The sequence below is a fragment of the Cervus canadensis genome, chromosome 24 (genome assembly GCF_019320065.1).
Source record: "Cervus canadensis isolate Bull #8, Minnesota chromosome 24, ASM1932006v1, whole genome shotgun sequence".
NCBI classification, from domain to species: Eukaryota; Metazoa; Chordata; class Mammalia; order Artiodactyla; family Cervidae; genus Cervus; species Cervus canadensis.
Genome location: NC_057409.1, coordinates 9,777,630 through 9,916,631, shown reverse-complemented (window position 1 = coordinate 9,916,631; position 139,002 = coordinate 9,777,630). Strand labels below are relative to the sequence as shown.

Genomic DNA, 139,002 nt, shown 5'->3' with positions numbered 1-139,002 from the left:
CGAGGCCAAAACAAAATTTTTTGCTGTTATGTGTTTAGTCCCTGCCTCCACTGCGCTATAGAGAAGGGTGCAGAGACTTGGAAAGGGAAGCACGCCTGCTTAAGATCACACAGAATGGAATGGGGCAGGGCTGGGCATTTAATCCAGGTTTTTCTGACTCTAGAATGAGCAGAACTTCAGAACTCCTCTGCAGAGGCATCTCCAGTTTCTTTTGGCTCCTAAAGTTGGATCTCTGCCCTTGTGCCAAGGTGGAGGTACCCCCGGGGACCCTCCCCAGGGTACTTCTGGCCTTCCTTGAGCGGGCCCTCCTAGAAAGCTCCACCCATGCCCACCTCCCTCTCTTCACTGCCCCCCCAACCCTGGGCCCAGAAGTCTTCTCTAATAACATCTCCCACCCATGGGGCACTTGCTGGAAACCGGCTGAGAGTCTGGCATCAGTGTCTGATTTAGTCCCATGATTGTCCTAGAAAGCTGAGAGGCAGTAGGGAGTCACGGGCAAGAGTTTAGCCTGTGGAACCCGACTGCTTTGTATGACTGGGAGTTAATGGAGCAGCTCCGGGCCTCGGTTTCCTCCTCTGTAAAGTCCAGTAACAGCTGTTCCATCCCAGCGGGATGTAGGGCAGGTTCAGAGCAGGGGCATGTGTCCTGTCTGCTTCACTCCTGGGCACCCATTCACCCCTCCCGCTGTCCAAACGCCTGCATCTCTTCCTCTCGAGGCCTCCTCTCCTCGCAGGATCTCTGGCTGCAGCTGGAAAGGCTTTAGGGCCGCTGGGCTCCACAGGGAGTTCCAGTTACTCCTTGGCCTCACAGAGGGCTCACCTGCCTACCCATCAATGCCAAACACAGTCCACCCCCTCATGCGCCCCCCGACACTCACTTCTATCAACATCCCCCTCCTCTCAGACATCAGCCTCCCCTCCGAGTCCCTGCATCTGTGTCATGTGACCCTTGCTCGCTCTCCTTCAAGCCTCTGCACACACACCATTTCTCCTGCCTGGGTCGCCCTCCCCTGGCTGGAATGATGTCCATCCCCGTCCCCCACCCAGGGCCAAGGGAGAAATGCCGCCCCCCTCCTCCTGGTTTTTCACCCAGTTAAGGACATTTCTCTACTGGATGTTTTCATTTTCAAATGTAGTAAATGCCTGTAAAGAACAAAAGGACTACACAGATGTTTATGTATGTAAAGAATGAGAATCACTCTCCCCAGCATCCTACTCCCCAGAAATAACTATGCTTAACAGGATGGGTCAGACCTTTTTCTGTGAATTTACAACATACATACCTACACACACTTAGTTGTGTTTTTTTTTTTTTTTTAATACAAAATGGGGGACTTCTCTGGTGGTGCAGTGGTTAAGAATCTGCCTGCCAATGCAGGGCATGCAGGTTCGATCCCTGGTCCAAGAAGATTCTACCATCCTCGGAGCAATTAAGCCCGTGTGCCACAACTACTGAAACCTACACGCCTAGAGCCCGTGCTCCGCAGTAAGAAAAACCACTGCAGTGAGAGACCCACGCATGGCAACAAAGAGTAGCCCATGCTCGCCGCAACTAAAGACGGCACAAAGCAACGAAGACCCAGCGCAGCCAAAAATAAAATTATTAAAAAAAAAAATACGAAGTGGGAGCATGCTTTACATTTTATTCTGCAACTTTGCCCCTTTCGTTAGAGATCAGATTTGCTCCATGACTTATTCAGATGGTGATGGTTGATTTGCCTGCATCCTATCAAAGTCCAGCTGGGTTATTTCCATTTTATCGTAATCAGCACCATGATAAACGGGCTTGTCTTCAGATCTTGGCAGACCTGCGGCAGAGCATGTGTGGTGGGGACATATTCCTAGAACTGCAATTGGAGCATCCATCCTGTCTGGCAAGCTTGTCCTCCACCTTCCTTGACACCCTCATGAACCTGGCCTTCTCCACCCCCACAAGAACTGGGCCTGGTATGGAGAAGGCCCTCAGAGAGGGTTTGATGAGTAAATGAATGAGTGAATGAATGACCAACGTTTTCCTCTCCTCTGTCACCGGAGGTCCCTCTCCAGCTCAGACCTCACCCCTCAATCTGGTCCAAAGCTGCTGCCTCTTCACTGGCCTCCACGCCTGCCCTGCACGGCCTGCCCATGTGATGGCCTATATCAGCAGCTGTTTTCTAGCCTCTGCCAAAGGCTCCTCAGTGGACCTGAGGGTGGGCATGAAGTCACCTTGCTAAGAGTGTTTAAGAGTGTTTCTCCCTGCTTGGGGGCATGGTTAGGGGCTTGGGCAAAATCTCTGGCAGAGAGAACACAAATCATGTTCTGTCTCTGAGCCCATTTTTCCTTGTTTATTCATTTATTTCACAAACATTAATGGAACACCTGCTATGTACCAGCATATAACCCGGTTTCAATAATATTAATAACAGCCATCAGTGGGACTGTGTAAGGATGGGAGGCCATATACAAATAGCACCCAGCACGACTTGTGGAGGGGTGGGCAGCAGGTGCCCAACAGATGGTATCAGTGGTCATTCCTGATACAGTGACAAGGATCAGGGAAGAATTCCTAGTGGAGATGACATGAGGGCTGGACCTTCATGCACAGGAGGAGCTTCACAGGGAGCGATGAGGAGGGGGTTCCAGATGAGCTAAGGTGCAAAGGTAGAAAGACCCCATGTAAATCCAGAAGTCTGAAGAGATGGCTGCAGAGTCTTGGTGGCTAGGATCAGAAGTTGGACTCCATCCTGGTTGGACTGGGCAGGAATAATGCCCATTCTCTCCAAAAGTGAAGGAGGAAAAGCCCCCACCTTCTGCTGGTTCCAGCCTGGGTGGGGTGTCCCTGGGGAAAGATGATGGAGGAAGTCTTGCTTCGTGTCCTCCCACCAGCCTTGCATCTTTTCTCAGGGCCCCAGCAAATGGGCCCACTGTGGATCCCACTTTCCCTTTTCCTCCTCTTGTTTGGGGAGCCTGCCTGTCTGAGGAGCCAGGACCACCCCAGCTGCCCAGGTAGGGGCACAGGGTACCCTCCCCACTCACCCACTCACCCTCCCGTCCTCATCCTCTCCCTAGGTATCCTTCTCCCACCCAGGTTCACTAGCCTCAAGGAGCAGGGTGGGAGTTTGATAATCTGGGTTCTACACACACACACACACACACAAAGTATGCAGATAGATGCAAATGATGAAAAACCTGACAGCTAGAATCAGGGGGATGGAAAGAAAAGTGCAGAGGGGTCTGGAAGAGACATGCCCACTACCCCCATGCCCCATCCTGTGCCCACCTGGCCCCATGTCTCCCTGCAGAGCCCAGGAAACTGGAAGCCAGTAAAGTTGTCCTCTTGCTCAGTTGTCCTGGAGCCCCAGGAAGTCCTGGGGAGAAGGGAGCACCAGGTCCTCAAGGTAAGAGATGGGGAGGCAGCAATTAGCATGGTCTGTGCTAAGAGACCATGGCAAAGGGGCAAGGAACCTACTGTGTGCCAGGCTCCAGGCTGGATGCCCAGCATCCTAAGATTGACCCTGTGAGGTAGGTAGTACCATCCCCATCTCTCTGGGCTCGGGGGGAAGGGAGGCTCAGAGAGGATCAGTCATTCGCCCACAATCACAGAGCCAGGAGCCAGGAAAGGCTGCAGCTGGGATCTGACTTCATTGCTTTCTGGCCCCTGACATGGGGCAAGGTGTAAGGCATCTCTCTGGGATGTCAGGGAAACCTGGACCCCTGGGCAAGATGGGTCCCAAGGGTGAGCCTGGGGAGTGTGTGGAGCCGGAGGTCTCTTCTTCTTTCTTTGCTCTGTCCCTGGACCAGAGAGGGGGCTGCTTGACTGCTGCTCGGGAACTGGCTGTGATTGATCTCCTGTAGAGGGGGTGGGAAGCTTGTGGCACTAGTGATAAAGAACCTATCTTCCACTGCAGGAGACGGATGCACGTTCGATCCCTGGATTGGGAAGATTCCCCTGGAGGAGGACATGGCAACTCCCTCCAATATTCTTAACTGGAGAATCCCAAGGACAGAAGAGCCTGGCAGGCTACAGTCCACAGGGTCACAAAGAGTCAGACACGACTGAAGCAACTTAACGCTCATGCAGTGGGGGTGGAAAGCTGGGAGGAGTGGGGAGAATCAGGAGAAGGGCCTGGGCACCCTCCCCTCTGGTGGTTCATGAGCCTTCCCTTGGGGGTACTCAGTGCCAATGCTCATCTTTCCTTGGGGCCGGAGATTCAGCGAACTTGCTGTGGGGCCAGGAGGGTTGAGGCCACCTTCGCTGGACCCCAGGCACCTAGAATCAGATGGTGCTGGGGTGTTGGAGGGTCAGCAGGTGTGGCCCAGCCCATCCCAGAGCCTCTCTTCAGGGGTCCAAAGGAATTGAGAGGACTCCTGGAGTCCAACACATGGCCTGTTCCATTGCCTGTGCGCTGGGGCTTCAGAAATAACTTGGGGGCCCCCATCAGCTCATCTGCCCTCTCCTTGGCCCCGGGAGCTGCCAGGAGCTGCTGAGCCGGAGTACCACTTTGAGCGACTGGTACCACCTGTGCCTACCTGAGGGCTGAGCCCTCCCAGTCTTTTGTGACAGTTCAGTTCAGTCGCCCAGTCGTGGCTGACTCTTTGCAACCCCATGGACGCAGCACACCTGGCCTCCCTGTCCATCATCAACTCCCCGAGTTTACTCAAACTCATGTCCATTGAATCAGTGTTGCCATCCAACCATCTCATTCTCTTTTGCCCCCTTCTCCTCCCACCTTCAATCTTTCCCAGCATCAGGGTCTTTTCAAATGAGTCAGTTCTTTATATCAGGTGGCCAAAGTATTGGAGTTTCAACTTCAGCAACAGTCCTTCAAATGAATATTCAGGACTGATTTCCTTTAGGATGGACTGGTTGGATCTCCTTGCAGTCCAAGGGACTCTCAAGAGTCTTCTCCGACACCACAGTTCAAAAGCATCAATTCTTCAGCTCTCAGCTTTCTTTAAAGTCCAACTCTCACATCCATACATGACTACTGGAAAAACCATAGCTTTGACTAGACGGATCTTTGTTGGCAAAGTAATGTCTCTGCTTTTTAATATGCTGTCTAGGTTGGTCATAGCTTTTCTTCCAAGGAGCAAGAGTCTTTTAATTTCGTCTTTTGTGACAAGGACACCGCAGGCGGTGGCTGGCTAGTGAAGCAATATCAGGGAGAGAAAGGACTCCAAGTCAGAGCCAGTGGGCACTTCTTCCCCTTGGCCCCTAGGGGGAGCCAGAGCCCACTGGAGCCAAGACATCCCTTCGCTGATTCACTACAAATGCTTACTGAGCTCCCAGAGCGCCTGAGGAAGTCTGAGAAGGCTTCACAGAGGAGATGCCAATTGAAAGGGCCCTGAAGGCTGTGTAGAAGTTCTCAAGATAGGTGAGGTGCAGAAGGGCATTGCAGGTAGAGGGAAAGACAAATGCGGGGAGGCTGGAGAACACGAGGGGGTGGGGGAGACCCTGTGAATGAGCTGAGAGCGGGTGGAGTGCTTGGTTGAGGTCTACGGGTGTGGGTCAGGCATGGATGAGGGCCCAGTCTGCAAAGACCCGTTCACAAAGGGCACTGAGTGACTGACTCAGTGGGGAGTGGGGAGCCCTGGAAGAGTTTCAAACAGAGGAGGGACCAGGTCAGACATGTTTCAGAAAGAAGACTCAGGCTACACTGTGGAGGATGCATTGGGTGGGGACCAGAGTGCAGGTTGCAGGTAGGGACACAGTTTAGGACGACTGCAGGGGTCCGGGCAGGAGAAGAGGGTGGGCAGGGGCAGGAACGGAGGCAGAGGCTCTTAGACTGAAAGATATTTAAGCGAGAAACTCTACAGGACCTGGGGACTGCTTGGCTTGAAGAGGAAACGGGTTGAGAGGGCGTATCAGGGTAAGGCTGAATGGACCTCTGCTCCAATACCTTGGTTCTTATCACAGTAAATGAAAGCAGGGTTATTTTGAATCTGACCCTCAACTGGACTAACTGTCTCCTGAAGGCAGGGACAACGTTTCTACTATTTCAGTCCATCCAGGGACTCTGGTGTGAAATTGAGAGTCAGTAAAAGTTAATAAGGGCATGTAGGGTTGATCGGTATATTCACAGGCAAGGCTCACTTGGACTCACACTTTATCAACAAGCCCACAAATCAAAGAGGGGGTGCCTGTCCACCTACCCCTCGCAGTGCCTCTGCCCCTTGCATCTCCTCATCCCAGGCTTGGCCTGGAGTGATGACTGCCATCGTCACCTTCTCTGCCTCCCTAGGTGTTCCAGGGGTGATGGGATGGTTCTGTGGATTCCTTGGTCCTCCTACACAGCAGGTGTGAGGAGCCAGGAGTCTGAATTCTGGCGGGGGATGAGAATTTGCACCAGCTTACTCTCCAGGGTAGGTTTCTCAGTAGGGTCCTGGGAGTCTAAGGGGCCTTTCCCTAGCATTCTGACTTCCCAGCTGGGATCTGAGGATTTCTCCATCTCTGCCTCCCCGTCCCCTCCCCTAGGTACCCAGGAGCTGTGGGTGGAGCTGGAGAACTTTAGGCAACCACACCTTTGTTCCCTGTAGGTCCTTCCTCCTCCTAGTGGAGGCAGACCATCACCAGCTGGTGCTGGGCAGGTTCTCAAAGGGCAGGGCAGGTGAGCGAGCCTATGGTGGGGCCCTGGAGCAGTCCAAGAAGTCTAGGGAGGCTGGATTCTTCCCCAGAGCTGCCATGGTCTCCACGAATGACCCAGGACACCTCCTTCCCCTGATGCGAGTCTGTTTCCTCACTGGAAAAATGGCAGTGATGAGACAGGGTGGTGCAGGAGTGAGCAAGTTGGGCTCTGGAGGCAATCGATCCTGAGTTTAAAATCCAGCTCTGTCATTTACTAACTGTGTGACCTTGGACAAGTCTCTTCTGGGTCAGAGCCTCAGTTTCCTCCCCTGTAGAATGGGTAAGGAGGCAGGGAGGGAGGATGTGAGAGCCAGCTGAGGCTCTGTTGAGTGTTATCATTATCTGCTTTGGAAGAGGAACCAAGAAAGGCTTTTTTTTTTTTTTCTCTCAGAGAAACACCAACAGTCGAGAAGAAAGTTGAAAGAGGGAAGTGGTTACAAGGAGGTGCCTCAGCGGAGCCCCCTTTCCTGCCTAGGCATCTGAGAAGTCCCTCTTAGCTCCCCCAGGCACAGTTGCTCAGGCTGCAGCTGGGAGCTGCGAGGAGACAAAGAAGCAAGAGGGAAGCGGAGATTCTGGGAGGGGACGAGGCAAAGGGAGGCGTCAGTGGCTTTGGAGCCACAGTCCTGAGCTCAAGTCCCAATGCCTCTGTGATTAGCTGCCTGGGCCAATGCCCTGGCTCCATGGCACTGCTGTTTTTCCCACAGGGCCTGCAAACACCCACCTTACAGTTGCTCTGAGGCTCCTGCGAGATCACCTCTTCAATGGTGCCAGGCATGGTGCCAGCACCGAGGTGCCTCCCACCCTCTTCCTGCCAGCGGCCCCCAGAGCTTCCAAGGCAGGAAACCCTTTCCCACCGACCATGATACAAGTGGGAGAAACTGCATGGTGACTGTTCCCGGCGCCTGCTGGTACGGATCCTGCTATCAGACCAATCTCAACGGGCGCTACTCGATGTTCAAAGCCCCTGCCCATAATTATGGCATCGACTGGGCCTCACGCCAAGGCGTGGGCCATCCTTACCACAGGGATTAAATGGTGCTTCGCTAGGGCACCCTGGTAGCCAGCACCCTTATCTCTATCACACAGCTTCCGGACTCTCGGTGGTTGTTCAGTTGCTCAGTTGTGTTCGACTCTTCATGACCCCATGGACTGCAGCATGTCAGGCTTCCCTGACTTTCACTGTCTCCCAGAGTTTGCTCAAACTCATGCCCATTGAGTTGAAGATACCATCCAACCATCTCATCCCTGCTCCTCTTACTTTTTATTAAAAAATAAAATCATTTTTACTCTTTTCCGACTGGCAGACCTCTTCCAGTTATTGGGAAAAACTCAAGAGGGCAGAGCAGGGACACAGGTTTCAGTTCCATTCAAGGAAGATCTTCCTTCCAGTCAGGAAGATTGACAAGTTGACCTCAAAAGGTGGTGAGGCTTCCGTCCCTAGAGGTTTGCAAGTCGAGGCCAGAGGAACATGGAGTAGCAGACATGGAAGAATTCAAGCATCCACTGACAATATTCTTGGGTTCCCTGGGTCCTACAAGTGGATGGTTTCGTGGTGGGAATTGCACCGGCATCTCACCGGCTCTGTTGTAAGTCACATTTTCATCCTCTGCTACTTCCTGCCTGTTCCATTAGGGGTTAGTTCGAACTCAGTCAAAACAAGGCAGGCACATTTTTCTCCCATGGGGCAACAGGGCAGTGAGACAGCAGTTCCTGAGCTGGCATTTAAGTAGTTAGATAATTTGCCAGAGTCACATTCAAGAAAGTGTTAGAACAATAGTTAAGAGTCTATCTCTGGGTGCACTGGGAAGACCCAGAGGAATCCGGTGGAGAGGGAGGTGGGAGCAGGGATCGGGATGGAGAATACGTGTAAATCTATGGCTGATCCATATCAATGTATGACAAAACCCACTGGAAAAATAAATAAATAAATAAAGGGGAAAAAAAAAAAAAGAAGAGTCTATCTCTGAGTCTGACAGGGAGTCCTGGGCTTGCATCCTGCTTTGTTATGTAGCTGAGTGATCTTGGACAAGTTACTCAACCTCAGAGTTCCCAGTTCCTGATTTCAGAGTCCACTGATGTTTATGCCAGGCTGTGGCCTCACTAATTCCCACTAGAAGGTTATGGATTCTTGGGAATTGGAGCTGGGAAGCCATTGTAACCCAAGGGCTGGGGTTCCTGGGGTTCTCCAGGGAGATGGAGAAACGCTTGCATGAAGATTCTTCTCAGGTTTCATGGTCATGTCCTGGGTGGAGGTCAGGGGTCAGAAGGGCTCCAAAGCAGATTGAGTTCCGGGGAAAGCAGCCCCCTGGCAAAAAAGGCAAAGGACCCAGCTCTGATGCCAAGTCCCATGCTCCTGACAGGCTGGGGAGCAGGCTTCCCCAGTCCAGTCCCTCCCAGCCTGCCCACCAAGGACGCCGAGGGACGGGCTCTCTCCGCCGTGTTTGTTCTACACACCCTGACATCTTTGAAGATCCCTTCTTCCAAAAGATCCCCGCAGGGCAGGGCCTGCAATGCGCTTGGGTCTTAGCTCTGGCCTGGGCACCCATCTCACGAGTGCCTGCTCTGAGCAGTCCACAGTGGTTGGCTGCCCAGGGGCAGAGGCTGTTCCGGAAGCGGCCTGTCTCAGAGGTTCTGGCGGGAGCGGAGGGAGGGAAGAGGCAGTGTCCCGGGCCGCTAGGGAGCGGTGCTGCCCCAAGGCCGAGGGTGGAGCTTTCCCGGTCGGCCGGGAAAGGGCTGGGCCCGGCCTACATGTGGGGGCAGGAGACAGCGACGGCCGGCGTTCCGCGGCGGATCCTGGGTGGTGGGTACCGCTGGCCCGATGCCTGGGGCCTTCCACGTGACTCTGAACTGCGGATCACTGGATGCCCAAGATTCCCAGGACCCAATCCCCGAAGTCAGATCTTCAGGACCTTGCAAGTCAGAGTCCGGATTTTCGCCCTGCACACCAGATTCCCAAACGGGACCTCTGGCCAGACTCCTGACCTCCAGATCCCGCAGGAAATTCTCGATCCCGGAATCTGTTCTCCGCTCCCGTCCCACCCCGGGTGCCCAAAGTCCGGCGCCCGACACCCGAGCGCCCCCGCATGGCGGGGCCGAGCCCGCGGTCCGGAGCCCTGGAGCGCGCCGGCAGCTGCTGGCAGGACCCGCTGGCCGAGGCGCTGAGCCGGGGCCGGCCGCTCGCGGCGTCCCCGGGTCGGGGCTGTGCGCGAAGCCGGCCGCTCAGCGTGGTCTACGTGCTGACCCGGGAGCCGCTGCCCGAGGTAGAACCCGAGACGGGAGCCGAGGCGGAGCCGCTGCCTCTGCGCTGCCTGCGTGAGGCCTGCGCGCAGCTCCCCGGACCGCGGCCGCGACCTCAGTTGCGCAGCCTGCCTTTTGGAACCCTGGCGCTGGGAGACACCGCAGCGCTCGATTCGTTCTACAACGCGGGTGAGCGCGCCCGGGGGGCGGGGCGCCGGGTGGAGCTTAGAGTCTGGGGGCGGGGCCGAGGGGCGGGGCTCAGCGACCCCGAGGTGCGGAGTCGTGGGGGCATAAAGTGAACTAAAGCAGAGGGGCTCGAGGAGGGACCCGCGATAAAAGCGGAGTTTAGGGGGTCTGGAGCGCGGCCAGACTCGGGCAGGGACTTCACGGATCCAGGTCTGGCTCGGGGTTCAGGGTGGGAGCTTAGGAACTCTCGAGTTGGCACCGTGCCTAGGGAGTGGGGCTAGAATTAGGGAGTGGCTGGGAGCGGGGCAGGGTGTGGTATCTCAGGAATGGGATTGGAGAGCTCAGCCTCGGGATGATCTCTCACGGAGCTCATGACGGAGGATCCTGGAGGTGGGACTTGGACTGGGGGAAGGGGCCCCTAATACGTGGGGCTAGAGTTCAGGGGTCCTAGCATACTACTTCCGGGGATCCGGCTGCAAAGGGAAGCGAAGGGCACTAACGGCATTGGATTCTAGAGGCGGGAGCTTGGTTCATGAGGCCCCAGGAGTTCTGAGAAAAGTAAAAACTGTGGTGCTGGGGAAGACCGTCCCCTGGACGGCAAGGAGATCAAACAAGTCAATCCTAAAAGAAATCAACCTTGAATATTCATGGGAGGGAGGTCGCTGATGCTAATGCTGAAGCTGAAGCTCCAATACTTTGGCCACCTGATGCGAAGACCCGACTCATTTGCAAAACACCCTGATGCTGGGAAAGATTGAAGGCAAAAGGAGAAGGCAGGCAGAGGATGAGATCGCTGGATAGCAACACTGACTCAATGGATGTGAATTTGAGCAAACTCCAGGAGACAGAAAAGGACAAGGGGAGCCTGGCCGTTCTGCAGTCCACGGGGTCGCAGAGTCGGGCACGACGGAGCGACTGAACTAGTAGCTCCGGGAGAATCGGCAGAGCTGGGGCGGAACTGGAGGCGGAGAAGGGTCGTCCGGGGGCGGGGCCAGAAAGCGGGTATTCCCCAGGGGGATCACCCCGCCCTCTCGCCAGCTCGGATGCCCCGCCCCGATACTAATTTGTTTATCCAAGAGTTCAGGAACCCTGCTTACAGGATGTCCATAAAACGTTAGCCTAAAAAAAAAAAAACACGTTAGCCTAACAATGAAGGCGGGACTTCCCTGGTGGTCCCGTGGTTAAGAATCTACCTGCAGGCGTGCTCAGTCGTTCATTGGGTCCGACTCTTTGGGACCCCATGGACTGTAGCGCCAGGCCCCTCTGTCCACGAGATTTTCCAGGCAAGAATACTGGAGCAGGTTGCCATTTCCTACTCCAGCGGATCTTCCTGACCCAGGGATGGAATCCACGTCTCCAGCGTCTCCTGCATTGGCAGGTGGATCCTTTACCACACTGCTGCCACCTGGGAAACAGGGGACATGGGTTCAGTCCTTGGTCCGGGGAAGATTCCACCACCTGTGGCAGGGCAACTAAGCCTGTGTGCCACAACTTCTGAGCCCGTGTCAGCCTGCAAGCAGCAACAAAAACCCATCACAGCCAAAAATAAACAAACATCAAAAATGAAGGCTGACTCGACCTTGAGATCACAAAGATATACACAGAATCATAGACGAGCTCACAAATTGTGCATATCTTGCTTCACAAAGGCTGTCACAGACACTGTCCCACACAGAGATACAGACAGCAAGCGACACACTCACAGAGGCACAGTGTTGTACACACACAAGGCAAGTATGTATACACATGTGTATACACCAGCACTGCTGGTGCCGGCCCCTTTCAAGAGACTGCGTTGAGGATCCAGGGAATGGCACGTCTCTCTTTGCACAACTCTTGCCCCTCATATGGCCCAGAACAGGCTCCGGGCTGGTGCACAGCCTCCCCTTGTCTGGGCCCAGGGCCCGTAGGCTCTACACAGTGGGATACAAGCAGTGGGGCCTGGGGAGCTCCACTCCTCTCCTTGCAATACTATAGATATAATTTCTGTACAGCCCAGAGGGACCCTAAAAGGGGGAAACTGAGACCCAGAGCAAAACTGGACTCTGAGTTACATGGGAACGCAGGCCCAGCCAGGATGGATCCCCAGGCTTCTTCCCCACAAGCTGGGTTCGGGACTTGAGGTTTGGGGTTTGGGCTCAGAGCTCAGGGCCTCCACCTGTGTGTCCACAGACGTGGTGGTGCTTGAGGTGAGCAGCTCCCTGGCGCAGCCCTCCCTCTTCTACCACCTGGGTGTGAGGGAGAGCTTCAGCATGACCAACAACGTGCTCCTCTGCTCCCAGGCCGACCTCCCTGACCTGCAGGCCCTGCGGGTAGGTGGCCAGCGGGCTGGTGGGGACCAGCCCAGGGCGGGGGTGGCCCTACCCAGAGCGCCAGTATCTGAATGTCTGTCTCCTGCAGGAGGACATTTTCCAGAAGAACTCGGTGAGCCGAATCCACCCCTCCTCCGCGGTTTCCCTTTGACCTCCATTATAACCTCTGCTCTCCACCATCTTTCCCGGCCTCCTCATTCACCTCTGACCTCTCTAGTGCCCCCCTGACATCCATGTGACCTTTGACCCCCTATTGCCGCCTTTCGTGAAGTGGGCCCCTTCCCTGCTATTCTAATCCCCACGGGGGTGGACCTCTGACCCCTCCACTGCCCCTCTCTAATCTAGTCCTGACCTCTGACCTCCTGATTCCTGGCCTCTCTCCCACCCTAGGATTGCATTGGCAGCTACACGCTGATCCCCTATGTGGTGACAGCCACCGGTCGGGTGCTGTGTGGCGATGCGGGCCTCCTGAGGGGCCTGGCTGACGGGCTGCTCCAGGCTGGGGTGGGCACAGAGGCCCTGCTCACACCCCTGGTGGGTCGGCTGGCCCGCCTGCTGGAGGCCACGCCCACGGACTCTTGGTAATGGGGCCCCCCCTCAGCGAGGGTGCCAGGAGGAGCTGGTGAGGGCAAGGGGGGCCTGGAGCTGAGGGGCAGGCCCTGCCATTCTCTCTCTCTCTCCTGCCCTGGGCGTTAGTGGCTACTTCCGGGAGACCATTCGGCAGGACATCCGGAGGGCGCGGGAGAGGTTCAGCGGGCAGCAGCTGCGGCAGGAGCTGGCTCGCCTGCAGCGGAGACTGGACAGCGTGGAGCTGCTGAGCCCCGACATCATCATGAACCTGCTGCTCTCCTACCGGGACGTGCAGGTGTGCAGGGCTCGAAGAGGCAGGCTGGCCAGTCCAACAAGCCCCAGGCCAGTTTCCGGACCCACTGGAGGCTCTGAGTGAATTATCTGACATCTCCAAGCCTCGGTTTCCTGGGCCGTGGGGGAGGCTGGGCACCCACGGAGGTCTCCCTGTACAAAGCGGTGTCTGTACTTCCTGGGGGAAGTGTGCAGAGGATGGTGGGTGGGAAGGTGGGGTGTTGGGTGGGAGGGGACCCCTGCTCAAGGTTTGCCTCAGGGTCTGTGGGCTGAAGGGACCCCCCCGGAGGCCATGAGGCCAGTGCATGCTGTTCCCTCCTGCAGGACTACTCAGCCATCATTGACCTGGTGGAGACCCTGCAGGCCTTGCCCACCTGTGATGTGGCCGAGCAGCATAATGTCTGCTTCCACTACACCTTTGCCCTCAACCGGTGGGTTGGCAGAACAAGGCTCAGGTCATAGCCACATGGGGACATGGGTCTCTGCTGTGCAATCACTTCAGTCTGCAGGATCACACTGATGTCAAATGGTCACTAGGGTTCTGTTTATGCTGCCCAGGGTGGGGTGGGGTGGGGTGGTGGTGCCGACCTTGGAGTAGTCACAGCCTTCTAAGGCCATGGCTCCTCAGAGTCACTGCAGTCACTTCCATCTGGGATTCCCACCTCTCGGAAAGTCAGCACTGCCCAGAGACACCGCTCTTCTGGGTTCATGATGGTCAGGCCCTTGGGAAGGTCCCTGCTGTTCAGGGTCTTGGGGGTTTCTGGACAGAGAGTGGATCTCCAGCCTATCTTCCCCTTCCCCCTAGGAGGAACAGGCCTGGGGACCGGGAGAAGGCACTGGCCGTGCTGCTGCCACTGGTACAGGTGGAGGGCCTGGTGGCACCTGACCTGTACTGCATGTGTGGCCGTATCTACAAGGACATGTTCTTCAGCTCTGGCTTCCAGGATGCTGGGCACCGGGAGCAGGCCTATCACTGGTAAGGGGCCCAAACAAGTGGACAGTGGGCTGAGCTAGTGGACTGAGGGATGGGGCCATGGGCATTAGTCCAGTCCCACATCACCCCCACCCTCACCCCAGGTACCGCAAGGCCTTTGACATAGAGCCCAGCCTCCACTCAGGCATCAACGCCGCTGTGCTCCTCATTGCCGATGGGCAGCGCTTTGAGGACTCCGAGGAGCTCCGGCTCATAGGTGAGCCCCAATCCTGCACCCCATCCCCTACCCACAGGCGCTCTGAGGGGCTTAGAGAGAGGGCAGGGAGAGAGGACACTGGGCTAGGGCTGGGGCTGACCCATCCCATGTTGGCCTGTTCTGCCTGAACCCACACCTGGGTCCTCGTGCGTATTCTGGACCCTCATGAGCCTCTGAGGCCACAACTGTTCCTAAGCTCACACCTGTGTTCCTTACACACTGAATTCCACGTACACTTGTTCCCACACCCTCACCTGTGCCTGAACTTCTACTCCCACCTGAGATCTGGCCACACCTAGGTTTTCACCCATTTCTATCTTCCTACCCAGGTGACTTTGGTGGCCTACACCTGGCCTTTGCCAAAATCCACAACCACATTCATTACAACCCAGGCCCCTCTCTCCCAGGCATGAAGCTGGGCTGCCTGCTGGCCCGAAAAGGCTGCGTGGAGAAGATGCAGTATTACTGGGATGTAGGCTTCTACCTGGGAGCTCAGATCCTCGCCAATGACCTCACTCAGGTGGCACTGGCCGCAGAGCAGCTGTATAAGCTCAACGCCCCCATATGGTGAGCGGCCCCCTCTGGGGTCCTGGGCTGGCCTGGGCTGGCAGCTTCTGCACCTATATCCCCTGGCATCTAGTCTGAATCCCTTCCAGACCGGTACCCATGGCAACCAATGGCCTGATTCTGGCTGCATCCAAACCAGTCTAGTACCGCTGGCAGTGCCAGTTGGTGCCTGGGCTGAAGACACGCCTGTTGTCTGCAGGTACCTGGTGTCCGTGATGGAAACCTTCCTGTTGTATCAGCACTTCAGACCCACACTAGAGCTTCCTGGAGAAGCCCCCCACGGCGCCCACTTCTGGCTCCACTTCTTGCTACAGTCCTGCCAGCCACTCAAGACGGCTTGTCCCCAAGGGGACCAGTGCTTGGTGAGGCCGTTGGGGTATGGGACCCGGGAGAGGTGCCGGCCCCTTCTGACCAACCCCTCTGCCCTGACTTCTGCAGGTGCTGGTCCTGGAGATGAATAAGGTGCTGCTGCCGGCCAGGCTGGAGGTTCAGGGTACAAACCCAGTGAGCGCGGTGACCCTGAGCCTGCTGGAGCCCAAGAAGCAGGTGAAGTCGCCGGTAAGTCACCCCCTTTGACATCTATGCACCTCTTCTGTCCGGCCTTCCCCCCCATCCCCAGACCCCTCTCCCTGTCCCCAGCACCCCTCTGGGACCCCTTTCTTCTCACAGGACGTTCCCTCCAACTGGACCTTCCTGGTGGCCTCCATCAGCGGCGTCAGGTAAGAGGGGGCCCTGGGGGAGGTGGGGGCGGGGGCGGTGCGACTGGGAGGCCGGCTCACCCGGGTTCTTCATCCCTTCCAGCGTCTCCAAGCGGGATGAACGCTGCTGCTTCCTCTACGCGCCTCCTCCCGCTCAGGACGTCCAGCTGTGCTTCCCCAGCGCCGGGCACTGCCAGTGGTGCGCGCTGCCCCGCGCTGCCCCTGGGTGCGCTGGGCAGAGAGGGCAACAGTTTCTGCCCCAGGTTGCCCTCCCGTCAGTCTTGATCTCCGCCCTCAGGTTCTGCGGCCTGATCCAGGCTTTGGTGAAGAGTCCGGATTCCGGGGCGCCCGCAGAGGAGACGGAGGGCGTTGGGGAGGTGTTGGAGGTGAGGCGGTGGGTGCAGGGAGCTTGAGGAGGGGGGTGGGCCGAGGGTCCCACCGAACCCCTCATCTCACGCGCCCTCGCAGTTTGATTACGAGTTCACGGAGTCGGGCGAGCGGCTGGTGCTGGGCAAGGGCACGTACGGGGTGGTGTACGCGGGCCGCGATCGGCACACTCGCGTGCGCATCGCCATCAAGGAGATCCCGGAGCGGGACAGCAGGTTTGCGGGCGAGGGGGTGGGCCCAGGGCGCCAGGGAACAAGTGGGCGGGGCACATGGGAGGGACCGGAAGTTGATAGGCTCCTGTGGGCCGACTGTAGGCCTCGGCGACGCAGAGGCACACGTGGTCGGGACTGAGTGCTTGAGCTCAGAGAAGCGAGAGTTCGGGCCCCGGGGGCCCAGCCAGGCCTGTGCACAGAACCGCAGGGACCCAGCGGGTGGGCTAGGGTCCGGCGGGGCGTGTGGGCTGGGTGATAAATTGAGGAAGGAGGAGGCGGGGGTCTGGTGGGGTGAGGGGGGAGAATCTACAGGTCTGTCCTGCTGGCACTGGAGTGGGATAAGCGCCCCTGCCCCAAGCAGGCCTGTTAGTCACTCCCTACCGGCCCCCAGGTTCTCTCAGCCGCTGCATGAAGAGATAGCTCTGCACAAACGCCTACGCCACAAGAACATCGTGCGCTATCTGGGCTCCGTCAGCCAGGGCGGCTACCTCAAGATTTTCATGGAGGAAGTGCCTGGAGGTATCTGCCCTGCGTGGGAGGCAAATGGAACTGGAGTTGTGGGGCCTGGGGATGGAGCCAAGCAAGGGGTGGAGAACCCTCCGGGGAAAATGACCCCTAGCCTGTGTGGGTGGTGTGGCCCAGAATTAGCTGAGGCAGTGCGATTGGGTGATGGAAGCTGGGCCATGGCCTGGCCTTCCAGCAGACAGCTGTGGGCTGGACTAAGTGGGTGCCAATTATGGCCCTGGACTGCACTTTCCCAGGCAGCCTGTCCTCCTTGCTGCGGTCAGTGTGGGGACCCCTGCAGGACAACGAGAGCACCATCAGTTTCTACACCCGCCAGATCCTGCAGGGACTCAGCTACCTGCACGACAACCACATTGTGCATCGAGATATCAAGGTCAGCCTGTAGCTGGCTCACCTTGGTGGGAGGTGGGGTGGGCAAGAGGGAGGAACAGAGAGGGCTCCAGACACAGGCTGGCAGTTTAGACTAAGTGGGCAGACACTTTGCAAAAGCTTGGGAAATTCATCAAGAAGGTTCCCTAGGGAAGGAAAGAAGTTCAGATCTGAAGCCAACTTCCAGGATTTCCCTGATTCTTCCATGGGTTAAGAATCCACCTGCCAATGCAGGGGACATGGGTTCCATCCCTGGGTTGGGAAGATCCCACATGCTGTGGGCCAACTAAGCCTGTGCGCCACATCTGAGTCCGTGCGCCCTAGAGCCCATGCTCTGCAACAAGAGAAGGCACTGCAGTGAGAAGCCCAGGCACCGTAACTAGAGAGTAGCCCCCACTCGATGCAACTAGAGAAAACCTGCACACAGCCACAAAGATCGAGCACAGCCAAAAATAAATCAATAAAATGCAGCCAACTTCCAGGGGGACATAAATGGGATGGCAGGGGGAGGGGGTTGAGAGAGGCAGGGTCAGGCTGGGAGTCTCGGGAGATGGGGTCTGGGATAGAGTCTGGTTCTGGCATTCAGGAGCCCAGTCCAATGTGTGCTGAGCACAGTGTCCACTCTGCTCAGGGGGACAACGTGCTGATCAACACCTTCAGCGGGTTGCTCAAGATTTCTGACTTTGGCACCTCCAAGCGACTAGCAGGCATCACACCCTGCACTGAGACCTTCACAGGTAACAGGGTGTGGGGTGGTGAATGGGGCTTGCTGATGTGGGGCAGAGAACTCTTGGGACATTCCAGGGAATGACGTTTCTCCTGGGCATGGAGTTAAAGTCTTAATGGGGGATGGAACCTGGGGCAGGTCACTGAGCCAGGGGGCAATGATACAATCTAGAACTGGAGCTTGGAGAGCTGATAACTGAACTGATTGAGTTCAGTCCCTGAAATGGAGCCCAAAAGTGTGAATGCGGACCAAAGTTCAGAGCAGATGATGCAGTCCAGGATAGATGATGGCACCTCCTGTGGGTGATGGAGGCCATGAATGTGATGGAGCCTGAGATGAGTGAGGAGACTCGGGATAGAGGTTTGATGACCAGGGTAGGTGATGGGAACTGTTTCGGATGATAGAGTTCAGGGTGAAAGCTGGTGGCCAGAGGATAATAGAGCCCCCTGCCACCCCCACAGTGATACAGCCTAGATGAGCATTCCTGCTACTGCTCCTGTCCTAGGGACCCTACAGTATATGGCCCCAGAAATCATTGACCAGGGCCCACGAGGTTATGGGAAGGCAGCAGACATCTGGTCACTGGGCTGCACCGTCATCGAGATGGCCACAGGTCGCCCACCCTTCCACGAGCTAGGGAGCCCGCAGGCTGCCATGTTTCAGGTGAGATCCTCAGGGCCTGGCTTATGAGGTGGGGTGGGGGCAGACTGAGTCCCGAACACCTCTAAATGTGTCCCTTGTTCCCTGCCCCTGCTCCCTTCCCAGGTGGGCATGTACAAGGTGCATCCGCCAATGCCCAGTTCTCTGTCAGCTGAGGCTCAAGCCTTCCTCCTCCGAACTTTTGAGCCCGACCCCCGCCTCCGAGCCAGTGCTCAAGCGCTGCTGGCAGACCCCTTCCTGCAGCCTGGGAAGAGGAGCCGCAGCCCTGGCTCCCCCAGACAGGTTCTAAGGTCCTCAGGTACTAAGTGGGTGGAGGGAGTGAATACCCTGGGGTGAGGGCAGCGGAGGTCTGGACGGATAGGGCTCAGGGGCCCCGACTGATGGCCTTGTCCCTCCCTCAGAGGCGCCATCCGCCAGCCCTGCTCCTTCAGCGGACTCCGCCTCTCAGTCCCAGACATTCCCGCGCCCTCAGGCACCCTCTCAGCACCCTCCCAGTCCCCCTAAGCGCTGCCTCAGTTATGGGGACACCAGCCAGCTCCGGTGAGCACCCAGGGTCCCAGGGTGGGTTCGCTTCATCTGGTTTTGTCCGCGGGGGACTCCCTCCAGCAAAAGCCCTTCTTTTGGACCCAGACACTTGGGCCACATGCAAGCTTGGCATTAGGTGCTGTCCTCCCAAACGCCCTTATTGAAGTTTTCTGTGCCTTCTCGATACTGAGTTCATCTCTTTTATCCCTGTGAGGTGGGGGATAAAAGTTAAAGCCAGGATTCAGTCTTCTGGGGTGGAGGTGGCTGGGTGGTGTTGCTGCCCTTCCTCCATCGGCCACTCTTCACTGCGCCCAGGGTGCCCGAGGAGCCTGGTGCTGATGAGCCCGCGTCCCCTGAGGAGAGTTCGGGGCTGAGCCTCCTGCATCAAGAGAGTAGGCGCCGGGCCACGCTGGCCACGGTACTGGAGCAGGAGCTGCCGGCCCTGGCGGAGAGCCTGCGCCTGGAGCAGGAACAGGTGGGCGGCTCGCCCCAGCGCCCCCTGCTGGTCGAGCCCCGACAGGACGCCTGCTTTTCCTGCTGACAGCCTAGCTCCCACCCCGCTCATCCTCCCATGAGCATCTCTTCTGGCTCGTCCGTAAACTCGCTGAGGACCCTTCTCTTCCTTCCCAGGGTCCCCGTCTGGAGAGGAGTCATGTGGAACAGCTACTGCTCTGCCTCAGGGCGCACATCCACACTCCCAACCGTCGGCAGCTGGCCCAGGAGCTGCGGGGACTGCAAGAGCAGCTTCGGGCTCAGGGCCTTGAGCCCGAGCTTCTGCAAGGACCACTCTTCGCCTTCCCGGATGCGGTGAGGGAGCCCTTTTACAGTACGGGCTGCCCAACTTCCCAGGTGGTGCTTGGTGGTAAAGAACCCACCTGCCAATGCAGAAGGCATAAGAGACTCGGGTTTGATCCCTGGGTTGGGAAGATCCCCTGGAGGAGGGCGTGGCAACCCACTCCAGTATTCTTGTCTGGAGAATCCCATGGACAGAGGAATCTGGCACGCTACTGTCCATGGGGTCACAAAGAGTCGTACTCAGGATGAAACAACTTAGCACGCATGCACTCAATAAGGGGTAGTGAGCTCCCAATGCTTGGGCATGTGCAAAGACTTGATGTCGCAAGATTCCGCGTCTTCCCCGTGAAGATAGAGCCTTTGGGAATGGGACGCCTGCCCAGTCCTAGCTGCTCTGACCCTCCTTTGATCCCAAGCCCGCCCACCCTACTTGGCTTTCTAGGCTTTTCCAACTCAACTCCACCCCTACTTGAGGCTCAGCCGTCTCAGCCGCACCCTCCCTCCCTCTCCAGGTGAAGCATGTCCTCCGCAGGCGCCAGATCCGCCCACACTGGATGTTCGTCTTGGACTCGCTGCTCAGCCGCGCTGTGCGGGCAGCCCTGGCCGTGCTGGCCCCAGGTGGGCGGAAGGGCGGAGCCTACCTGCCTGCCTGCCCGTGGGGCGAGGGTGTGATCCTTGGGGGCGTGGCAAACACCAATAGGGCAGGTGGGGGCGTGGCCACCGAGGCCCAGCCTAGACTCGGCGCCAAGGAGGGGGACGTGGCCAAATGGACATCTCCCAGGCTGACGCGGCCTGGACGGTGCCCAGAGTCCCGTGTCTTTTGCCGATGTTGGGGTCCTAAATGGGCATTCTCGTCCTACCTGAGTTCAACCCCCCTCGGATTGGCAGAGGCGGAGAAGGAGGCGGTCCCACCGAAGTCGGAAGAGGCCAATAACACAGAGGAGTCCGAGCCCAAGCAGCAGGAGACCCCAGCCGAGCAGAGCCCTCTCCTGGGGGAACCGGAGCAGGGCACCCCTTCTCTGATGGTGCAGCTGGGCCTCTTGCGAGCAGAGACCGATAGGTACAGTTCTGGGGACTTGCCCATAATCTCTGCACAAGCTTCACCCCTACTCCCCCTCCATTCCGTGGGCTTCTGCCTTCAACAGGCTTCGAGATGTTCTGGCTGAGAAGGAAAGGGAATGCCAGGCCTTGGTGCAACTGGCCCTCCAGCGGGTCAATGGGGAGGCCAGGACCTGTGCCCTGGCTTCAGACCCCCCAGGTGAGCAGGACCAGGCTGGTGAACATGAATGGTGGGTGGGGGCAGCTTCTTGGCCAAGGCACCCTCGGGTTCAACCTGAATGTGACTTCTCCTTCAACCTCAATATGACTTCTCCCTGACAGCAGCTCTCACGGTGGACCAGGGCCTGGTGCAGTGGCTACAGGAACTGAATGTGGATTCAGGCACCATCCAGACGGTGAGGGGAAATGTGCTGGTTGCCCCTGATACCCACCAACCAAAGACTCCTCTTATGCCCATCTTTCAGTTCTTCTCCCTTTCTCCGTCTGATGCAGAGAATCTCAAAACTGAATGAGCACTTTGTATACCCCTGGTGGCTCAGATAGTAAAGAATCTGCCTGCAACGCAGGAGACCCAGGTTCGATCCCTGAGTTGGGAAGATCCCCTGGAGAAGGGAATGGCTACCCACTCCAGTATTCTTGCCTGGAGAATTTTGTGGACAGAGGAGTCTGGTGGGCTATAGTCCATGGGGTTGCAGAGTCAAACATGACTGAGTGCCTAACACTATCACTTTACTTTTCCAAACCCCATCGTACATATGAGAAAACTGAGGCACAGAAAGGACTGCCCTTGCATGTTGGTAGTATTGGGTTGGCTAAAAATTCATTCAGGTTAACTCGAATGAACTTTTGGCCAACCCAATAACCCAGAGCTAGTTCTTGGATCTTTGGACCTAGCTTCCTCTGATTTTTACCTTTCCCTGTTTCTGTGTGGGGGTCTCTGTCTACAACCAGCTACTGAACCACAGCTTCACCCTCCATGCCTTACTGACCTGTGCCACTAGAGATGACCTCATCTACACACGCATCAGGTATGTCCTGGCCCTCGAGGGATAACCCACACACATGGCCTCATGCTGGCCAGATCCTGACATCACCCCACCCCACTGTTACAAGCCTGTCTGGGCTCCTCCCTGAAAACTACTGGGACACCAGTGTCCACTAGGGACAGAGGGGGCATCACGCAGACAGTGGCTACCAGAGAGCACCCAGGGCCGCCTTCTGGCTGAGCCTCACCGAGCCTGGTACCCCCAGGGGAGGGATGATATGCCGCATCTGGAGAGCCATCTTGGCACAGCGAACAAGATCCACGCCAGTTACCCCTGGCCCCCAGGAGGCTGAATGAGGACATCCGAGGCAGGAGGCCAGACCCAAGGATGGATGAATGGAGGAAACACAAGAGGCTTCTGACATACCTGCCCCAGGACCCAGTGGCAACTGGAGGAGGCCAGGTGGGTGGGTGGTAGGGTAGGGGCCAGGCCTCTAGCCCCAGTGGGGAGAACCAATCACAGACGTGCCTCAAGCTCACGAGGGCCACCAGGCAAAGACTATTAAACAATACTTTTGTACCCCTGGGCCTTGGCAATGTCTGAAGTATGGACAGGGGTCCTAGGACCAGCTCCCTGAGGTCTTTATGTCTTGAGTCTAAAATTCCTTCCTCTGGCCCCCTTCACTTTCACCACCAACCCCCTCCCCCATCCCAGGCAGACATCAGCCTCCTTGTTGCCCTCAGAATAGACTTTATTTTTTAGCCAAGGGAAGGCCCTGAGATGGGGATCCCAAAAGAGGGGTTTTGTAGAGCATGTAGGGCAGCTATGTCCTGGGGGCCAGGTTGGTCCTGAGGGGCAGAAGGCCATCCACCCACTCACATGGCCGCTCCAGGAGGCTTTGCCACAGCCGCCTCTCCTCATGTGTGGAGTCCATCCAGGGCACCTGGAGCCCGTAACTGCTGCCTGGGTGTAGTGGGCGGGGGGAAGGGGTGGAAGGCATGGTCACGTTGGACACCCCAGATCCTGAGGAACACTGCCTGGTCCCTGGTCATGCCCCACCCCACCCCCCAGTTCCCAGTGGACACCAAGCTCAGGAAAGGACAGAGACCTGCCCAAGGCCACACGCTGAGCCCCTGCCTCTTAGCATCAGGTCCCCTCAGGGCTCTTCCCCACTCACCGGTGCCCAGGCTGAGGCGTGTGCCCCCCAGCTGGCGACTGCCCAGGGCCCCATGGTCCCAGAGGGAGAGCTCCGCACAGGCCTGGCGCAGGTCAGCAGGCCCAAAGCCATCATAGACCATGGTGTGATTGAACATGGGGTTGAGGCTGCGTCGCACCACCCTTGTCCGCTGGCGGCTGGCCCGGCTATCATCAGGCAGCACCGAGCTGTGGGGGAGGTGGGCTGACGTCAAGTGGCCACCCCCTCACACTCCCCAGCACCCACCGGTCACCGAGTCCTACCCACACTCCCTCGCAATGTCCATGTCCTCTGGTTCCTGCCTGAGAACCGGCCTCAAACCCTTGCTGGGACCTTTGCTTCGATCTCCTGCTTTTAAAAAGTACAACTCCTATCCACAGGACCCCAGAGTAATGTCCCTGAAATGCCAGTCTGCTGCTCCTCAGCTCAGTCACCTTCAAGACCACCCAGAAGTGATTTCCAAACTTTTCTAAAGCAGGCGCTTGAAGCTCTTTCTGCAAAACAAAATATTACTCAGAAGTACAAAACCTAAGGGGAAACCAAAGCCTCTGGTTGAACCAGGGCTGGGAGCTCAGAACCTCATGGGCCCCGCCTCTGTTTTTTTCTCTGAGGGTGGAGCAGCAGATGCAGGCGCCCCTAGAATTCCTCTGGTGCTTACTTTGAAAACCACTGAACTGCAAGGAAAACCACAACCTGGTTTTCCAGGTCCTCCATGGGTGGGCCCCCAAGACCAGCCAGGTCTCAGTCTCAGCTCTCCAGCAAGTCCTATAGGCGCCAGTCACTGGAATGCAGCTGCTGGAAGGAGTCCTCACTCTCCTGACTCGAGGCCTTTGCTCAAGCGGTCCCCTCCACCCCTGCTCAGTGGTCAAAGCCCAGAGTGGGGGTAGGGGGGAATCAAGAGTGGGTGCATGTTGAAGGTGGGGGCGCTCCATTGCAGGAGAAAGGAAGGGAAGCCGGGAAGTGGCGATGCCCCTCACCATTGTACGAAAGTATCTGGGGACCCTGAGCGCAAAGGGATGAGATCCTGAACCTCCTTCACCCAGAAGTGCAGCTCCCCGCTCGGGGGCAGTCCCGGACCTGCGGAGAGACTCGGCTCAGGCCCTGGCCCGGGGACAGCATCCCCTCACCCTTGCGGGACCCGGGTTCCCCGCCTCTCCAAGCCCATCCGGCTTGGCCCCTCGGGGGCGGTCACTCACCCTCGGAGCCAGCGGGGACGTACTTGAGGGACAGAGAGAGCAGCCCGCGGCTGGGAAGGTCGTCGGGAGAGGGCGGGACCTGCGAGAGGCGGGCTTGTCAGGGTTTGGGGACGAGGTCCTAGGGAAAGGAGGGGGGCGGAGTCCCCAGAAATTGGTGGGGCGTGTCTCTGGGGCGGGGCTCCGAGAGAACCGCCTGCGGAATCCGAGAGCCACCCAAGCACCAGCCGTCGGAGACCAGACTTCTGCATGGGGCCGTTAAGGTTTCGAGGGCGAAGGGGACTTGGGGAGAGCCCGGTGGGTTAAAGGCGGGAGATCTGTGCCGGGCTCTCCCCACGCGGGCCAGCTGCTCACTCGGGGCTGCAGGGGGAGCCAGGTGGGCTCGGAGTCCCAGTCCCACGTGTTCAGGGGCACTTCGACTTCGCCCAGAAAGATGTTGCGACCCAGGCTTTCGCGGTGCCACACGGACAGGCTCAGCACGCGGCCCCGGAGCTCGGTCTGCGGGACAGAGTACTGGGGACAGGAAAGAAAGAAAGGGGAGTCTCTCAGTCGTGTCCGTGAGGTCTTTGCGACCTCATGGACTGTAGCCTACCAGGCTCCTCCGTCTATGGGATTCTCCAGGCAAGAATACTGGAGTAGGTTGCCATTTCTTTCTCGAGGAGATCTTCCTGACCCAGGGATTGAGCCCGGGTCTTCCGCATTGGAGACAGACGCTTTGCCCTCCGCGCCACCAGGGAAGTCCGCTGGGGACAGGAGGTGCACTTAAATGGAGCAGCGTCGAGGCCGCGGCCTCAGTGCTGTCGGAGTGTTCGCTGGGGCTTATCCTACCACGCTCCTTGCCGGAAGGAATCCTGGGGAGCCCCAGACGGCGTAAATGGGGGTCTGGACTAGCGCCGTGCCCACCTCTAGACCGACATGCCGGCGGGTGAGTTAAAAGCGAGGCCCTCCCTGCCGTTCCTCCCGCAGAATGGAGGATTGGAGCGACCAGGAGTGACAGTACCATGTCTACCCCTGCCCCGCTGGGCTCGCAGGAAGGGGGGTTCGGTTCATTAATGGGGCCTGCCCCGTCGTCGAAGCCTCACCCGGAGAATCTCGTTGAAGACCGGGTTCAGATTCCGTTTCTTCACGGTTGTCTTGCGCTTGCTCTGCTTATCCGGGAGGAGGTAGCTTTTGACGTAGCTGGAGCGGGGGAGGTGAGGAACGGAGGTAAGGAGGGGGGGCTTTACCCTTCCAGCCCCTTCCAGCACTTGCTCCAGCCACAGCCTGGAACGCGTGGCAGGCCTCGTGCCGCGCTTTATAGGAGTTAAATCATCCAACTCCTGCGTCTCCCAAGAAGGTTATTCCCATTTTGCAGATGGGGAAACTGAAGCCAAGAAAAGCGGCGCGGTTGGACGGACAGCGCGGCCCCCTTAGCGCCCCAGCCTCGCGGGGTCGGGCACTCACGGGTCGGAGCGGCGGCGCCGTGCGGCGGCCAGGCCCTGGCACTGGATCACGTGCACGCGCAGCTCGGCGGCTCCCGGCTCGTAGCGCAGCGCGAAGTGCACGGAGCCACGCACCTGCACGGCGCCCGCCTCCGGCTCCCCTGACAGGCTCATCTGGCTGCCGCTCAGCTGCGGACGGAGGGTGGGAGGTCAGGGCTGGGGACCTGGGCTCACGTCGGCGCTGGGGAAGCCGAGCGCCGAGAGTTCAGATCGCGGGAGTTGGGGGTCGGGGGGGGGGGGGAAGTGAGGTCAAGGGAGGGGTTATGCAGGGGTTGCGTGTTGGGATACGGGGAAAGGAGGCTTCCCCACCCCCACCCCCAGACCCTGTCCCTCGTCCCCTAACCGTGGAGGAGTTGAGGCTGGACATGGAGGAGCTGCTGCTGAGCATGCGGTCGAACGAGGGGTCGGTCCCCGGGGTCTCCTCCCCATTCTCCAGCATCTCAGACGCCGCCTGGGTCTTAGGAGGGGGGTAGGTGACTAAGTGACCGGGGCGCCCCCGTAACCCCTCGCCCCTCCCGCGGCGTTTCCCGGTCCCGCACAGCTCGCAGCCTCGGGCAGAGGTGCTCCCCGCCCAGAATCCGCTCCGGGTCTTGAGAGCAGCCGCGGGCCTCTCCCGCCTACCTGGGCAGGCGGGGGCTGCGGCTCCTCCTCTCCCCTCGACGGCGGCTGCATCTCCGGGTCCGCCTCCTCGCCGGCGATGACCGGAGGGTGCCCCAGGTCAGGGGCTGGGAGGGGCACAAGCTGCTCAGCGAGCCCCTCCCTTGCCCGCCCGCCAACCCGCCCCTGAGCAAATTTGGAGGGACTGGTTTACCAGCCAGGTTCAGGCCCCAGGGCTGCCCTGCGGTCGCCCGTGGAGACCACGCCTCCCCGCCCACAAAACAGGAGAAAGGTGAACACAGGTGTTTGGGGGTCACTTAGAGCTGTCTCTGGGCTTTCCTGGACTGTGTAGCCTGCCAGACTTCCCTGTCCATGGGTTTTCCAGGAGCATCGCTGTCTCCTGCATTAGCAGGCAAACTCTTTACCGTCTGAGCCACCAGGGAAGATCAGATGGTAAAGAACCCGCCTGCAATGCGGGAGACCAGGGTTTGATCCTTGGGTTGGGAAGATCCCCTGGAGGAGGGCATGGCAACCCACTCCAGGATTCTTGCCTGGAGAATCCCCGTAGACAGAGGAGCCTGGCGGGCTACAGTCCATGGGGTCGCAAGAGTCGGACATGATTGGGCGACTAAGCACAGCACGCATAGAGCTGTCTCTGATCCCCCAGCCTCCCTGTGCTTTGAACACACACCTCCCGGCTCATCTTCTTGGGCTTGGGGCTCCTCCTCCTGCTCTGAAGGCTTTGTGGGGACACATGGTGAGGAGACATCCGGTCCCTGAAAGAAGCAAGGGGTAGAAGTCACAGTGGGGACTGGTAGTGAAGGGGTCAGAGGTTATGATGGGGTCAGAGGTCAGAGGCTTCAGCTCCAGATTTTCCACCGCCCTCAGGGCCGAGCCAGCAGCCAGCTGCAGGACCAGTCTGGCCCTTTTACTTCACATCCCTTCACACTTCAGGAACTGCCCTGCCTGACTCCCAGGGTCCCCAGCGGTGGCATCTGAGTCTTGGACCTTGCCCAGTTCTGTCCCCCACCCCACCCCTAGTAGCCAATTCGGTTTCCCTTAGAGGCTGGGCCCAGAGCCCCATGTGACAGAGGAGGAGGACAGAGGCCTAGCCCAGGGTCTCCCAATTAATTCGCAGTCTGGGTTCTTTTCCCCCGCACACCCCACCTCCGCTCCAGAGACTGTACACGCACTCGTTAGCCTGTTGAATCACTCATTACTCACCTCCGCCTCGCTGAGCCTCTCTTGGGGGCCCTCGTCTACGGAGAGCCTGGGAGGAGGGAGAGGTGTAGTCAGGGATGGGCCGACTGGGAAGCACCCGCCACTGCCTGCCACACCTCCTCACCTGGGCTCCAGGGCCTCTTCAGTCTCTTTCCCTGCAGCCTCGGCCTCCCCATCGCTGCCTCCAGCCTGGTCTCCTGCACCCAGGTGAGACGTTCTGTGAATCCCTGTTCCTGGGATGTCTGGCCCTTGGAGATGCCCACCCACTCCCCAGAGCCCATGGCAGGGCGGTGCCCACCCAGAGTCACATAGTACCAGGGGCCCCCTCTCCTTGTCCACATATACCCAGTGACCTGGGCTGCACAAGGCCTGCCCCCTCTGGGGAGCTCCTCTCACCCCTGCAGCCCTTCTTTCTGCGGATAGAAGCTCGGACCAGGTCAGAGCCGAATTGGGCGTGCTGGTGCCGCTGGGAGCGTGCTTCCTGGAACCAGTCCCCAGTTAGGATCTTCAGCTGCCCAGGGTCTGCCAGTGATGCCCGGAGCTTGCTGGAGGATGGGGGAGGACGTGGCGGTCACCGCTTATGCAATCAAGCATTCTTGCCACCCACTCTGTGTGCCAGGCCCTGTACCTGGGGCCAGGGATATAACAGTAAATCAGACTTGGTCCCTGCTTTGGAGGTGCTCGGGTTGGTGGGAGACTGAGTCTGGAATAAACCAGGACTACTATAATGTTGTAGGAGTCATATGTATGTAAGAGGGTCAGCTTTGCCTTTGAGAATCCTGGAGAGCTTCCCAGAGGAGGTGACATTTGAATTTCTTCTTAAAGGACAAATTCAATTCTCCAGGTAGAGAAGGAAATTATTTATTCTTCACTAAATGACTGTGTATAACCCTTCTTAACTCTATGAAGTAGGCTCCTTAACCCCATTTTACAGATGAGGAGAGCGGTGCTGGTGAGGTCCAAGGTTATAGGCTAGGAGGTGTCTGTGTGTCCCCAAACACTACTGACAAGTCCCACGCTCCTCTTCACCATTTTATTCCAGGCATGAGGGAAAGCACAGAAGTGAAGGGTGTGTTTGGGGACTGTGGAGCGACTGAGTGGCCATAGCATTACACTTTGAGTATGTCAGGTGGTGGGGTTTACTGGTGGAAGGTGAGATGGGAGAGGCTTCCAGAGACCAACCAGGGAGGCCTTGTGGACCACAATTCTGAGCTTGTCCCTGACGGGATGCTGAGGTTTCAGGAGTGGATACCAAGAATAGATCTGGACAGTTCTGGCTGCAACATGGCAGGTGGACCCGAAAGGGCGAGACTGCAGGCAGGGAGGCTGGCAGGGAGTGGGTGCATCATGCTGGGAGAGGTGATGAGCTGAGGCCATGGGCCTGATGGCCAAGCGCCAAGTAGACCAGGGGGCCAAAGCAAGGCCTACTGAGATTTCTGACGGGCTGCACCTTGAAGGGACAGGGTGGGGGCCACCTGAGCACCCCCAGGGCCAGAGGCCCCTTTCTCCAGGGCTTCCCTTGTTCTGCCTTACCTGACCCGTCCCTCCTCCAGCTGGCGCAGGCGGGCATCTCGCTTCAGGACCTCGGCAATGGCCTCCTGCTCCTCCTCTGTCAGGAAGCTGAGATCCAGGAGCCCATCGGGCTCTGGCTCATGTGCCATGAGGAGGCCAGGCAGGGACCAGAGCCCCTCTGGAGCTGGGTGGCCCCTCTGGGGCATCAGCCGGGGCAGCGCCCAGGCTGGGCACACGTGGCTCCCTGGGGGCACACCAAGGGTCAGGGCACATCCTGGAGCCAGCTGCCTTTTTCTGCCCAAATATACAACCCTGTGATGGGCAGGGTACAAGCCCAGGAAGGCTGAGATCAAGGTGGCTTGAGAGGTACTCATGGACACATGCTTACAGAGGCCCATGAACATACTCAGGGACACACTTCAAGACATGTACAAAGACATGTGTGTACACACTGATACATGTAGATACACTTGTCCCCAGTGAGACGTACACCTGGTCACGCATGCACACTGACCCTTGTATAAAAACAGGCACATGATATCTGGTCCCACATAAAGGGCCCTAGGCGGTCATAGACCCAAATCTATGTGCAGACCAAGAGATGTACCTCACACCTCCTCACACCTGCACACAGGCAGGGGCATACAAGGGCAACAAGGACCACAGATGGCTTCACCCTGGGAGCAAAGGCGTGTCCCTAGATACCTACAAATCACACAGACTTCTGCACACACATACTGCACCCCCCCAAACCGGATTGTGACCTTGAAGCTAGGGACCAGGGCCTCCCCCCTAAAGCCAGAATTGTGCACACAGCAGATGGTCAGTAAATGTTTGACTAGTTAAATGCAGAAATACACCTGCACACACATGGGGAATACACACACACACACAGCCAGACACATATCTGGCTTGGGAAACACAGGCTCACACACATATCTGCTTGGCACTCTGCCCTGGGAATCTCCCTACCTGGGTCCCTCCCCTCCACCCTTCACCCCCACCCGGCCCTGGCCCAGTGGGCCTTCCTGTCTGAGGCAACCTCCTCCTCAGCCCACAGCCCAACTTCCTCCCCCGGAGGTAACCGCAGCACCCACTCCCCCTGCGGCCTCCAGCCCAGGGATGCCCCTGCTGCCAGCCCTGCCCCCTGACCTGGAGGCCCAGGCCACTCTACTCTGACTGCATGGGATCCCCACACCCCGGCCTGGATCTGGCTGGGGTCTTGGCGGTGGAGGCTGAGTGCTGCAAAGCAGCTTGGGTACCATGGTGACTCCGGAAGGAAAACATCTCTGCAGCCCCGAGGGGCGTGTGGACGTGGCAAGGGGCCCGCGACCGGGCCTGAGCCCACAGGGCGGGGTGGTCTCTCCTGTCCTCCCGCTCCGCCAGTCCCCTCCCTCCCGGGGCACCAGGCAGGGCCAGGGTGGGGCGAGGACGCTCAGTAGGCAGGTCCTGGCTTGTGTCCGCGCTCTGTGCCCTCCCAGCTGAGTCAGCGAGCCCGTCAAGCAAGCCCCTGCCCCACCCTCCCAGGGGAGGTGGGTGGGTGTCTCGATCAGGTGTCCTGTATGACGCTGGGGAAATGCCTTGTGCCCCACGCTAACAGCATTTCCTGAACGTCTACCATGTGCAGGTCCGGGGTGTTGCAGACGCAGGGTTCGGGGCTCCTCTGGGGCCTGGCGTGTGAGCCCCTGTGTTACCTGGGGTCGCTATGAATCTCTGCTCTCGGCAGGCGCCTGCATACCGTGGGCCTGGGCGCCTGTGTGTTTTGTGGGTGTGAGTGTTGCAGCTGTGTGTGTCTCTGGGCGTCATGTCACAGCGTGCCGCTGCAGAGGGGACTGTCGTCTGGGTGGTGTGTTCTGTGACCTTCTGGTGACAGCGGAGTGGGGTGTGCGCCTGTGTGTGTATGTGTGACGGGGCTGTGTGTGGCGGTGGGTAGCCTGGTGCCCCGGGGGCTACCCAGTGTGTGTGTATGAGCGTGGAGGCGGAGGGACGGTCTGTGGAATTGACTCTACTCTGGTCCTGAGGTTGAGGGCTGGGCTGTGGGCTTCTGAGCCCAGGGTCCCAAGCAGCGCGCCCCTCCCTGCAGTCCCTTCTGGTCTCAGAGGCAGAATCCAGCCTCTGGCCCTCCCCATGGTTCCAACCCTCATGGGACAGACCCATTGGTCAGCTTAAGTGTCTGTCCGTTTGTCTGTCTGTTTGTCTGGTTGCTCCAGTCCGAGACACGTTCCACCTCCCCTCTACACACTGAGATCCTAGAGGGTGCTCAGGATGCCAGGTGGAAGTGCCCGCCCCTCTGGGCACAGGCAGGGGACCCCCAGCCCAAGGTGTATTACCTGTAGGGGTCCAGAATGGAGGGGACGCCTTTGTGAGGTAGCCCTGGCTCCCCTGGCCGTCAAGTTCAGGGACCAGGAGAAGAGCAGTGAGGGCCTAAGGCTGACTCAACCGGCAGCCCAGCAAAGTGGCTGCCCCACGGAGGAGGAGGAAACACCTTCTCACAGGGCCCGATGCAAAACCGGGCCTGGACTCCTGGCTCCCCAGGGGTGCAGTCTTGGCTTTCAGCAAACCCAGAGCTGATCTGGTCGGTGGGAGAGGCCCGGGGCTTGGCCCCAGCTCCTGGGCAGACTTCCTCTGTGACTCCTGTAACCCGAGCTGGCTCTCACCCCTCAGAGCCTCGGCTGCCTTTTTCTACAGAATGGGTTGCAGCCCCATCCTGCCCACTAAGGAGCTGATAGAAACTTGCTTTGAAAGCAAAGTTAGAAACCTTTCTGAGAACAAGGGCAGTGGAAGGATTGCACACGGCAGCCAGATAACCCCGAAGAGTTCCTGCTCTGCCGCTGTGTGACCTTTAGCAGGTCTCAACCACTCTGAGCTGCAATTTCCTCCTATGCAAAGTACGGGCTGCAGAGCGTGAAGAACCTCTAAGGGAGATGGAAGTGCCTGGAACCAGTTGGCACAGTTACCAGGTCCTCTGGCCAACATAAGGCCCTTTTGACAACCGCTGTCCCTCAGTGTCCACACATGCGTCCCAGGAAGTGCTATTACCCACCCCGTATCTATTAAATGGGGATAATAATCCCTCCTCAGATGGGTCTCACTAGAGTGCAGTGAGATTCCTACAGGCCCTTAATAAACATGTATATGCATGGGTAGATGCAATAGCCATTGAATGTCCACTGTGGGAGCCGTCACTTTGATGCCAGCCTCCTCTGCCAAGTCTCCCCAAATGGAAGGCGAGTGGCCAGCAGCACCCTCACCCTTGCCCATTATTCTGTCCTGGCTCCACCCAAGGATGCTTCTCTATTCCACTTCTCAGCTTTCACCCTGGAAAGCATCAAACTTCGCTGTCTATTCTGGCTTCCATACTCTCTTCCTCTTTCTGATCTATCCTAGCATCTGTGACGCTCCTCTCTTCTCAACCTCAATTCCTCTGTACCCTTCCCACCTCTAACTTTCTGTTTCCACGTTTCCATTTCTGTGACCAGCCCTCCTGTCCTGGCCCCCAGGCCTCCTGACACTTGCTGCCGCTCCCCAGGCTGCCCCTCTTTCCCATCTGTCCCCCACCTCCGCCACCGTCCCACTGGCCAGGTTTCCGTTCCTGTTCAGTCTCTTCTGGAAGCCTCTTCCTCCTTGCCTCCTGGCCTCCACCCTCAGCACTACCCCCAGCCCTTTATCGCCCAGCTGTCAGAGGGCTCTTTTATCTGTCATTCCTCAGCTTTGGAAGCTGCCAGCAGACAGCCAGGGGAACCCTCTGACCCTTTTAACAAATCTACTCCAAGCCTGCCCAGCCGATTCTTATCATCTCCCAAGACAGTCCATCCTCCTTTGGGCTGCCCGGCCCCTCGGCCGACCCTCAGGACCCCTGCCTGGCTTTGACTGGTCCTACATCCTTAGAGCCCACTGACAGGCGCTGCTTCCTGCCCCTCAACACCCCCCTGCCCCCCACTTGGTCCACGTGTGCTCCCAGCTCAGCTGCAGAACTCCTTCCCCACCCGCTGCCACTCCGCGCCTCTGCACTGCGGCTGGTCTCCAGGCAACTCCAGGCTAAGAGGCCCCGGACCTCGGCTAAAATTCTGGCTCTGCCACATGGCTCCCGTGGCCTTGGATCAATGACAGTCTCTCTATAGCCTCTATCCCTTTATGAAACAGGGACAATGGCAGCCGTCTCATAGAACGATTGTAAGGAGGTTCCTTTTTCTTGCCTCCAGCATCCATTCTCCCTCTTCCTGGGCTCCAGCGGGGCCACCTCGCAGGGTGGTTCCAAGTGGGGGGCTCGGGAGCCCCGGTTGCTGCCTTTGAACGTGGCTCCACGCTTCCTACCTCTGTGACCTTGAGCAGATCACAGCGCTTCTCTGTGCTTTTCTTTTTCAAAAAAACATCTTTTAAATTTTATTTTGGCTGCCTCGAGTCTTAGTTGGGGCGCATGGGTTCGTTCCTTGCGGTGCATGGGCTCCAGAGTGCAGAGGCTTAGTTGCCCTGCGGCATGTGGGGTCTTAGTTCTCTGACCAGGGATCAAACCCGCGTCCCCTGCATTACAAGGCAGATTCTTAACCACTGGACCACCAGGAAATCCCTTCCTTTTTTAATCTTCAAATGGGGATGACAGCATGTTCCTCATCGAGCTGAGGTGAGGGTAAATGACAGACTTTATCAGCACTTAGTAACCGTTAAGTGATTTTTATGACACCAATTTAGGTCCATCACCACACAGCTGATTTAAAGTTCTGCTGTGTGAAAGCAGGCCTGAAAACTTTCCTGTCCATTCTTCCATTGTGTCCTCTGTACCAGAACTTAACCCCAACCCTTAGGTTGGACCCCAGTATGCAAAACAGATTTTTGAAAATGGGATAGCTCTTAAGAGGGAAGGTGGCACTACCCTAACCCGGAGAACCCCCAGGCTTGCAAACCACAACACTGTAGGGTCTGGGGTGAGCCGATGGACACCTGATCCAGGGCCCAGAGGGCCATCCTTGGGCTTTCAGGATTCTGAGACCAAATCTTTTGCTAGTTCAACTAAAGTGACAACTGGCATAGCGCAAGATTAGGAAAGACTTTGCCAAGGAAGTGGCTTTTAAGCTGGGAAGGAAGGGCATGACTTCAACAGGTGGACAGCAGAGGACCAGAAGCAGGCGGGTGTTGAGAGTGGGTGCTAGCTTGTCTTGGTGGAGACCAGGAGGCACCAAGAGAGACTGCCGGGTCCCCAGGGCCATGAAGACTTGAGGCGCCACGGAGCAGGGCACAGACCTGACCCCTAGGGGTCAGCACCGGGAGCTTGGCAACACGATCCGTGGATACGGCGGGGGCTGGACCCAGGGCTGTGGTCTGTCCTACACTGACTCCCAATCCCACTGCCAAGTTCTTCTCAAAAGGGAATATGGGAGGGGATTCACTATTCGTCTGCCTCAGGGAGACAGCTTCGGGGTGGTGGATGAGGCGTGGTGAGGAACCTCCACAGCTCAGGCTCAGAGCGGGATACACCCGAAGGATGCTGACTCTAAGCTCCAGACACAGCCATGTCCTCGGCAACCAGATCCCTTGCTGGGGGCAGAGGATCCCAAGTTCATCCAGAAGACAGGAGCTGAAGGGAGCTCACATCCTCCGTGAACCCAGGGAGAAAACAAGGACAGGCCTGCTCCGGAGTTCACACTCTTTATTGTCCTGTCCAGGGAGGCTTGCACAAAGCAATCTGTGCAGCAGAGGTGAGGGGGCGGCATGGCCCGTCCACATCTTGGAGAGAAGAGGGAGCTGTGGGAGGCGGGCAGAAACAGCTCTCCTTCAGCCTTCTGACGGCGCTGGCTGCATCAACGGCCCTGCGACATCTTGGAGGTTGTCCAGTCACCAATGCGAGGTCCACACCTGGGGCTGAGGTCAAGCTTTGTGACACTGCTCTGATCTGCAGGGGTCACCTTGGGTATATCACTCGTTTCTCCAGCCTGGTTGGGGGAGCCCAGGCCCCGAACTTCAGGGGAAGATAGGCCCAAGGGCTTGCAGGCCCTGGGAGAGTGGGAAGACAGTGCTGCATGGGCTGGAGGCCGCCCGCTCGTGGGGCCCAAACCACCCCGAGCGCAGCTTCTGACAAACATCTGAGGGGTCCGTCAGTCCTGCTGGGCCATTCTAGTGGCCAGTGGAGAAGGCAGGCCCTGGGGCGCCGAGCTCACGGAGACTTCTCAGGGTGCCCTCGTCCTGGTACCAGAGCTCTGGCAGAAGAATGCAGGGCTGCCCTGGCTGGTGGGTCCAAATGCCCTTCTCTCCCCAGCCATGCACTGGGCTGAGGCAGAGGGAGCCCAGCTCCAGAGGGAAACTAAGGCTTTTCTGACAGATGAACAAAGGGTACCTCGAGGGTGGGGGTCTCAAGCCTGGGATGGAGGGGTCCGGGAGCTTCTGAGCAACCGGTTAGGCACAAAATGCAAACGCCTCTGCCCCAAGCTCACCCTCAGCCTTTTACTCCATCCCGCCTAGACCAGACCCTGGGTCAAACCCAGCAGGCCCATCCCTGCCTTTCGGGGCGAGGACAAACAATCTGGGACGAAACAGAGGTGGCGGCTGCCTCCTCAGGAGCTGGGTGGGCCCAGGGCCACGGAGCGGCCATCACCGCAGGTTAAAGACCAAGCTGACGGTCAGGATGATGCCCAGGAGGAGGACAAAAGGCAGCCAGGTCTTCACGAAGGCGCCGACGCTGTGGAGAGAGAGGAGTGTGGGCTGTAAGGGCCTGGGGAGTGAGTGAGTGTGCAGCTCAGAACATCGTCCACCTGCACACCCAGACGGGGCTGCTCCCCGCAGGAAGCTCCCGGACCCACCCTCTCAGCCCCGAACTCGGTCAACTGAGGGACTGGTCCACTACGGAGGCCCACCAGCTCCCATCCTGGGCGGCCGCCATTCCAGGCGCCTGGTGATGGAACACCTCGCTGGGCGTGTACAGGAAGACAGGCCCCGCTGTGGGCCTTCATGACTCCATCCACAATTGCCCCTGTGTCTGGGGAGGGGTCTCCGGCAAGAGAACCAGCAAGTCTTTAGTCTGTATGGTGCAGACGGCCTATGAGGTGTGGACTGGCTGGCCAGAGTCAGCACAGGGTTGGGGCTGGAGTCAGGGCCCCGGGTTCAACCCCGGCTTTGACTCAGCCTCTGTGTGACCGCAGTTAAGGGCTTCCCAGGGGACCTCTAAAAGCCTTTGGATCAAAAGAGTCTTCTGAAAAGAAGCCTTTTCAGAAGCTTTGAACCATGAGCGCAGCTGGAGGAAAGCCTGGAGAGGCGGCCAGGCTAGCTCAGGTGTGCGCTGGGGCCCCATGGGTGGGTCACTCCACCTCTCCGAGTTCCCTCTACCTGTGAATCATGACTACGACCTGTGACCTCACAAGTCATGAGGCCGTGGCTTCAAAGGGCTTCCCAGGCCACCATGGGGGGCCCACCTGCCCAGAACCCTGCCTCTGGTAAGGAAAGCTGGGAGGGGACCCTGTGGGGTCACCCACCCTCATGTGAGGGTCTACCTGGTTCCCTCGACCTGAGCACAGGACTCAGCACGTGCGCAGTGTCCCCGAGGAGCCAACATCTTTATCTCCATTTTACCAAAGGGCAGGTGCTGCTTAGGAGAGGCCAAGGCTACTCGCCAAGATCTCGCCGTGAGCAGGGGACAGAGCTGGCCTCGGACGGCACGCCCTCTCGGCCAGCTCTGGGTTATTTCAGAACCTCCGCGGCTCCCATCAGCACCTGCTTGGCCCTGCTGGCTGGAGGACCCCAGAAGCCGCCCTGCTGGGATGCGTGGCCCTGGTGGGATCTGTGGAAGCACAGCCCCCGGGGGCTCACCTGACGTACTTCCCGTAGAGCAGGCAGAAGAAGCAGAGCGTCACCATGTTCCAGTTGGTGCTGTTGTTGTAGCGCATCAGGTTCAGGGCCAAGGCCACGTGTGAGTGGCAGTTGTCACAGCAGAGATTGTGCTGGAGGTACAGGGAGGGCTGGCTCAGGCCGGGCCGCGGGGGGGCGCCCTCCCACCCTGCTTCCCGCCCCCAGGGGTGGCCCACCTACCATTCGGTGCTTGTACTCCTCTGAGGCGTCGTGCACACCGGTGTCCCACGCGTTGGGCCCGCTGGCGTAGACCTGAGCAGGGTCCAGCTTCCAGTACCTGAGAGGGGGAAGAGGGCATTCTGGGCACTGGCTCAGCTCCACGACTGTCCCCTGACGCCTGCTCCGTGTGCGGCCCTGAGCGGGCGCGGAGCTGCAGGGCTGAACCAGGCGCAGGCCGAGAGCCACGCAGCTGGCAGCTGGGACAGTGTGACATGCGCGGCCTCGCAGATCCTGGGGAGGACATGGGCTCACTCAGTGGGGGTGTGAGAGGCTTCCTGGGGGCGGGGGTGGGCGGGAAACACGAGTCTTGTGTGAAACAGGAGGGATCAGCCAGGCACGGCGTGGGTAGTGGACGTTCTAGGCAGAGGGAACGTCTGAAGGGAGGAAGCGGCACGGCGCTGTGTGGCGCCTACAGGCATGAAGACACTGGAGAGGCGGGGGGCCATGCTGTGGGGACCCGAATGTCCTCCTGAGGAGTTTATCCGTCTTTCCCCTCACCTCCTCACTCGGGAGGCTAGGGTGAGGAGGAGAACAGCCGGTGGAGCTTAAAGCTCACAGCCCTCAAGCTGGGGGTCGGCCCACAGGGTCTCTCAGGCGGGGGCGCCGGGAGCTCGAGCGCCCTCTGGCTGCTACGTGGGGAGTGGCTTGACAGAGGAGCCGACAGCCTGGACGGGAGAAACCGCCGCCGTCTGGGGACGTGGTCTGGGGACTTGGGCTGCTCGGCGGTTCCTGCTTGGAAACGGGTGCCTGATGCCCTTCTGACTCCTGCTGAAGAGCGAGCTGGCAGCAGACACCCAGGCCAGAGGTCCCTGAGGACGCCAGCAGGGCTTGGGAGCCCCGCTCCAGGCTGCCTGCGCTGTGCGGGACACCTACTCCTCCAGGGCTCCACCCTCCTGGACGCTGCCTCGACCAACAGGGCACCTGATGCTCTAATGAGCAGACCGATGACTGAAGCGCTGTCTCCAGGCCACAAGAGAGACAGGCCCCCAGACAGAAAAACTGAGGTCCCCAAACCCCATGCAAACTAGCAATACTCCAGGAGGGCCTAAATTTGCTTTCGTTCTCTCCAACCAGAACTTCCCAGCAGAGTTCCAAACAACGCCTCCCTTTTACCTTAAATGGTGTATTTGTTCCCTGAGGGGCAGGAGAAAGGGTCTAGGTTTTGGAAGGAGACACACCTGCATGCAAGTTCCAGTTCTGCCACCTCTTTTCCATTTCTCACCTTTTCCTTCTTTCCCTCACCTTTCCGACGCAGCTGAAAACACGACCTTGCACGGCTGAGGCAAGGTCTAGAAGTCCTGTGGGTAAAGGACCTGGCCAGGGACCGGAGCAGGAGATGTGTGGTACAAGGCCAGACCCTCTGGTGGACCCTGGCTGCGCCCCGCTCAACCCCTCCTCATTGCTAGCTTCTGCTGTGACCCCAGGAGGCCTGGCCTGCTGCTCCAGGCAGAGGAACCTGGCTCCAGGGCCAGTCACACGCACGTTCGTCACTTACTTGGCAGGCTTCCCAAAGGCCATGTTGTCTTCCTGTTGGGGGACAAGAGCAGAGGTCAGTGGGGAGCCTGCATCCGGGCCTAAAGACAGACCTGGGTTGGTGGTGGAAGTGTCGTGACTTAGAAGGAGGTATGCCACTTAGAAGGTGGGCACAAGTGGGGCGTGGGCCCTGCTCTGGGGCCGGCGGGGTATCTCAAGTGCCTGCAGCAGCTTTGCTGTGTGAAGAAGGCGACGCGGCAGGGGTGCACAGAGTCCTGTGCCCAGAGACCAGATGCTCGGGGTACAGGCATGACCGCCCCTCTCTGTGGCTCCCAAGTAATTCTCTCCCCCTCTCCGGGCCTGGAGTTCTCCAGGTTCTCTGGTCAGTCCCTGGTCTGTGCCCACAGGGAGGTGGTTTCCTTGACAGTGTGAATGAGGATGCCCTCTGACCTCCTAACCCGTGTGCTGGCCCACACGGAGCCTGGCAGTGTGACTGCAGTCGAAGCAGGACGTGGGGTGGGTTGCGGGGGGACACAGAGTGGGCCTCAAGAGGCCTCCTTTGAGGGAGATGTTAGAGCCGAGTCCTAGACCTGCTGCAAAAGACGTGGAGTGCAGGAGTTACACAGGGACAGAGGCTGGGCTTAGCATCTGCTCACAGAGCTCGTCAGAGATGAATTCTCATAAACGTGTATGACACGGAAAGTGAAGGGTATGAAAGACCTTTGTGGTGTTAGAGATCATGATAAATGTGAATCAGACAGGCTGGTACTGTCACACTCGTTTGTCCCAGCCGCGGATGGAGAGGAAGCTGCAACCTCGAAAGAGGCAGGATGCTGCCTGCTTATCTAGAGCAAGCCCACTGCCTCTATCTTGGGCCCAACCCCTGGGAGCAGACCTGAGAACACAGCTGGTTCATTCTAGAAGGCCTGCCCCTTCTCCATGGCCACACCCAGAGAACCATGTCAGCCTCCCATGTGCCCCCACCTTGTGACTCCCACCTTCTGAAAGTCCAGAGATGTAGTTCCAGGATGGTCTGACTCTCCACTCTTGCCTCTAACCCCTACCCATGTCTTGGTACCCCCGGGGTGGGCCAAGGGCTGGGTCAGTTACTTAAGACTCCTTCTGGCCACACTGCCCTCCCGGCCTGTCCTGGAGGCAAGAGAAGGGGAAAAGGGGTCAAAACACTGGTGGGGAGCAGAGGGCCAAGGCCAGGACTGCGGGGCAGCTGCACTCTCTGGATACTAGGGACATGGGAAGGCTGCCTGCTGGCAAGATAGGCCAGCCTTCCATGGGAGCCTCAGAGCCCTCCAGAGGGCGCAGAACGGGGAACTCACCGACACGAAGTAGGGGCCAGCAAAGTCCCGAATGACTCCTGTGGATGTGCAGATGCCCATGTGGCCAATGATGGGGAAAAACCACCTGTGAGAAACAAGGACATGGAAGGGCAGAGCTCAGGGGAGTCTCCCAGCTGGTCAGACAGAGCTGGGGACACTCCATCCGGCGTGAGAGCAGATGAATATAATATGTGTGATGAGTGCCCATGAGGCTGGTGTGAGGGGCGGGGGGTTGGGAAGAGGGGCCAGTGCAGACGAAAAACAGAGCGGGGAATCTGTGCGCCCACAACACAGCTAAACTCCAGGGACAGTAACACCGAGTGAGGTGCGGATGCGGAGCGACGGGAATGCTCCTTCACTGCTGCTCGGAGTATAAACCGTTCTACAGCTTTCACAAACGGGCACTACACCCTCTACTTCAGCAACTCCACTTCAGAGTAAACACCCAACAAAAGCAATCTTTTGGTGCCAGTGCCCACCAAAGCTGTGGACCAGAACCTTCACAGCACCTTTATTAAAAAATAGCAGGTAAAAAGAAAAAGAAAAAAGTTTTAAAAGGAAGGAAAAAAAATAGCTGGAAATATCTGTCAAAACTCACTGAACTGCACACTTAAAGTGCATGCACTTTACTGCATGTGAATTATACCACAATAAAGTTGATTAAAAAAAACCATAAATAAGCTAAATGTCCAACAATAATAAAATGGGTAAGTAGCCTGGGGTATAGTCACACAGTGGAATAGCAGCTAACAATGCGAAAGAATAAACTGCTACATACAACACAGATCTTCACAGACATAAGCAGAGTAAAATAAATCTCACACAAAAATGCATGCATAGTATTCTGTTATATAAAGTTCAAGAAAAGGCAAAACTAATCTATTGTGCTGGAGGGAGAAGATGGGTTATTTCTGCGGCAGAACTGACAGGCACAAGGGAGGCCCCCTGGATACTGGAAATGGCCTTTCTGGACCCGGGTGACGTGAGCGTACACATATGCAGAATTCATTAACCCATACACTTAAGATCTGCATCCTTCATGCTATATCTTATATCTCAATAAAAAGTTTTTTTTCTTTTTTTTAAAGTAGGGGGGAGCATTTAAACCAAAATATGTATATGTGTGTGTGTGTTGGGTGTGGGGTAAGTTCAGAAGCTTCCTCTGAGGAACTGATAAAGAAACAATACGTGCAAGGGTAGAGAACCGGACAAAAGCACGGTGTATTACAGGAATTGAGAGTTCAGACTTTTAAAAGTCATGGGCATTTACAAAAACCCAAATCTCAGTAGGACCCCTATATGCAAAACACACAGGAACTCTAGATCTGTCTGTAGGCTGAGAACTATGGCTCCACAGGAACTAGGTGGTGGAGAGACTGATCAGTTTAAGAAGGACTCGCAGGGCCAGCAGCCAAGTGTGATTTTAAGGCTGCCTGCTGGAGAGGTGGAGGCAAAACCTGGAGATGCAGCCCCAGGAAACAATTATGTGGGGCTAGGGCATCACAGAGGAGGTGACCTTTAACCCAGACCTGTGAAAGGACAGGATGTCCAGAGGCAGAAAGCAGAACTCCAAAGGCAGCAAAGTGCAGCATGTGCCTGGAGAATGGGAGGACAGTTCAGAGGCTCTTCTGGAATACCGGCAAGAGGTGACAGTGATCCTGAGCAGAGGAGTGGTGGTGGGGTGGTGAGAAGCAGATGGCTTCAGAAGATCTTTCAAAGGAAACTGGGTGGTTTTATGACGACAGAATAGAGTGATTCTGGGCTGCAGCCTGAGGACCTGAAAGGATGGTGGGGAGCGGTGGTTTGTTTTAAATTTTTTGCTGTCACATGGCTTGAGGGATCTTAGTTCCTGGACCAGAGACTGAACCCAGGCCCCTGCAGTGAAAGGGCTAAATCCTAACCACTGGACCACCAGGGAATTCCCAAGTTGTCTTTTAAGAACGTAATCCAAATGCCGTCATTCCCTTGCTTTGACATCCACTGAAAGCTTCCTGTTACACTTATAATATACTCCAAACTCCTTCCAATAGTCTCGTCTTGCTTATCGTCTGATGCCACCTCACTCTTTTCTCTAGCTACACTGCCCACTTCTGGTTCATCAAACACACCAAGTCCTCCCACCTCGATGCTTTTTTTGTTTCTTGCTTTGGCTTCCATCCCAAACCCTCTTCTAGAGCTTCGAATAGCTGGTTGCTGCTTATCATTGATGCCTCAGCTCAACCATCAACTTTGGAGGTTTTCCTTGATGATGCCTTCTAAAGTAGCCACACACAACCCCAGGCACCCTAGATCCCATTACTCTGCTTTAATTTCTTTATAGTATCTACTACAATCTCAGATTACCTTGTTCACTTATATGGTCACTGTCTTTCCCTGTGCCTGTGAGCTAAGTTGCTTCAGCCATGTCTAACAGTCGTGTCTGCAACCCTATGGACTGTAGCCTGTCAGGCTCCTATGTCCATGGGATTCTCCAGGCAAGAATATGGAGTGGGTTATCATGCCCTTCTCCAGGAGATCCTCCAGACCCAGGGATCGAACCCACATCCCTATGTCTTCTGCAATGGTAAGCAGGTACTTTACCACTAGTGCCACCTGGAAAGCCCCTGTCTTTCCCTACTAGCATGTAAACTCCAGGAGAGCAGGGATTTTCTCTTTGGTATTAGAGTAGCCCACAGGCAGTGCCTGGCACATGACTGGAGCCAAGCAGCCATTGACTAAATGCTGAATGAATGAATGTCCTGCATTTAAGAGTGGAGTCAGGCTCTGAAGTCAGACCTGGGTGGAGTCTTCACTGTGTTTTGGGCAGGCACTCATTCCCATCTCTCAGTGAGAGGTGAACGCTAATGATAGTGCCTCAGTGTGGTGTAATTGTGAGGATCAAATAGGATATGCTTGCAAAATGCTTGACACTTCCTTGCACTTGGTAGTTGCTCAATGTTGTTACCATGAGGCGTACAATAAACACTTGCTATATGACTGGTTGGACTGGTGTATAAGTTGCTGAAGATTCATAGCGGCCACAGCATGGACACTCAGGATTACGGGAAAGGCCTCAGATCTCTCAGACCCTAATCTCAAGATCCCTCTTTCTCTCCTCTCCCCAATTTCTTTCATCTGGTTGGGGCAAAGGTATGGCTTTGACCAGTACTCTATATCCATGGCTGCACTGGAGGTTAGAACAAAGCCTGGAGACAATGGCAGGGCCTGCACGTGGGGAAGCCCTGGAGAAGAAACTCTCAAAGTGTTTGTCAGTCTGGAAGCTCCATGAAGGCAAGCTCCAAAGCTGCTTTGTGGACTACTGTCTATTCAGACCTAGTATGTAACAGGGCCTCAAGATCTGCTTATTGAATGAATGAGTTACTGACCCTGGACCCTTACCTAGTAAGGTAGAGTATTTCAGTGGAAAAAGCCCTATGCTGGCTTCAAAGCTTTTGTTTCCTCGTCTATAAAATGGGGGTGATAGTATTCATTTTCTTTCTTTAAGTTGATGTGAGGACTGAATGAGACAGTGAATATAAAATGTTTAGAACAGAGCCCAGAACAGAGTGAGTATCTACTCTTTGCTGTTTTTTGTAGTAGCAGTAGCTGTTATCAGGCTTTTCACGCAGAATCATCAACAGTTCTGAGGGGACAGACAGATCTCTGGATTCAGTTGCCTCTTCTGATCCTCCCCCTCCAAAATCAATGACAGTTGCTTGTACCCCATCTGTTCCTAGCTCTGCACTCGAGGTCGGCAATCACCATAATGCACTACAATGGTTCACCTCTCTCTCTCTCCTGCTGGAGGGCAGGTCCTTTGATGGGAACAGGAGCCCTCTGACAGGGGCACTAGATTCATCTTATGAACACCTGTACACAGATCTGCAGAGAAACGGAGTGTGCGCTGCTTCTAGCCCAGATGACTGGGGCCTGTGGTGCTTCCACTCAACGTTGCTACCAGCTCTCTGAAGAGCAGAGGACTCTGCAAACGTGTTTTTGAGAACAGGGGAAAACCAAAGAGATCTTGGGATAACAACACGATTTTTAGCAAAACCAATACATTTCCTCCCACTTATTCTTACATTAACATTTTACTTTCTTCATAGCACTAATCACTATCAGTTCTTTTATAGTTCACTTGTTTACTATCTCCTTCCACCATGATTTAACTCTGTGAGAGCAAGGATCATACCTGCTTTACTCACCACTATATCCTTGTCACATAGAACTATTCTAGGCACACAGGGGTCACTGAGCAGGTGTGTTAAAAGGAATATTGAGTTAATCTATGAAAACACTTTCTTAAATATTTTTATTTTTAAAGGACCCATACTTGGATATTCTTAAACAAATGCAAAAGTATTTGAAACAGAAACAATAGAAATATTTTAACATGATGCAAGACTTAAGAAAAAGAGCTCATTTTAGAATCAGAAACATATAAGGACAAAAATGATCCGTTCTCCATACCACCTGGCTGTTTTTGATACAGGGAACAAATAAGTCTATTCCATCAACTGAGAGGGAACCGGATGTGGTTAAAAGAGAGCAAGTCAAAAAACGGTGTTGGGGATGGCTTTGCTCACTGTCATGTGAACCTGATCAAGACATTTAATGGTAGAGATCCATCATCTGAGACCGTAATTCCTACCTCAGAAAGTGGCTGTGAAATTCAGAGAAAATGGGTGTAAAAGAGCTTGGCCAAGTGTCCAGCACGGTGGGTAATGGTTATCATCAGTTGTCAGGGCTGAAGCACCAGGGCAAACCAGCTCCCTACCTCCCTAACCCCGCGGCTCCTTGCTACAAGGCGCCAGCACTTTCTGGAGCACCTGCTTTCTTTTCTGACAAAGGCTGATCTGATGCCACAGAAAGAACTTTGGTCTGGTGGGCAAACTGCCTGGGACCTAAACGCGCTTTGCAACAGAGATGATGTGGTCATATGTCTAGGGGACCTTCCAGTGACGACATCCCAGGAGTCAGTGTGGTCCCAACCAAACTCCCATTCTGGGCCTCCAGACCCAGCAGGATGTCTGGCGTAGAGGAAGTGACCAGAAATCGTCTGTTTAATGAATGAATAAGCCAGTGAATGAATGAAGATGTCTCTCTCACAGTAAGTCAAGGGGCCCCTTTTCTGTACGCCCACAGGTCCTGAGCTTCCCAGCCGCTGAACCTCTCCACAGTCAACAACTGTCTCTCAGATCAGACCAGGTGTAACGAGGGCGAGGAGCCGGTCCCATCCGTCAGCACCACTGGCAACACGCGGGTGGAGGGGTACTGATGAACCTCGGCCCCTCGGGAAGGCTTTGCTGCTCTTTGGGCCCGGAGGCTGGCCCGGGGCCGCCGGAGGACAACGCGCCGGCCCCTCTCCCCGTCCCGGCAGAACGCCAGAGAAGACTCACGTGAGCACCGGGATGGGCGTCCACACCACGCAGTACGGGAAGCGGCTCCGCTCCACGTCCATGGCGCCGCTGCCAGCACCGCTAAGTTGCTTCTTGTCCGTCTCGGCCGCCGTCGGCGCCTCCACTTCCGCCATACCGAGCGGGGGAGGCAGCGGCGGCGGCAATAGGAGCGGCGAACTCCCTTCCGCTTCCGCCATGGTTCGTGCGCCCTGCCGGCCCAGCCCCTGCTCCAGTGCAGCTCGCTGGGTGGCGTCACTTCCCGGAGATGGGGTCCGCCCGGCTTGGCTTTCCCCCCGGGAATAGGAGCTGCGTCCCTCTGGGCCCGGCGCCCGTCAGCGCCGCGCCGTTGAGCCCGTGGCGCACAGTCTAGTGCGGGAGCCTCACCAAGCACTTAGTAATTCAGTACGCTGAGGGTTTCTGAGAGGTGTGGTGCAGTCTCTACTTGTTGAGCGCTCCTTAGGTGCCACGCGCCTGACATACACTGTTTTTAATACCCACAAACTGGCTAGACATGCGAGAACTACTGGAGTGGGTTGCCATGCCCTCTTCCAGGGGATCTTCCCGACCAGGGAATCGAACCCGCCTCTCATGTCTCCTGCATTGGCAGGCGGGTTCTTTACCTCTAGCGCCACCTGGAAAGCCCCTAGATACGCGAACATCAGTTCAGTCAGTTTAGTCGGTCCGTCCTGTCCGATTCTTTGCGACCCCATGGACTGCAGCAAGTCAGGTCTCCCTGTCCGTCACCAACTCCAGGAGTTTACTCACTCATGTCCATCGAGTTGGTGATGCCATCCAACCATCTCATCCTCTATTGTCCCCTTCTACTGCTTTCAATCTTTCCTAGCATCAGGGTCTTTTCCAGTGAGTCAGCTCTTTGCATCAGGTGGCCAAAGTATTGGAGTTTCAGCTTCAGCATCAGTCCTTCCAATGAATATTCAGAACTGATTTCCTTTATGATGGACTGGTTGGATCTCCTTGCTGTCTGAGGGACTCTCAAGAGTCTTCTCCAACACCACAGTTCAAAAGCATCAATTCTTTAGTGCTCAGCTTTCTTTATAGTCCAACTCTCACATCCATACATGACTACTGGAAAAACCATAGCTTTGACTAGATGGGCCTTTGCTGGCAAAGTAATGTCTCTCCTTTTTAATATGCTGGCTAGGTTGGTCATAAGTTTTCTTCCAAGGGGTAAGAATCTTTTAATTTCACGGCTGCAGTCACCATCTGCAGTGATTTTGGAGCCCCACCCCCCCAAATAAAGTCTGTCACTGTTTCCATTTCCCGCAGGTTACAAGTGAGAAACTGAGGCTTAAGAGGTGAGGTAAGTGGCCAGGACTCAACTCCAAGTCTGTTTCCCTCTCTTTTTCATTCTGTGGTCTTTCACGAGGTAGTGGTAGCATAAAGGAAGGATAAGCTAAAATGATGTGTGGCATATGTGTAGAAGTAGGGAAAACTTGGCCTGGAGATATTAGAGCTGAGTCCTGATGTTTGCTGGGTGGCTCCAGGATGGGTGCGTGCAGTGGTGCAAAGCAAGGAAGGCCTTGCAGAGCAATGCGCAGGAGTGTGAATATCATCTTGGCTGGAGTAAATCACAAGCCTTAGATGTGATCCCATCCCTTCATTGTACAATTGGCAAAACTGAGACTCGGGGAAGTTAAGTAATTGTTTGAGATCACACAGTATCATATGAAGAAGCCGGGCTCAAACCCTGAATTCTTTGGGGTTTTTAAACAGATGCCAAGATACACAAAGGAAATGGAATCTGCTGCAGTGGGAAGGGGAAATGGGAGGACAACGAAGGAAGGCAGAAGCTCAAAATTAAGCTGGTGAGAGGTATGGCTACATCCACTCAGAAAGGTGGGAGCTGTGTATTTTTGGGAAGATTTTTTTCCATTGAATTACCCTCCTTCAATGCTGATCTATTTTTAGCACCTAATATTTTAATGCATTTGTGGGGCGTACACCTACCTCTGTTATGGAACTCTAAGGTCCTTAATTTCAGTAGCTCACACTGTTCTTAGTGCAGAGCAGATGCCCACTGGATATTTCCTGATTTACAGAGTGACTAAATGGATGCTTTTATAAAGGCCTCGCAGACATCACAGGTGAAAATGATTCTCACCCATTCAAAATTCTTTTGAGTATGTTTGTGCTTCTCCTGTGGCCCATGTGTGTGATCCGTTAAGGGCAACGACCAGCACCTGGCACAGGTATAGAAGAGGTGGACAGTATGTTTGTGGGATGAAGAAATTGCATCTTGATTCACTGGCTATAGCTGTCTCATCTCTTCTGGAGGAAGGTCTCCGAGGAAAGTCTATACCTCAGACATGCCTCTTCCATCATTGTCAACCCGTAATTCTAGCAAAGGGCTGGTGGGTGCTCTTTAAACATTTATTGTGTATATGGATGAATAAACAACCAAAGTCAGCCTTTCTCAGGGTCTGCCACAAATCTGGTAGTACTAACACAAGCAGCGCATTCACTCTACGGCCTTCAGTGGCTTCCCACTGCACTTTAGACAAACCACAAATCCACTGTGGCTCACACGGCCCTGCATCGTGCCCTTTTGCCTACTTGTTCACTGTCGTACAGCCCTTTTCAGTTCCTCTCATGGGCCATGCTGTTTCACACCCCCATGGACTTGGCACATCCTGTTTTCTTTCACCTGAAATGCCCCTACTGCCTCCAAAACTGGCTAACTTCCATTCATCCTTCAAGTCACAGATTACATGTCACTTTCTCAGAGAGCTCTTCCCTGGCTTCCCAGTCTAAATGAGAAAGCTCCTGGAATACCTTGTTCTTTTCCTTCACAGCACGTTTGTGGCTATGTCTTGTTGGACTCCCCCACTAGGCTGGAAACTCCTTGAAGGAAGACACTGTATGTGTCTTATTCGCTTTTGTAAAACCAATGCCTACTAGTGTCTAGCATAGAGCATTTCCTTAATCAGTATTTGCTAAACTGAATGAATGACAAATACTTATAACCTTAGTATGACAGCTACAGTCAGTTTGAGGGCAGGAACCTAGCTTGTTAGCTGCTACCTCGCAGTGTCCCCAGAGTTTTAAGGGCCCCATGGATGTTGGTAGGCACAGTGCTCTGCAGGGTCTGACTAGAGAGCCCCAGCCCCTCCCCCGTGGCCTGCATCCTCCTACCCTCTGTCTAAGCAGCTGCAGCAGGCACACGAGAAGGGGCAGGCACCTGAGGGGGTCCATGTGCTGTGCTGAGTTGCTTCTGTCCTGTCTGACTCTTTGCGACCCCATGGACCATAGCCTGCCAGGCTCCTCTGTCCACGGGATTCTCCAGGCAAGAATACTGGGGTGGGTTGCCATGCCCTCCTCCAGTGATCTTCCTGACCCTGGGCATGGCAACCCACTCCAGTATTCTTGCCTGGAGAATTGCATGGACAGAGGAGCCTGGCAGGCTATGGTCCATAGGGTCACAAAGAGTCAGTATTCTTGCCTGGAGAATTCCAGGTACCTGGAGGGAGAAGCCAGCTCCTTCTCTGACTCCTCTGGAGCCTCTGTCCCAGGCTTGTTCCACATCACAGCCTGTTCACAGGGCCCCCTGCCACACGTACACGTCACCTTGGTTCTCTTACCCAATGTGAAAGCCTCCCTGGCCTGTGTCCTTGCTTCCTCTGCTGCTGCCCACCCCTATCACGCACAGACAGATCGGATACCTCCACCAAGGCCTAACACTCCCTTCCAGGCTCAGAGGATCACAGCAGTGTCCTGGAAGAAGCTCCTCTAACAGAGAGCTCAGGAAAGGATTGATAGAGCTCAGAGCTACCCCTCCCCCAACACACACCCCGACCTAAAATAGGAATGACCATCTGGACCCACTTATAGGACTGGCTGGGGGAGGGAAGGATGGCAGAGCTGGAAGCATCAAGCTGGGAAGCTTCTAGGGTGAGATGCTGCTTGTTTGAAGGGTGAACTCAGGGCACATCCTCTCTTGGTGTGGGTCAGGACAGCCCCTCAACTGGCCCCAGGTAGAAGTCCCCAGGACACACATCCTTCCTTCCTTCCCCAGGCCATTTCACTCCTCATTCTGGCATTCAAGGTTCTCATGGTCTGGCCCCAACCCTTAACCTTCTTTTTCCACCCTCATCTCTCTCTCTGTCTCCCTTGGGACTTGGAGTTAACCTCACCGCGCTGTTTGCCCTTCAGAGAAACGAGCCCTGCACTTCATACCTCGTGTCTTCGCTCGAACTGTTCCTTCAGCAGAGTGCCCTTCCCCGGCTCTCCTACACCACCTTCAAGGTTTCCAGCAAATCCTCCCTCTTTGCTCCCAGAGCACGGAGGCTGTTTCTGCCTATTGAATATTCATGTGTACTTGCATTAGCATTAGCTGTTTACATGTCTGTCTACCCCAGGAGACTGTGAACTCCTTGAGAAGGGGACTGACTAGACCCTTTGGACCTTGGAGTCAGAACGGCACCCGGCAGATAGGAAGCGCTTCGGGACTGTCCCCGGAGCTGTTTGTTGATCATAGATTGGTCTCCTTCAGGGCTCTGGCAGAAGAGTCACCTCAATCAATAAGCCAGGGAAGCAGAGCTGAGCCTGGGGCAATCTCAGCGCAGGTTGGAGGAGCTGCTGAGGGTGACGCTCTGTCTGTGTGTGTGTCCCCTCTCTTCTGCAGCCTTTCTGCTTCTGCTCCTTTGGATTCCCCCCATTAAGCCCTAAACTGTCTTCCTGGATGGCTCCAAACCTTTCTGTGGTGGGGAAGGGACCACTGGGGTAGATACAATGCAACAAACCATTTGAGAACACACCCTCTGACCCTTAAGACATCAGAGATTACAAAACGACTTCCTTCTCCATTCCATTTTATAGATGGGTAAACTTCCCTAAGAATATAGAAAGCACAGCCAGGCCCAGAATCTAAGTGTTCTGCTGCCAGGTGGGCAATAAAGCATGATGGTTGAACATGTGAACTCAGGTGTCAGCCAGCAAGCCCAGTACTGACCCTTAGCTCTGTCAGAGGTTGTCAGACCTTAGGAAAGTAACTGAACCTGTCAGGGCATCAATTTCCTCATCCCTAAAAGGGGGAGGGGGGAGTTGCAAAGTTCCTGTAAAGTTTATTGGATAAGCTATAGCTGATCAGCTATTGGCCCAATATGAACACTCAGTGTTAGCTATTATAGCAGTTAAAACCACTCATCACCATTTTAAGACTCTTAACCACTTAAAAAGCACTTTGATGTGCATACTCTATGATTTGGTGCCTCCTTACAATGCAGTGAAGTAACCAGAGGGCAGGTATCATGGCATCCATTTTCCCAAAGAGAAAAATAAGCCCAGAAAGGTTCAGGAACTTTTCCAAGGTCTAAACATAAACTGGGCTTCTCAGGTGGTACTAGTAGTAAAGAACTCGCTTGCCAATGCAGGTTAGATGTAACAGATGGGGGTTCGATCCCAGGGTGGGGAAGATCCCCTGGAGGAAGGCATGGCAACCCAATCCAGTATTCTTGCCTGGAGAATCCCATGGTCAGAGGAGCCTGGCAAGCTGAAGTCCATAGGGTCCCACAGTCGGACACAACTGAAGCAGCTTAGCATGCATAAACTAGGTAAGAGTTGGGGTTCTGAACCTCAACCCTGCTTTTTCTCTGCTGGTGACCCCTTCTAGGGCCATTAAAGAGAGAGGAGGATGAGACCTGAGATTCTGTAAATCATCATAAAATGGTGCAAACTGTGGCCTCACTGGACCAGGGCCTGTTTGTGTTAGTCACTCAATTGTGTCCGACTCTTTGCAGCCCCATTGACTGTAGTCCACCAGGCTCCTCTGTCCATGAAGTTCTCCAGGCGAGAATACTGGAGTGGGTTGGTTGCCATTCCCTTCTCCAGGGTCTCTTTCCTACCCAGGGATTGAACCTCGGTCTTCTACATTGCAGGCAGATCCTTTACTCTCTGAGCCACCAGGGAAACCCTAGGACATATGCAGGAAGCAGACCATGTCTCCATGAGTGCCTCATGCCTGCCATCACGTCCATCAGACACAGGGCCTGACACTCAGCGGGGAACTCCATGGCGAAATCCAACATTCAGAGACCATGCACAACCCCCATAATTGCTACCCACGTCTTCCAGATAATGTGGGGGCTCCAGGAAGCAGGGGCTAACCCATTGGGTGCATTTTGGTTAAGCCAGTGCTGGGCAAATAGGGGCTCAAAAAGTATCATGACATTAAATAAGAAAAATGATTCTTAAAGAAGTGGACCAGGAAGCAGAGATTAGTGACCCAGTCCTGGTTTTGCCTCTAATTAACTTGGGTTTTAGGCAGCCCATTCCCTCTTCCTGCCCCTCTTTGGAACTTGTCTATATTCGTAAATAGGACTCCATAGATGATCTGGAAATAGGACTAGATTGGTGGTTCTCCACTCTGGCCCTACATTAGAATGAATCTGGGGTTTTCAAATAATGTATGGATGCTTGGACACCTCCCCACCTTCCCTGCAGACCAGTTAAAACAGAATCTCTGGGGTGGTTAAGTATCCCAGGTGGTTCGGATGTATAACCGGGGCTGGGAACCTCTGAGCTAGATGATCTCTCATCACCTTTTCAGTTTTGCAACTACATTTCAGCATGCTCCTTAGCACAGAGACCCACCACAGGCCCCTGGGACCACATCTGCCCACCACAAACACAGGAGTTCTAATTCTGAAGTCTCTTTTGCTACACATTCACTGTGCAGGCTTATCTGACTGAGCCCCAGGCTCCCCACCAGCAGGGTTGAGTAACACAGGTGGACGCATGTTAAAAATGGAGCACCACAGGTCTTTTTACTGTCTCTAGTTTTGCCTTTTCCAGAATGTCATATAGTTGGAATCATATGGTATGGCTTTCAGATTGGCTTCTTTCAAAAGCAATAATGCACTTAAGTTTCCTCCCTGGCTTTGGGGCTTGATTGTTCATTTCCATACACTGCACAGCTGTACCTATTTTTTTTTTTTTCAGCTGTACCTATTTTATCTATTCACGTTTTGAAGGCTTCTTGGTTGCTTCCGGTTTTGGGCAATTATTAATAACGCTGCTGTAAACATTTACGTACGGGTTTGTGCATGGACATAACTTTCAATTAAGGACAGCAGTTGCTGGATCTTACAAAAAGACTAATTAACTTTGTAAGAAACTGCCAAACTCTTAACATTTTGCATTCTCACCAGCAGTGAATGAGTTCCTGTTGCTTCACATCCTTGTCAGCATTTGATGTTGTCATCCTAATCAGTGTGGTGTGGTATCTCATTGTTGGTTTAATTTGTAATTCCCTAGTGACATAGTGACATAGAAGAACTGTACAAAAAAGATCTTCATGACCCAGATAATCTCAATGGTGTGATCACTCACCTCGAGCCAGACATCCTGGAATGTGAAGTCAAGTGGGCCTTAGGAAGCATCACTACGAACAAAGCTAGTGGAGGTGATGCAATTCCAGTTGAGCTATTTCAAATCCTAAAAGATGATGCTGTGAAAGTGCTGCACTCAATATGTCAGCAAATTTGGAAAACTCAGCAGTGGCCACAGGACTGGAAAAGGTCAGTTTTCATTCCAATCCCAAAGAAAGGCAATGCCAAAGAATGTTCAAACTACTGCACAATTGCACTCATTTCACACGCTAGTAAGGTAATGCTCAAAATTCTCAGCCAGGCTTCAGCAATACATGAACGAGAACTTCCAGATTTCCAGCTGGATTTAGGAAAGGCAGAGGAACCAGAGATCAAACTGCCAACATCCCCTGGATCATTGAAAAAGCAAGAGAGTTCCAGAAACACATCTATTTCTGCTTTATTGACTATGCCAAAGCCTTTGACTGTGTGGATCACAATAAACTGTGGAAAATTCTGAAAGAGATGGGAATACTAGACCACCTGATCTGCTCTTGAGAAATCTGCATGCAGGTCAGGAAGCAACAGTTAGAACTAGACTGGTCCCAAATAGGAAAAAGAGTACGTCAAGGCTGTATATTGTCACCCTACTTATTAAACTTATATGCAGAGTACATCATGAAAAACGCTAGGCTGGATGAAGCACAAGCTGGAATCAAGATTGCTGGAAGAAATATCAATAACCTCATATATGCAGATGACACCACCTTTATGGCAGAAAGTCAAGAAGAACTAAAGAGCCTCTTGATGAAAGTGAAAGAGGAGAGTGAAAAAGTTGGCTTAAAGCTCAACATTCAGAAAACTAAGATCATGGCATCTGGTCCCATCAGTTCATGGCAAATAGATGGGGAAATAGAGGAGACAGTGGCTGACTTTATTTTTCTGGGCTCCAAAATCACTGCAGATGGTGAAAAAGGCCATGAAATTAAGACATTTTCTCCTTGGAAGGAAAGTTATGACCAACCTAGACAGCATATTAAAAAGCAGAGACATTACTTTGCCAACAAAAGTCCATCTAGTCAAGTTTATGGTTTTTCCAGTGGTCATGTATGGATGTGAGAGTAGGACTATAAAGAAAGCTGAGTGCTGAAGAATGATGCTTTTGAACTGTAGTGTTGGAGAAGACTCTTCAGAGTCCCTTGGACTGCAAGGAGATCCAACCAGTCCATCCTAAAGGAGATTAGTCCTGGGTGTTCATTGGAAGGACTGATGTTGAAGCTGAAACTCCAATACTCTGGCCATCTGATGCGAGGAGCTCACTCATTGGAAAAGACCCTGATGCTGGGAAAGATTGAGGGCAGGAGGAGAAGGGGAGGACAGAGGATGAGATGGTTGGATGGCATCACCGACTCAATGGACATGAGTTTGGGTAGACTCTGGGAGGTGGTGATGGACAGGGAGGCCTGGTGTGCTGCTTTTCATGGGGTTGCAAAGAGTCGGACATGACTGAGTGACCGAACTGAACTGAAGTGACATAATGCTGGACAGCTTTTTTGTGCTTACTGCTGCTGCTGCTAAGTCACTTCAGTCATGTCCGACTCTGTGCGACCCCATAGACAGCAGCCCACCAGGCTCCCCTGTCCCTGGGATTCTCCAGGCAAGAACACTGGAGTGGGTTGCCATTTCCTTCTCCAATGCGTGAAAGTGAAAAGTGAAAGGGAAGTCTCAGTCATGTCCGACTCTTAGCGACCCCATGGACTGCAGCCAGCCTACCAGGCTCCTCCATCCATGGGGTTTTCCAGGCAAGAGAACTGGAGTGGGGTGCCATTGCCTTCTCCATGTGTGCTTACTAGTCACCTGTATATCCTCCTTGGTGAGGTGTCTATTCAGATATTTTGCCCATTTTTAAATTGGGGTGCTTGTTTCATATTGTTGAGTTGTAAAAATTCTTTTCTCTCAATTGTTGGCTTGTCTTTTTCATTCTCTTAACAGTGGTTTCATAGAGCAGGAGTTCTGATGAAGTCCAGTCCATCAATTTTTGCTTTCATGGGTTGTGCTTTCGATATTGTATCTAAATACCTGTTGCCAAACTCAGATCTTCTCCTATGTGGTCTTCTGAGCTTTATTGGTTTGTTTTACGTTTAGTCCTATGATCAATTATGAGTTAATTTTTGTGGACAGTGTACTCAGTGTTTAGATCCTTTTTGGGGGGATGGGGTGGGGCATGTAGATGTCTGGGCTTCCCAGGTGGCTCTAGTGGTAAAGAACCACCCATCTCTTGCAGGCTATGCAAGAGATGTGAGTTCGATCCCTAGGAGGGGAAGATCCCTTGAGGAGGGCATGGCAACCCACTCCAGTGTTGTTGCCTGGAGAATCCCATGGACAGAGGAGCCTGGTAGGCTATAGTCCATGGGGTTGCAGAGTCAGACAGGACTGAAGTGACTCAGCACACAGCCACACATGGAGATATCCAGTTGTTCCAGCACCATTTGTTGCAAAGGTTGCTTTCCTTTCTCCATTGAGTTGATTCTGCTCTTTTGTCAGAGATCAGTTGACTAAATTTGTGTGGATCTACTTTTGGGATCCCTAGATCATTCCACTGATTTGTCTTTTCCTTAGCAAATGCCACACTGTCTTGGTTATTGTAGCTTTCTGATAAGTCTTGAGGTTGGGTAGTGTCAGTCCTCTGACTTTGTTCTTTCTCTTTGTTATCTGTGTTGGCTATTCTGGGTCTTTTGTTTCTCCATACAAACGTTAGAATAAGCCTGTGGATAGTCAGGAAATAATTTGCTGGGATTTTGGTTGAGATTTCATTGCCCAAGTTGGGAAGAAATGACATCTTTATTAATAATAGAGTCTTCCTATCCATGAGCATGGAATGTCTCTTCACATATTCTGATTTCCCTTGTTTTCTCTCAGCACAGTTTTATAGTTTTCCTCATAAATATCTTGTGTATATTTTGCTGGTACTTAGTAGGTACTAAGTATACAAGTACTTAGCACTTACTTTTTCTCTCTCTCTTTTTTTGTGCTGGTAAGGACTGAATAGGTGGCGCGCAGGGGATTTTCATGGCAGTACAACTATTTTCCACAGTGCAGATACAGGACATTATGCATATGTCAAAACCCATAAAACTGTACAATACAAAGAGTGAACCTCAATATAAGCTACAGACCTTAGTTATTAATGATGTTTATCAATACTGGTTCATTAATTGTAACAAAGGTACACTGAGGCAAGATGTTAATAAGGGGAAATGGAGCCAGGGAGAGAGGGGGTATATGGGACTTTGTCTTATCTTTTTAACTTTCAGCAAGCCTTAAACTGCTCTAAAAAAAAGTCTATTTAAAAAAAAATGTACCAATTCCAAATGAAATGGAGCTCCTGGTGAAGTCTTCCAATGGCTAATCCCTGCTCACAGGACCAAGCCTACAATCCCTCATCAAGCACAGGGGGTCCTCCACAGTTTGGCTGCCCCCTGAAGTCCATGGGCCACTCCATCCTCTACCATGCGGCTAAACTGAATCCCTCAGGCTCCACGAGGGCACCTGGGACTCTACCCTAGTCCCTCGATCTGGTATATCACCCCTTCCCTGCATGGTCTGCAAACATCCTAAAGCAGCGTCAGCTTGGGGACACAGAGGAATGATAAGCACCTGCTTCATGACATCACCTATTGCGCTTCCGACAGAATCTCTTCCCTTTCTGTCTCCTGTACTAAGCTGAGTATACCCTGCTGGCCTCAGCCTGGTTCTTTCCAAATGTACAAACAGAATAATCACGAAATCTCACTAGTGAAACTATTGTTCCTACAGTACTGAACCACAGTTCCCAAACTGTGCATCAAGACACCTTAGGGTGCCGCCGTCAAGTCACAGGAGCACAGAAGGATATTTTAAATTCTGAGTTACTTAGCATCTGTTGGCTACCGCGAGGACAAGCACAGGGTGGCTCACTTTTATCCTTAGACTCCACGGCATTCCTTTGATTACGTCGTCTTTCAGAAGCTGAGTTTTTAGAGCTTGCTGAGATACAAAGTAAATGAAAGTCACTGTGGAACACAAAATGAGGGTGGTGGTGTCCAATCTGATTAGAAAGTCTGACAAGTCTTACAGTACCCAACAAGCACACGGATTCCATTAGTTACTGTAGTCTTTAAGAAGGAAATAGAGTTTCTTCTGATATGTATTTTTTTTTTCAAATTTTTTTCTTTTGTGTATTCTTTAAAGACTAACTTGGTAGGACAAAAATTTTTTTAAAAGATTATTTATTATTTATTTTTGGTTGCACTGGGCCATCATTGCTGCATGGGCTTTTCCCAGTTGCATTGCACGGGGTTCTCGTCTCGGGGCTTCTCTTGGGGAGCACAGGCTCTAGGCACACAGGCTTCAGCAGCTGTGGCTCGCTGGGCTCAGTGGTTGTGCCCGGGCTTAGCTGCTCCGTGGCCTGTGGGATCTTCCCAGACCAGGGATCCATGTGGGATCTTCCTGGAAGAGGGATTGAACCCAGGTCCCCTGCATTGGCAGGCGGATTCTTAACCACTGGACCACCAAGGAAGTCCAGGACATAAATTCTTAAGTCATCTTGGCTTAATTAACATGTTGAAATGTTAGGTATTTCTTTTGGCTTAGGGGGTCCAGATAAAAACTACTGAGGCACTGATGGTTGAGTGAGCTGAGAAAGTTTGGGAACCTCTGGTCTAAGAAATCCTCTCATCTAGGGCCCATCAAGAAAACAGATTTTGAAATCAATTTAGTGGGTTATAGACAGCATTTTTTTTCCCCTCCTTCATAAAATAGAATGGTGACTAGAACACACTGCATGTAGCAAGGCTCAGTCTTATTGTGTAAAACTTATGTTCATTATATACATATGAATTAGCATGGGTATCTTGGGTCACAATGTAAGATGTATATTTGTTTGGGTTGTGATTTTAAAAGACTGAAAAACCACTAAGAGTTCACCCTCCTTACTTTACAGAGGAGAAGACAGCCCAGATAATGAAAGCTGATTATTGCAAATCACAGCCATCAGGGCCAGGCTCTGCACTTGGTCCTGCTGGACTGGTGGCCACGGTCCACAGGGAAGCTCCAAGGCCAGCCTCATTCCACCCGGCAGAGGTGTGGTTACTCAAGAGTCATGGAGCTACGGAGATGACATCCTCTCCCTTTCCCCCAGACCCATGGGCAACCCACAAATGCCACCAGCCACACCTAGAACAAAATGGTTTTAATCAGTTGCGTCACCCTCACTCTCCTGGGAGCGGAGCAACAAAAAGGCTCGGCTCCTGCCCCCATAGGACAGTAAGGCTTCTGTGTCTCTCCACACGCAGGGCCCAGGCTGGGCAGGCAGGAGGCAGGGAGGGAGGAAATGGCGGGTGGCTGGAACACAGGAAAGCAAAGGGGCCCCTGCTAGTCCTTGGGCCCCAGGCCCAGCCTCAGCGCTCCGGCTCTCCCCTCCCGGCTGGAGAAAGGTCGTGGAGAAGAGACAGGGGAGCGAGTCCCAGCAGCAGGAGAAGCAGCAGCAGCTGTTTCCTTCACCAATAAATACACTTCATTACCAAGCTAGGAGAGAGGGGTGGGGGGTGATGGCGGGGAGAGGAAGGGGGAGAGGCTGCCACCTGTGTCGCTGGGATTAAAGCAATGACGAGATGGTGCCAGACCCCCCACCACTATCCTCACCAGCCCACCCCCACCCCCATCTTCTTAAAACTGTGAAAAAGCTTTTAACATGGCCCTGCTGTCTCCAGGGCTTCTCTGAAGCCTGACTGAGAGGAGGCACCTGGCAGAGACAGGGCGGAGGGAGGGAGCGGGGCGGAGGGAGGCTGCAGCTGGAGGCTGGAGCCCGGGAGTGCCGAGGGGAATGGGGAGGTGGGGAACCAACGACTGGGAGAGCTCCTGAGCTGAGAGCCAAGGGGGCCAAGAGGGAGGCCTGGGGGGGGGGGGGTGGGTGCTGGGGTGCTGCATCCAGTGTAGAGCTCTGGGCTGCTGAGGAGGGGGCCGAGTTAGGGACTTTCCATCCCAGGGCTCAGGAGACCCACCCCTCCCCCCAGAGCAGCAGGGGGCAGAGAAAAGCCATCACTTCTTTGGTCTTTGTGGCGGCTCAGCGTGTGGGGGCGGGGAGGGAGTGCCATCTCAGCAAGAGGAGACCTGGCTGGGAGCTCTGGCAGAAAGGTCACAGTGAGGCCGGAGAGCGCCCAAGGGAGGAGTGGGGCCCCCCCAGAGTGCAGAAGGGCTGGCACGGGTGGGTGGGAATGGTGTGGTGTCCCCGCCCACTGCCAGGGCCCATGGGAGAGGCTGAGCCCCCAGAGGGCCTGTGAGGGCGGGTGGCCCAGTAAGGACCCAGCACCCATGCTTGGGGGGGTCTAGCAGGGCGGGGAGAGGGGGTGGAGAGGGAAAGGACTCCGGGCTGCGAGGAGGCAGTGGCCTGACCGTGCCCTCTCCAGGTCTCCCTCCTCACTTCTGTTTCCACCCTGACACAGCGGCTCTGCAGGGATGGGGGGCACCCTGTCCTTTTCTAGAACATTCCCTGAAGACCAAGAGGGAGCCAGCCTCGCCCGTCAAGAGCAAGAATGCTAACAGGCCAAGGCCAGCCTGTCCAATTCCACCCCACTCCTGCTGCCAGCCCAAGGGTGGGGCAGTCCCCGGAGACAGCAGCAGCCCTGGCCTCCCCACCTGAGGCAGGCCAGAGCCCTTAGGGACGTGGAAGGGGGAGGGGGGAGGGGGATTGGGGGAGATGGAGGGGCTTCCCCTCCTGCTCGTCTGCTCAGGGCTGGGGCCAGTCAAGGGGCAACTGCCCAAAAGTCCAAAAGCCAGCAAGTTGTAGCAATCCCCACCCGCAATGCCAAACTAAGAAACGTAATGGGGAAAAATGAAAAAAAAAAAAATGGGGGGACAGGGAAGACAAACCAAAACAGAACCCCCTGACCTCCTTCCCCGGGGCAGAGGATCCAGCCGATAGCGGGGGCTGGGACCGGGGCTAGGAGGGTCTAGCTGGGCCGGCACTGCACCTGGCCCTCGGAGCTGTCCTCGTCGTCAGAGGCCCCGGCACCCCCACTGCTCAGGCCTGTGATCCGGTAGCCCATGTTGAGCAGCATCACCTCCAGTGGGTCTGCGTTCATGCGCCGCTGGTTGGCCTGGGAGGCGCCCTCCATGTCCTCCACAACTCGGCCTGTGAGGTCTTCACTCTGCGGAGGGGAGCCAGGGGAGGTGCACTTACTACTGGGATCTGTGTGCAGGGGAAACACACACGCAGACTGAGCTACACGTGTGCAGGGGTGTGTACATACCAGGGGGTGTGCGTGGGTGTACCCATGAGTGCCCAGGTGCAGGGCAGCGTGTCCTGGGATATATGTGGACGGAGGCACAGACACAGACACACACAGACACAGACACACACACACAGAGACACACACACACCAGGATGCATGTGAGGGGGATGACGGATTACACCGGGGGTGGGGGGGCACATGGTCATACACAGTGGGATATATACTGGGGGGAATACACACACCAGAGTGTCTTCTGGTAGGCCCCACACTGGAAACTGATGGGGGGAATGCACGGACATAGGCGAGGGCGGACCCACACCAGGACCTGCTGGGCACACATACTATACCCCTGGCGGGGAGTGGTACGGACACAACTCCCCCACCCCACTCTTTTGTTGCCACTCCCCCCTCAAGGAAAGGTCTTAAAATGTATAGGCAATTGGGAAGGGGGAGGAGGTGGGCAGAGAGCAGGGGAGGCCTCAGGCCAGCCCACCTGACTGCCCACACCATCCCTGTGTCCCTGTGGACCAGACACATCACAGGCATCGCTTCTTTAATCCTCAAAGCGACCTTCTGAGGTGGTGCTGTCAGGCCCATTCCAATATACAGAAGATAAAAACCTGGGTTGAGTCCCTCAGGCCTAAGTGAAGGGACCAGGATTCAAACTGAGGCCCATCAGGCTCCAAAGCCTAGGCGCTGCCCCTGTGACTGAGGCACTGGCCTCTGCAGGGCTCCTGGGGGACACGACGCAGAGGGACACAAGGGACAGGGCGCGGGGCGGGGGGGCACCGTTCTCGGGAGCTGGTGTTGGGGCGGGGTGGGTGCCCTCCTGGTGTTGGGGCGGGGTGGGCGCCCTCCCTGCCCTCCCGTACCTGGTCCCAGTTACTGGGTCACTGCCTCCTGGGTGTGAGGCTCACCTTCACACCTGGCTCACGGATATGCCCCTAGAATTGCCCGCTTCATCTGGAGCTTTCAGAACTCGCTGGCTCCCGCCCTGAGGCAGCTTGGACCCCTGGGGAGAGAGCTCCCCTGGCAGCCCCTTGCCTCGTGAGGCTGTGACTCCTTTCCCTTCCCGCCCCACACAAGCTCAGCTGGAGGCCTCACAGAGGGTACCGCCCTTCTTTTCTCCCAACCTGGCTTCTGCCACCCTGCCCATCCCCTCACCTCCGGTCGCGGGTTCCAGAGCCGCACTACAGGGTCAATACCGCTGGTGGCCAGGAAGCAGTAGCTGGGGTGTGGCTGCAGGCAGTTGACGATGGATTCATCGCCCTGCAGCACGCGGACCAGGTTGGTGGTCTCCTTTTCCCAGACGAAGAAGGAGCCATCGTCAGAGCCACTGACGATATACTGAGCGTTGCTGGCGGGGGGGCAAAGGGCAGGGAGGTCAGGTGGGGGTATGGCCCACAGGCTGCATGGCTGAGGGAAAGGCGGAGCAGGGAAGCTTGGAGCCACTCAGGCCCCTTGAATTCTGGGGTCTTCACCTGACTTGGAACTCCCATGCACACGAGAATCCTCTCCACACTGGAGAGTCGTGTCACTGTCCAACTGTTCTCCTAACCTTGGGGTCACAGATGGCCTAGGTCCCTCTAACTTACTCTCCCTCAAAGTGCATTATAAGCCCCATGGGTGCTAGGATCGGATCCTGCCTTTCAGGGGTCTCTGGGAACGCTCCTGCCTCAGCCTTTCCTCAGTAGTCCTAGCCTTTCTGGATCCAGACCCCTAGATCCTACAGCACACCTGCCCCCAACACACTGTAGATATTTAGAAGGGATCTTGCTGGAGATGCTTGATTCATATTCATGAATCTCACCTACCCAAGAGAGTACGTCATCTACAGGGGAGGGCTGGGGGTGATGGTGGCTCACAGAGGTGAAGCCATCTGCCCAAGGGCACAGAGCTGTGATTTGAGACTTCTGAAAGCCTAGGTCCCCACGCCACCCCCAACCTCCTGTGGCCAACCGGGCTGGGCCCTCCTCCTCCTCTTCAGGGCCTCGGACCTGCCAAAGAAATTGGCCTCCTTGATATCCGTGGTGGTGTTGCAGTGGCCACAGTAGCGGAACTGGTAGTCGTAGCTTCGCTCCCGCAGCACCATCTCATCCTCGGAGATGGAGTCCTTGCGGCTCATGCTGCGGAGGCGGACGGGGCCGCCACCACCACCTGCTCCCTTCTTCTCCTCTGGGGCAGAGAACAGGGACCGTGAGAGTCCTGCCCGTCTCTCCCCGCCTCCCCATTTCCTCCCCACCCTTCACCCTGTTCTCTGTCCAAGTGGTAAGCCATGAAGAGCTATCCCTCTCCCCCTACCCTGGAAAACTGGAAACAACTGTGAAAAAGAGGCATCTGTGCATCCTGCCCTTGAGGGTGTTCAAGAGGAGACCGCTGATGCCAGGAGGGCCTTGGCTTAGGTCCCTGAATAATGTCTGGAAGGCCCGAAGATGCACGGCCCTAAGGTCTGTTGCTGTGGAGGTGAGCGGTGGGGAGGGGAGGGCAAAGCACTGCCAAGAGAGCCTTGAGCGGGTGATTTTTCTAAATAGATTCATGGCTTTGAAGGCAGTCAAGTCCAAGCCCTCCTGCTCCAGAAGACAAGTCAGCCTGGATCCCAGAAGACCGCTTAAGTGCCTTGGTAAAGTCATACCAGTTCTCTCAGTGCCTTGTTCCTGCCTGCCTCAGGGCCTTGGCATGTGCTGGTCCCTCTGCCAGAACGCTTTACCTCTGGCGACACTTTGTACCTAGTCACCTCTTCCTCAGCTTCAAGATCTCCACCTGAATGTCTCTTCCTCAAGAACCCCAGGCTGCCTTCCAGCCCTCCCCCGGCACTTGCACCCTGTCAGGTCTCCAGGGCCTTCTTTGCTGCTCCTTCATCGCTCGATTCCTTCACCAGGCTATAGATTCATGAATACAGAAATTCATCTGACGTGCTCCCAGGTGTATTCCCAGGGCATAGCACAGTGACTGGCACTATCCAGACAAATGATCAATCCACGGTCCAGTGCACTGCAGAGCAGACGAGGAACTGCAGTCTGCCTGCAGTGAGCTCCCCTCTCGTGGTTGCAGCCTGCACAGTTACCTGGTTCACTCTCCAGCGCCACCCAGGGGAGCAGGGTGGGCCCTTTAACACCCTGTACAGATAAGCCAGCAGGTTCGGAGAGGCTGTGCTCTGCCCAAGGTCGCCTGGGTCTACACAGCAGAGCTGAGATCGGAACTGAGGCTCCATACCTGTGTCTGAGGCCTTTCTGCTGCCCTGGGTGCTGTCTCTTCTGCACCCATGCAATCTGGAGCAAGTGCCTTCTAGCCAACTAGCTGGAGTTTGGATCCCAGTGGAACGGCCAGAGCCCTGGCTATGACAGGAGAGGATGACTCCTATCCTGAGCCCCGGGGGAACTACACTGGGCGCCTTAAACACGCTATTGCTAATCCTTGTCTCAAAGAGACCAAGTGACTGTCTCAAGGTCACGTGGTTCTCAGTCAGTGTGAGCCCAGGCCTCTGCAGCCTCAGAACTTCTGTCCTCTCCAGAATGTCACGTGGCACCTCCAACAGGCAGAGTGACAGCAACCCCTCCTCAGCGCACACTCTACTCACCACCGTCATTTTTGGAGAAGAGGGCGGCCGTGATGTCACGTCCCAATGCATCACAGGCGCTGCTATGGGCCTGCTCCGGGAACTTCCCTTTGAAATCATCCAGGCACTCTAGGGCCTCAGCCACGTACTTGAGCTCAAAGAGGCATCGGGCCAGGCGGAAGTGCGCCTTCAGGTGGCATGGATTTAGGGAGATGGCCTTGAGGCAGTCCCTCAGGGCGTCGTAGTGGTCACCATCCCTGGGAAGGCAGGCAGTGTGGTTTGGAGGTGGGGCTCCATGGCAGGCAGGGCATCCCCATTCAGCCTCGTGGCATCCTGTGGCCACCCCAGCCCACCTTTGAGCGATCTCAGGGCAAGGGTATTTGGGGATGGAAAGAATCCTGGCTCAGCCCAGGCCTTGCTTCCCAGGAGGAGGCAGAGTATGTTTAGGAGGCAAGCCAGGAAGCCCAGGGTCTTGGCAGGTAGAGGGTGGGAGGTGGGCATGAGGCAAAAACCAGTGTCGGGCTGCCCTCTGCTGGACACAGTGCAACTGTGCGCCCGCTCACCCCAGGCACCCGCAGCTCTGCAGCAGAAGGCCTGGCATCTTGCCCGCCTCAGGCTCCCCAGGCCCTCCTTCTCCCTTCCTCCTCCCACCTCCTCAGATCCCCCCAGCTGGCCTTCAAAGCCAGGTCTAAGGCAGGGGGCCCTCAAGGGCAGTTCTGTGGTCCGGGGAAGCCAGAAGTGTCAGGCTGGGTCTGACCAGCAGGCAGCAAGTCCTCAGCCAGGCCCCCCTCTGTCCTGGCTGACTGATCCACAGCAGCTGTGGCCTCTACCTCCCGGGGCTGGAGGATGGGGCCCGACAGTCTGGCAGTCACTTCTCTGGAAGCGGATGGCGGGGGTGGGGGCGGGTATAGGCCACAGGAGCTCCAAATTGTCCACAGTAACTTCTCCAAACTCCTGAAGCACGGATGTGGGGAAGCGGGAATGGTTTTGGTGGGAGGTGGGTTGGGGAGGGTCAGAGAAGCCCCTACCCTGCCCCCTGTGCCGGAGTACAGAATACACATCTGCCCAGGTCCACACACAGCCCCACCTCTCCACTGGAGAGCAGGTGCCCCACAGGAGCCACTTCTCCTTTTCCCCTCTGCTGGGGTGAGGCGGGCCTAGGACCCACCTGTGTTAAGAAGCACCCCCACCGCCCCCCCCAGAGCTGATGGCCTCCCCACCAAAGCGCAGCTCACAACCCTTGTGCACGGGGGCCAGGGTGGGTCCGACGCTGGAGCTGTGCTCCTGACCTCCCTCCTATAGCACCCAGAGGGAGCACTGGGCCTCAGAGCAGCCTGCTCAGACCAGGGACAAGCGGCTCGGCAGTGCGGAGGCAGGCAGGAGGCAGCGTGTTCCGACGGCGCCGCCTGCGTCAGAACGAGTGGCTGTGACGGAGGAGCAGGCGCTGTTCGGAAACCCAATTACCGCCTGCAAGGTGCCCCTCAGAACTCCCGGGGAGAGCCAGACCAGAAAGCAGCCAGGAGCCAGAGGGTGACGGCTCCCACCGCATCCAGGAGCAGATGGCCGCCCTGGGGAGACTGGCCTGGGACAGAACGTGACATTCTAGGGTCACTGGCAGGCACGTGGGATGGGGGGAGAGCAGGCTGGCCCCAGGGCGCACCCATCCGGACTTGCTGCCAGCTCAATCTCCCTGAAAAGACAGCCCTCAACACCTCCCTCTCCTGCTCGAAACTCTTCAGTAGCTGCCCATCATCCACTGAATCGAGGCCAAAACGCCACCGCTCTGCATTCCAAGTCCTTCCCAGGCTGGCCCCAGGCTACCTCACAGACTCATCTCCTGCCAGTCCCTTCCCGAGCCCTCTGCTCCAGCCAAATGGATTTGTTGTTCTGCAAACAAGCTCTCCAGTCAGTCCGCCACCCCCACGCCTTTGTTCACACCGTTCCATCTCCCTGGGAATGTCCCTCCCCCACAGCCCCTCCCCCTTCCCTCTCCTGTCTAAGCCTGCCCACACTGAAAGCAGACACCATGTCTTCCCGGAGCTCCCTGATCCCCAGGTACAGTGACCCAACTTTTCCTCTGCCCAGGGCACTTCACCTGACCCTTCAAAGACTCACTGCTTCCTGCCTCTTTGGTGATGGACCATGCCCACCTCTTTATCCCCTGTCCAGAGGCTGGGGGCTCTGAAGCACAGGAACTCGGAGGGACAGAACTTTGTGTCTCTAGTTCCCAGTGCATAGTAGGGATTCAGAGAACATGTTGAGGGTACTGTGGATTGGGAGATCATCAGTCTCTCTCAGCAAAAATGCAGGAGTGAGAGTGCTCTCAGCCTAGAGCCTGCGTGAAGACCACTGCATCCTACCCACCTGCTGGAAAAGAGGGGCAAAACACCTCAGGAGGGCCCCCAACTGTCATCTCCTGGGGTTGGCTGCCATCTGAGCCCTTGGCCAACTCCTGATGTCTGAGCTAAGGCCTGTGGGGGCAGCATCTTCCCAAAGCCCCATCCACCAGCCTGCTGACTTGGGTGGGTTTCTTAAGCTTCCCTCTCTGGCCTGCCGAGTTGCAGCCAGACGATGGCACACCAGCTGGCCTGTCTGTCTGGGCAGAGCCGACGGATGCCAGACGGAGCAGAAATGGCTGTGGGCCCAGCTTTATCCATCTCCCATCCTGGCCCTGGCTGGGGGATGGGGTCTGCCTGCCTGCTTGCCTGCTGGTGCTGCAGGCGGAAGGGCTGGGGGCCCTGGTGGTCTCCAAAGATAAAGGGTTCTTCAGGATATAGATCTACTCCCTTACCACTGGTCACTACCACCCAGCAAGACCCACAGCCAGCTTCAGATGTCTAGGATCCTGCTTGTGCTTGGTCCAAAGTGTCCAAGAGCATAGGACAGCAAACCCCAAGGTCAAGGCGCTGCACAATCACTTCAAACAGCAACTGAATTCACCAGGGCCTCATTTCCATCTAGCAAGATTCTACTGCTCCTTCAAAAGTTAAATTCAAGGCCCCATTCTCCAAGGACTGGGATTAACCACTCTCCTAATTCCTGCTTCCAGCAACCACAGCACTAACATGCCGAAGCTACTTGTGAACATGTTCCACTTAACTGTGAGCTTTCCTGGTGTTTGAGGCTTCCTGACTCACAGGTCAGGCACCTGCCTACCACCAACCAGAAGCTGATGAGAGGCCTGGGCCTAACATGCCCAGGGGGCAGCAGGATGCCACTGCTAATGTCCCTGGATGCCTCAGCAACTTGGTTCCATCAGGGCCACTCACCACTTGCGCTTCATGTAGGCAGCAGCTCGGTTCCCGTAGAGCATGGCATTGTGAGGGGCCCTCTGCACGGCCTTGCTGTAAAGCTGAATGGCCTGGGTCCACTGCTGGCAGGCAAAAGCTTCATTGGCTTGCTGTTTCACCCGCTCCAGGTATGGGGGCAGCTCTACCTGGGGGCTGCAGGGGAAGCAGAGTGTCAGGCCAACCAAGGAAGGGCAGAGCAGCCCCTCAGGATGTCTGTGGCCCTGCCTGGAGGCCTCTCAGGTTTTCTTGGTCCCTGAGATCTGCACTGTCATCTAAAAGAGGACACCACTCCCACCCTTGGCCTGAGTAAATGTGGCAGGTCAATGGTCACAATTCCATATGCTCTGTGCCAGTGAATAAAAACCAAGAGAGGCAGAAATGAAGTTGTCTTAGACAGGTTTAAAGGAATTCTTCACCAAACTGGGCATGAAAGTAGCTGACACCTCCAGCCTCCATGCTGAGCTGAACTTTGTCACCACCCAAGTCCCGCCCATGGATCTCTCTATAGAGAGGTTTCTCTCAAGGGCTAGAGGACCTGGGCACCTCTATATCCAAAGCTGAGCTCAGGGCCTGGCAGTGAAAGAGGCGTGAAGATGCTATGAATGGAGCAAACACAACGGGGGAGGCCTGTCTATGCAGGACCCTTTAGGAGGGAGCCCAGGGCTAAGAGGAGCTAGCCCCTGGGTCCTGACCCCAGCTAATGGCACCAAGAGACCAGAGCTTCAGCTGGAGCACGACTGGGGTCCCACCAGGCAGAGGCGGCATGGGGACCACTAGCCACATTCCAGAAGCCTCTGTGCCCCAAGTCAGGCTGGCCTTACCTGACATGCCCCCTAGTCTCTGGCAGCCGGAAGCCATTGCTGTGAAGATGCAGGCCATTGGAGACGCCATTGGACACACCGTTGGTGGACATCTTGCCATTCTGAACTTCTGGCAGGAGTTGGTGAGAAAGGAACAGCAACAACTTAGGAGGAGGTCCTCACTTCTCCTCAGCAGCCCTCCAGCCTCCATCTGGGGATCTGACGGCTCCACAGCAGGGCTATCCCTCCCAGGGTAGGTCCACTCCCAGAAAGCAAGTTCTGACAGGCAGGCCAGCAGGCACATAAAGCCTGTGCGCCCTCTGCTGGCAGGAGAGGGACATAGCTTCAACTTGGCATTATCTGGCTGTGGGGAGGCCTAAAAGGGGGGGGGTGAGGAGGTGCCCCAGGAAGAATCACTGAGGAGACTGGTCTAGGATGGCAGGGGATGGCACAACTACTTCAGGTCCTCAAGAGCCAAGCCACGGAAAGAACCTGCTTTTTCTGAGGGAAGTGAAAAGGGCCGTGAGGCAAACCCGTTTTTACAGCGCTCTCTGACCTGGGATTCCCTTTCAGTGCTATTTCAGAGAACCTGCTCCTTCTTGGAGGATCACAGCCACAGTGCAAGGTAAGGGGCAGGCTGCCCGGCAGAGGCAGCGCACACTCACGTTCCCCAGCAGAAACGCCCTGAAGGAGCCGGGGAGGGAGAACTTACCCCCTGAGGAGTGGCATTTTCTAGGCAAGAGGAAGGTGTACGGCCGCTGCTTGTAAGTCAGGTCAAACAAATAGACCTAGAGAGCAGGGGTCAAGAGAAGATGGACACTGTGAGGCAAGAACGTGGCCGGGCCAGGAGTGAGGCCTGGGCAGCTCTCAGGAATGTAGCTGTGTTGAGCAGGGAACCACCAAGTGACCCAGGACGGGGTGCTTCATGGAGCAAACCTCAGGCAGGAAAATCCTCCCAGTGCCCGGCCCTTGGGGTGGACGGCTAGAAATACTATCATTCCTTAGAATCACATGTGTGTTAGGTCAACAAGGGCCTCAGGGGTTTCATGTTACAAATGGGAAAACTGAAACCTCAGTTTTCAGAGAAGAGAAGCAATTTGCCCAAAGTAACACTGCTAGTTATTTCCCTCAGTAAATATTATCTATTATTACTTAACATGTATTGAATCCTTACTTTGCTCCTCTGTTAAGTATTTTATATGACTTTTCTCATTTCATCTTAGAAATGAGTACCACAAAATGAGTACCATCTTTAGTACCACAAAAAGGTACTATTATCATCAGCCACCTTTCCAGAAGAAGAAATGTCAGCTCAGAGTTTAATTAATTTATCCAGGGCCATAAAAGCAGCAAGTGGCACAGCCAGCACCCAAAACCAAGTCTGTTTGGCTCTGAACCACTCTGCTAGCCTGTCTCTCCGCTTATCCTTATACCACCTTTAAGCCAGGCAATGGCTCAACAATCCGAATCCAGAGCCCTCTTCTGAACTCGGGGGCTCACCCAGTTTCCACATCCCGTTTCACCTGTATCACACCTTGCCTTTAAATGTCATCAATGGTTTGTTTCACTTGCCATGTCTCTCCCATCAACTTAGCATGGATCATATTTTGCACCTGTCTCCCTCATGGCTATGATAATGCTACTCCCAGAGTAAGCACTCAGTGAGTATTTGGAGAGTAAATGAATTTATGCAAGGGTTATTAAACAACCTGAGAACAGAAGGGTTAGCAACTGGCCATTATCAAAGAACACTTCCCACAGCTGGCCCTGAACTGCACCCTGGCTGTGTGCTCTGAGCCGCAGGATTTCCTCCTAGGAAAGCAGCAGATGAGGAAACCAAGGTTCAGGAAAATGAAGACCGGTGTTCAAAGTCACAGCACACAGCTCATAAATAAAAGGCCAGAGTCTGAAGACAGGTCTGTCAGTTCTAAGGCTTACGCTCAAGGCCAGGGTAGTTCTCTGGGAATTCCAACAGTGCCATAGCATTTCTGTATTTCACGGTAACGTCATTTACAGTGAGGCTTCTTATCTGCCTCACGGTAGTGGATGTGGCGGACACAGCCCTGGCTGCCGGATATGGGGGCAGGGGGAGGGGAGGGGCCACCTTGGGCGGCCAGCCGTACCTGCTCTCCCCCCATGTTGACCAGCAGCTCTGTGCCATTGGGGCTGAAGGTGACATAGGTGGCAACCAGCACTCTCAGACGGTTGTTGTAGTCGGGCAGCTTCACTGGCAGGTGACCTGCAGGGAACAGTTACCTGAGTGTGAGGCTTCCAGTCCCTCCCAAAAGGCACAGGGAGTGGTGAGAAGTCAGCCTTCCCAGTGATCAATCATCTTCCTCAGAAAAGCAGCTCTAAGTGTTGAGCCCTTACTGGGGCAACTCTTATACACTATGTCACTGAGTCATCACAATCCCATTTTACAGAAAAGAGACCAAGATTCCTTCAGGGTAAGAAATTTGCCAAAGGTCACATAAGAGCTGGTGGATGGTAACCAGGATTAAATCCAGGTCTGTCTGACTCTCGGTCGCCACTGCCTCCTTGCACTGCTCCAGACACAATCACCACCCTACCTGCTACGTAATACTGGGCCGCGCCGTCCGGGAGGGGCTTCTGTCGGTCACAGAAGGTGTGCACGCCTGCTGAAGGGCTCTGCTTCATGCTTTTTCTGGTGGCAAGGCAAACAAAATAGGTTATAACACCGATCAGGACTCCTGGCTAGACTACACTTCCTCGGGAAAAACCCGTTTGTGTCCCTGGAGAGATACAGGAAGAGGTACCTTTCTTCCTGACCTAAGCACCCCCAAAAGTCAACCAACTAGACAGCTGTGGACACATCACAGTGGCCCTGCCTGCCGTCTTTGGTTCACGGCCACCCTGATACTCCCATTTCATAGATGAGGAGGCTAAAGCTTGTGGCTCACTCTAAGCCATGTAGTGTGTGAAGAGTAACAACAGTTGTCCAAATCCACAAAGGAAAGTAATGCAGGCCAGAAATTCGTACACCTGTCCCAGGAGTCCACTGAAAACTCAGACTGGCGGAACCGCGCAGGTCTGGGCCTTCTGTGGAGGTTCTGAGTATACTTTATTTTTTAAAAAAGAATAAAGTAAAATCGTATGTACAAATAAAGGAATTTACATGTATAAGATGATAACTATGTACACTATGTATGTACAGAAGATAATATACACAGTGATTTCTTTCAGGTAATGGAGTAATAGTAATTTCTTTAATACACTTTTCATAAAAACAAGCATGGGTTGAATTATTTTAAAAAATCAAAGAATGAAAAAAAACCCACCTCAAAGAGATGAGGGCCTGGCAATGAGGGTAAGGGGTAGCAGGTTCCCAGGGACTTGCCGCATATTCCTACCTGTGGTTGTGGATCATGCGAATGTCGTAGAGCCTCACAAAGGGCCCGCTGGCCCCCACGGCCAGGCAGTTGTTGTCCTGGGGGTTGACGGTGAGGCACTTGGCCTCCACCAGCTGGCCACAGTACTCTGTCAGGTCGATCAGCACCTCCGAGTGTTTACTGTTCTCCCGAAGGTCATACTGGCTGTGAGAGAGGACACAGCTGGTTGGGGGTGCGTCCGTGGGCAGAAGGCAGGGGAGAAGCCAAGGCCTGGAGTGCCAAGGATCTGGGAGGGGTTCTGGATCTGTTTATAAGTAAGAATGTCAAAAACCACTCCCATATCTTGAGTGCCCTGTGTGCCAAGCACCCGTAGGAGGCTTCTCATACATTCTTTTTATTCTAACAGAACTCCCTAAGGTAGATACTACTGAACCCTTTTATTAATTTTTTTAACAGATATCAATATTATTGCCACTAAGTACTATTACTACTGACTACTAACACTTCATGAGACATTGCTTGGTGTCCAGTATTGTTCCCAAGTGTTACACAGGTATTATCTAATTAAATTCTCACACCATCCCTAGGTACCACTAGAAGTTCAAAGAAGTTCCATAACTTGCCTGGATGACACCGCAGTAAGTGCAGTGCTGGGATGGTGCAGAGCTGGGAAGACTGCGTTTTAACCACTCTGCTCTGCTCCTTGATTCTAATTCTTAATTCTATTCTTAACCTAGTTTCTTGTAGGAAACAAAAGAAGTACAGAGGTGACAGAAAAGAGAATCTGGAGATCATCTACGAGCTTCCCAGAAATGCCAACACCCAGAACAAGCCGGAGTCCCATTCAGATGGTAAAGTGAAAGTGAAAGTCGCTCAGTCGTGTCCGACTCTTTGTGACCCCAAGGACTGTAGACTACCAGGCTCCTCTGTCCATGGAATTCTCCAGGCTAGAATACTGGAGTGGGGAGCCATTCCCTTCTCCAGGAGATCTTCCTAAAGCAGGGATTGAACCCAGGTCTCCCGCACTGCAGACAGATTCTTCACCATCTGAGCCAATGGTAAAGGTCAGGCCAAAACATCCACCCAGCACAAGCACACTTCTGCCAGGGACCTGTTTTGCTTCTAGGACGCAGGCACATCCAGAAAATGGCAAAGGCATCATCCCTGTGCTCACCCACCTCCACCTAAACACCTGCAATAATCTCTTCATTGTTCGCTTAGCTTTCTAAGCCATCCTCACCAGATTGCTCTTCCTGAAACATGGTTTTTGTTACAGATGAGGAAACAGGTCTGAGGGTGAAGTGACTCGCCTGGACACTGAGTGACAGAGGTGGGATTCGACCTGTTCTGAGTTCTGGTTCATCCATGACGTAGATACCCCTCGTCCTCTGTGAAAAGGAAGCGCGCACAAAGTCCCATGGGGTCTCAAGGGAGGCAATTAAAGCAGATTGTGGAGAGAGGGAAAAAGTTCTCAGGTTATATCTGAAGAAAGGAGTTAAACAAAGGTAATGAGACCATTGTAAGAAAAAGGGAAGTAGAGGCAAAGGTGTGATGATACAGGTCAGTGAAAAGGGGGAGAGTCCACTTAAGCATTTCTGGCTGGTGATCTCCCTCCCAAGAATATGTCCACTGACCGACTGTTCAAGGGAAATGTATCATGTGCCTCTGTGTGCCAGGCATTGTGCTGAGCTCTAGGGACACAACCAAGGACAGGACAGACAAAAACGTTGACAGAGTTTACTACTCAGTGAGGGACACAGACAAAAGAGTGAACCGTCAAATACATAAAGTAACTCCAGATGGTGATTAGCGCTACAGAGGATACAGTGAGGGCACGGAGACAAAAAAACAATGGTGAGAGGTCTGTGGTAGAGAGGATGGCCAGAGAAGGTGCTTCTCGGGAGGTGACTCTTAAGCAGTATCCTTAGGGTAAGAGAGTGTTGAGAGAGAGCCGGGACTGAGAAAACCAGGTCGAGGGAACAGCATGGGGGAAAGTCCAGAGGAGGCAGACTGTGTGTGTGAGGCGATGAGGAAGCCAGCGGGCTTGTGTAGCTCAGGAGACGGTAAGAAGTGAGGGAAGTGAAGAACAGGGTAAGCAAATGCTCCCACTGTATTTGTTCCCTGATAACTGGGCTGGGCAGACCATTGAGGCTGGACCTCTGTTGGAGGGAAGGACCCAGGTCTGCGGGAGGAAGCAGGAGGGCAGATGGGAGGGGGAAACCCACAAGGAGTGTGAGCAGGGGAGGCCCCGGCCCCATGCCCTGCCTCAGGCCCTCACCGGATAAGCCCGTCCTCAGCAGCACTCCAGAACGTGTTGGGCCACATGGGTGCCGTGGCGATGCGTTTCACCCGGTTTGTGTGGTCTCCAAACATGTGGATCGTCTCCTTCACGGTCAGGTCGTGGACATGCACCTTGGAGTCAGCTGCCCCTGTGATCAAGATGCGGTCCCCAGCATGAGGCAGGAACTGCTTGGGAGAGATTGAAGAAGAGGTTGGCAGGTGGTGGGGGTAGGTCACGGAAGAAGACTAGCCTGCATGTTAGCATCCTTTTTTCCCCCTCTCCATAGCAGATAAGAAAAGGAGCCCATCCAAGACAATCTACCAAGAGAACTTTGGATCTTGAGCATCAGCCTGTAGGCCTAAAGGTCAAACTCAGGGTGTACACCTTTATTTTCCAGACTGGTCCTGACCCACGCCAAGCTGGACTAGCTAAGGAACTCTCTTCTTCTGATTCTTCCCCAGGCCAAGAGCTGAATGGATGATAATCACAGTTGTTACCATTTATTAGGCATTTACCATGTGCTAGATATCAAGTACGTGATTTATCTTATTAATATAATATAAAAATCTCATTTAAATTGAGGTTTGGCACTAGCATTCAGCAGGACTGGGTTCGAATTCAAGTCTGTTTGACTCCTAGATGCTTCAATGATGACTATTTAATAACCTGGGGGTTAAGTAATAAATTAGTCTTAAAACACAAGTCCCTCAGTGTTTTAAGAGAGTGGGTGTTTTAAATTGGTTCGAATATTTCTGGAGAACAATCTGGCAACAGGTAACATAAAAACTATTTCTATCTTTTCATCCAAAGCTACCACTTCTGAGAAGTAATTCTAAAAGAAAAAAGGGACCCATGCACAGATGCTCCAAGTAGCACTCCTTATAAGGGCAGTGCTGGAAATGGCTCAGAAGTCAGACCCTGAGGAAGGGCTGAGCATCAGAAGGCTACAGCTCTATGTGGACATCATTCAGAAGGACAACCCTATCATTCCAATGAAGCTGAGAACAAAATGGTCCAGATCACATATGGCAAGGACAAAACAGCCACAAACATAATTTTGATTAAGACTAAAAGTCTAAAAATACTAAAGTTCCACCTGGCTTGAGCTAAAAATTCACTCTTTCCACATACACTTCTCTGATAGCTCACCAGTATAAGGGCTAGATGAAAGATGGAACTTGATCATTTTTAGGGACAACTAGTAATCTTTAATCCTGTCTGGAAACAACATCACCCCACTTGCATCAGAAACAGAAGAGCTTGTGGCTGCTGCCCTACTCGTCCTGCATTATAGATGCCACGAGGGGGAGCTCGTGGGTTAAATACATCTGTGGTTTATCACCAGAAGGGAGAGGAACCCTTTTATAACAGAAGAGAAGACTGAGGGTCTTGCCCAAGGTCTTAGTATTAGGAAGTATCAAGGCCACTGTCCAATTCTGGTCTCTGAACTAGACATTTTGTGTTCTAGGATGCCAAACTGACAGCTTAGGTCCCTTCTCCTCATCTGACCCCGCAGATTTAAACTAGACCTAACACTTTTCAGGCGACGAAAGCAGTTTCTGGTCATCATGTAAGAGGTGAATCAGCATTTCTCAGTCATTAAAAATCACAGAAATTAATCTAGGCTTGGTCCTTGGAACAGCAGATGAGAGAGCTGGGAAAGAAGTTCTGATTAGGGAAATAAGTTGGTTTTGAGCTCTTGAATCTGTCTTCCTCTTCAGGCTTCTTGTAATTGGTCTTGATATTAATCAGGAAAAGATTTCTTGGATTAGTGAGGCTTTCCAAAGAACAGCTTCACTCTCACATACACCATTATAGAATTTCAGAGCTGGAAACATCCTTAAAGGTCATTTCCTTTAGGTTCCCAGTGAGGAATACCTCAGTGCTGGGACACTGACTACATCCTCAGAAGGCCCATTTTGCCTTTTTCAAATACCTCTAAGCATTAGACAGTTCCTTCCTTCATCAGGCCTACATCTGCTTCTGGAAAACTCATAGTCACTAATCCAAGGTCTGTTCTCTGGAACCAAAAGGGACAAGCCTCACGTTACTTTCACATAACAGGTTTCCTGAGGTCTGAAGAGAGGCCTCACCAGTGGCTCAGACCATAAAGAATCTGCCCACAAGGTGGAAGACCCAGGTTCGATCCCTGGGCAGGGAAGATCCCCTGGAGATGGGAATGGCTACCCATTCCAGTATCTTTGTTTGGAGAATCCCATGGACAGAGGGGGCTGGTGGACTATACAGTTCATGGGGTCACAAAGAGTTGGACATTTTCACTTTCAGAAGTCTGAAGACATTTGTAAGTCCCCTCCACCAACAAACAGCAGACTCATTTCCTACAATCACCTGTGCCAGGTGCTTTTTTTTTTATCAACCATCTCTGTAAACTGTAACATCAACCCTGTGGATTGCTACTTCCCTTTTTAGTTAAGTTATTTACTCATGAATTTGAGGGATTTTCCTTAGCTACTTCCTTTTTATAGATGGGTAAATAGGCTCAGAGAGGTCAGGCAATTTGCCCAGTTCACGCAGCTTCCAAGAGGCAAATAAGGGAGTCAAACACGGGTCTGCCTGCTATGCTCTCAAAGTTCATACTCAGAACCATACCTTATATCATCACCACTCACATGCGTATACATTCATTTGGAGCTGACCTCTTGGCTCTGAGAGAGGAATTAGCGCATGGAAAAGAGACAGAGAGTTTTAGAAATCACCAGCAGATGCTCAGATCACAAAGATGTCTGTGACCCCCAGAGTAGGTGGGAGACACACATGCAAACACGACCACACACACAACCCAGTCACACGGTTCATCTGCTCTGCGGCTTCCCCTGCTCACCTTGACAGAAAAGATATTTGCAGTGTGTCCTGTGTGCATGGAAAGCAGCTTCTTATGGTGCAGCGGGTCCCACACAATTGTGTGCTGGTCATCAGAACCAGAGGCCAGCAAGCTGCAAGCAGAGACAGGAACAGTTTTGACCTCTCCTCAAGTTCCGCTATCCCGTGTGTCCCAGGTGAAAAGGACTTAGGCCACACACAACTTTAAGAACAACAGTACGTGTCACAGAATATAAGGTTATCTTGTAAACAGTGATTGATTCTCTTTTATTTTGTTCTGAGGATTTCTCATTGTTCCTTAAATGCATTAGCTTATCAAAAAAACAGAGTTTGGAAGGTCATCCAACCTTCCATCTATCTGGGATTCATTATTTAACTTTACGCTGCTACTGATGAATGAAACTTAAGGAGACAGCAGAGAGCAGAGGACCCAGCTCCTCTTCTGGGTCCACTTGTGTCCTTAGATCTACAAAGAGGAAGGAAAATCCCCTCCTCCCAACCTCTCCACATCCTCCTCCAGCACCCGTAGGTGCCAGATCTCATACTTACTCTCCTTTCTCGTTCCATTCCAGACAGTTGACACATCCTGAGTGACCCTGGGGGACAAGAAGAGAGCCAATTAGAAGTTCTCCTGGAGAACTCAATATCAAGAAGTAGAAGTGGACAGATAAAATAGCCTTTCCATCATCAGTGTTTTCTAGGTGTATGTGAGTGACCAGGACTGAATCAAACCACCTTGCAGTTCACAACATATAATGCACTTTCATACGCATAATTCCACTTGATACTGAACCCCTCTGAGCCACAAAGGGAAGATTTTATTGATTTTATTTTGCAGAAAAGTAAACCGAAGTTCAGGTAATAGTGGAAGTGTATCCAAACAAATTTCTGCTCCTACCACTAGAGGGGTATCTATTAACAGTCACTACCAGGGACAGCCCCTCAGCCACAGAAAATCTGGACAGAGGAGCCCAACTGACTGAAAGGCAGCCAGTTAGCTAGAAGCTTGATCTTGCATTCATCTGGCACATATTTATCCAGCACTCACTGCATGCCAGGTACTGCTCAGATGCTGGGGGTATAACAAAGTCCCTGGTCTTCTGGAGCTTACTTCAAGTACATGTAAAGTAAGGTAGATTAAGCACGGGGGTGTGAATTGAGAAACATGGAGAAGTGAGGCACTTAATGACAAATGCTGAAGTTGAAAGCATTCACAGAGAGAAGTCATGGCAAGCTAGAATTATGAGGAAACAGAAACCATGAAAAGCAGAAGGTATGAAGTAGCAGAAACAAGTCTTACATGGGAGAAGAAGAGAAAAAGGCACTTCCATTCCTACATTCTATTCTTTCCTTCATTCCTAATGGCATTTTGATTTTCATTTCATCATCTGTCCAGCCCAAAATAAGACTATGTATTTCAGGAAGTGTAAGTTCATTGCCCTTTCCACAATGGTGGGTTCAGGAACTTAGATCTAAGCCAAATTGGCATTCACCCAGACATAGGGACTGGCTCAGAAATGAGCCTGTAACCCCAACTGGATGCAAGGGGGCCAGGAGTTGAGAGCATGTAGAAAAGAAGTTTTCTCATTTTCAGAAAAGAGTCTACAAAAGGGACGCCTTTCTTCCTGTGGATGCTGAGTGTCCTGATGTGACTCCGAGAACTGTGACCATGAGGGTGGCCAGCCTGACAGTGAAATAAACATGGAGAGGAAAGCCCAGCCAAAGGAATCACAGGAAGATGGAGCCAGAATGACCAGAGTCACCCACCCTGATGTCTACCCGACTCCTGGGCTCCAGTCAGGAGCCAGTCAGATCACTGGTTTAAGGTCACCAATGTGCTGGGCTGTTACTTGTGGCTCAGAGCATACTGATCAACTCATTCTTCAGGTCTCAGTTCGTGGGCACTTCCCTCAAGAAGCCGTTCCCACCCCGTAAACCTGGGAAGGAGGCACACCCTTCCTGTGGGCTCCTACTGTCAGGCTGTATCACGGCCCTGTGTTGACATGGTTGTCTGTTTCACCAGACTGAGCGGGGGTAAGTGGCCTCTGGGACCACGCTCACTGTATCCCTGAGGCCAGGGACAGTGCTCGGCACGTATCTGCTGCACAGTGAACAAGTGGGTCTGGTAGGGCTCGTGGGAAGACTTGAGAGACATGAACAAACCCCTGACTCTCTCATCAGCAGAGGCTTTTCCTCTGCCTTTTCCTTCCCTCTCACCCAGTGTCCTATAAAAATTCTCATGTGGGTTGAACCTCATGTCTTTGTAGGTTCTGCACTTCAATACATAATTAACACATTCACTCTGTTCAACTTGCCAGACCACTGGCTGACCTGCGGCCTCTCACTTTCCCATGGCACTAGGTTGAAATCCCATACACGGCTCTGGTCACTCTTCCTGAATCAGATTCATTTCTGTCCTCACCCCTCTCATTTTCCCACCAGGCTTTAAATTACCCAGGGGTTACATCTTCAGCTTGCAGTTTCCCAGAGTGCTGAGGGCTTTCAATGTTCGTCACTTACCAAGGGCTTACAAAGAGCTAGGCATAGTGCCTTGCACCTGTGGTGGGCAGAACAACGGCCCCCTTACAAATGTCAATGTCCTGGTCTTCTGAAACCCACGAATACATTACGGTAGATGGCAAAGATGCAGATGTGATTAAGGTTAAAATCCTTGCGATAGGGAGATTATCTTTATCCAGGGGAGCCCAATACAATCACAGGAATCCTTAAAATCAGAGAACCTTTCCTGGCTGCAGAGAGGAGAGAGATGTAAGTTTGAAACGGCCTTGACCGACAACTGCTGGTTCTGAAGATGGAAGGTTTCTTCTAACCAAGAAATGCTAGAAACTGGGAAGTGCAAGAAAACAGATTCTACTCTACAGACTCCAGAAGGAACAAAGCCCTATCAAGACATTAGGCTTGTGAGACCCAGGTCAGACTTCCGACCTACAGAATTAGAATATAATACGTTTGTGTTGTTTTAAGCCACTAAGTTTATGGCAATTTGTTACGGCAGCCTTAGAAATTTTACAGCATTCTACATTCATCATCTTGTTTAAGAAACAGGTATCATTACTTATTCCATGGATAAGAAAAACTTCCCTGGAGGTCCAGTGGTTAAGATTCTGTACTTCCAACACAGGGGGTGTGGGTTTGGTCCCTGTTCAGGGAACTAAGAATCTGCAAGCTGAGCAGTGTGACCAAAAAAAAGGAAAAAAACAAAACAAAACAAAACAAAGAAACAACTCTCCCCTCCCCCCAGCCAAAAAACCCCCAAGAAAACCCAATACCCAGAGAGGTTAGGTAAGCTGCTGCGATTCTGTAATTTATATGTATTTATTGTATGTCAGAAAGATATAGTCTTGATCCTTCTGTCTGGCACAGAAGTCCTAAAAACCCTTGGAATTTTCTAAGTAATAAAAGTAATAAAAATATCGTGATATCCATAACAAACCTCTTTTAACTAACACCTGAGTTTATGTTAATGAAGAGATTTTTGGGAAGCACCTAAGGCTACAGGCTGGTTACCCAGAGAACCAAATATATGACTGGAGGGTTGGAACTTTCAGTCCCACCTCCCTGACCGCCAGGGAGGGGGAAGGGGCTGGAGGCTGAACTGACACCAATGGACGAAGATTTAATCAGCCAGCCAGTGTAATGGGATACCCAAAAGGACAGGGCTCAGAGAGCGTCTGTGTTGGGACACATGGAGATCTGGGGGGACTGGCATGCCAGGAGAGGACGTGGAAGCTGTGCATTCCACCCCAAGGACCTTGCCCTTTGCACCTCTTTTATCTGGCTGTTTTCTGAATTATACCATTTTATAGTAAGCCAGTAATCTAGTAAGTAAAATGTTTCTCTGAGTTCTGTGAGTCACTTTAGCAAACTAATTGAAACCAAGGAAAACGGGTTTGGAACTTATGAAAAGTTAGTCGCTCAGTCGTGTCTGACTCTGCGACCCTGTGGACTGCCAGGTTCCTCTGTCCATGGAACTCTCCAGGCAAGAATACTGGAGTGGACTGCCATTTCCTTCTCGAAGGGATCTTCCTGACCCAGGGATCGAACCCGGGCCTCCTTCATTGCAGGCATACTCTTTACTGTCTGAGCCACCCGGGAAGCCCCTTGGACTTCTAATAGACAGTTAGTCAAAAGCACAGGTGACAACCTGGATTTGCAATTGGTGTCTGAAGCAGCTGTTGGGGCTGAAGGGCAGCAGGGTTGTTTACAGGACTGAGCTTTTGACTTCCTTGGTGGTCCAGCAGTTAAGGACTGAGCTCCTAAACGAAGTGATCGGATACTATCTCCAGGTAGACAGTATCAGAAATGAGTTAAACTGTAGAGAACCAGCTGGTATTGGAGAGTTGCTGGGTAGTATAAACCAAACCAACACACACCCACACGTTGGACATGGCTAATGTAGCACAGCTAAGCAGTGGTATCAGGAAGCATTTTAACTCAAGGGCTCGGGCTCTTAAACACTGTCCGAAAAGTGCATGAATGCTTCCAGGATTATTATATTTGTCCTCAAATCAGTAGCCCATCCAAAGTACAGAAGACAGGCCACAGCAGACAAACATACTTATGACTCATTTTTACACAGTAAAAAGCAGCTCAGAGACAGGTAAGTTGGAGAAAGTATAGAGAGAAAGTCCAAATCAGATTCTATAAAAATACAAAGTAACTATTGACAAAAAGTATTAATAAAGGGCTCTATAAGTTAGAATATGTGTTTGGGAAGCTAATTTATATAAGGCATGGGATGTTTAACAGGATTTGTTTTGGCCTTGATAAACAAGGCTGGCTTAGATGAGGTACGTGATCTAGGATTAAGTTGAATACAGTGGAAGAAAATATGCCTATGACATATCAGAATTAAACAGTAGGTAAAAAAGAAGGAAGAAAACCTCAAACTTTAAAGAAATAGAGAGGAGTGGCTGTTTACAGATGGCTCCAAGAGAGGAACAGACCTCTGTGTGGCTGGCTCCCTGGAACCCTGGACATGTCTCTACTTACGGTGAGCCTTGCATACCAGGAATAAGGAAGAAACAAACTGCACAGAGAACGAACCTGCAACAAAAGTCCCAAATCTCACTCAAGTTCCAAATTCCAACCTCTTACTACCTGCTTAACTTGATTAAAGATTGATTATAATTACTATTTATTATAAATTCCTATAATTGCTAGGCAGCATTAGTATACAGGAGGAAAAGGAGGCAAGGAGATGCATTTTATCACTGACACTGCTTAGAGCTGCAGGTGCATAATGATGATAAAAAGCAGATGGACACTTAGGTGGTTTTCTTACTGCTTTTAAATTCTTTACAGACCACACACCCCCTTACACCAAGCCCCCAGCTTGGTATGTCACTGCTGGGTAGAATACTAGATAGCAATATACATGACCTTATTGTCATTCCCTTTTTACAGGTAAGACTAAATCTCAGAGATATTAAATTAAGTCACTCAGACTGTTAACACCAGAGCCTGGATAGGAACCCAGGTCTATATATCTCTAAACATTTCTCTGTGCTGGATTACCTCAAATGCCGCCCTTATTCCCACCCAAGTTAAAAAGAGATCTCACTGCTACTTTCACCTTAGAAAACTGTCAGTTTGATATAAAGTCAAATTCATATCTACCCTATGACCCAGCAATTCCATTTCTTAGGTATTTACTCAAGGGAAATGAAGACATTTGTCCACCTAAAGACTGATATAAGAATATCCCTAGATGCTTCAATTTTCAAAGTCCCACACTAGAAATAACCCAAATGATCATTAACAGGAGAAGAGATACACAAAATGTAGTGTATTCAAACAGTGTAATCCTACTTAGAAATAAAAAGGAACTACCATAGATACATGAAACCATGTGGATGAAACTCAAAACACATGATGCTAAGCAAAAGAAGCCAAACAGAAAAACATGCATACTGTGTAATTCCAGTTTCAGAAAGTGTATGAACAGGCAAAACTAACCTATGGGGAGAAATAGAAAACAAACAAGCTAATCTTTGGAGATAGAAGCCAAAAAGTGGTTGCTCTGAGAGAGGAGTGTTGACTGGAAAGGGCACCATGGGAAGGTCTACAGTGATGGAAGTATTTTCTGTCTTGTCATGAGTAGCAGTTACTCAAGTGTCAAAACTCATCCAACCTGAGACCTACGTACTTTATTTTTATGCAAATCATACCTCAATAAAGGGAAGAAAAAAGGTAATCATAATAATAGTGATAGTAGTAGCTAATATATAATAAGCGGTATCTCACCATCCTCTAGGGACAATATTATGCCCTTCACTTACACTGATTTAAACTTTACAACTGCCTCATGATGGAAATACTACTACTATTCTCATTTTTTTAAATGAGAAAAAGGTTAATATCCATATTGCATAAACAGTATAGTAAGAATGTGAATCCATGTCTGACAGACTCCACAGCTTGGCTCTTAACCATGGTGTCATACTGCCTTTTTAAATTCCGGGGTATCTCCCCCAAAACTGAAATGTCTGCTATGTACCTGTAAGTGCTAAGCTTTCATGTATACCAATTCATTTAAACTTTATAATACATGTTGTTTATTAGCCTTAATGTATTAAGATTACACAGTTGCAGTATAACAGAATGTAGTGAGTCCTGAAGGCAAATAAAACTCAGTTATCTTAAAGGCAGAATGATGTGAGTACACAAACATTTCCATAAAATCCTTCTGTTGCTTCTTTAACCGAGTTCAATGCTTTCTCAAATTTTAGTGTGACTGAAAATTACCTGCTAGAGTAGTAAGAGAAACAAGAATAACTAAAACTCATCATACTACGTGTCAGGCCCTGTCCTAACTGCTTCACATAATTACTCTTCAAAGTTCATTAAACTGTTCATAAAGGACAGTAAATGTGTTTCTGGGTTCACAAGCTGTGTTTCCTTGAGGAAGTCCTATAACTTCTCTGTGTTTCAGATTTTACATCTCTTAAAAAAAGGTGATAATATACATAACCTCATAGGATTGTTGTGGGGAACAAATCAGTATTTGTAAAACACTGTGATAGCTGAGTAACAAAATTGGAAATCAAGTCCAAATATGTTCTGTCCCCTGCACCATGATAATTTAAGACTTACAGTACAGCCTGATGTGAACTATGATTACTAGGGAAGGAAAAATCCTCCTAGAAGTCATTAAAAGGAATGATTTAAAACATATTTCTAAAAAAATAAGGTAAAATATATTTCAACTGCTATATGTTTAAGTAAAAGTCTAAGTATGAATATAGTGGGGTGAGTCAACAACCATAATTCATATGAGAAACTTTTTCCTTATGCTGACCTGTACCTGCTGTCTATCCCAGCAAATTCACTTTATTTGATTGATGGACTGATTTATTTTTATTTCTTATATGCTAGGCACTCTTATATATGCAAAGGCTATGGTGGTAAATAAGATAGAGAACTCCAGTGATGAGGGAGACAAAAAAACAAATAAACACAGGGATCAATAAAATGAGTTCAGACAGTGATAACTGTTATGTAGAAAATAAAACATGGTGGGACTTAGCTGGTGGTGCAATGGATAGGAATCCACCTGCCAATGAAGGGGACATGGGTTCAATCCCAGGTCCAGGAAGATTCCACATGCCACAGAGCAACTAAGCCCATGTGCCACAGTTATTGAGCCTGTGGGTCACAACTACTGAGGCTGCAAACTCCCGGGTCTGAGAGCCACAACTGCTGAGCCTATGTGCTGCAATTACTGAAGCCCATGTGCCCTAGAATTATATGCCGCACCTACTGAGCCCACATACTGTGACTACTGAAGCCTGTGTGCCTACAGTCTGTGCTCTGCAACATGAGAAGCCACAGCAATAAGAAGCCCACGCACCACGAAGAGTTAGCTCCCATTTGCTGCAACTAGAGAAAGCCCCTGCACAGCAATGAAGATCCAGTGCAACCAGAAAATTAATTAATTAAAAGAAAAGAAAACATGGTGATGGGTTATACTTTAGATACACTGGTCAGGGAAACCCTATAGATATGTTTGAGAAGAGATTTGAACACTGAGAAGGAAAAGCATGCCAGGCATAGGAAAGAACAAGTACAAAGGTAAGATCAGGCTTGGCATGCTATAGATATAGAATTAAGGCCAGCGGCTAGAATATAGGGATAAAAGGGACAGAGTAAGGCAAGCTAGGTTTTGGAGGTAAGCAGAGGCAAGATTTAGCGGTGTCACATAGGCCACAAATAAACCCTTACATTTATGTAAGGTTAGCTGCTTTCCAACAAGAGTGCCAAGACAATTCAAATGAGAGAAAGAGTAGTCTTTTCAACAGATGATGCTGTAATAACTGAATGCCGCTGCTGCTTGGTTGCTTCAATCGTGTCCAACTCTGTGTGACCCTATGGACAGCAGCCCACCAGCCTCCTTTCTCCATGGGATTCTCTAGGCAAGAGTACTAGAGTGATTTGCCGTGCCCTCCTCCAGGGAATCTTCCCAACCCAGGGATCGAATCCAAGTCTCTTACGTCTACCTGCTGTGGCAGGTGGGTTCTTTACCACTAGCGCAACCTGGGAAGCCCAATAACTGAATGGTGGTAGTGGTTTAGTCGCTAAGTCATGTCTGACTCTTGCAACCCTGTGGACTGTAGCCTGCCAGGCTCCTCTGTCCATGGGATTCTCCAGGCAAGAATACTGGAGTGGGTTGCCATTTCCTTCTCCAGGAGATCTTCCCGACCCAGGAATTGAACCTGGATCTCCTGCATTGTAGGCAGATTCTTTACCAACTGAGCTATGAGGGAAGCCCATATACATAACTGAATAGGTATATGCAAAAGAATGAAACTGGGCCTCGACATGACACCATATATAAAAATTAACCCAAAATGGATAAAAGACATACATAGAAGACTTAAAACTATAAAACTTTTAGAAGAAAACAAGTGTATATCTTTGTGATCTTGTATTAGGAAATGGCTTCTTAAATATGACACCAAAAGTGTAAATGAAAAAAGAAAGAAAATAACTTGGACTTCAAGAAAATTAAAAGTTTTGTGAGTCAAAAGTGCTCTCAAGAAAGTGAAAAAATCCACAGAATGAGAGGAAAATTTTCAAATCACATAATCTGATAAAGGTTTATTATCCAGAACATACAAAGAATTCTTATGACTCAACAATAAATAACAGTTTAAAAATAGTCAAAGCACAAATAGATGGAGAAATATACCATGTTCATGGATGAGAAGAATCAATATATCAAAAATAAGTATACTATCCAAAGCAATTTATAGATTCAATGCAATCCCTACCAAACTTCCAACGGTATTTTTCAGAGAACTAGAACAAATAACTTCACAATTTGTATGGAAACACAAAAAACTTTGAATAGCCAAAGCAATTTTGAGAAAGAAGAATGGAACTGGAGGAATCAACCTGCCTGACTTCAGACTATATTATGAAGCTACAGTCATCAAGACAGTATGGTACTGGCACAAAGACAGAAATATACATCAATGGAAAAAAACAGAAAGCCCAGAGATAAATCCATGCACCTATGGACACCTTATTTTTGACAAAGGAGGCAAGAATATACAATGGAGAAAAGATAATCTCTTTAACAAGTGGTGCTGGGAAAACTGGTCAACCATTTGTAAAAGAATGAAACTAGAACACTTTCTAACACCATTCACAAAAATAAACTCAAAATGGATTAAAAATCTAAATTTAAGACCAGAAACTATAGAACTCCTAGAGGAAAACAGGCAAAACACTCACTGACATAAATCACAGCAGGATCCTCTATGACCCACCTCCCAGAGTAATGGAAATAAAAGCAAAAATAAACAAATGGGACCTAATTAAACTTAAAAGCTTTTGCACAACAAAGGAAACTATAACCAAGGTGAAAAGACAGCCTTCAGAATGGGAGAAAATAATAGCAAATGAAGCAACTGACAAAGAATTAATCTCCAAAATATACAAGCACCTCATGAAGCTCAATTCCAGAAAAATAAACGACCCAATCAAAAAATGAGCCAAAGAACTAAACAGACATTTCTCCAAAGAAGGTATACAGATGGCTAACAAACACATGAAAAGATGTTCAACATCACTCATTATAAGAGAAATGCAAATCAAAATCACAATGAGGTACCATCTCACGCCAGTCAGAACGGTTGCTGTCAAAAAGTCTACAAATAATAAATGCTGGTGATGGGGTGGGGAAAAGGGAACCCTCTTACACTGTTGGTGGGAATGCAAACTAGTACAGCCACTATGGAGAACAGTGTGGATATTCCTTAAAAAACTGGAAATAGAACTGCCATATGACCCAGCAATCCCACTGCTGGGCACACACAGCGAGGAAACCAGAACTGAAAGAGACACGTGTACCCCAATGTTCATCACAGCACTGTTTACAATAGCTTGTAGTATTACAATATTACTCAACTATTAAAAAGAATGCATTTGAATCAGTTCTAATGAGGTGGATGAAACTGGAGCCTATTATACAGAGTGAAGTAAGCAGGAAAGAAAAACACCAATACAGTATATTAACACATATATATGGAATTTAGAAAGATGGTAATGATGACCTTATATGCGAGACAGCAAAAGAGACACAGATGTAAAGAACAGACTTTTGGACTCTGTGGGAGAAGGCAAGGGTGGGATGATTTGAGAGAATAACATTGAAACATGTATATTACCATATGTGATATAGATCACCAGTCCAGGTTCGATGCATGAGACAGGGTGCTCAGGGCTGGTGCCCTGAGGGATGGGATGGGGAGGGAGGTGGGAGGGGGGTTCAGGATGGGGAACACATGTACACTCATGGCTGATTTATATCAATGTATCACAAAAACCACTACAATACTGTAAAGTAATTAGCCTCCGGTTAAAATAAATAAATTAATTAAAAAAATAAAAATTGTCAATGGATCTGAATAGACATTCCTCCAAAGAAGAAGATATACAAATGGCCAATAAGCACATGTAAAGAAGTGCAACATCATTAGTCATTCAGTTCAGTTCAGTTCAGTCGCTCAGTCGTGTCCGACTCCCTGTGACCCCATGAAATCGCAGCACGCCAGGCCTCCCTGTCCATCACCAACTCCTGGAGTTTACTCAAACTCATGCCCATCGAGTTGGTGATGCCATCCAACCATCTCATCCTCTGTCGTCCCCTTCTCATCCTGCCCCCAATCCCTCCCAGCACGAGGGTCTTTTCCAATGAGTCAACTGTTCGCATGAAGTAGCCAAAGTATTGGAGTTTCAGCTTCAGCATCAGTCCTTCCAATGAACACCCAGGACTGATCTCCTTTAGGATGGACTGGTTGGATCTCCTTGCAGTCCAAGGGACTCTCAAGAGTCTTCTCCAATACCACAGTTCAAAAGCATCAATTCTTCTGTGCTCAGCTTTCTTCACAGTCCAACTCTCACATCCATACAAGACCACTGGAAAAACCATAGCCTTGACCAGATGGACCTTTGTTGGCAAAGTAATGTCTCTGCTTTTAAATATGCTATCTAGGTTGGTCATAACTTTCCTTCCATTAGTCATTAGGGAAATGCAAATCAAGACCACAATGAAATAGCACATCACCCCCACTAGGAATGACTATAATAAAAAAAAGACAGTAAGTATTGGAAAGAATATGGAGAAAATGGAACCCTTGTACATTTCTGGTGGAAATGTAAAATGGTGGTGCCACTTGGAAAAACAGTTTGGCAGTTCCTCAAAAAATTAAACATAGAGTTGCCATATGACACAGCAATTCTACTCTTAGGTATATAACTAAAAGAACTGAAAATAAATGTCTGCACAAAATCTTCTACACCAATTGTTCACAGCAGCATTATTCACAATAGTCAAAAAGTGGAAACAAACAAAATATCCACTAACTGATGAGCGGATAAATAAAAAGTGGCATATCCATATAATGGAATGTTATTTTGCCATAAAAAGGGATGAAGTATTATTCATGCTTCAACATAGATAAATCTTGAAATTATCATATTAAGGAAATGAAAAAGATGTTAGTCACTCAGTCGTGTCTGACTCTTTGCGGCCCCAAGGACTGTAGCCTGCCAGGCTCCTCAGTCCACAGAATTCTCCAGGCAAGAATACTGGAGTGGGTAGCCATTCCCTTCTCCAGGGGATCTTCCTGACCTAGGGATCAAACTGATGTTTCCCACATTACAGATCTGTCTGAGCCACAAGGGAAGCCCCCTTATTAAGGAAGTCAGATACAAGAAGCTACATAGTACGTGATTCCATTCATGTGAAGTATCCAGAATAGGAAAATCCATAGAGATAGAAAATAGATGAGTGGTTGCCAGGGGGTGGAGCCAGGGGCAGGGGATGGGGAGTGCTATGGGTAAAGAGCTTCTATTTTGGGTAACAAAATGTATGGACTTAGGTAATGGTGGCAGCTGCACAACACTGTGAATGTACTAAAAAACAAAACAAAAAACCCAGCGAATGGTCCACTTATATAAAACACATAAATGTGAAAAAAACCCAAAAAGCTCAAGTCAACAAAAAGGGGGCAGGCTAGATTTGGCCTGCCAAGTCATAATCCGCTGACTCCTGATCTAAAGGATAGTCCTTGAAATCTCTCACAAAGTCAGATCTCTGCTCCATCTTTTTCTTTCAGGGTGACTACTTGATAAACGTTGTCAAATTTCCTTCTCTAAACTGATATTGCAAAAAAAAACTCTGACAAGTCTTCATTAGAATCAGGTTACTCTATCAAACTATCCTGGTCTACCATACCAACTATATTCAAAAAGAAAACCTCACTAGTTTGATATGATTTGTTTCCAGTGAATTTATGCTCAAATTTACACAAGAAACAAAACAGAAACAAAAAAGCAATCAAACCAATTGTGAAGTTGGGGTATATATAATGTATGCAACTTAAAAGGTCATTAATAATAAAACTAAAAAGACAGAAAAATAAATCCACCAAGCTAAGAACTATTTGTTAAGGACTTTAAAAAAAGCAGACGCATGGGTGAGGTGGGAAAGACTATGAAATTTAAGGCCAGACAGGCCTGATATAAATCTTACTAATCTTATTTCTACCACTCATGTGAACGGAAGTGCTTTTTTACTCTCCTTATTTGTAAAGAGGGTACTTTCTTCTCCCTCTCTCTACCTCAGTGCTAATGCCAAGCATTGTGCCAAGAAATCCCATGAGTGGAAGAGACAGAATGGATCAAAGTATGATCAGAACTTTTTAAGGCAGACCTGGAAAACCCTAGCGATGTGGAAAGCAAACAGCTCCCCGCCTCCAAAGTGAGGACTGCAGGTCACAAACTGAAATCCCAGGGTATTTGGTCCTGTCTGGTTAGGATAAAACTCACTGAGACAAGATGAGCTAGCACATAAAACTAGATGGGGACAAGGAATGCTCAGCAAAGGTGTCCAAGGAATACAGAGAAGTGTTTTGGTCTATATGACAGAACACCTTACAACTTATCCTAATCAATGTTAAACTTAAATCTTGACCTCCCTTTGGTCTCTCTTAATCAGTTCCTGCCACTGCAATACTTCTTCATATTTTCTTAATGAACATTTTAAACTCTCTATTTAAAAAAAAAATGGGTGCAAAAATATATGGGTGCAAAAACACCCATATACATCTTTCCCCTAATTCATTAACTGCTAACGTTTGTCTCCCCCTCTCCTCTCTCTCCACACACACACACACACACACACACACACACTCTTTTTCCCCTTGAACCGTCTGAGAATAAGTTACAGACTTCAGGACCCTTTATATACTTAAATTTCAGTGTCAGAAAATTTGACACTGATACAGTACTATTATTCAATATATAGTCTATATTCACGTTTCATCAACTGTCCAATATTATCACTTTGAATCTGTGGATCGAGGATCCAATCCAGAATCACATGCTGCATTAATTGTCATTTTCCTTTTAGTCTCCTTTAATGTGGAACAGTTCCTCAGTCCTTCTTTTTCTGACACTGACATTTCTGAATAATATGTCAGCTGTTCTGGAGAATGTCTCTGGGTTTGGATTTGTCTGATTATTTCCTCATGATTAGTTTTAGATCATGCATTTTGACAGAACCACCACCCGGGTGATTTTGTGTCCTCCTCAGTGCACACTATCAGGTGGCACCTGATGTTAAAGTGGCGTCTACCGGGTTTCTCTGGCTTCCCAGCTGGCGCAGTGGTAAAGACTCTGCCTGCCAATGCAGAAGATGCAAGAGACATGGGTTTGATCTCTGGGTCAGGAAGATCCCCTGGAGTAGAAAATGGCAACCCACTACAGTGTTCTTGCCTAGAAAATCCCATGGACAGAGGAGCCTGGCAGCCTACACCCTAAAGAGTTGCAAAGAGTTGGATGAGATTGAGCACAGACAGACCAGGTTTCTCCACTCTAATGTTATTAGTTTCCCTTTTGTTTGTGAGAAAGTACTTTTACATTGTGCAAACATCAATTTCCACCCAAAGGTTGGATAACTCACTGATTATTTTTGTCTGAATCAATTACTGATTTGGTATGATGCTTATAAAACTGATTTTTCCAACATTTCATTTCTTCCTTTAGCCTTCCCTTGAGGCTCAGCTTGTAAAGAATCCTCCTACAATGCAGGAGACTTGGCTTCGATCCTTGGGTTGGGAAGATCCCCTGGAGAAGGGAAAGGCTACTGACTCCAGTATCCTGACCTGGAGAGTTCCACAGACTGTATAGTCCATGGGGTTGTAAAGAGTTGGACAAGACTGAGTGACTTTCATTTTGGGCTTCCCTTGTAGCTCAGCTGGTAAAGAACCTGCCTACAGTGGAGGAGACCTGGGTTCGATTCTTGGATTGGGAGGATCCCATGGAGAAATAAATGGCCACCCACTCCAGTATGCTTGCCTGGAGAATCCAATGGACAGAGGAACCTGGCAGATTACAGTCCATGGGGTTGCAGGAGTCAGAAATGACTTAGAGATTAAACCACCACCACAATCTACTAGAATTAAGTGGGTTTTTTCCCCCTTTCTCTCCTCCCCTTCTTCTCTCTCTCTCTTACCAGCACAAACTCAGGTATTTTTTATTCAGTGGGTTTTAATTCATTAATGTCATTATTCATCCTGATGCTCAAATTGCAACGGGTTTGGCCAGTAGCATGCCTTTCAAGTTGGCTTCTGTGTCCTTATGATAAGCCCCTATCATTTTTATTTCTTCACTTTCTGTTAATCCTCTGCCACAAGATGTTGTAGGCTCATGGCTGTCCCAGTCTTGAATCAGTCACTCCTCCAAGAACCCCTAGTTCTTTTTAGAAACCAGTAACTCATATGGCTATTGAGGTACCATTGCTTCTTGGACCCTCTCAGAAGACAGAGCTAGAAATAATATATAAATGTATGTTAAAATAGATGTACTTTTAAACAATGAATTCAGGAATTCCCTGGCAGTCCAGTGGTTAGGATCTGGTGCTTTCACTGCTGGGACCCACGGTCAATCCCTGGTTGGGGAACTAAGATTCCACAAGCTGTGTGGCCGAAAAAAAAAAAAGCAAAACACCCATGAATTCATACTGATACTAATAATTCCAATTTAATACCTCAGAGTTCTTCTTTTGCCTAATCCATATTTGAATTTCCCTTTTCCTACAGCAAGACAGGAACAACACTGATAATATTATATCAATATTATAAATATTATATGTATTATACATTGATAAATTTACCCCAACAACACTGACATATTTACTCATTTGCTCAGTTCTGCAACATACACAAAATAGTTAACAGAACTGCTGCAGAAATAGCACTACAAATGACAAATTTACTAACTAGAGTTCAATCAAGATTTCTTTGTCTTCAAAATATATACAAAGAATATTATATATATAGTCTAAGTATTATGTCAAAAATTACCTGAGTTAGTTGACATCCCTTTCCTCATCTCTGCCAACTTTATTTTACTTTTTGAATGTGTAAAACCTCAATGTGGTTATAAAAGTAAAAATTTTACAAAAAGGTCCAGAAGCATTATTCCCTTTTCTCTACCCCTCCATTCTATGCCTTCTATCCCCCAGAGATGACTAATTGCATTAGTCTCTGCTTATCCAGTCTATGCTTATGGTTGCAAAAATATGCAGTTACATATATAAATTCTTACTCTCCTTCGTTACACCAAACTTGGCAAAATTATATTAAAACAACCCTTACATACATTAAAAAAAAGATATTCCATCTCACTCATGTGTGTTAGTCACTTAGTCGTGTCCGACTCTCTAAGACCCCATGGACTGTAGCTCTCCAGGCTCCTCTGTCCATGGAATTCTCCAGGAAAGAATATTGGAGTGGGTTGCTATTCCCTTCTCCAGGGGATCTTCCTGACCCACAGATCCAACCTGGGTCTCCTGTATTGCTGGCAGATTCTTTACCATCTGATCCACCATGGAAACCCACTCATAAGAGAAATGTAATCTGAAACTCTATTGAGATACCATGTTCCATCAGCTAGAATGGTAAAATATTCTAAAGCTCAACCCCCCAATCTGTTGGTAAGTTGTGGAGAAACAGGTGCTGTCATGCACTCATACTAGGAAGGCAAAATGGTGTAACTCCCATGGAGAAAAATTTGGCAATAGCTAACAAAACCACATATACATTTACCCTTTGGTCAGCACTCCCACTTCTAGGTTTTAACACTGAAGATGTATCTCCAGCAATACTAAAATCCCTATACACAAGTTTATTCATTATGGTGTTGTAATTACAAACTATTAGAAACAACTGTAAGAGCCCATACATGGGAAATTCACTGACTTAGCCTTGCTTTATCTACATACTATTAATAGACTACCATGCAGCTGTGAAAAAGAGCTCCATGAGGGGTTCCCCAGAGGTCTAGTGGCTAGGATTCAGCACTTTCACTGTCATGGGCCTGGGTTTGATCCCTGGTCAGGGAAGCAAGGTCCCACAAATTGCAAGGCAGAGCCAAAAAACAAACAAAAAAAAGAGCTCTCTAACCTGACCTGGGTGATTTTCAAGACATATTAGTAAGTGAAAAAAAGAGAATATATATCATTCCTCAATGATTCTTATCCTTAACAAGTCCTCCAAGTCCAATCACTCCATTCTTCCCTTACAAGCTACTTATATCTTGACTTCCTTCCCACTCCCCTAAAAATCTATGATTCATTACCACAATCATTCTCTTCCAACCTTCATCTGACAAAATCCCAACCCTAGATGATCTTTTAACTTTTCTGTATCTTCAACTTTCCCTTTCTCTACTGATTCTTTCCTGCTGAGATTGTGCTCAAGGTTCTCTAATCTAAAAAGTCCCCCTTGATGCCAAATTCACATCTAGCTGTGGCATTCCATTTTTCTTCCTTCATAACCATACTGAAAGAGCATTCTATACTGGACATCTTTACTTCCTCATTTTCCAATAATTTCTCAACCCACTTTTACTGATACCACAAAAGTAGCCCTAGACAAGGGGACCACGAGGCTTCCTTGCCCTAAATCAAAGGGACACTTCTCAATCCTTATCTTACTGGTCCCTGGCTGTATTTGATGATGCTGACTACACTTCCTCCTCAATGAAACCTTCCTCTTCTGGGTTCCATGGCATAACCCTCTGTTTTCCTTCCCACTCCTCTAGTTACTCTTTCTTTTCTTTTTTAAGGTGCTCTTTCTTGATACCCTTTGCATGTTCTTCTTTGTCCCCCTGGCTCTTATCCTGGTCTTCTTATGGCTCTATCCTAGGCTTTCTTCCTACTCTATACACTCAATGGCAATCATAACTTACTTTTATTGTTCCAATGTATATGTTGCTCACTGCTCCCAAATCAACATCTCCACTGTGTAACTCATTCCTAAGCTCAGACTCAAGTATTCCAACTACCTATCTAGAAGCAACAGTTAGAATCAGACATCGAACAATGGACTGATTCAAAATTAGGAAAGGAGTACATCAAGGCTGTATATCGTCACTCTGCTCATTTAACTTATATGCAGAGTACATCATGTGAAATGCCGGGCTGGATGAAGCTCAAACTGGAATCAAGATTGCCAGGGGAAATATCAATAACCTCAGATATGCAGATGATATCACCCTAATGGCAGAAAGCGATGAGGAACTAAAGAACCTCTTGATGAAGGCAAAAGAGCAGAGTGAAAAAAGCTGACTTAAAACTCAACATTCAAAAAACTAATGATCCAGTCTCATCACTTCACGGCAAACAGATGTGGGGAAATTGGCAACAGTGGCAGATTTTATTTTCTTGGACTCCAAAATCATTGAGGATGGTGACTGCAGCCATGAAATTAAAAGACATTTGCTCCTTGAAAAAAAAAAAGCTATGACAAACCTAGACAGCATATTAAGAAGCAGAGGCATCACTTTGCTGGAAAAGGTCTGTACAGTCAAAGCGATGGTTTTTCCAATAGTCATGTACAGATGTGAGAGCTGGAACATAAAGAAGGCTGAGCGCTGAAGAATTGATGCTTTCAAATTGTGGTGTTGGAGATGACTTTTGAGAGTCCCCTGGACTGCAAGGAGATCAAACCAGTCAATCCTAAAGGAAATCAGTCCTGAATAGTCATTGGAAGGACTGATGCTGAAGCGGAAGCACCAGTACTCTGGCCACCTGATGCAAAGAGCTGACTCAGTGGAAAAGACCCTGATGCTGGGAAAGACTGAGGGCAGGTGGAGAAGGGGGCAAAAGAGGATAAGATGGTTTGATGGCATAATTGACTCAACGAACATGAGTTTGAGCAAGCTCTAGGAGACAGTAAAGGACAGGGAAGGCTGGAGTGCTGCAGTCTACGGACAAAACTCAGCGGCTGAACAGCAACAGTCTAGAAAGCACTAGACGACACGTGGCCTAAGCTCCAGAACAGCCATAACCAAGCTCATCATCTTTTCCTTCAAAATTATTTCTTCTCCAGTGCTCTTCAACTCTGTGAATGATACTATCATTTACTCTGCTAAAAAGAAACTTAACTTCATCCTTGGCTCCTCTCTTTTCCTAACTTTTCACATTCAATCACCAAGAATTCTGTTAATTCCACCTCTTCCATCTTTCAAATTCACTGACTTCTCTCCATCCAAACTACCATTATCTAGGTTCAGGTAACCAATTACTTCTTCCTGAATCACAACCACGGTCTCTTAAGTGGTTTAGCTGTCCACAGTTTAAATGTCAGCAATCTTCATTTTGAAGGCAATTTTAATTAAAAAACAAAAACAACCTTAACTCTCATCATGTTGCTTACATGGTACGGACCACTCTATTAGCTCTCCACTGCTCTGAGGATAAAATCAACAATCTTCAATACAGCTTACAACACCCTTCATTATGGAACATCCCACTCACACTCATCTCACCAACCTCATCTATATCCTTTTTCCATTTGTATCTATGACTATCTGTTCTCTTGAACCAAGTACCCTCTACTCTCTTTTGTATCACTCAAATGCTGTCTCCCAGTCCAGAAATTTTCTCTTCCTGCTGCTGCTGCTGCTAAATCACTTCAGTTATGTCCAACTCTGTGAGACCCCATAGATGGCAGCCCACCAGGCTCCCCCGTCCCTGGGATTCTCCAGGCAAGAACACTGGAGTAGGTTGCCATTTCCTTCTCCAATGCATGAAAGTGAAAGTGAAGTCGCTCAGTCTCTTCCTATCTCCCCCAAATCTAGTTAGCTCCTTCCATCCATATTTCAGGTATCAGCCTAGACTACATTTCTCTTAGGAAGCCAAGTTGAGATCTTTCTGGCCCACTGTATTTCACTTGTATGTGAAATTTCTCAGAATAATGATGGACATGTCGGGGAGAAGAGGTTGGGATTGAGAGAACAACTGTTTGTTGAATACTATGTTTAAGAGTGAAGAAGTGTGATAAGAATGTAAATTGATGCTTTGAGTATAAATTGATAAATCGTACAAATTCCATGAAAGGCAATTTTGTTAATATTTGTCAAAATTACAGGTGGATACACTCTCTGACCTGCTAATTTCATTTGTAGGTATATATTCTAAAGATTAACACCCACATATGTCAAATGATGTTGCAAGGAATAACACTGTCCATACAAAAGATTGTAAGTAATCTATATATCCAACAACAGGGACAATTTAAATAATTTATACTACACTCATACAACACAATATTCTGAAGCCATGAAATAATTAGATATTAGAGATGTCTTTATGTACTGATATGGTAAAATCAAGAAAGTATATTTTTAAATTCAAAAGTAAGATACAAAGTAGTAAATATGTTAGGCTAACATTTGTGAGAAAAGCTAAGAATCTACATAAAAATGAATAAAATTTCTCTGGAAGGATACTGAAATTGAGTATGTTAGTTGGTTCCCAGAGAGTGCATTTGGTGGCTGAGAAAAACACTGGAAAGGAGATGACCTTTTTAAACTTTTAAGCTAGCTCTAAAACAGAAAACTTTAAAAGCCAATCAAACCAATAGGCTTTCAGTGAACCTCTACTAAATGTTCAGCATTATATCCTAAAAGTTCTCTTGGAATTTCCTTTTGCCTTTTTCAAAAAGTATACAAAGTAGTAAGTTAGGAAATCCAGGAGAAAAAATTCCCCCAGACAGTAAGAGGAAAACATTACAATCAATAACCACAAAAGGCAGGAGCTTTTACTGTTGATTTTACCGCTTTTATTCCATCCCCCAACCCTTATAATATCACCTCTTAATGCCCCAAATCAACTCTGGTTAAATGAAAGGGGGTCCATATGTGATAAGCGATTCTGTCGTGGCTTAGATGGTAAAGAATTTGCCTGCAGTGCAGGAGACCCGAGTTCAATTCCTGGATTGGGAAGAGCCCCTGGAGAAAGAAATGGCAACCCACCCCAGTATTCTTGCCTGGAGAATTCCATGGACAGAGGAACCTGGTGGGCTATAATCCATGGGGTTGCAAAGAGTTGGACACAATTGAGTGACCAACACACACATGTGATAATGGGTGGAAAACAAAACAAGGGAAGAAAATGACAGTAAAGCATTTTTAAAAGTAAGATGTCATCAAATCAGCATCTTAGGGAACTTTAAGAACTTTCTATAAATAACAATAATAATAGCAGCTATTATTTGAGGACTATATACCATGAATTTTACAATATACTAAGCACCATGCTAAATACTTTACATACATAAATTAACTATTCCTTCTCTTAAACCTAGAAGACAAACAGGATGTGTATCTTATTATACAGATGAGGAAATGAGTCCTAGAAGTTAAAGGGCTTATCCAAGGTCATATGACTTATAATAGCATTTTTATTACTATAGTTGGGGGGTTGAGGGTATCAAAAAAGGTTATCCTTTTCAACCTCAAATTAGGAAAGAGGGAAATAAGATAGCCTTTTGAGATTAGGATTGTAAAAATCAGTACAGCTGAATATTTTTCCTCCTTGACTTTCAAGATATCATGTTCTCCCACCACTATGCTATTCTGTCTCCTGTGGGTAGAGAAAGAGAAGATACAGTTAATCTCTAGATGCTGAAAATGCCTTGTTCTTGGTCTTGGGCCTTCGTCTCTCTTCTGTTTTTTCCCCAGTGACACTATCCAGTTACTCAGCTTCATGTCTTTATAGACCACTGGTTTACAAACTTTTTAGTCTCAAGACCTCTTTGCACTTTTAAAAAGTACTGAGGATTTTTTTTTAATATAGGTTATCAATGTTTACCATATTAGAAGTTAAAACTGAAATATTAACTTCATTTAAAAGTAACATTATTAATTATAACTTTAATGAAAATAAAATTATTAATTTCACTTAATAATAATAAAATGATAAGTTAACACATTTTAAATAAAAAGTAACTATATTTTCCAAGGCAAAAAAATTTAATGGGAGGAATGGCAGTGCTTTACCTTTTTGCAAAACTCTTTAATGTCCAGCTTAATGGATTCTCATGTCCGGGCGCTCATATCTACTTTTGTATTTACTTTGGTGCAAGATGTTATTTCAGTTGAAGTATATGAAGAAAATCCAGCCTCATAAAGATAAGTAGTTGGAATCAGGAGTAGTATTTTAATGGCCTTTTCAGATCATTGTAGGTATCCTTCTTTGATACTACACAAAAACTGGATAAATAATGGTTTCTTAATGTTACGATGTGGAATCTAAATCCACATAAATGAGCTGTTGGTAACCTGCTACATTAAAATGCGCTGGTTGATTTTACATTATGCCTGCGTCTTTTACACACGTATGACTTTTGTACATGTATGACTGTTTGGAAAACAGCGACTTATTGAATTTGAAGATCTTCAAGCGCTAACATTTATTATACAATAAAATATTGCTGACATTTGTTAATATTACCACAGATCTCATCAAAAAGTCTTTTAAGAAGTATTAAGAAGGGACTTTCCCAGTGGTCCAGTGGCTAAGACTCTGCACTCCCAATGCTGGGGCCCCAGGTTTCATCTCTGGTCAGGAAGCTAGATCTGATATGCCACAACTAAAAGATGCTGCATGCTGCAGCTAAGACCTGTTAGAGCCAAATAAATAATTTTAAGTATTGAGAAGCTATCAAGCTCTTGGTGGCAAACACAAGTTTTCCTATATTCTTTTTTTTTTCTCTTTAAAGTTCAAATTTTATCCTTGGCAACAAACACTGTCAGTTGTTCTTCTTGAAGTGACAGTTTACTTCATTCATTTTAAAGAAAATGTCTGCCAAATACCCATATTTGAATAACCACAGATTCGTCTGCTAGCCATTCTTTCAGATGGTGTTCCATGAAAAAAAATGTCCAGTTGAGCTTACAACTCAAAACAACTGAACAAGTGCTTTTCCTCAAGACAACCATCATAATTCAGTATGCAGCAGCAGTACTTTATGGATTCTTCCTACCCCATATACTGAAGAGATCTATACTTACGGGTTGAAGTTTAAAATTAGTTAAGTTTTATTGCACTTACCTCAAGGGCATTTTAAGTAAGACTGGCTTGTTTTGAGGGGGGGGGGGTCACTGCAAATGCATAGGGTGAATAATTTAATGAATTTGATGTTACCTGCCTTGATTCACACTAAAGTGGCAATAGTTTTACCACTTGTTCACAAACTTTTAAATGAATTAGTTTAGTTTTGCAAATAATGTCTTAGTATTACTATGAAAGTAGTTTTGACCTCATGGACTCCATTGAAGAGGTCATGGGGATCCCAGGGGTCTGCACACCACACTTTGAGAACTGCTACTGTACAGACTATTACAATGACGTTCTGGTTTTTATCCCAGTCTATTCTTCCCTGGTGACTCAGCGGGTCAACAATCCATGGGCAAGGAGCCGCAGGAGATTTGGGTTTGATCTCTGGGTTGGGAAGATCCCCTGGAGAAGGAAATGGCGACCCACTCCAATATTCTTGCCCAGAGAATTCAATGGACAGAGGACCCTGGGGGGCTACTGTCTATGGGGTCGCCGAGAGTCGGACATGACAGAGCGACTGACACTCACTTTTCATGCTTCTTTTGGTCCCAGGCCCACTGGACCTTGCAACAAGGATACAAATGTCTTTGCACTTATCAAAGGCTGAGCCCTCTGCTTCAACTGTGAATCCTAAACCCTCCAATCTTCCTTAGGACTTTGCTCCTTCAGTTATTCTGTCCTAATCCAGCATCCTCAATCCCTTTCTCTCTTATCAACATACAAACAAGCTCTAGTATTTCTTCCCATTCTTACAAATCCCTCCTTTGATCCCATAGGCCCCTCCAGCTACTGTCCCATTTCTCTGCTTCCTTTGGTAAACAAAGTCCTTCAAGAATTGTCTACACAGCTCAATGGAGCTGGAAAACAAATACAAAAACAAAACAAAAGTGACTTTGAAGGGTGGAAACAAGGGGAATAAAAACAGATCTTCTTCCTCCAAACTCCTGAAAGACTCCTCACTGGTTAAAGTCAAATAGAAGAGAGACTCGATACATCTGTGCAAGTCAGCTGTCCAGGCAGTGAGCAGAAGATAAAACAGTGAAGAGGAGGTGTAGAGACAAGAGAAGGTTATCTTTTACAATTTTGTTAGGGGGGCCACTTATCGAAACCTCCCACCATGGCCAGGCACAACAGTAAGAGTTTTCCTACAATAGGAGGTCCTGGTGAACAAAACAGAACCAACAAGGTACCACCAGCTGGAAGCGTTTGGGAAAAGTCAGAAGGAGAGAGGGGATGCCAGTCTGTATGTCCCTTCAACCTCTAAAAACCCTTCTCATGGAATTCATCCTGGCTGAGTGATGAGTGTGCCAGTGGGAAGGACCCTGGGTCAGAATGACTGGCCAGGGACAACCCAGGAACCTGTGGTGATAGGATTATATCACCACAAAACCTGAGACTGTAAGCCACGGGGCAGAGCAATTCTCTTGGGTCCCTTGACCCTGCTGTTCTCTCCCTGGGTGCCCTTTCCCAATAAAGTCTCTTGCTTTTTCCGCATGTGTGTCTCCTTGGACAATTCGTTTCTAAGTGTTAGACAGGAGCCCACTCTCTGGCCCTGGAAGGGGTCCCCCTTCCTGCAACTGTTTACACTTTTTACTGCTTACATCCTATCTTTCCTTTCATCTAGGGGAAAAGTTTGTAATAACTAAATAAATAGATAAATAAAATTTAATCACCCTCTTTAAAATTTTGTGCAGTTGTGGGATCTCAGCTCCTCAACGAGAGGATGAACCCAGGCCCACTGCAGTGAAAGCACCATGGGACTTATGAGTCTTAACCATGGGACTATGAGAATCTCCCCCCAAAATTTTTTTTTAAATATAGAGTTGTCTACTTGCTATGGGCTTCCCTTGTAGCTCAGTCGGTAAAGAATCTGCCTGTAATGCAGGAGACCCAGGTTTGATTCCTGGATTGGGAAGATTCTCTGGAGAAGGAAATGGTAACCCACTCCAGAATTCTTGCCTGAAGAATCCCATGGACAGAGGAGCCTGGCAAGCTACAGTCCATGGGGTCGCAAGAGTTGGACACGACTTAAGCGACGAAACCATTACCACTACTTGCTACTGCACTCCTTCATGTCCCACTTACTGCTGTCTAGTATCTATTGTCACCACTCCAATAAAACTGCTCTAGTTAAGGTCACAGTCATTGTTTTGCCCTTACTTATTCAAACTTTCCAAAGCACTGAGGAAAACTGACCACTCCTTTCTTGAAATGCACTCCTTACACCCTCCTGGTTTTGTTTCCGTTCTACTTTGTGGACTCTCTTTGGTGGTTAACTTTTCAATCTCCTTAGGTTGTAATCGATTCTGACAGCCGGAGTATCTCTAACAGTTAGGTATTGGACTCTATTCTTTAAGCCTAAATGGATAGCTGAAATCTCTGAATTTCTCCCTATGGTCCAGAGCTCTCCCCCAGTTAGCACCATCAACTGCCTACCTGACAGCTCCACAAAGCTATCCAACAGGCTTCCCAACTTTACAGGTCCAACCCCCTGATTCTCTCATAAGCATATTTTTTCTCCCAGTCTTCTTTCCATCTGCTCTGACTTCTCTAAGCCTCACAAGTGGCAAAGCTGGGATGTTTGCTTTAACATCTAAACCTCTGTGCATGCCTTCATACTGTGCACTGCTACTACAGGTCCCCAACAAGGCTGCCTTCAGCCAGGTGTTAAGTTCAAACAGTTCATCCACCTTAACATATTTTTGTATTTGAGTGCCAAATCTTTGGAAATCACAGAATCCTGTTTTGTGTTCACCAAAGTTTCCAAGTCTATTGTGGACAAAGTTATCAAACCAGGAAGAGATAGTAGAGACAATATGGGTTGGGTGGAGGCACAGCTAAAAGGAGAACCCCAGCCAGCTAGCGGGAACTGTCTACTTAGCATCCACCCGAGCGGGGTTTCTCAGCCTTGGCATTATTGGCACTGGGCAGTGCATAATCCTTTGCTGCACGTTCTTTGTTGTACTCTGATTGTAGGATGTTTAGCAGCAGCCCTACACTCTATTCACTATATGCCAGCAGTGCTCTTCTAGTTTTCACAGCCAAAATTGTTTCTGGACATTGCCAAATGTCCCCTCGGAGGTAAAACTTTCCATGCACCACCCCCAACTGCACTAAACAGATGTACTTTATCCTCTAAAGGAAATATGTAAAGAAACAAACAAAGGATAAATACAATATATTTACAAACTTATGAGTTCAGAGACTTTTTAGAGATATGTGTGTGTGTGCTAAGTCGTTCCAGTCGTGTCTGACTCTTCAACCTTATGGACTGTAGCCCACCAGGGTCTTCTGTCCATTGGGATATGGGGAAATAAAAGTATAAAAGAGTTTAACAAACTGTGCAAATGGTGTAAGCCCAATTTTGTAGAAAAAAAATTTATATAAGCATTAAAAACACTGAAAGACTTAATAATTGTTATTTACTGAACTACCTATTTTTGATAAACTACTTTTTATTAAAAAAAATTTCAAATATCAAATCAATCAAATAATTGATTATAATTATATGAAAATACGCAAGAGATGAAAGTATATAAAATGCTAATAGTAACTACATTAGGGAGGTGGGAATAAGATGCAATTTCTGGTTCTCTTTTCATATTACTATTAATGTGGTCATATTTTATAAGGGATAAAAGTTTATAATGAAAAGAAAGCAATAACAATCATCTATAATTTCACTACCTCCAGATAACACTGTTAGTTTTCAATAAATTCCTTTCTAATCTTTTTCTAAGATCAACACAATCACTTACAAACATTAATGTGAAGGAACCAAGGATGTCACTAAGTTGGATAGGACAGCTAAAAGTTGGGATTCAGAACATGATCTTGAGGAAGGAAAGGGAATGAAACTAACATTATGGACTGTTTTGGGGTCTAACACAACGAAAAAGCTCAACTTCTGGATTCTGGATCTGACTCTCCATGAAATGGACAGGACAACACTGGACAAGGTGCTTACATTTTCTAAATCGCTTTTAAAAATATACATATCTATTTCCTATCTACCTCCCACAGCATTTCTTTGAAGCTAAAATGAGAAAGCATGTGTGTGTGTGTGTGTGAGAGAGAGAGAGAGAGAGAGAACACTTTGTAAACTCTAAATTCATACACAAAGGTAAGAATCTTAACTGTCCAAGCCAACAGTAAAAATAGCGGTATGAAAGAAATTCAATAGTCTTTTTCCAAGCACCAAGGAAATAATATGACAAAAAACAACTTCCATGTGACCATGTGAATCACTAATCTTGATTCAGATTTCTGTGCCTAATAAAGCTGCTGTAAAGGAGAGGTAACCTTCAGGTATGACCTACAGAGAAAAACTGTTTATGCCTTGAACAGTGCCAAGTGGATTCTCAGCAGGCAGAGAGTGGAGAACCAGTCATCTGCATCAAGGGTTCAAACTGGATCTCTTACCTGCAGCTCTGCTTCCAGGCCCAGCCGTCTGATAAAGGGATCAGTGACATGGTAGCGCCGCTCAAAACTCAGGGCACCCCGCTCCTGGGGGACAGAAACAAACTCATAGGTTCACCGATTCAAATGTAACATGATTTACTATGTTCTTATTACACACACAGCATTGTGCTGGGCTAGAGCTAGAAAAAGAGAACAAGAAACTGGCCTGCAGGAAATTATACTGTACTTCGGCAGGGATTAGAGAATAGAAGCGAGTATGTAATTAAGCACTAAGTCATAATTGTTAGGCTCCAAAAAAGAAACCTGAAACAACAAATAGGGAATGTTTCCATATTTAGGTTAAAGAAGGTGGGCAACATCTTTAGGACACATATTGCAGGATATATACAAAGGAGAAAAATAACTTGCATGGTCCTCCAATTCTGTGACTCTGTGCCTCTAGGAATTAGTCGTGGCCCCTGAGGGCCACCCAGTCTGATGAAATCAAACCAAAAATGCATCCCGACAAGTGGACAAAGCTGCAAAAGGATGCAGGGCAAAATACATGAAACACAGACTAATATGCACCAAGTACCTAGCTCATGTAGAGGTACATACTCAGTCCTTCTAGACGGTGACCACACCTTATGCTGCATGCCACTTAATTTTTTAAAGATTTTTGGCACCTAACCTTTACAAAGAACTTTCTCGGGTTCTTTTAGATTTTATCCTCAAGATTAGCCTGCAGGCAGACAGACATTATTATCATTTAACAGTAGAAAACCACGGCACAAGGAGGTGAAATGACTAAAGTCACCCAGGTAGTTAATTAGGGCAGTGAGATTATAAGCTCCTGACCCCAGCCTGGGGTTCTTATTTCAGAAGCACCTCTTGTCTTGGTTGAATCTCCTCCATTAAACCCCTGTGTTTCTTTACTGAAGGCCTCCTTGACAAAGTCTGGGCTACACAGCTAAATGAGTGTGACTGCCCAGTCATCTATTCATCTCACAGTACTAGAGTGTCTTCCATGTACAAACCACAGAGAAGAGGTGCAGGCTTTGGTACAGGAGACCCTCGACGAAAAGAAGAGCAAGCTTACGCTAAAGTGGGATTAGGACTCTCCCAGGTTCAGCTGAGCAGCCAGAGCAACATGAAGAAGCTCTACTTACTTACTTCTGCTGCACCCCCACCCTCAGAGATGTGCACACTCATGCTCCCCTCCCTCACCAGACTCCATCAATCTCAGGAGCCCAGGTACAAGTGCTTGGACAGAGGAATCTCCATGCATTCCACGTTCTTGGATAAAAGAAGATCAGAGTCAAGAGACCTTGGCTCTAGTCCTGGGTCTGTCACTAATTAAATTATTTGTGCAACTTCGGGCAAGTCAGAGACTCTAGTCATCAGTTTATTCAGCTATAAAAGAAACCTGTGGGGAGAAAAGGACCTCATGTTCTGGATCATGGGCATGGGTTGCTTACCTTTATCTGCCTACGGATGAGGTCTCTAGTTATGTTGACTTTTGCCATCTTCTCTTAATGGGTTCAACAGAAGGACGCTATAGAAGGATCTTCAGGACTCTTGAGCATTCCAGCCAAGCCCAGGTCCACAAGACACACATTTAATTACCTGGGGGAAAAAAAAAAACCATCAAACCTTGGGGGATGGGAAAAAGTGGCTTTGGAGCCCTGATTCCACCCCTAACATACCCCACCAGCCCACCCAGTAAACTGGCTATTGCCTGTGATTTACGACATGGTGCACTGGCCCTGCTCCATAGTGGTGAAGAACCTCTGAAGGGTCAAGGGGGCAGGGGAGAAACAGTGATTCACAGCCACAGGAAATACTGGAACAAACACTGAAGGAGCACACACTGAAGGAGTGTGGGCTTCTCCAGAAAGTGTGTGTGTGTGTGTGTGTGTGTGACTATGAGTATGAAGGAAGATGGAAACACATCCTGAAAGGAAGAACAAGGCATACAGTGAGAAAGATGTCAAGTTTCACTTGCTCAGTATGCATCTGTGGCCACCGGTCTGTAACTTTTAATTATGCTTCAAAATCCTTGACCTTCAGCTTAGCTCTCCCCCGAACCAAATCAGTATCACAGACAGAACATTCAACTTTGTAACAGATCCACAGAGTCAAAGAGTGGAGAGGAAATGTAATGGTGACCATGTCCAACTTTAAGAAAACCTTCTTCAGTATCCTGATAGGTAGATTTTCATACTCAAAACCTCTTGAAGCAAACTATTTCTTTGTTATACAACTCTGACAGAGAAACCATTTCTGATAATTTACCATTAAGAAAGCACAAAATACGGGAAATAAAAAAGTTCCAAACTGAAGCACACTCATCACAGAGTTTGGAAGAGCAAAATAAATAAATAAAGCCACCCAGGTTTCCAATGATAGAGGAACAGCTAAATAATGGATAGCCATATGATATAATGCAGCATTAGAAAGGCTACTTGTGAAAGAAAAATGCTTATATTACATTGCCTGTATTTTCTTTTGCAATAAACACTATCATCACAGCTATGTTTAAAAAAGGAAATATAAGAAATAACAATTGCCATCTTTACATAGTAGTATGACTGAATCTTTCCTTCTACTTTTTGATGTTTTCAAATTTTTTCTATACAAGCACATTAATTTTACAATCAGAAAAAAAAAAAAAAACCAGCTAGAGAAAATAATCCCACGAAATTTTAAAAGAAAGTTCTGCCTCTTGTTATGCCCACTTTTTGGTCCTGTTTCTACCTCTGGAGTCACACAGGAGGTCCAGTCTTTCTTCTCCATGATGGCCTTATGACAATGGCTTGGGGACCCATCAGGCCTCTCTGCCAACCCTCCTGAGTCAGCAGGACCCCCTGAAGCCACTTTTGGACCTTCTGGCCCAGGCTTTCCTCCTGCTGGCCTCCTGCAGATTCCTGTACACCCTCCTAAAACCAAACATTCCCCACCTGAGCTGTGAGGAGACTCCTTCCCTTCCTTTTGGCATTTAACCACAAAAGGAGACTCCATTTATAAACACTATGTTATTGGAGATAGCTTTTTTCCCCTTTAGTACTAGGCACACAGTAGGACAATAAAAAAAACTTGCTGCCTGAATACATGTTCCCATTCAGCTTGAATTCTTTGGGGTTTATGTCTCCATGATCTATTTTGGGATTACAAGCTCTTAAAAGGGCAAGAACCTTCCCTTAGAGTGTGGAAGCCAACCAGCACTGCATCTCAGTAAGCATTACCCGGGATATACAGAAGTCATGGGCACTACCTAGGATCACAAGACCTACAAGCACCAAGAACATCCAGGGATGCTATTTAAGAACTCCAATTCTGGGATGGCTTTTCCAGGGGCCCTTGGGTATCAAATTAAAATGATGAATTTGAACAAACTGACATTAACTAAGCACTAGCCTGCAATTGTGTTTATGGCTCTGATTCGTGTTATAACAGTCAAAGCCAAAATATTAACAGTAATTGCCCCCACAATCACCAAGAATATGGGATGGGGCTTATCACAATGGAAAACATCAAAGTCAGTGAGTATATCTGATATAAAGTAAGACTAGCCATGCGGCCTTGGTCAAGTCTCTTAATCTCTCTAAGTAGGCACTCATTCCTGTGACTCACAGGCACAGGAAGCATTGAAACAAACAGGGAAGGGGCCATGCATGCTTCACCAGAAGAAGGCTCACTTTTTCCTCCCAACACCCTTTTCCTTAGAAGGTTACTGGGAAGGTCAAATAAAATAATGTAAGTATAAAGCCTTTTCCCTAATTTTATTTCGAAAGGAACATAAATACTTGTATCTGCTAAGAAATAGTAAGTTGCCAAATATTATGTACTTACTATGTGCCAAAAATTGTGCTAAGTGCTTTATATTTATTCATCCATTCATTTATTCACTCAACAAGTGAGCACAAGAAGCTTCTACTATATGCCAGGTACTATTCCAGGCCTAGGAGACATAGCAGTGAACAAAACAGATAAATTCCTTATTTTCAGGGTACCTATATTCCAGCAAGAGGTGATAGATAACAAATAATAATACAAATAAGACTATATCCAATAGTGAAAAGTGCTATGATGAAAATAAAACAAGCTGACCAGAGAGTGACTGATGAGCTACTTTTAGACTTGACGTTAAAAAAGATATGGTGCATTTTGGAGTTGTCTGGCTGCTCAGCATGTGAACTTCCTTCCTGTATTTTGGGAATTTCCCATCTGATGAGTCTGGTGGGAAGTGGAGAGCCCTCTCACTATGAAGTGAGAATGGTGGAGACAAGATTCTCTTTCTAGGCTCCCCTACACCTAGTGTGTATGCGTATGGCCCAGGCTACGTCAATAGACACATGAGCCCCAGACCTTAACTGAGATCTGCTGTCAAAGAATCAGAGGATCATGGAGAGTCCATGCTGGCAGGAAGGGGTGCTATAGTTGCCATTAAGGTCCAGTCAGCTGGTGGTAGTGTAAGCTATGTAAGTGGCAGCAGTGACTTCATGGACTGGTTCTGTGAATAATTTTGGCTGTGGGTCCTGGCTGCTAACTAATTTCCCTTGTTCCAGCCCATTCTTCAAGCCTGGCTTTGTGGCCTTCCTTGATATTTTGTTGAGTTTCCTTAATATCCTTTCAAGAATCAGCTAGAATTAGTTTCTGTTGCTGACAACTACAAATCCAGTCTGATATAGAGGAGTTCTCTGAGATGATGACATTTAAGCTGAAATGTGAATGGCAAGAAGTCACAAAGATCTAGGGGGATACAACTGAGAAGGGAGACAACCAGTGCTAACATCAGCTCAAAAGCTTGTATGGTAGATGCTGCTCCTATCGTCACTGTCCTATCATCACACAAGGAGACACAGTCATAGATATGAAACAATTCCCACAATGTCACATAGCTGATAAACTGGAGCCGGAGCAGGGACCCAAACCTAAAACTGTATGTACACTCTTAACCACTATGCATACATAAATAAATTACTACGGTTTGCAACTTCCTAGAGTAATGATCACTACAAGAATCCCCAAAGTGAAAGTTGCTCAGCCGTGCCCGACTCTTTGCGACCCCATGGACTATACAGTCCATGGAATTCTCCAGACCAAAATACTGGAGTGGGAAGCCTTTCCCTTCTCCAGAGGATCTTCCCAACCCAGGGATCAAACCCAGGTCTCCTGCACTGCAGGCAGATTCTTTACCAGCTGAGCCACAAGGAAGCCCAAGAATATTGGAGTGGGTAGCCTATCCCTTCTCCAGCAGATCTTCCCGGTCCAGGAATAGAACTGGAGTCTCCTGCACTGCAGGCAGATTCTTTACCAACTGAGCTATCAGGGAATCCCCAAAAGAGCCAAATAAATTGTCATTATTCATCCACTAATTTTCTTAAAACATAAACTGAATTTTTACCAAGCACCAAGCACTGTGCTAGTCATGAGGGAATACTGAAGATGAAAAGATACAGTACCTATGCTAAGAAGCCAAGAACCAAAGGCAAGGGACTTTGGGGAATTCCCTGGTGGTCCAGCAGTTAGGACTCGGTGTTTTCACTGCCAAGGGCGTGCATTCAGTCTCTGGTGGGGGAACTAAAATCCCACAAGCCACAAGGAGCTCTAGCTAATATTGGTGTGTAGCTTGGAAATACTAAAAGGAACAAGAAGGGTAAAAGCAGAGAAACTAGGCAAGCAAAAATTGCTGCTATTCAGGTAAATGGTAAAATGGAAACTGGGATTTAAAACAGTATCAGACTGGTAGGCAGAGGTTTAAGACCCCAAATGTCAAATTTAACACAACTACTACTCAGGTGGTATTTTGGTAAACAGCTCCATCCCCATCCTGAGAAGAAATGATAGCACACTGGCAGACAGCTCGTTCTGTAACACAGCCCACCCTCTCCTCTCTAAGGAAACAGTGCCTTTTCATAAACTTTGAGGCAGACAAGCATAACTGGAAACGCTTCTAAGCAGAGGTCATTTAAAAGGCTCACCTCAGGAGAGAAATACACTCAAATGTACAGAGGGCATAACTAGTTTCATACTTCTCAAATACAAACAATCAGAGCAATAAATAAAAGTTATATGAATACGAGATTCAATCATGGTCAAATTTTAAAAGCATTATTTTAAGGAATGTTCAGAAATAGTCAATTCTACAGAGTAAAGAATTTACAGACATAAAATGATATGAATGAAATATTGAAATTGGCAAAAGGAAGTTACGTGTGTGTGTGTGTGTGTGTGATTAAACACTAAAAAAGTGTTTAATTCAAGAGAATTTCTATCTCTGGTGCAGTATGCGAATTACATAATATTCAGTTCTGTTGAGGGGTAAAAAGACCAAACTAAGTGACTTCAAGAATCCATAAAGTAACAATTTCAGTATCTACTTTGCCAGGTACGGTGCTAGACTAAGAGCACACAATGTAGTCAAAGTTACTTAAGTATCAAAGGCACCCAGGCCATAATCAGAGCTCCAAAGAGAGACTGAAGAAGGCTAACTTTAACTTAGTCAAATGATCAAAATGAATAGCTAGGACAGTAAGTTCAGAAGGAACATGGAATAATAAATTAAATCTTATTTATACTCATTTATTCACACATCTAAACATATAACAGTAGAGCTAGACAGACTCCTGGGAAATCACTAATGAAGAATGAAGAGTTTAACAGTCGACAAGCAACTTTTTTTGGGCTGCGCCACACGGCTTGTGGGAACTTAGCTCTCCAACCAGAGACTGAACTGAGGCCATCACAGTGAAAGGGCTGAGTCCTAACCACCAGGGAACTCCCAGACAACAAGAAACTTTTAATGTATCTTCTTCATCCTAAGGATAGCACAGTTAATAAATAAATTCTGATTTTCACACTTAAAGCTCTCATAACATTGAGGGCTAATTTGCTGGCAGAACATGAAAGTTCAAGAAAACGTTCTCCAGCTAGAATACAAAGGTTTAGGAATGGTATTTACTTGTAATTTAAGATACTACAGGCAAACTCCAGCTGATATTCAATGGAAAAGAGGAAGAAAGAAGAACTTAAAGGTTGCATTTCAGGGTCATGGACTAAGTTGGCACAAGAACATCTGAGAAAGGTGTGGATGGCAGGACAAGTCCATCAGCCAAGCAGTTTTTGAGAATCAGGAATATGAGAAATATAGAAACACCTAAGGCACAGAGGAAAACATTATAAAGAAAACGTGAGCTTCTACGTAGATGTTGTATCTTCCAAAAGGTATTCTGTTCCTGGAACTCTAAAACATCTAGAACTTAACATCATCACTTCCACAAACTTTTAATTTAGGCTACTGGGATACTTTCTTCAATGGGCCTATGTCTGTTACAGTTAAAGGAAGCTAATAAAATTCAGTTTGGAGGACTTAAATGCATACTTCACAACGCAAGTGTTAGTCCCTCAGTCATGTCTGACTCTGTGCAACCCCATGGACTGTAGCCCACCAGGCTCCTCTGTCCATGGGATTCTCCAGGCAAGAATACTGGAGTGGGTTGCCATTTCCTTCTCCAGGGTCATAATGCAAAGGGTACCAGTAACATAACAGCTTAAGGTTAACAAACCCTAGAACAAAGTACACCTGGAGAAGCTTACTCATCTGGAACCAAGGATTAAATGGTAATATGCAAACATGAGGAACCACCCATTTTGGGTGTGCCTTAGTCCTTGTTTGGGCTCTGGTTAATGTAGCAGAAAGAGAAGCAGACTTAAAATACATAGGCACCCGGGCCTGAATTTCAGCCTCTGGTTGGGCAAGTGACTTAATCTCTCCGAGTTTCAATTTGCTCACTTGTAAAAGAGGGATGCTAACCTACTTCAATGGATCATTGTGAGGAATAAATGATGAAGTATGTATGAAAGTGCAAAATATATACCTGGATCACAGTAGGGGCTTAATAGATGGTTAATTGAAGGCTTAGTTGGACACGACTGAAGTGACAGCAGCAGCAGCAGTAGTGAAATGAAAGTCGCTCAGTTGTGTCCGACTCTTTGTGACCCCATGGACATTCTTCAGGCTAGAATACTGGAGTGGGTAGCTGTTCCATTCTCCAGGGGATCTTCCCAAGCCAGGGATCAAACCCAGGTCTCCCACGTTGCAGGCAGATTCTTTACCAGCTGAGCCACAAGGGAAGCCCAAGAATATTCGAGTGGGTAGCCTATCCCTGCTCCAGAGGATCTTCCCCACCCAGGAATCGAACCGGGCTCTCCTGCACTGCAGGCAGATTCTTTACCAACTGAGCTATGAGGGAATAGATGGTAGCCAAACCTAAATTCTAAGACCGGACAACTCCTGTTATCTATGCTCAGTGACACGGTTACAACATTTCTTCCACATTTCCTTCCCTACTAGAGAGACAAAGCTGACACTGAGGATTCCATTGTGTGTGGTATGGTGCGGCATAGAGAACAGGATGTCTTTATCACCTCTGCTAGCTTTGAAATACAAGATCAGGAGAAAAAAAGTGACTTTGTTGAAAACAAAAAAATTCCATACAAAACTTGTGTAAGAATGCAAATAGTAACATTATTTACAATAGCTAAAAGGTAGAAACAACCAAAATGTCCATCAACTGATGAATGGATAAACAAAATGTGGCTTATGCATACAACGGAATGTTATTTGGTCATAAAAAGGAATAAAGTATTGATTCACGCTGTAACATGGATGAAAACTTGAACACATTATGCTAAGGGAAAGAAGCCAGTCCCAAAATGCCACATATTGTGTGAATTCATTTATATGAAATCTCAAGAATAGAAAAAGCTATAAAGACAGAAAGTAGATTAGTGGTTGTCTAGGGTTGAGAAAGAAGATGGGGTGATTGGGGGTGGGCAGTGATAGCTAAAGGGTATGGTTTTCTTTTTGGGGGGGGATGACGAAAATGTTCCAGAATTAGATGGTTATACAACTGTGACTATATCAAAAAGTGAAGAACTGCACACATTAAAATCTTGGGTTTTATGGTAAGTAAATTATATCTCAGCTGTAAAGGAGGATAAGTCCCCAAACCCTTTCTTCGGTTCTCTACCTCAAAACCACAATTTAAGAAAATTTAGTTCTCACCCTTTCCTTCATTTGTCCCCTAACTTGAATAGCAGTTATTTATGTGGCTTCTTTTCCTTAACAGACTGAAAACATCCTGAGGGCCAACTCTATCTATCTGATTCATCTACTGACCCCTCCTGGGTCTCCCAAGGAGTGATGTGGGCTTAGCAGGTGCCAATATATTAAAACTTGCTGAATGAATAACAGCATGACTGCCCTGCATACAAACATTATACCTATCACAATGCTTCTGTTCATGCTTTTATTTGAACTTCACAATATCTTGAGAGGAAGCTGGAAAGTTCCTATGATCCCCTTTTAACAAGGGCGAACTGAAGCCCACTGCTATGTGGTACTGAGGATTAGGGTCTTGTGCTCCAGGCCAAGACCTGCCTATAACTGGCTATGTAACTCGGTGAGTATGGCATTTCATTCCCTCAGCCTATTTACCCATCTGTAAAATGAGAGGTAGACTGAGATGCACTGCAAAATTCGTTCCAATTCCATTATCCCAGGACACACTGCTAGGAAGCAGTAGAGTGGAGATCAAACCCACATCATCTGTATTCTCTTTCCTCTGGACTTGCTGCCTCCTACTGCAGGGAGGTGCCCCCAGCTGAGTGACAACTGACCGACCTCCCTGTCAACATCCTGAATTATGCAAAAAGATATATGCAAGTTTCCTCTCTATTTGCAATGGTTTTCCTACTGGAGCAATCCTATGGGGGGAAGAAAAAGCACTTCCAATGCATAAAGGTAATCTGAACTAAAATAATAAAATAAAAAGTTGGCTGTGGAGTCCAACAGACTTCAGGTTCAAATTCCAGTTCTGCCACTTACTTTCTCTGTGACAGTATTTCTAAACCTCAGTTTCCTAATCTATAAAACAGAGATTATAAAGCCCACCTTCATAGAGTGATGAGGAATGGGAGGAACCACATATGTAAAATGCCTGACACTAAGTCTGTAAATAGTATTTATTGGGCATTCTAAGCACTTTACAAGTACTATCTGACAGACCTCTCCTCATAACAGCCCTATGAGATGGGTACTACTATAATTCTCATTTTATAGATGAAGGACTGAGGCATGGAGAAGTTAACTTGCCCAAAGTTACAGTAATTAAATGAAGAGTCAAACTAGGTAGTTTATCTCCAGAACCCAGGCTGCTGACCACTAAAAAAGAATTACTTCTACTATCTTTATTTAGAGCACATCCAAGCAGTCTTTGCCAAAAGAAACTCTGTCTCTTATCATTTCTTAGGGTTAAGCTAAGGCATCAAAATCACCTTGACTCTGCTGGTCTCAAACACAAACTTAAAGGTTGCATTTCAGGGTCATGGACTAAGTTGGCACAAGAACATCTGAGAAAGGTGTGGATGGCAGGACAAGTCCACCAGCCAAGCATCATCGGAAAAGTTCTTTGCCATCTTTGAGGCTCCTGGCTTAAACGATTCTGTATGGGGCTGACTGAAGCATTCTCTGGGAAAGGCCATCCTAAGAAATGCTCCACTTTGTGGGAGCACTGGATGAAACTCACCTTGATGTCTTCTCTGTCTGTAGAGTTCTCTATCGCCATCCGAGTTTTGTAAAAGAATTTCCTGTTCTCAGAGCTTTGCTTTTCAATGACCACACTAATTTATCTGTGATGTCACAGGGCCACAATTATCTTAAGGTAGTGGAAGGGAACAGAAACAGAAATGGGAGAGTATTCTGATAACGTTATCCTTTCTCACTGAATTCAAGAGCATCCAGTCTTGCATTTCACCTTTAACTTGCATCGTCCCAAATCCTGCCACAACTCAACGTACCTCTCATAGGGAAGACCTTTAAGTTTCACCCTCTAATTTCACTCCTAGTAGAATCAAGGAAAACTAAGTCAATCAATTTGGAAAGGTTTCCTTTTTGATTCAATTGCAGTTGTGTTACATCCAGATGTCCAGCTCAAGAGGGAACCGGAAGAGCCACTGGCACCCTTAATCAGGCCTCAACTGATGAAGCTCTCAGACCAGAAACGCCTGACTCCCATTCTGAGAAAGGCTCTCTAAAAGGTTTACAAATAAGCACAGTTTTATGTTTTCCGAAAATAAAATCTGGAGGTTATGAACAAGGACAAAATTTTACCAAGGTCCTGATCCTAACACTGCCTCCAAAGAGCTTGTAGACAGCTACCTGGGCAAGGACTGATCCTCCTCTGCCCCCTTCCCCAAGAAAATGGGGTTAATACCTCCCCAGATGGCTACAGGGAGGATTAAGGGTTATTATTCTTTGCATCCAGCTCTGTCACAGCTCTAGCAGTTATGACCTTGTTCATTCTAAAATAAGACATTAAATATAAAGATGCAGCAGTGATCCCTGAGTCTGACTCTACAACAGGGTGAGAATTTCCTTTCCACACGGCCTCCAACACTGCCTCCTATACCCCAACCTGTTGGCTGAATCCTCCTCTTATTCAGGCCTCAAGTTTTTAAGGTATTAGTCACTAATGCCACAAAGCCCTTTGTGGAGTCAGCAGCTATTACTAATAGCACCAAGAATGAACCCCAGAACTACTCTCAGGGTTTCTGACAGGCCTGAATTCACCCTGAAGAAACCAAAGTCCCTTCACCCCCAAACCCAGGCCCTTGATGGGCAATAGATGAGATCTAATGAAAAGCAAATATTACATCAGTGAGTCCTCACAAACCCACTGTAAAGTAGCTGGTCATTTCACAGATCAGAAAAGCATAGCTCAGAGAGAACATGTGATTTACTCTAGGACACGCATCTAAGAAGGGGCACACACAGGATCAGTATCAGCCCTACCATTACTCCCTGTGTAACCTCCAGCATATCTGTCAACTTTCTGGATCCTCAGTTTCCTCACCTGTAGAGTGGGAATAGTGATAATACTTATCACTAGGACTAAATGAAATATTGGAGGAAAAGTGTCCAGCAAGTGCCAGGCACAAAATATTCAATACATATTAGTTTTTTATGGATCAAAACAGTAGGAATTTTATATAATTTTCATATATTAAGTTTAAAATACTAAGAAAAAAACCTTCTCCAATTAACTACATAAGTATGAACTCCTCTACCATATCTTTGATAAAAAGTGGCAAAGCCTCTGCTTGAATACTGCCAATAATGGGTAACTCACTCCTTCACAAGGCAGCCCATTTTGTTTTTAGAAAGCCAAATTCTCTCCTGTCACGCCAACATCTACCCTCTTGGGATTTTCATCCTCTGATCTTAGTGCTGCATTCCAGATTCACACAGAGAAAAGTCCAGGTCCCTTTCCAAGGACAGTTCTTCAAGTATATGTCCCCCAGACTCTTAGCTCTGGTCCCTTCAGCTCCTGATCAAGTGTCACAGTCCCCGAGGAGAGAGAGCTGGATCTGAATTCTGATCCTTTCACTTACTAGCTGTGTGGCCTTAAGCAAGTTATTTTGCCTCTCTGAACCAGTATCTTCATATGTATGCCAGGAAAAATGATTTTTGCCTCACCGGGTAGTCATGAAGGTTAAATTAGATAAAGTAAGAACACTACTGAGCATAGAGTCTGACATATACCAGGCCCTCAATAAATGTCAGTCACTTTTTAGGATGTATTCCAATTAGCAAATATCCCTCACAGTAAATGAGCCAGAATTAAATGTAACACAAGGGACTGGTTTCTGATGGGAACTATCAAGGCTTGGGTTTTTGAAGAGCTTATTTCTTATTATACAGCTGAGAAGAAAGCAAAGCCCAAGAGTTATATGGGTTTGGCAGCCCAAAGATGTGGTGGAGAATCTGGAAAGGTGACGATGAAAGAAGAAAGGAAACAGAATGGATTATTAAACCAGTCGCCCAAAAGAAAAGGTATCACCACACTATGTGCTGTCTATGACTCCCTCTCTGAGACCCAGGACTGCACATGCAGGCTATATTCCTTAATTCAAAAGAGAGAAGAAAAATAATTAAAGAATAATTAAAGTTACAGTTCTGGATCGTCCCAGCAGTTAGCCTCTCCAGAGCTACAGATGTTTAGCAGGGGGCTTCTTCAGTTGTAACCTGCCAGATTCTGAAGCCCAGGTGTGTGAAAATATCCTTCACAGGATGTCCCATGAGTTCTTTCCAGCTAGGAAAGCAGTTTGACAACTTTAAAACTCAAAACTGGCAAATCGTCAATGATACCATCACCACAAGCATTACACATATTCTCTTTCCTTCAGTGACCCCAACGGTAGGAATCTCAGGCACAAATATAAATTGCTGTTCAGTTATTCCTCAGAGTTGACCCCAAGCACTGCTTCTACAAACGGAAATGTGACTTGAACACAAGTGCCCCCAAACAGATCAAAAGAGGGAAGGATCGCTAGACTCCAGAACTGAAGCAGTGTGATCGCAAACTATGGCAGAAAAGGTTGTTTTCCCACCTACCAATGAAGCACAACAGCTTACAGTGAAGAAATTCATTGTCAGTCTTAAGACTCGGCCCAGGGAGGGGGAATCGGGATGGGGAATACATGTAACTCCATGCTGATTCATGTCAATGTATGACAAAACCCACTGCAATGTTATGAAGTAATTAGCCTCCAACTAATAAAAATAAATGAAAAAAAAAAAAAAAAAAAAAAGACTGGACCCAAAGAAGCCCTTCTAGTTACTCCTTGGCATGTGATAGAGGATCTGGTTATTACTATACTCAACAGCCAAGACTCAATTCAACCTCTTTAAAAACAGAAGAATTACAAAGAAGAAGCCAGAATTCAAACCAAAATAGCCTTAAGTAGTTCCTTCAACTTAGGAAGAAAGACTAGCCACTCAAGAAGGACTGCAAGATACAGGAAAGTTGAGTGAGGCCACTGGGCATACCTGTGCCCTAGGTGGGGATTTCATAATGCCTCTGAGTCAGGAGGTGACCTCAGAATAGTTTTCTCAAAACTGTTTCAGGCTTTATTAAAAGTGATGACTTAACTGCCACTTTGCCCTAACCACCTACCCATCTTTAGGAAGAATGGGGAAGCTACAGCCACCCTACCAGGCTTTTAAACTCACTAACTTGAGAAGAAAACTTTAAAGTTGCTCTACCAGTTAAAGAAAGTCATAGAAGAAAAGGCCTTTGGGCGAAATAGTCAAATTAGGTTGTTAGACATGAGTCGTAAGTCCCTATATCTCTTTTCTAGAGACCCTGGTAGCACACCTGCAGAGGAGAGCCAGAGGGCACTGAGCAAATTCAACCTGGCTGGCAAGGGGGCGTCTCACTGCAGCTTTCAGCAACGAGTATTGGAACCTGCTGGGTCGCAGTCTCTCTCCTACTCCACACTTCCTACTTGCCCTTTGAAGTGGGTACTGAATAGCCAGTTCCCAAGTAAAGGCCCTTTTGTACGGGCGCTACAGTCGCCTGGTGGAAACACCTCGGCAGAGTTCAGTTTGGTGCCAGGATGGGCCACTGAAGGCATCTGCGGCTGCCAGAAGCCTGGACTGGACACGGGGACAGACACAGAGAGAGAGAGAGAGAGAGAAACTAAGAGAGAGCAGGAGGTCAGGTCAACGTTGCCCTCACGGCACTTCCACCTGCCCCCTTCTTCCTGAGACCCGGGCCAGATCAGATGTCAAACAAAAACTCCGCAAAAAAGTCCCGTGATGGGACGACTTCCATCTCTCCCTCTGCTGAGGCTTCCCGAACTCCCAAAGCCTCCCCCCCGCCCCCCACGTCCCAGCCAGCCCTCCGTCCCCACCTCGCCCCCGGCCCACTCTGCCCCCCGCCCCGGCGAGGCCTGCCCCTTCTCCGGACACCCCATGGGCCCCCCCAGGCGGACAGGCTCAGGCCCCCGGGCAGGCAGGGCTGGGGCCGGCCCAGAGCAGAGGCGGCCCGTGCGCCCAAGGCTGCCGGAGCCGGTCCTCGCCTCGGCGCCAGGGGAGAGCAGGGGGCGGCGGCTACCCGTACCTGTCAGGCCTCTTCCTAGGACCGGTGGCGGCGCAACTTCAGGAGCCCATGTCCGTCCGGGGGGCCCGGCCCCTCTCCCCGGAGGGGGGGCGCGGATCCCGGGGAGGGGGCTGGGGAACCCGGGCTGCTCTAGCCCCTTCCCATGCTCCCCGCCCGGCGCCTGGCCGGGGCCGGACAGCGCCTCCGCCCGCCCCTGCGCACCGCCTCACACCCGCGCTCACACACACACTCACACTCCCTCGCGCGCTCTCACACACGCACTCCCCTCCCTCCTCCTCTGTTTATCTCCTCCAGCTGTCTGGGGACCCAGGAGAAGCCCAGCACCGCGCCTGCGCCACGCAGTCTCCGCCCCCGCCCCGCGCTTCACAGCCCGCGGCTACGCTACGGAGACAGCGCCCGGCAGTTTCCAGAATGGCGATCAGGGCCCCCCCCTCCTCCCCGCCCCGACACCCTCCACTCCCCGCGCCCGGTCAACGTCTGCTGCCGGCGGCGCCCACTAACCTGCTAGTGGGGGAGCCCCGCACAGGCGCGGCCAATCCGCTTCGCCGCTTGCCAGACCGGCAGCCAGTGGGCGGGCGGAAAAGCTGGGCTAGGCCCTGGGGCATCCTGGGAGTAGTAGTTTTTCTCCGTCGAAGAACTCCCGCAGCGCGGGCTCACCCCGCCCAGTTGCCATTAGTTACCCGGACGCGCCTTCTACCCTATATCCACGTAAAATGCTCCCTGCTGTCGCTTTTGGGACACTCCCCTCACCCATTGCCCCCAGAGCCCGACACAACCTCCTAAGAGCCTTCTCAAGACTTCCTCAGAGCCCCTTAATCGCGGGACCCCTGAAGGCTGGGGCCCCAGGTCCTCCCCCAGAGCCAAGTCTCAGCTCACTCCATCCTATTCTTGGGGGCTGCTGAAGCGGCACATTCCTCACCGTTCTCTCCCCGCCTGAAGGAGGAGGATAAAAGGTAATCAGCCTACACCGGGTGGCCTGGAGGGGAGCCAGTCATACACACACTCTTGGAAACCCTCAGTCTGTTGGGAGAGACAAGATGCCTCTGAGATCGGTGGAAGTGCTGCTGGTTCCACCTCTGAGAGGCCGTTCCAGCCTTGTGGAGTCTAAGCCTAATGGAGGAGTCACTTCCTCTCTAAGGCAGTTCCCAAGGTCACAAGGGAGTCATCATGCCTAACTTCTGAAGGTAGAGACGGGGACCCACCCATGAGGAGCCTCCAGTCAGAAAAAGAAGACAAGGTCATCTTCTAAGAATGGAAACTTATCGCTCACCCATAGAGTGCCCTCTGTCAGACAGTAACAATAATGTGCTTTTGCTGAGCATTTACTTACTATGTCAGCACTGTACTGAGTACAGTTCCTTGAAAAGCAAAAGTTAGTCGCACAGTCGTGTCCAACTCTTTGGGATCCCATGGACTGTAGCCCACCAGGTCCTCTGTCTGTGGAATTCCTCAGGCAACAGTACTGGAGTGGGTTGCCATTTCCTTCTCCAGGGGATCTTCCTGACCCAGCGATAGAACCTGGGTCTCCTGCGTTGCAGGCAGAATCTTTACCAACTGAGCTACTAAGGAAGATGCTATTCCTTAGATAGGTACTATTACTGTATCTGTTTTGCAGGAGAGGAAACTGAGGCATTAAAAAGTTAAAAGCAAGTTGCCCAGGGTCACATGGATGATAAGGAACCAATCTGAGAGTCTGAACTTTTGAACAGTACCTGTCCCTCCAGTGAGAACCAGGCAGCACTTGTCCTCAGGAAGAACTATATATATGTATTTAGCATTTATAGTGTTTGCCCCGTGTTTATCACTCTTCTGCTCATATTAAGAACTGAATTAGTCTGTGAGCTCCCTAAGTGCGATTTCTCCCCATTTGGAGGCATTAAAGCCTACCCTTGTAAATTCAGCTTTGTGCAATGCCTTTATCCTAAAAATGTTGTGGATCATTCCTCCTGATCTCTCTCTTATAGATAGATGTTTCACCAAATTTAAAAAATGATAGGGGAATTCCCTGGCAGTCCAGTGGTTAAGACTCTGTGCTTCCAATGCAAGGGGCATGGGTTCAGTCCCTGGTTGGGGAACTAAGATCCTGCATGCTGGATGGTGTGACTAAACTTCGAGACTGGGAGAAAGCTTTGAGATCACCTATGTAGAGCTCCCAAGGTGCAGGCTGAAACACTGGGTCAATTCAAGTGAATAATAGCTAACATTTATTGAACATTTACCATGGGAGATAAGTACTTGTCAGTGAATTAAGCAATACTGTCATGGATCATATAGCTAGTTGGAGTTAAGACCCAGCTTATTTGAGTCCAGAACCCCCATTTTAAACCCTGTTCTGTGCTGGCAAGATCACAGAGGGTCTTAGAAATACTGATAGAGAAGTATGGTTGATGTTTCTGTGACTCTCAGCACAGTATTTTGCAGAGAGCAGACATTCAGTAAATGTTTGTTGTCAGTTGTTTTGCTGTTAGGGAGTGCATGATAGCAAGAAGAATATTAATAATAGCTACATCTATTATTTATTATTTTCTATCAGGAGCTCACTTGTTCTCTCACGCACTCTTTTTCTTTTCTACATCTATGAATATATATGTATATATGACAGGTTTATATATTGCATATGTACACACATATACATATATGTATCCATGTCCACATATACATGTGTACACATGTATAGATACATATATACACATATACATAGGTATGCATATATATACACATATATACATACATATATACATGTATCTTTGTATACACACATGTATACATTCACACACACCCTAACTCATTTGATCTTCACATTATGAGGTAGGTATTATTCTTACTCTCATTTTACGTAGAAGAAACAGAGACTAACAGGGGAGTTCAGTTCAGAATGAGACCCCTCCCAGCCATAGGTGTTTTCAGATCAATTTAACTTTCTAACCACTAGAGTTGGGCTACTTTGGGAGGTTTGGAGCTCTCTGTCTTTAGTAGTATTCATGTATAGGATATATTATATAGTCATCTGTCCAGGATACTCTAGAATTACTTTATTGTATAGATATTTAATTATATGACCAATTCTAATATTTTCTGATTTGACTTTTGGAAGTATACAAAGATTACTCAAATATGGTTTGTGGTAGTGAATGCAGCTTCTTTTCCTCTTCTAAAAACATCAGATGATGCCCCAGCTGACCAGCTCTATAGTGGTAGTCACTGACACCACTATTTTCATGTCCTGATTGGACTCTGGGACAAAAGGGGATATATTCAACCTGAAATTAAAGATGCTCATTAAAGTATTAAAGATGCTCATTGTTTGCAACCCAGCAATGCAACTTCTGGCATTTTTTTTTTTTTACAAATTTAGAAAGAACACCACCTTTTCCCCCCACAACTTGAGACATATCAGATCTGACCAGGGACTGAATCTGCATCCCCTACATTGGAAACACGGAGTCTTAACCACCAGTGACTGTGCGTTCACTTGTACTGGCTCTTTGCAACCCTATAGACTGTAACCCACCAGGCTCCTCTCTCTGTAGGGTTTTCCAGGCAAGAATACTTGAGTGGGTTGCCATTTCCTCTTGCAGGGGATCTTCCAGACCCAGGGGTCAAACCCGTGTCTCCAGCATTGCAGGTGGATTTTTTACTGCTGAGCCATCAGGGGCTTCCCAGGTGTGTCAGTGGTAAAGAATCTGCCTGCCAGTGCAGGAGAAGCAAGTTCAATCCCTGATCATGAAGTACTATACAACCAATTCAATGATTCACATCCTATCAAGATAGAGAAGTCTTAAAAGCATAATAATGAGTGGAAAAAAGGAAGTTGAAAAAGATCCATTCAGTATGATATTAATGTAAAACGTAACACAGAAATACCACATATTATAGATGCTTACATATGAAATAAAAGTACAAAAAGTTAAATGGGAAAAACACATAGCAATTTGGGGAAAGTGGTTACCTCTGAGGAAAAGGAAGAAAACCGAGATGAACATGGGGTTTGGTTATGCATGCCACGTCATTTCAGTCGTGTCCGACTCTTTGCGACCCTGTGAATTATAGCCTGCCAGGCTCCTCTGTCCATGGGATTCTCTAGGCAAGAATATTCCAGTGAGTTACCATTCCCTCCTTCAGGAGTACAGGGGATCAAACCTGAGTCTCTTGTGCCTCCTGTATTGGCAGATGGGTTGTTTACCACTACTGTTGCCTGGGAAGCTGGGTTTTAGCTATAGTGCTAACTTATTTCTTAAAAAAAGAGGTCAGTAGTAAACATAGCAAAATATTAAACATCACTTTTATCTTAGTGGTTATATTTTTACCTATATTTTTCTGAATGTTTGAAATAGTTTGTAATTAAATATATATTTTTTAATGTACTCCCCATCAGGGGCTTCCCCTGGTGGCTCAGATGGTAAAAAATCTGCCTGCAATGCAGGAGACCCGGGTTTGACCCCTGGGTCTGGAAGATCCCCTGGAAGAGGAAATGGCAACCCCTAGGTCGCTGTGAGAAAATTTGAGACCCACTGATTTCGGTTAGTCCTTTCATTTTACAGAAGAGAAAACTGTGATCTAAAACAGTCTGGTGATTTGCCTAAAGTCACAGAACCTCAAGGGCCCAAACTGTCCACTCCAGTCCAACTGGTCCATCAAGAGTATCCCAACTCATCTTGAGGACACTTCACCTTTGTTCAAGTTATTCACTCCACTTGGAAGCTTCCTCCTGCTCCCATTTATCTTACTGATCTTCTGTTCCTTCTCTAAAATCCTGCTTAGAGAAACCAATAAAGAATTAGCCAATCTCATGCCACAGATTTGGGTCTGAATCTTAGAGTCAACTGAGCCCTAATCTGCTTTCCTGCTTGGCATCCTCAGCTTTCTGCTCAGCCCTTCCCAGGTGAGCAATTCTTCCTCCCACCGGGCAGCACATTTCCTTGTTTGCGTTATGCTGATCACTAGAAAGTTCTTATTTGTAATGAAGTTCTTACTTCCACTTATTTGTTTCAACTCTGTTCTCTGTGGCAACGTTGATTTTGTGTATTAAGTGAGGTGATATTTACATAAACTGTAAAGTCTTGTGTCAATTTGATTAGGAGTGATAGTCAAAATGATCCCTTTTTCTCCTAAAAACCTTCAGGGACTTCCCTGATGGTCCAGTGACTAAGACGCCTGATTCCAATGCAGTGGGCCTGGGTTTGATCCCTGATCTGGGAATTAGGTCCCACATGCCACAACTCTAAAGGTCCTACATGCCCCAGTGAAGATCAAAGATCCCTTGAGCAGCAACTAAGAACTGGTCCAGGCAATTAAGTATTTTTTATAAAAAGCTTTAGATAATGAATACGACTCTCATGTCCCCACTGAGTCTTCTCTTTCCTAAATGAATTATCTTCATTTCTTTTTAATCCAGCCAAAGAAGGGGCAGAGATTGCCACTGATGGGAACGTTCAAGAGAATATCTCAAAGAATTATATGGTCGGAATTCCCTGATGGCCCAGTGGTTAGGACTCCATGATTTTACTGCTGAGGCCTGTGTGAGCTGAGTGGCACAACGGAAAAAAAAAAAAAGAATCCTAGATCATTTCCAAATGAAGCATTCCAGAAATGTCTACCCAAAGATGGCCCCGCTAGAATAATTGGCAGGTTAACTGAGACTGTTAGAAGATTAATTGAGATGGTTTTCAGTGGCAAATAATAAATAACCTGACCAGCAATGGCTTTAACACTTGAGATTGTTTTCACGCTTAACAAGAAGTCCTGAGGTAGGTGATGGTTGTAATTAGTCCAGCTGTTCAACATGATTTGTTTCTATTTTTTCTGCTCCAACACTCAGTTTTAATTTTTCAGTGTAATAAAATGGCTGCTGCAGCACCAAGCATCATATCTATGTTCAAGGCAAGAAGAACAGGGGAAAAGGAAACAGCTGTCTTTTGTTGGAAAGCAAAAGCTTTTTAGAAGCCCCCAACAGATTTCTGCTTATATCTCACTTGTTGGAACTATGTCTTAGAACTAGCTACAAGGTAGATTTGGAAAAGTCCAGAAAGCAATTATTTAGCATCCCAAGAGGAGGCAAAGGAACAGAGATTAATAAATGGATTTGGGGGCTAGCCAGCCAGGAGTATCCGCTGTAGAATCTTCCAAGGTGATAGACTTGGGCAGAACTCAGAGTCCAGGAGACAAGCCCAGTTCTTTACAGTTAGACTCCTGGTGGTATCAGGATTCCTGGTATCAATCAAATTTAGGGCAATGACTTTTGCTAATCAAACTCACAATAGATAGATCAAATAGAATTCCAGTGTTTTCAGGGCTTCCCTGGTGGCCCAGTAGTTAAGAATCCACCTGCCAATGCAGGAGACCTGGGTTTGATCCTGGATTCTGGAAGATCCCACATGCCGCAGAGCAACTAAGCCCATGTGCCCCAACTACTAAGCCTGTGCTCGAGAGCATGGGAGCCACAACTACTGAGCCCAAGTGCTGCAACTGCTGAAGCTTGACAGCCCCAGAGCCTGTGCTCTATGACAAAAGAAACCACCACGCTGAGAAGCCTGTACATCACAACTAGAGAGTAGCCCCTAATCTCCGCAGCTAGAGAAAAGCCCAAGCAGCAATGAAGACCCAGTACAACCTAAAATAAATAAAGAATCTGCTTGCCAATGCAGGGGACACAGGTTTGACCCTTATGCTTCGAGGCAACTAAGCCCAGGCTCCACAACTGCTGAGTCTGTGCTCTAGAGCCTACAAGCCACAACTACTGAAGCCTGCACACCTAGAGTCCATGCTCTGCAACAAGAGAAGCTGCCTCAATGAGAAGCCCTCGAACCACAGCTAGAGAAAGCCCTTGAACAGCAATAAAGACCCAGCGCAGCCAAAACTAAATTTTTTAAAAAAGAGTGGGGGACTTCCCTGGTGGTCTAGTGGCTAAGACTCTGTGCTCCCAATGCAGGTGGCCTGGGTTCGATCTCTTGTCGGGGAACTAGATCTTGCATGTCACAAATAAGACCTGGTGCAACTAAATAAATATTTTTTAAAAAAAGAAAGAATTCCAGTGTTTTCATATGTAATGAGAAGTAGTCGTTAGCCTTGCAGACATAGAACCCAGAAATAGATCTTCACAAATATAGTTAACTGGCCATTGACAAAGAGGTAAAGATTATTCAATGGAGTAAAAGTAATCTTTTCAATAAATATTTCTTGAATTATTGGACATCCACATACCAAAAAGACAGAGAATCTAGATACTGCTCTTGTATCTTTCATAAATATTAACTTATAATGGAAATATTAACTTAAGTGTGAAACTATAAAACTTCTAGAAAATAAAAAAAGAGAAAAGTTAAATGGCCCTGAGTCGGGTGATGAATTTTCAGGTCCACGAAAGAAAAAACTGGTAACCCGGACTTCATTAAAATGAAAACCATCTGCTCTACAAAAGAGGCACTTAAGAGGCACCTGTCATGTAATGGACTTGTATTCAAAGCATACGAAGATCTCTTAAAAATCAACAATAAGAAAACAACCCAATTTAAAAATGGACAAAGTTCTGGGTATTTCACCAAAGAAGATACCTAGGTATCAAATAAGCATATGAAAAGATGCTCAACATCAGATGTCATTTGATAAAAACAACTTACCTATTAGAATGGCTATAATTAAAAAAACTAACGATACCAAATGCTGGTAAGGATGTGGATGGAGCAACAGTAAATTTCATTCATTGTTGATGGGAATATAAAATGGCACAGCCACTTTGGAAGACAGCCTGGTGGTTTCCTACAAAGCCAAACTAAGTCTTGCATGTATGTGTGCTAAGTCAATTCAGTCGTGTCCTACTCTTTGCGACCCTAAGTAGTCTGCCAGACTCCTTTGTTCATGGATTCTCTAGGCAAGAACACTAGAGTGGGTGGCCACGCCCTCCTCCAGGGGATCTTTCCGACCCAGGGATCAAACCAATGTCTCTTAAGTCGCCGTCATTGGCAGATGGGTTCTTTACCACTAGTGCCATCTGGGAAGCCCTAGACTGAGTCTTACCACATCAGACGTCATTTGATAAATGCAACTTACCTATTAGAATGGCTAATAGGTATTCACCCAAATGGGGTGGCTCAGATGGTAAAGAATCTGCCTGCAATGCAGGAGACCCAAGTTCAATCCCTGGGTTGGGAAGATCCCCTGGAGAAGGGAATGGTTAACCACTCCAGTATTCTTGCATGGAGAATTCCTTGGACAGAGGAACCTGGAGAGCTACAGTCTATGGGGTCAACAAGAGTCGGACATGACTGAGCAACTAACACACACACACACTCACCCAAAATGAGTTGAAAACTTATGTCCACACAGAAACCTGCACACAGATATTTATAGCAATTTAATTCATAACTGCCAAGAGCTGAAAGTAACCAAGATGTTTTTCTAAAGATGAGTGTATAAAAAGCTGTGGTAAATCCATACAATCAGTGATAAAGGAAATGAACTATTAATTTACAAAAAGACATGAAGGAAACTTAAATGCAGACTACTGAGTGAAAGAAGCCAGGCTACTTATGATATGATTCCAACTATATGATATGCTAGAAGAGGCAAAACTACAGCTACAGTAAAAAGATCAGTGGTTAGCAGGGGATTTAAAGAGGAAGGAAGAAGGGAGGAAGGAAATAGGACTTTTAGAGCAGTGAAACTATTCTATATGATACTGTAAAAGTGAATATATGACATTATGTATTTATCAAAATGCCTATTGCTATACAACACAAAAAATGAAGCTTATGTAAAAACTATGGACTGTAAAAAAAAAAGAAAAACAACTATGCACCATATTTAATGTATCAATATTGTCTCAATTATAACAAATATGCTACACTAAAGAAAGATATTAATATTAAGTGACTGGAGGTGATGGAAAGGGAGTATATGGGCCTTTCTACTATGTGCTCAATTTTCTATAAACCTAAAACTGCTCTAAAAAATAAGTAATACTTATTCAAAACTAATACCAGTGAGGCACTTCCCTGGTGGTCCAGTGGTCAAGAATTTGCCTTGCAATGCAGAGGATGTGCTTGGGGGCCTGTGCCACAACTAGAGAGTCCTTGGGCCACAATGCAAGATCCTATAAAATGCAACTAAGATCCAGCACAGCTAAATAAACAATAAAATATTTAAAAACTACGATAACAATGAAATACCTCCAGGCAGAAGTTTCTTTCTTTTTTTTCAAAATTGCATTTTAATGCTGACAAAGACGGGGAAGGACAGGCAAACTCACATATCGCCCGAATTAAACAGCAGTCTACAAAGCAGGAGAAGATATTTGCAATATATACAAATGAGAAAGGCTTGTGTTCTGAATATATAAAGAATTACTATAAACCAATTAGAAAAGGACAGACCACCTTTACAATAGGTAAGATAAAAATAGACAAAATGACTGAAGAGATGCCTACTGAGAAAAAACTCACATGACCATTAAACATGAGAAGGTGCTAAACCTCATGTATCAGGGAAATGCAAATTAAGACTTCATGAGCTTGATTCCTCTTAAATCCTTTTGGAATAAATTCCTGAACTTGCCCCTATTCAGAATCAGCCAGGAGCAGGAGGACATGGAGACAAAGCTGTGGCTGGACTGTGCCTGAAAACTTTAACTTCCCTTTACAGTTTTACGTAGAAGAGGCCCAGGAGGAGCTCATGTTCCGTCCGCCTGGAGGCCAGCCTGCACCGCATCGAGGCGCACAGGCAGACCACCCCATCCAGCTGGAGAGGGGCATCGCCACCACAGGCCTGATGCACATCTTTGTCATCAAGTCGTCTGAGTTGAGGCAGTGGCTGTTCCACGGAACTGGAGCCCTGAGAGCTGGGCCCCCCAAAGCTGGCCCGAGACCTCGCGATCCTGTGGCTGGTGCGGAGCCAGCCCTTGACTGGCCACCCCTGGTCATCGTGCTGGACCCACTGGGCTGGCTTTTGTCCAACAGGAGAGGGAGGACCACCTCTCTTAGGCCTTCTCAGGCTTGCCCCTACCAAATGTTTGGTTTTAGATGTCTTTAGACTTTGCTTGGAGAAGGAAATGGCAACCCACTCCAGTACTCTTGCCTGGAGAATCCCAGGGACGGAGGAGCCTGGTGGGCTGCCGTCTATGGGGTTGCACAGAGTCGGACACGACTGAAGTGACTTAGCAGCAGCAGCAGCAGCAGATTTTGCTTTATCAGGAAGAAGATTTTCTCTTCCCTGGGCAGTTAAGAGGTGAGGGGAAGTTTTGGCTTATGCATTAGTGAGAAGGGCACTAATATCTAGTGATACAAGGTTGAATTTGTGGCCCAGTCTTGTCCCTCTCTGTGGCTCAGCTGGTAAAGAATCTGCCTGCAATGCGGGAGACCTGGGTTTGATCCCTGGGTTGGGAAGATCCCCTGGAGAAGGGAAAGGCTACTCACTCCAGTATTCTGGCTTGGAGAATTCCATGGACAGTATAGTCCATGGGGTCACAAAGACCGGACAGGACTGAGCGACTTTCACTTTCACTTGTCCCTCAAAAGCCTTCTAGGCACATGTCTGAGAGACATGTAAGTCTTCTGGGTGTAAGACAGTGGTCTACAGCAAAGATCCTATAAAATAAATGACCTCCCCAAATCCCTAAGACCAAAAAAACTTCATCAAATCTCACTACTCACCCTTAAAATGGTTAAATTTAAACTACTGATGTTAGCAATTATTTTTTTTCTTTTGGCCAAGCCAAGGCTTGCAGGATCTTACTTCCTGACTGGAAATCCCAAAACAGGGATCAAACCCTTGCTCCCTGTAGTGCAAGTGTGAGGTCCTCAGGGAATTCTTGATGTTACCAAGTTTTGGTGATAGGGTGAATCAACTGGACAGCTTATTCATTATTGGTATGAATGTAAAATGTACAACCATTTTGGAAATTGATTTTGAAAATATCCATTAAAGCTGAATGCATACTAATATCCTCCACTCTATGTGGATCGTGAACATATGAGCATAATTTATGCACAAGAATATTTATAACAGGTGACAGAATCATAACCGAAAAATGGAAACAACCCAAATGGTCATCAATAGTAAAATGTATGTATTCATACAGTAGAATACTATTGATATATAGCAAGGAGAAGGAGCAAACCACTGTCACAAGCAACAACCTAGATGAAGCTCATGAACATAACACTGTAGAAAGAAGCTCAGCGTGCAGTAAAATCCCACTTAAAATTTATTCAGATTAACATATCTAGATCTAGCTCATTTAATAGCTATATCAGTTCAGTTCAGTTCAGTCGCTCAGTCGTGGTCCAACTCTTTGCAAACCCATGAATCGCAGCACTCCAGGCCTCCCTGTCCATCACCAACTCCCGGAATCTACTCAAATCCACGTCCATTGAGTCGGTGATGCCATCCAGCTATCTCATCCTCTGTCGTCCCCTTCTCCTCCTGCCCCCAATCCTTCCCAGCATTAGGATCTTTTCCAATGAGTCAACTCTTCGCATTAGCGTGGCCAAAGTATTGGAGTTTCAGCTTCATCAGTCCTTCCAATGAACATCCAGGACTGATTTCCTTTAGGATGGACTGGTTGGATCTCCTTGCAGTCCAAGGGACTCTCAAGAGTCTTCTCCAACACCACAGTTCAAAAGCATCAATTCTTTGGCACTCAGCTTTCTTCACTGTCCAACTCTCACATTCATACATGACTACTGGAAAAACCATAGCCTTGACAAGACGGACCTTTGTTTAAAGTAATGTCTCTGCTTTTTAATCTATCTCTGGTTGTTAACATTTCCTTTCCAGTAGTAAGTGTCTTTTAATTTCATGGCTGCAGTCGCCCTCTGTAGATTTGGAGCCCCAAAGAATAAAGTCTGACACTGTTCCTGTTTTCTCATCTATTTCCCATGAAGTGATTGGACCAGATGCCATGATCTTAGTTTTCTGAATGTTGAGCTTTAAGCCAAATTTTTCACTCTCCTCTTTCACTTTCATCAAGCAGGCTTTTTAGTTCCTCTTCACTTTCTGCCATAAGGGTGGTGTCGTCTGCGTATCTGAGGTTATTGATATTTCTCCCGGCAATCTTGATTCCAGCTTGTGCTTCTTCCAGCCCAGCATTTCTCATGATGTACTCTGCATATAAGTTAAATAAGCAGGGTGACAACATACAACCTTGACGGACTCCTTTTCCTATTTGGAACCAGTCTGTTGTTCCATGTCCAGTTCTAACGTTGCTTCCTGGCCTGCATATAGGTTTCTAAAGAGACAGGTCAGGTGGTCTGGTATTCCCATCTCTTTAAGAATTTTATAGTTTGCCACTAAATAAAGAAACTATATTGTTGTTTAACCATTCCTATGTTGATAGGCATTTAGGGTGTTTTCAGTATTTTATCGCTTTTCAAAATTCTTTAAAAATGTTTTACTTTATATGGGCCTATAGTTGGTTTTCAATATTGTGTTAGTTTCAAGTATACAGCAAAGTGATTCAATTATACATACACATATATCTGTTCTTTTTCAAATTCTTTTCTCATCTGGTTTATTACAGAATATTGAGCAGACTTCTCTGTGCTATACAGTAGGTCCTTGTTGGTTATCAATTTTTAATGTAGTAATGTGTTTATGTCAATCCCAAACTCCCGATTTATCCCTCCCCTCACTTTTCCCCCTTATTAACCATAAGTTTGTTCTCTATGTTTGTGAGTCTATTTCTGTTTTGTAAATAAGTTCATTTGTATCATTTTTTTGATTCCACATATAGGCAATATCATGATATTTGTCTTTGTCTGACTTACTTTACGTAGCATGATAATCTCCAAGTCCGTCCATGTTGCTGCAAATGGCATTAATTCATTCTATTTAGTGGCTGAGTCTTCCATTGTATATTCGTATCACATGTTTCTATCATTTATTTAAATTGCTTCCATGCCTTGGCTATTGTAAACAGTGCTACATTGAATTTTGGGCTACATGTATCCTTTCAAAACATGTCCCCCCGCCCCCAGGAATGGGATTCTTTTCCTATTTTAAAGCAATGCCTCAGTGGATTGATATCATGCAACTTTCCAAACCAGATAATTTCTTGTGAGAAATATTACACATTTACATATTGATAAGTAAACAGATACATTTCTTGTTTCTAAGAAACATACATTTGATTTCAGAATTTCAGCTGATGGTCAACAGCACAAACAAAGGCCTGGCAGTAGGACAGAGTTTGGCAGACTGGCTCTAATTAGGAGACTATCTTGGCTACAGCCAAATTTCCCAGGGCATCAGTTTGGACAGGGAAGTTGAGGTAAAATGGGGAAAACTGGAAAGTCCATATGAGGAGTGTAGACTGTACCCTCACAGACATTGGAGAGTCTTTGAAAATTCTTGATCAAGGGAAATACACTCTGTTTTCAGAGATTCACTGAACACTCATACTGCATTAAGCATTGAACTGGATAGACATTAGGCTTACAAAAGCAAAAGGCATTGCCCTATTCACTCAAAATACAGTGAGAAAAGATAAATCTGTCTATGTTCAAAGCAATACATTTGATAAATTTGTAGAGGCTTATGCCCATGGACGGAGGGGCCTGGTGGGCTGCAGTCCATGGGGTCGCTAGGAGTCGGACACGACTGAGCGACTTCACTTTCACTTTTCACTTTCATGCATTGGAGAAGGAAATGGCAACCCACTCCAGTGTTCTTGCCTGGAGAATCCAAGGGACGGGGGAGCCTGGTGGGCTGCCGTCTATGGGGTCGCACAGAGTCGGACACAACTGAAGTGACTTAGCAGCAGCAGCAGCATGCAGAGTTTGCCGATAGGAAGGAGCAACCAATTCTGTTTTGTTGGGGGAGAGCCAAGGAGGGGTTCAAGGTGAGTCTGGAGTTTGACAGACAGAAAAATTAAGAGATGACATGAAATGAAAAACTTTTGGGAGCTGATATTCGAGATGTGCCTGCCTCCAAGGTGAGGGACAGGATGCTCTGGGACGGAGAAGGGGAGGTTTACTTTTCATTTTATATCAGGTAGTACTTCTGAATTTTGCATATGCATGAGTAACTTGCCCAGAGTTCTACAGCAAGGTCGTGTAACTGCAAGTTAATGCTCTTAATCATTACACTATCTCCCAAATAATAATTCAGGTCCACTTGGAGAAGAGAACAGAGGTAGATGTCTGATGGATCAAGAGAACGAGACTCAAACAGAATCCTTAGAGAATTCCTTGGCAGTCCAGTGGTTAGAACTCTGCGCTTTCACTGCCAAGGGACTGAGTTTGAAGCATGGCAAATGAAAAAAAAAAAGAAAAGAAAAAAATCAAATAAACAAACACGAAACCAGAATTGTTAGTTTGAAACCTAGATCACTGACTGTAGTGCCAATGACTAAATGGGCATTCTGGGAAAGTCTATTGATTAAATAATGAGTGTGTTTTGGAAAGAGTTAGTTAGAAATTTGGCAGAAACATTTAAACAGATATCCTGTAGACCATTTCCCACGAACCTTTCAGAGGGTCTGTACATTCAAAAAAAAATCCGTAATAGTTCGAAAAAGCTACCTGCTGGACTTCCCTGGTGGTACAGTGGATAAGAATTCACCTGCCAGTGCAGGGGACACGGGTTCGATCCCTGGTCCAGAAAGATTCCACATGCCACAGAGCAACTAAACCTGTGCACCACAACTACGGACCCCAAGCTTTAGGCCCCATGAGCCGAAACCACGGAGCCATCTTGCCACAACTACTGAAGCCTGTGCGTCTAGAGCCCATGTTCTGCAATGAGAAGCCTGCGGAACGCCAACAAAGAGTAGCCCCCACTTGCCCCAGTGACAGAAAGCCCATGTACACCAATGAAGACCCAGCTCAGTAAGAAAAAAAAAGTTACCTGCCTTTTCCACTGTGTATTCCTGTGATCTAAATTTTTCTCAGTATTTCATTTTCTAACATAGTAAATATCAATAGATAAAACCTACAAAACAAGAATTTTTCTAAGTTCTCAATAATTTTTAAGCATCACCAACTCAATGAACATGAGTTCGAGCAAACTCCAGGATATAGTGAAGGACAGAGAAGCCCGGCGTGCTGCAGTCCGTGGGCTCGAAAAGAGTCAGACACGACTTAGCGACTGAACAACAAAGAACTCCTAGGATCAAAAAGTTTGAGACCCTCTGTTGGTCAATGGCTTTCAAACTTTTTCAACAGTCTTTCAGAGGAAACTCCATTTTTCATCATGATCTGTATCGACATATATATGCAACTGTGTAATTGAAAGTTTCACAAATTCTGGCTCACTATTTGGGATTCACTCAGTGTTTTCTGTCTTATTTTAAAAATTAAAATGCTGGTAACAGTTCACTAAGTTGATCTCATGACCCACTAACAGGTAACGATCTGCAACTTGAAAAGCATGTCTCATCATTGTAAGTAGAGAAGAAAGCTGGAGCATTAGGAGAAGTCCCTCTCAACATAACGTAGTGTACACTTAATACTTGTTGAGGAAATGAATAGAGCAAATGTATCATTCTTCAAGCTTCCGGTTCTCCAATTTTGTATCATTTGTATAAGGCAAAGTGTATCAAATAAGGAGGATTCCTTATTTCTTATTGCAAGGGTCAAATAAGAAAAATGTAGGTGAATTCTCTTTGTATATTGCAAAATACTACAGAGATAGCAGGGTTTGTTGTTATAAGAACTGATTGAAAGGTACAAAGACCAGTTGATTGAAGTGTACCAGTAGTTTTTAAAATCAGGAAACATAGATGTAACTCCTAGCTCCATCATTATTAACTCTGTGACATGGTATTACTAATAATAACTAATATTTATTGAGTGCTTACTGTATGACTGGTATGGTGCTAAGCTTTATTAAATGTTTATATCACTTAAAACTTACCATGACTTTATTCTATAGGAGCTTTTTTTTTTTTTTTTGGCTGCACCGCCTTGAGACTTGTGAGATCTTAGTTCCCTGACCAGGGATTGAACTCTCGCTGGTGACTGGAAGCAGTCCTAACCACTGGACTGCCAGGGAATTCCCAGTGGGCACTGTCTTATATTGTACTCATTTGACATAAACACATGGACACTGAGGCCTGGCGACTCTAGATAATTTACAAACTTACTTAATATAGACTTTTTGTTTGCCCTTCCAGTGCTGTGGGCTTAGTTGCTCAGTCGTGTCCAACTGTGTGCGACCCCATGGATTGTAGCCCACCAGGCTCCTCTTTCCATTGGGATTCTCCAGACAAGAATACTGGAGTGGATTGCCATGTCCTCCTCCAGGGTATCTTCCCAACCCAAGGATTGAACCAAGGTCTCCCGCATTGCAGGCGGATTCTTTACCATCTGAGTCACTGGGGAAGCCCTTCCGGTATCTAATGCTTTTTCTTCTTCGAAGAACACTAGATATTCCTCTGAGAACCGCCCCTCCTGCATATTTGGTCCAAGGTTTTGTGGCAACTCACTCCACCTCTTGGAGTTAGGGTTGCATTTGTAACTAAACTGACCCAAGTACTCCTTCTTGTGGGCCACAATGATTGGTTGAGGTGTGGTCATGTGACCTAAGCAGGACCAATAAGAACTAATAACGCGGCTTTCCCTATAGCAACGGCAAGGAGGTGTCTCTTCCCTTTGGCCTGGGACCTGTGAGCTCGGTCAGGTTCCTCTAACTCTGGAGCTGCTGTGGTCACCTTGCCAACGGTGGTTGAGAGGTCACCTGGGGATGAGTCAACGCAGGGTAGAGCTGAGATGTGGAGCGAGAGGGAGGAGTAAGGGAGGGAAGGAGAGAGAGACAGACAGAAGTAATGGTACACTTTGAGCCCCTGGATCCAGACTGAAGACAAGCAAACATCAATGAACTTTCGGTTACAAAAGCCAATACATTCCCTTTTATGCTTAAGTAAGTTGATTTAATTTAGCTGTTTAATAAATACTTATATAGTACTTACTAAATGCCAGGAATTCTTCTGCACACTTTACCAATATTCACTAATTTATTTTTCATAGAGAAGTAATATGGTTATTTTCATTTTTAAAATGAGAAAACTGAGGCAGAAGGGAGTTAAATAACTTGCCTGGCTCTCTCTTCAGACCATTTTCTTTTTTTGCCCCTGGAACTGGTCAGGATTTGATCTGACTCCAGACAGATCCAACACATTTACTCCTTTGCCAGTATTTCTCAAGCTCTCCTCATTTACCTCTCATCTTTATCATTATTTACAATATTTACAAACCTTTTATATTAAAAGTTTCCCTGGTGGTCCAGTGGTTAAGAATTTCCCTGCCAATGCAGGGGACATTGGTTTGATTCCTGGTCTGGGAAGATTCCACATTCCTTGGGGCAACTAAGCCCATGAGCCACAACTACTGAGCCTGTGTTTAGAGCCCGTGCTCCGCAACAAGAGAAACCACTGCAATGAGAAGCCCAAACACAGCAACTAGAGAGTAGCCCCCACTTGCTGCAACTAGGGAAAGCCTTCGCACAGCAAAAAAGACCCAGCATAGTCAAAAATAAATAAATTTTTTAAAATTAAAAAAATAAAACTTTCCCTTAAGTCAACTCTAAATCAATTTGCTTCTTTGGTTTGTCCAAGCTGTACTATCAATGAGATAATGAGTTTGATGTGTTAGACATATTTCTCTATGAAAAAAAGATGTTAACTATTAACACTAACATGTAAAATGTTTATCCATGTGTCAACTAAAATCACTGAGTACCTCTATCCCTCCTGTATCACCTCCCACTTCACCTCACTGATGCTTAGCTTCTTCATCTGTACAATAGGACTAATCATACATCCCTCAAAAGGTTGTTGTTTGAAACAAATGAAATCGCTGAGGTGCTGCTTTGTTGATGGTGAAGCACTAAGCAGAAGGGAGGCACCACGGCCATTCAGACGGCAAACTCATCAAGGGTAAGGATGAGGACTTTGGTTTTTCACTTCTTGGATCTCATGCTAGTCTCCTTCTCTTGGCTACCTGCCAGCCTCTTGTTTGTCCTCAGGTGGACTCTGCCTTCTCCCATTGGAAGATTTTTGTTTAAGGATTGTCTCAACTGAAACATTGTTCCCACTGGGGCAATCTGTGTTTTTCAAAACTGGCCACAGCAGTATTTCTTGTCCCACATGCTCTTCTAGAACTTTGCTGTCCCCCATAAAGAGATGGGAGTCTATTTCTTCTTCCCTTGACGTGGAGTGGAATTTTTTCGACTGCCTCAACAAATGGAAGAATAGTAGAAGTGATGTCAAGTGACTTCTGAAGTTGAGTCAGAAAAGATGGTTTTGGGACTTCCTTGGTGGTCCAGTGGTTAAGAATCTGTCCTGCAATGCAGGGGTCATGGGTTCAATCCTTGGTCAGGGAACTAAGATCCTACATGCCACAGGGCAACAAAGCCTGCATGTCATAATAAGAGAAGTTCCCGCAACTAGAGAAGTCCCCTTGAACCACCAATGAAGACCCAACATAGCCAAAAGAAAAAATGGTGCTGCTTCCACGGAGCTCTCTTTCTTGGGATGTTTGCCCTTGGAACCTGAGGAAGCCCAGACTGATCCATGTGGAGAGACCATTCGGAGAAGCCCATATAGAGGGGAGCTGAGGCCACTGACCAACAGCTTGCATAAACCACCAGATAAGTGAGTAATTAAACTTTTAGATGATTCCAGGCCTCAGCCTTTAAGTCTTCCAACTGAGGCCCCAGACACTGGTGTAGAGAACAGCCATCTTGTGGTGCCTTGTCTGAATTCCTGACACAGGGAACTTGTGATCGTAAAATAAATGCCAATAAGACTGGGGGGAATTTGGTATACACCCACAGTTAAGTAGAATACCTCCTGTCTCTGCTTGGTTAGCTTCTCCTGAACCTCCAACTCTCACCTGAAATGCTTCCCTGGACAGGACTAGGTTAGATCACTGGTCATGATCTCCCATAGCATCCTCTATTTCCTCTTTTGTGGCCCTAGCCACACTTGCCATGATTTTTTTCAGCATCCACTTTCACTATATTGTGAACCCTATGAAGGCCAGGACCATGTCTGTCGGCACAATCTCCAGCAGGTAGCCTGGTGGATAACTGTCCACAGGATGCTCTCAGTAAATACTTACTGAGTGAATGAATGGATATTTCGCCCCACAGTGCCGGACACACACACGGGGGCAGCAAAGTTGGACCCACCCTGGAGGGATCGGGAATTACTTTTGGTAACATTCCTGCTTGGGGTACTGCCTTGTCACAAGAGTGGTCTTGACTTACCATGCAAATCCTTTACTGTTGCCAGTATTGTTCAGTAACAAAATGTACATTTCAAGAAATTTCATAGGCTTTTACTTCCACTTCAGATGAAGAAAGTAGCAAAAACACCACTCCCAACTTAACAAAGAGAAAAAGGCAAGTAGTCTACAATGTTGTGATTTTTCTTCAACCCATCGGAGAACAATGAAATCAACTGAATTCCAAAGAGTGAGAAGCTTCTCAAAGGTTTGATGGGATACATACAAGTGTCACCTTCGTCAAAGCACAAGAGAAAGCAGCAGTGGCTAGAGAGGCTGGTGAGAAGAAATTAGCTAAAACTTTGACAAATTTTTAAAGACCAAGCGTGGGCTAGCATATCAGTGTGGTATGGACTGGGGCTCTGACACAAAAGGAGTTTTCACTCCAAGTTCTTATCCACAGGCCTCCAGTGGGTGCTCACTAGAAAGACTGAAAGCAGAGCAGGAGACCAGAGAACGCCCTCGTGGCATAGGTGTGCAGCAGGTAACTGGCTGCTGCTGAATGATGCAAAGTGAAAGTCGCACAGTCGTGTCTGACTCTTTGCAATCCTGTGGACGGTAGCCCGCCAGGTCCTCTGTTCATGGAATTCCCCAGACAAGAGTACTGGAGTGTGTTGCCATTTCCTTCTCCAGGGAACCTTCCCAACCCAGGGATTGAACCTGGGCCTCCTGCATTGTAGGCAGATTCTTTACCAACTGAGCTACTACAAAGTCCCTTACAGTTTTCCAGATGCTTTCTTCTTTTCAACAAAGCAAAACTTTAAGCCTTTGGGGGAGGGGAAGCAGACCCTCATGCCCGGATTCCTCCCAGCAAAGATCTATTGTTTCTGCAGGAGGAAGAGCAGCAACACCCTTCTGCCTGGACTGGTGGGTGTGTAGCGAACACTCTCACTCCAAGACACAAGCAAGGCCTCACTGCAGGTGGGGGATGAGTAGAAGCAGAAACCCTCCACCTTTCCAGGAGGGGCCGGAAACAAGTTCGGGCTCAGGAGCCTACAGCAATACCAATCTGAGGTTTGGGAACACTATAGACCAACCAAAAACACCAGGCGGCATTTGGTGCCACAAGGAGGAGGGGCAGGGATGCTGAGAAGGCTCCTGCCTGAGGCCCAGATGCATAGATCCTGCCTAAGACTGAGGCTGGGTCAGGACAATGGAGAAACCCACCTTAGGTCTTACCATTGTGACCAGCATAGCATCATGTAAGAGGCAACCGCAGGCTGCCCCAAGGAGAGCAGGGAGAGCATGGAGAAGAACCCTTGCTGGGTTGCAGGGGTGCAGGGGTGGCTGAAAGCTGAGGGGGCAACAGAAAAAAGCTGGGGACATCCATTGTCAGTAGACCTAACAATAAGAAAAGGTAATGGACGTTCTTCCGGAAGAAGGAGTATGATACCTGAGGGAACTTGGATATGTACAAAGAACTGAGA

At 48.9% G+C, this 139,002-nt stretch overlaps 5 protein-coding genes across 16 annotated transcripts; 2 read left to right on the top strand and 3 right to left on the bottom strand.

The window, feature by feature from the left end:
* The first annotated feature begins 2,777 nt into the window (after window positions 1-2,777).
* FCN3 (ficolin 3) lies at window positions 2,778-7,650 on the top strand. The gene is given in 12 exon segments (XM_043445907.1): window positions 2,778-2,984; window positions 3,281-3,376; window positions 3,679-3,743; window positions 4,421-4,546; window positions 5,103-5,126; window positions 6,221-6,252; window positions 6,254-6,303; window positions 6,306-6,341; window positions 6,454-6,487; window positions 6,489-6,586; window positions 7,308-7,374; window positions 7,419-7,650. Coding segments are annotated over 12 exon segments (1,017 nt in total). The 5' UTR covers window positions 2,778-2,827.
* A 1,615-nt stretch (window positions 7,651-9,265) lies between these two features.
* MAP3K6 (mitogen-activated protein kinase kinase kinase 6) lies at window positions 9,266-22,483 on the top strand. Of its 8 annotated transcripts, none has more exons than XR_006265176.1 (30): window positions 9,266-10,029; window positions 12,199-12,338; window positions 12,427-12,450; window positions 12,729-12,919; window positions 13,035-13,203; window positions 13,524-13,630; window positions 14,005-14,175; window positions 14,277-14,389; window positions 14,797-14,956; window positions 15,156-15,318; window positions 15,395-15,514; window positions 15,626-15,675; window positions 15,758-15,853; window positions 15,953-16,040; window positions 16,123-16,256; window positions 16,645-16,772; window positions 17,015-17,151; window positions 17,779-17,884; window positions 18,380-18,537; window positions 18,640-18,832; window positions 18,936-19,074; window positions 19,375-19,534; window positions 19,690-19,866; window positions 20,367-20,472; window positions 20,743-20,914; window positions 21,000-21,112; window positions 21,238-21,308; window positions 21,406-21,488; window positions 21,865-21,941; window positions 22,165-22,225. XR_006265176.1 is itself a non-coding variant. In XM_043445480.1 (29 exons), exons 1-29 carry the CDS (start codon window positions 9,687-9,689, stop codon window positions 22,374-22,376), a joined length of 3,939 nt encoding a protein of 1,312 aa, XP_043301415.1. In that variant the 5' UTR covers window positions 9,266-9,686; the 3' UTR covers window positions 22,377-22,483. The 8 variants fall into 8 exon arrangements, 5 of the variants coding, with proteins under 5 accessions (XP_043301415.1, XP_043301414.1, XP_043301418.1 ...); XR_006265175.1 differs by having other exon boundaries at window positions 21,235-21,308; XM_043445480.1 differs by lacking the exons at window positions 21,406-21,488; window positions 22,165-22,225 and adding an exon at window positions 22,244-22,483.
* A 152-nt stretch (window positions 22,484-22,635) lies between these two features.
* On the bottom strand, window positions 22,636-31,556 carry SYTL1 (synaptotagmin like 1). Its single transcript, XM_043445484.1, has 15 exons — window positions 31,429-31,556; window positions 29,120-29,342; window positions 27,983-28,131; window positions 27,711-27,783; window positions 27,590-27,635; window positions 27,057-27,141; window positions 26,390-26,493; window positions 26,112-26,225; window positions 25,731-25,897; window positions 25,370-25,466; window positions 24,642-24,800; window positions 24,291-24,369; window positions 24,072-24,171; window positions 23,077-23,282; window positions 22,636-22,862 (listed from the first exon to the last, which is right to left on the bottom strand). The coding sequence occupies exons 2-15, from the start codon at window positions 29,302-29,304 to the stop codon at window positions 22,723-22,725; spliced, it is 1,704 nt and encodes a 567-aa protein (XP_043301419.1). The 5' UTR covers window positions 29,305-29,342; window positions 31,429-31,556; the 3' UTR covers window positions 22,636-22,722.
* A 3,169-nt stretch (window positions 31,557-34,725) lies between these two features.
* On the bottom strand, window positions 34,726-45,574 carry TMEM222 (transmembrane protein 222). 2 transcript variants are annotated; one of them, XM_043445554.1, is made up of 6 exons: window positions 45,336-45,574; window positions 39,958-40,042; window positions 38,646-38,677; window positions 37,112-37,208; window positions 36,902-37,023; window positions 34,726-35,768 (listed from the first exon to the last, which is right to left on the bottom strand). In XM_043445554.1, the coding sequence occupies exons 1-6, from the start codon at window positions 45,530-45,532 to the stop codon at window positions 35,681-35,683; spliced, it is 621 nt and encodes a 206-aa protein (XP_043301489.1). In that variant the 5' UTR covers window positions 45,533-45,574; the 3' UTR covers window positions 34,726-35,680. The 2 variants fall into 2 exon arrangements, with proteins under 2 accessions (XP_043301489.1, XP_043301488.1); XM_043445553.1 differs by having other exon boundaries at window positions 36,893-37,023; window positions 45,336-45,571.
* A 12,299-nt stretch (window positions 45,575-57,873) lies between these two features.
* Window positions 57,874-118,785, bottom strand: WDTC1 (WD and tetratricopeptide repeats 1). Of its 4 annotated transcripts, none has more exons than XM_043445126.1 (16): window positions 118,359-118,785; window positions 104,868-105,015; window positions 103,411-103,494; window positions 76,599-76,645; window positions 76,051-76,162; window positions 73,206-73,396; window positions 70,949-71,131; window positions 70,148-70,242; window positions 69,701-69,816; window positions 68,290-68,365; window positions 67,599-67,704; window positions 66,757-66,930; window positions 63,509-63,744; window positions 61,929-62,106; window positions 61,096-61,288; window positions 57,874-59,847 (listed from the first exon to the last, which is right to left on the bottom strand). In XM_043445126.1, the coding sequence occupies exons 2-16, from the start codon at window positions 104,913-104,915 to the stop codon at window positions 59,650-59,652; spliced, it is 2,037 nt and encodes a 678-aa protein (XP_043301061.1). In that variant the 5' UTR covers window positions 104,916-105,015; window positions 118,359-118,785; the 3' UTR covers window positions 57,874-59,649. The 4 variants fall into 4 exon arrangements, with proteins under 4 accessions (XP_043301061.1, XP_043301059.1, XP_043301062.1 ...); XM_043445124.1 differs by having other exon boundaries at window positions 67,599-67,707; window positions 118,359-118,782; XM_043445127.1 differs by having other exon boundaries at window positions 73,206-73,393; window positions 118,359-118,782.
* Between the last annotated feature and the right edge of the window lie 20,217 nt (window positions 118,786-139,002).

What these genes read in the sequence shown, in the direction of transcription:
- MAP3K6 (XM_043445479.1), top strand. Translation starts at nt 9,687, where the DNA reads ATGGCGGGGCCGAGCCCGCGGTCCGGAGCCCTGGAGCGCGCCGGCAGC. An exon ending in CGATTCGTTCTACAACGCGG is followed by an intron (nt 10,030 to 12,198) that starts GTGAGCGCGCCC and finishes GTGTGTCCACAG; the next exon opens with ACGTGGTGGTGCTTGAGGTG. An exon ending in CCTGGCTTCAGACCCCCCAG is followed by an intron (nt 21,113 to 21,234) that starts GTGAGCAGGACC and finishes TCTCCCTGACAG; the next exon opens with CAGCTCTCACGGTGGACCAG.
- SYTL1 (XM_043445484.1), bottom strand. Translation starts at nt 29,304, where the DNA reads ATGCCCCAGAGGGGCCACCCAGCTCCAGAGGGGCTCTGGTCCCTGCCT. An exon ending in CCAAGAAGATGAGCCGGGAG is followed by an intron (nt 26,494 to 27,056) that starts GTGTGTGTTCAA and finishes TGCCCCTCCCAG; the next exon opens with CCCCTGACCTGGGGCACCCT. An exon ending in CGTCCCCGCTGGCTCCGAGG is followed by an intron (nt 24,172 to 24,290) that starts GTGAGTGACCGC and finishes GTCTCTCCGCAG; the next exon opens with GTCCGGGACTGCCCCCGAGC.
- TMEM222 (XM_043445553.1), bottom strand. Translation starts at nt 45,532, where the DNA reads ATGGCGGAAGCGGAAGGGAGTTCGCCGCTCCTATTGCCGCCGCCGCTG. An exon ending in CTGGCCCCTACTTCGTGTCG is followed by an intron (nt 38,678 to 39,957) that starts GTGAGTTCCCCG and finishes GTCCCCCAACAG; the next exon opens with GAAGACAACATGGCCTTTGG. An exon ending in GCCTTTGGGAAGCCTGCCAA is followed by an intron (nt 37,209 to 38,645) that starts GTAAGTGACGAA and finishes TCCCCCTCTCAG; the next exon opens with GTACTGGAAGCTGGACCCTG.
- WDTC1 (XM_043445124.1), bottom strand. Translation starts at nt 104,915, where the DNA reads ATGGCAAAAGTCAACATAACTAGAGACCTCATCCGTAGGCAGATAAAG. An exon ending in AAAATGCCACTCCTCAGGGG is followed by an intron (nt 67,708 to 68,289) that starts GTAAGTTCTCCC and finishes AACTCCTGCCAG; the next exon opens with AAGTTCAGAATGGCAAGATG. An exon ending in CTTCTCCAAAAATGACGGTG is followed by an intron (nt 62,107 to 63,508) that starts GTGAGTAGAGTG and finishes TCTCTGCCCCAG; the next exon opens with AGGAGAAGAAGGGAGCAGGT.